Genomic DNA, 144,179 nt, shown 5'->3' with positions numbered 1-144,179 from the left:
TTGTAGTTCCTAACACAGTCTTGAATTCTTAACACAGTCTCTAACACAAAGTAGGTGATTAAAAAATGAAAATTAATTAATTAAGGAATTTTCCTAATGTTACACAGCCACTAAGTACACAAAGTAAACATCTAAATTCATAAGTGAATAAACTGGATCATGTGAACCCAGGTTTTGAAGCCCCAAATCCATTATTCTTTCTACTGTACCATCATACCTCCTAAAATGGTTTGTAATTTATTTCATTGGAGGGATTTTCAACAATAAGAGTTCTATGTGTTGGGAGAATAATACATTATTCATGCATGTAAATCCTCTAATAATCAAAATTCACATTTACATAGGTCTTTAAAGTTTACAAAATACTTGTCCCATAATAACTATAGATATGCCATTATTTCCATTTTAGAGATGTGGAAACTAAGGATCAAAGAACTTAAGTTGACTTGCTCAGGCTTAAACTGGTAGAAAATATGTGAGATGCAATTCTCAGAAACATTCCCTTGATGGCAACTCCATTAAACTTTCCACTAGAACACATTTTCTTTCCAAGGCCAGTGACTCTTGCTTAGCTATTTGGAGGTGGATTGCATTTGGTCAGTTTATTGCCCTTCCTTTCTTTTTATGCCCTTTCTCCATTTCTGATTTCCTTCAAATCCCACTTAAAAACTTACCTTTTACAGGACAACTTCACAATGCCTCTTAAGTCTCATATCCTCAAATGTATTCTGTATATGATTTGATCATTCATAATTCTTTGTATATTGTCTCCTTCATTGAAGAAAAATGATCTCCATGAGATCAGGAACTGTCTTTTCCCATTTTTTATAATTCCAGCACTTAACACAATGTCTGCTGTATAATAGCTATTTAATAAATATTTAACAATTGATAAATTAACATAGACAGACAATAGAAATAAAAGGAAATGTTTGATGTGGAAGAACAAAGTGTCCTATTTTAGAAATATATGTGTTGAATAGACAAACGAAATGGATAACCAAGACAATGATCTTGCTATCTCAGGGCAAAACACACACATATGCATATGTGTGTGTGTGTGTATGTATGTGCATAAGTTTTCTCTAAAATAATGAGTTAATTTGGATTCAGAAATAATCATTTCTCCTTTACACATGTCTAAATATCTAAATGCAACTGGCTTGGAAAACGGTAGTCTGAAATAATATACTCTGAGCTTAGGAAAATAGAAATTCAAATACGTTATGCTTAAGGCAGGACTTTAAATCAAATTTGTTTTATTTTTGAAAGAAAATTAGTTAAATTCCCATGAGAATCCACTGGCATTTAATTTATCCTCTACTTACTTCTCCCTGTATCCTTAATATGGTCAAGTAATGTATTGTCCCTATGGTTTCCAATAGATTCTGCTTGTCCCTACCAGTCACACATGGGAATGAAATAAATTGAAGGTAAAAATATTCATGTTCATTATAGTTTGTTTGTTTGTTTGTTTGTTTGTTTTAGTGAGGCAATTGGGGTTAAGTGACTTGCCTAGGGTCACACAGCTAGTAAGTGTTAAGTGTCCGAGGCTGGATTTGAACTCAGGTACTCCTGAATCCAGGGCCAGTGCTTTATCCACTGCACCACCTAGCCGCCCCTCCTTATAATTTTAAGAACTGTAATTTAGGGGGCAGCTAGGAAGTGCAGTGGATAAAGCACTGGCCCTGAATTCAGGAGTTCCTGAGTTCAAAACCATCCTCAGACAATTGACATTTACTAGCTGTGTGACCCTGGGCAAGTCACTTAACCCTCATTGCCCTGCAAAAAAAAGAACTATAATTTATATATACTCTGCCTAGACTGATCTGTGATCTTATCTTGAGGATACTCCCTCAGTTGATTCAGATGTCAACTACTCATGCCTTCCTATCTGGAATAATTGTTATCCTTGGCCTTATGTAAATCTTCCTCTTAAAATGATAAAATGGAGATATTTAATTTAGATCAGTAAAAATTCCTTGTTGAGGGAAAAAAATGTCCTCTACTCCTTGAATCCTAGTATTTTATTATCCATAGTATTGGTTTAAATATTCAGATAAATATTTAACTCTCCATAACACTTAACAGATAAAGACATAGCCAGAGCCTTAGGTTTCTTTTAGTTGAAGGATATTTAATCCTAATTTCTCAATGTCTTTGTGTCCAGGGGCACATCCAAGTGACAAGAAAGTAGTTACATAAGAAATTCCATCAAAAATTTTCATCAATAATAATAGCTAGCATTTATATGAACACTTCAAGGTTTGCAAAATACATATATTATCTCATTTGATCCCCACAAGAACCCTATGAGGCAGATGCTATAATTATCTTACAGGAAAAAGGACATGAGGTTGAATTAACTTTGCCTAATGTTACACAATTAGTTACTGTCTAGTCTTTTTCTAGTAACTCTGGTCTTTGTGCACTCTAAGTTCAATATTCTCTCTAGCATTCCACCTAACTGGTTCTAATCTGGTTCATGTAACAAGGAGGACTGTGAGGTACATATATGTATCCAAAGGGTGGAATATATATGCATACATATATAGATACATATACATGTGTATATATTTAAGTGTAGAGATCATGCCTATCTTTAGGAATGTTAAACTACAATGGAGAAGACAATTCAGACTCAGATATAATCAACTGAAATGTAAACATTCTCTAATTACCAAAGTTATGAAAAATGGTACATTAGAAATTGCTTCAGTTTGGTGACTACATAGGGATAAAAAGAGCTACATTAGCTACAATCTCCTCCCTCTATAATTCAGCCTTTTCCTTTCCCAGCCTCTATCCTCCTTTGTACACCTGTTGTGTTTTGTTCCCTATAACCTCAACTCTATGATTAATAAGCTCCATTTCTTCCTACAGTTCTGAATATTCAAATTATTTTAAAAGATAATTGAAGCCCCGCCAACATCTCCTATTCTTCCTCCCCATTCCTTCAATAATCCCCCAATATACAAAAATACCAGGAGAATTGGTACACTTCTTGTTCCCCCTGTCACTGCTAGATTATCACCCTGTAGCCTCTTCTCCTTTGAAATTCAACCCATCTGCCAATACTGCCCTGCTCTTATCCTTATTGCTTTCATCTACCATTTTTCAGGTCATGCTCTTTCCTTTTAAGGAAGTTTAGTCAGTCTCTCAGGACAATCCCTACCATCATTCTTAGAGATTTCAGTATTAATGTTAAGGTCCTATGATCATCATGTATGTCTCTCTTAAAATCACCTATCATTCCATCTCTCTTTCTGTCTGTCTGCCTGTCTCTGTCCCTGAGTTTTCCTGTGTCTCTGTCTGTTTATATCTTTTTCTATGTCTCTCAATGTCTCTCCTTCCTTCACCTGCTCTTCATCCCAATCCAAACTTTTATTCCCTCTTTACTTTTCTTCCAGGCCTCACTTTCTTCCATTCATTATTGTCTCTATATTGAATGAGTTAAACTGAAGATATCTCCACTTTTGAAACCTTTTCCCTTTGTTGTTCTGATGTTAACACCATTACCAATTCTCAACCCAATGTTATTCCTACCATCCATCTGCTCTTCTTACTCCTATGCCACATAATGTCTATGGAAGAAATCATGTATTAGTGCCTACCGGGTCAACAAAATAATCATAGTATCTAACGTCAACTGGTCCCTCAATGCAGCACTGAAATCCCTATTCTTCCTTGGTTTGCTTATCTATTGCTCCCCATGACTCACCTTCTAAGCTTATCATTTCTTACATCCTCAGTTCCCACTTCCTATTCCATATCTCTGAGGAAAAGACTGTCTTTCTATTTCCTGAGAAAAATAAATCCATTTGTCATGAGCTCCTTCTCCTTGCATACTTTACATCTCAAAACTTCTATGCATTATCTTCTCTAAATGACTTGCACTCCCTCCAAACCATGATTCTCTTCTTCATGTAGGTTTAGCATTTGCCTTTTACCATAACTCTGTAAAATCATCTTTACTCTAGACCAAAAATTTACTAACATTGTATTTTAATCAAATGGTCTATGCAATCTACCTATATAAAATAAAAGAGACAGCATCTGATACATCTGATACACATAAGCATTTTTCCTTTCATAGTATACTCCCTCTGAACTACTCTCCACACTTCATACTTATGATGGCAAGTTGGGACCTTAGCAGTGACTACTCAAAATTCTAAGAATAATCCTTTGCATCTTAGTGGTTGACAGAATAGTTCACAAGACCCCACTGGCATACTTCCCACTGTTAATCAACCATAAATAAAACCTATTTCCAGCAAGGGAATTGACTAACATGGTTTAATAAAAGCAGTGGCTACACAATACCCCCCCAAAAAAAACCTGGGATACACTCTCCCCAAAATGCACAAAACATCTATAGAAAGAGTGTACACAGTGATAGCAAAGTACATATGTAGGGGAACATATGTGCCAAGGCAATTCACAATTATAAGACCTGGAAGTATTTTCTCTCTTCAAACAATCTGTTCTTCAGTCCTACTCTGTTTCTATGATTATCTTTCTCTTACGTCTATTGTCATCTTTCTTCTCTGCTACCAGGGGTTATACTCCTTGAAGGGCCCCCTACTTCACATGACTACCTCTCTATATTTTCATCTCTCTGGAGTATGTAAGTACCCTTGTTGAAAGAAAATTTTATATTACTGGTTGATTAGTAATGGGAAGTAGATCATTGGGGGCTCATGAACTATTATGTTACACATTCAGACACAAAGGATTGTTCCCATAATCTTACATAGTCACTTCTATGGTCTCAACTTGCCAGTGTGAGTATGAGTTAGGTAGAATAGCTCAGAGGGAGTACTATGTAAGGGAAAATTGTCACATGTATCAGCTGTTCCAGATACTGTCTATTGCATTTTACATAGGCAAATTGTATAGATGGTGTGATATAAATATAAGGTCACCATAGGAGCCAGAACTAAGATTTCCCATATTTTGTGTTCCTCCTTCAAGTCAAACTGGAATAAATTTTGTCTTCTTTTTCTGCCCTCTAATCTAACACAACATGTTTAAAGAATCAGTTTGAGTTATCTTTCTATGGTTTTGGCTAACCAACAAACATTTGTGCACCTTGATGAAATTTTAAACTATTAGATGGAATATCTCCCTCTGGACAAGTTGAAAGTTGCTACTATATGACATGCCCAATTTCTCCCATAGAGAAATCTCCCCCAAGAAGTTCTCCCAAGTTCTCACCTAAACTATCTAGTACCTAGCTATTTATTATTCTTCTGGCCCTGGCTAAATGTTTTTACAGTCAATTTTGTTTTTCCCTTTGGACTCACTCTAAAAGGTTTTCATATTTTGTAACAGGATCACTGGATGTGGCTGCAATTTTACAGTTGCTGTAACATGATGTTACTAAAAAAACCTCATAATCAATGACTATATCCACCAAATGGGGGGGGAGGGGCTGGAGAATCACAGTAACCCTCACTTTATATTTACTACCTTTTTAAAAAATATATCCTGGGGGCAGCTAGATGGTGCAGTGGATAGAGCACTGGCCTTGGAGTCAGGAGTACCTGGGTTCAGGTCCAGCCTCAGACACTTAATACTTAACTAGCTGTGTGACCCTGGGCAGGTCACTTAACCTCAATTGCCTCACTAAAAAAAAAAAATCTCCTTAATTCTAAATGAGTTCAAGATTCAGAGTCTGAACTCTAAAAAAAAAGAAAGAGAGTTATGTCCAATAACTCTCTTCCCAGCAAGATCAGCAGACTGGCTCTTTGGTTCTTTGCTTTCTATGGCTCAGTTAAAGACTCCCCCTATTATCTTCTTTAGTATTATATATTTGAGAAATGCTAACAAAAATAAAAATTTCTTTATAGAGAGGATAACAACAATGAGATTATACAAGAAACCTTTAATTTTTGTTACACACAGCTTGTTTTTTAGGTACATATTAAATTTAACATGGTAGTAACAACACTTAGCTACTTGTCTCTATCCCTTTCTGAACTTCTGCTATCTTCTATGTAATTTTTAAAACATTTCATGCTCAGAGACTTTTCATCAAAGAAAGGGGGGGGCAAAGTAAAAATTAATAACTGTAGTCTTTTCAATTCTAACAGTACAATGGTTAGAAGCCCAGGCTTTCTCTGAGCAGACAGCAATGTGGAGTTTTGAGATAATTATCTCAATAAGGAAAGCTCCTTGAGGGCAGTGACCAAAGGTTATCTAAATTTTGTTGTTCCTCTGGTGTTTAGCAAAGTTCTGTGCAATATTCAGGACTATATACTTTCTTAGGTGTGGAAAAATGAAGCTTGCAATCAGTAATCAGTCTAGAGGGTAGAATTGATAAAGTGCTAGATTTAGAGTTGGAAAGACAGGAGTTCAAATCCCACTTCAGTTCCTTGGCAACTGTGTAACCTTGTCTGATCACTTACCCTCCTTCACACTCAGTTTTCTCATCAGTAAAATGAGGATGATAAGAGACAAGGTATTGACCCTGTTTTTGTATGGACTGTTAGCTAAGAATAGTTTGTATATTTTAAAGTAAAAGTTTTCTTGTATTTAAATAGTCTATGGCTGGTGTGAGGATGTAATAAGATAAAATATCACAAGAACTTTCAATCCTTAAAATCTTTTATAAATACTATTGTGATCAATGATTTTAGAAAGTTGCCTGGGCTCAAAGAGATTATTGTTTACCCATAGTCACAGCTAATAAATATTAGAGTCTAATGGGTCAAAACCTCAAATTATTTTTTACCACTATGTCTCTCATTCTTCACATGATAGGTATTTCATAAATGTTTGTTGAATGACTGAATGACAGAATGAGTATTGAATCAATTCAAATTCCAGTAGAGTTGGTGGGAAAAGTGAGGATTTTTTCATCTCAAGAAACTAGTTTGGTTAGCTTCACTAATCAAATTCCCTGGTGATTGCCCCAAACTTGTAATGCCTAAGCAGACAAGAGTGAAGTCAATTACCTGAAAAATTTGCATTCCTAAAACTTCCTATTTTCAACTGAGGCATTGAGGCAATTTAGATCACACTGGTTTAACAGCATCTTGACTTTTCCAAGTCACTGAATGTTTGTTACAATGTCACCAAAAGATCTAATTAGTTTATTGATTTTTTCACCTTTTATTTGCATAATGATAACATCTACCATTTCCATAGTTCTTTAATGTTTGCAAAGTGCTCTACAAATATTATCTCATTTAATCCTCACAACAACCTTGAGAGATAGACACTATTGCTATTTTCACTTTATAGATGATAAAACTGAAGGAGGCAGATGTTAAATAATCTGCCCATGGCTATACAGCTAATGAGTGTCTGAGGCTGGATTTGAAAATTGGTTTTTACCCACTATACCACCTAGTTGCCTATCTGGGGATCATATGAACACAGCTACATATTTCTACCTTGAAATTCCTTATGTGGGGGCAACTAGGTGGCACAGTGGATAGAGCATCAACCCTGGAGTCAGGAGGACCTGAGTTCAAATCCGACCTCACACACTTGACATTTACTAGCTATGTGACCCTGGGCAAGACATTTAACCCCAATTGCGTAGGACAGACAGACAGACAGACAGACAGGAAGGAAGGAAAGGAAAGGAAAGGAAAGGAAAGGAAAGGAAAGGAAAGGAAAGGAAAGGAAAGGAAAGGAAAGGAAAGGAAAGGAAAGGAAAGGAAAGGAAAGGAAAGGAAAGGAAAGGAAAGGAAAGGAAAGGAAAGGAAAGGAAAGGAAAGGAAAGGAAAGGAAAGGAAAGGAAAGGAAAGGAAAGGAAAGGAAAGGAAAGGAAAGGAAAGGAAAGGAAAGGAAAGGAAAGGAAAGGAAAGGAAAGGAAAGGAAAGATGTTCCTTATGATTTATGATGCAAGGTAATATAAAACAAGATAAAGTAATTCTTGTCACCTGATACTTAGCTGATATTGCTACTTGGTCACACAGAGAAATCCCTTTGGTTGGTTGATAAAAAACATTTAGGCAGATCTCTCTTCCCATAAACCTCCCTCTCATAACTTTGCCAATTTGCAGGCATCTCTTATACATTTACCACATATTATGTCTAACTGTAGCTATCTGTGTTGACATCTAATCTGCCTATTAAATTCCATAAATATGGGAACATTGCCTAATCTAAAGTCTAGCACAATGATCAACACTGTGGATTCTTAAATCAATGTTTGTTGAGTTGAATTGAACTCTTTTCGATAACCTTCTAAGAAATCCACTTTCTGGGGACCATTAGGATTGGTCTAAGATTTAAGGATGTAGTACTAATGGCTGTGTTCCTGTCATCAAATTGAGCCAACAAACATTAATTAAGCACCTGATATCTGCCAGCCACTGAACTAAGCATTGGCAAAACCCAGTTCCTGCTCTCAAGGAGTTCCTATTTTATAAGAGATAGCATGCAAATGCCTATTTATAAATAGGATATGTGAAAAATAAATTGCAGATAACCTGGGTTCACATTTTATAACTCCTGTTTACTAGCTATCAGGCTCTGGGCAAGTCATTTATCCTGTTTGAGTCTCCCTTTCCTCACCCATTAAATGAGAAGAATAATACTTACACTCTGCCTCATGAGGTTGTGTGGAAAGCATTTTGTAAACCTTTAAGAGCTGTAGAAATGTGAGATACTATTGTTATTATTGCAGTAATACAGTAATAATGCAAGGCTTTCCCCACTAGCCAACCAAATCATGCTCTTGGGAAGACTCACAGTGCAAGGAGAAAAAAAAAAACACCACCAAACCATGAGGAATTTCTCTCCCAGGCTTTTCTTCTCAAAACCAAATAATAATAATAATTATACTTAGCATTTATATAGTGCTTCAGAATTTGGAAATGTTATTTCATTTGATCCTCTGAAAAACCCTATAGATAGCTGCTATTATTATCTCTGTATTATAAATGAGGAAACTGGGGGCAGGAGAGGTTCCATGAGATTTCAGGTTCAAACCCCCCACCCCACCCCATTGTCAAAGGCAGGATGTAAGCTCCTATCTTAACTGATTGCTCTATCTACTATGCTAAATAGTTGCCTCTAAAGCCAGTAAGAGATCTTACTAATGAGAAGAGTCTGTACTTACTAAGAAATTCTATGTGCCTAATCCCACTCAAGCGCGGGCAAGCACACACACACACACACACACACACACACACACACACACATTACATGCCATAGGAACCAGAGCTGAGATTTCCCCTATAATTTGTATTCTATCTTCACATCAAACTAAAATAAGTTCTGACTCCTTATTCTGTCATCTAATCTCTTACACAGAAAATAGTTCAAGGACCTGTTTAGAGTGAAATTTCTATGTTTTTAGTCAATCAAGAAACACTTTGTTTAGCATCAAAAATACATTTTAAAAAGCAAAAACAATATCCCTGCCCCTAAGGAGCTCACATTCTAAGTGAATTTCTGTGTTTTCTATTTTGAAGATGGTGTTAAAGAGAAGCGAAGTGGAAAGGTTTCAACACTGTATTTTGATCACTGTGCTAGATTTAGATTAGAAAGGGTCCCTGTCTTCATGGAATATAATAGGTAGATCAGACACCAGCACAGATAACCACAATTAGAAATAATGCATCATAAGTATATAAGAGAAGTGGAAGCAAAATGGCAATGTTATATAAAGTTGGGAGGTTGTTGAAAATATAGGAGTTCTACCTAAATGTGTTGACAATCCAACCAAAGTGATTTCTCTGTGGTTACTTGTAGCAAAATCAGGTAAGTGCTGGTTGATAAGACTTACTTTACATTGCTTTGCATTATAATTCAAAATGAATTTTCTAATGAAAGCAGAAATATATAGGTTTCTCTACACAATCTGTAAATAAGTGTTCCTAATGTGATCATCAACATAAAAAAAAAAGGATTTCAATACATTCCTCATTGGGAAATACATTGTCTCCCTAATATTGCTTTATGTACTCCAGTTTTCATCTGCAGCTCTGCCTGGTTTCAAGTCCATAGAACAAAATGCCCAGATGGCCCTGGTGCAGGGCACACCCCTAATGGCTCCCTTTGCCCCTCTCCTTTGTTTGCTGTATTCCTCCATTAGATTGTACCTTCCTTCAAGGCATGGACTGTCTTCCTCTTTCTTATGTGTATCCACAGTGCTTAGCACTTACTGTGTGGCTCATAGTAGATCCTTAAAAATTTATGGAATTGAATTTACTGAACTAAATTATGATGTTGAACAAGGTATCTTTGGGCAGCATTGATATAGTAGCATCTATAAGTTTATATCCTCAATTTTTAACTACCTTGGTTTCATAAGGTAAGATACTTTTTTGATTTATCAATGTTATATATTTTTCAACAATTTAATAAAGTATCTTACTATATATGTATAGATAGGTATATATCTATGTATATATGTATATATATGTATGCAAATGTGTATATATGTGTATGTATATAACTCATATGTCCCAAAAGTCTTAGTGAAGCCACAGATTTAAAATTACACTAAGATTTGGGGGATAATTATATTGAGAAAGTGGTTTGTGTGGGGACCAATTTTTCATTGGGGAGTGTTAGATAAGCGGCTTGCCACAATATTGGGGCAAGGAAGGAGACCAGCAGCCTCCCTCAAAAGAGAACAGGATTTATTTTAACAAGAACGAACTTAAAAAAACCCACAAACGGGGCAGAGCCAAGATGGCGGAGAGGAAGCAGCAAACTGCCTGAGCTCTCCTTCTGTTCCCTCAAAAAGAACATTAAATCAAGCCTCTGGACGGATTCTGAAACTACACAACCTGCAAACCGACAGAGAGACACAGTCCTCCAACCAGAGATAATTTAGAAGACTTCAGGAAAAGGTCGGTCTGACTCAGGCAAAAGGGAGGCCCAGCGCAGGGCAGCAACTCAGCGCCGAGGGGGTCAGGGCAAGTCAGCCACAGCCAAACAACTGAGGCCCCTGGAACCTGGTTCAAAAATCTGGTGGCTCCTATCTTAACTGGCTGACCGAGCGCACCCAGACGGGAAGTGCAGGGCAGGAGATCTCCACACACTATAAAGGCCTCAGAGTAAAAAGCTGGCCACACAGCACCTATACACCTGCACAAGAAGCCCCAAACTGGGACTCTGGTGCCCCGAGCAGACGTCAACTTATAAAATAAATAAATAAGCTGCAATAATGAGTAAGAAGCAAAAAAGAGCCCTCTCCATTGAGAGCTTCTGTATCAATAGGGAAGAAGCTAACACAAACTCAGATGAGGACAATACCCTCAAATTGCCTACATCTGAAGCCTCACAAGGGAAGGTGAATTGGTCGCAAGAACAAAAAGCCTTCCTGGAAGAGCTCAAAAAGGATTTTAAAAATCAATTGAGAGAGGTAGAAGAAAAAATGGGGAGAGAAATGAAAGCAAAACAACAAAACTATAAAAAAAGAATCAGCAGCTTGGAAAAGGAAGCACAAAGATTGATTGGCTAAATGGGGAAAAAAAGTGCATAATTTCACTGAAGAAAACAATGCCTTAAAAAATTCAGTTGGGCAAATGGAAAAAAAGGTGCATAATCTTACTGAAGAAAACAACACTTTAAAAATTAAAATTGGACAGTTGGAAGATAAGGAATCCATGAGACAGCAGGAATCAGTCAAGCAAAATCAAAAGAATGAAAAAATAGAAGAAAATGTGAAATACCTCATTTGGAAGACAGATGATCTGGAAAACAGATCGAGGAGAGACAATTTGAGAATCATTGGACTGCCTGAAAGCCATGACCAGAAAAATAATCTAGACACCACATTCCAGGAAATTATTAAGGAGAACTGCCCTGATATCATAGAATCAGAGGATAAAATCATCATTGAAAGAATCCACCAATCACCTCCTGAAAGAGACCCCAAAAGGAAAACTCCAAGGAATATTGTAGCCAAATTCCAGAATTATCAGGTGAAGGAGAAAATACTCCAAGAAGCCAGAAAGAAGGAATTTAAATATCATGGAGCCACAGTCAGGATTGCTCAGGACCTGGCAGCTTCAACATTAAAGGACGGCAAGGCTTGGAATATGATATTCCGGAAGCCAAAAGAGTTTGGATTGCAGCCAAGAATCTATAGCCCAGCAAAAATGTGCATTTTCTTTCAGGGGAAAAGATGGACATTTAATGACATTGGGGACTTTCAATCTTTCCTGGTGAAAAGACTAGAACTGAATAGAAAATTTTATCTCAACATACAAAACTCAAGAGAAGTTTAAAAAGGTAAACAGAGGGGGAGAAAAAAAAAAAGGTTACCCTATTAGGTGAAACTGTTTATATCCCTACATGGGAAGATAATACTCATAACTCTTAAGAACTGTAAATGTATTTGGGCAGAGAGAAGGACTTTAAACAGAGGGTATAAATATAAATTGTCTTTGATGTGATGATACAAAAAAAATTTTAAGGGGTTAAAAAGGCAGTCTATGGGGAGGAGAGGAAAGGGGAGGTGGAAGGGGATGAATTATATCATATGAAGAGGTGGAAAAAAAACCTATTACAATAGAGGGAAAGAAAGGAGGGGTGAACATTGTTTCAACCCTATTCTCATTACATTTGATTCAAAGAGGGAATAACATAGGTTCATTGGGATAAAGAAACTTAACTCATTCTTTAGAGAATCAAAAGAGGAAGGGAAAGGGGGAGACTGATAGAAGGGAAGACAAAAGCAAGGGAGAAAAGGGTAAAGAAAAGAGAGGGGGGTGATAAAAAGGGGGGGCAGATTGGGGGAGGCAGGGGTAAGAAGTAAAACGTCGGTGAGGAGGAATAGGGTGAAAGAAGGGGAGGAAAGTACAAAGTGGGTAAATAGAATGGAAGGGAATAGACAGTCAGTAATAATAACTGTGAATGTGAATGGGATGAACTCTGCTATAAAACGGAAGCGAATTGCAGAGTAGATTAAAAACCAGAATCCTACAATATGCTGTTTACAAGAAACACATTTGAAGCAGAGAGATACACACAGAGTAAAGGTAAAAGGCTGGGGTAGAATATATTATGCTTCAGCTAAAGTAAAAAAAGTAGGGGTAGCAAGCCTTATCTCAGACAAAGTGCAGGCAAAAATAGATCTCATTAAAAGAGATAAGGAAGGAAATTACATCTTGCTTAAAGGTACTATAGATAATGAAGTAATATCAATATTGAATATGTATGCGCCAAGTGGTATAGCATCCAAGTTCTTAGAGGAGAAGTTAAATGAGTTACAAGAGGAATTAGACAGTAATACTATACTAGTGGAGGATCTGAATCTCCCCCTCTCAGAATTAGATAAATCTAGCCAAAAACTAAATAAGAAAGAAGTGAAAGAGGTGAATAGATTACTAGAAAAGTTAGACATGATAGATGTCTGGAGAAAATTGAATGGGGATAGAAAGGAATATACCTTTTTCTCAGCAGTACATGGAACATTTTCAAAAATTGACCATGTATTAGGGCACAAAAATATCATAGTTAAATGTAGAAAGGCAGAAATAGTAAATGCATCCTTTTCAGATCATGATGCAATAAAAATTACAAGTAAGAAAGAGCCAGGAAAAATTAGAATGAAAATTAATTGGAAACTAAATAATTTCATTATAAAGAATGAATGGGCTAAAGAAGAAATCATAGAAACAATCAATAACTATATCCAAGAAAATGACAATAATGATACAACATACCAAAATCTATGGGATGCAGCCAAACCAGTGCTTAGGGGAAAATTTATAGCTCTAAATGCTTACATGAATAAAAAAGAGAAAGAGGAGATTAATGAATTGGGCATGCAACTTAAAAAGCTAGAAAAAGAACAAATTAGAAATCCCCAATTAGATACTAAATTAGAGATGCTGAAAATCAAAGGAAAAATTAATAAGATTGAAAGCAAAAAATCTATAGAATTAATCAATAAAACTAAGAGCTGGTTTTATGAAAAAACCAATAAAATAGATAAAATATTGGTTAATTTGATTAAAAAAAGGAAAGAAGAAAACCAAATTACCAGTATCAAAAATGAAAAAGGGGATGTTACCACCAATGATGTGGAAATTAAATCAATAATTAGGAATTATTTTGCCCAACTATATGCCAATAAATTTGACAATCTAAATGAAATGGATGAATATCTACAAAAATACAAACTGCCCAGGTTAATGGAAGAAGAAATAAAATCCTTAAATAAACCCATATTAGAAAAAGAATTTGAACAAGCCATTAATGAACTCCCTAAGAAAAAATCCCCAGGGCCAGATGGGTTTACAGGTGAATTTTACCAAACATTTAAAGAACAATTAATTCCAATATTATACAAATTATTTGGAAAAATAGGGGAAGAAGGAGTTCTACCAAATTCATTTTATGACACAAATATGGTGGTGATACCAAAACCAGGCAAAGCAAAAACAGAGAAAGAAAATTATAGACCAATTTCCCTAATGAATATTGATGCTAAAATCCTAAATAAGATATTAGCAAGGAGATTACAGCAAGTGATCACCAGGATAATACACTATGACCAGGTGGGATTTATACCAGGAATGCAGGGCTGGTTCAACATTAGGAAAACTATTAACATAATCAACCACATCAATAAGAAAACCAACCAAAATCATATGATTATCTCAATAGATGCAGAGAAAGCTTTTGACAAAATACAACACCCATTCCTAATAAAAACACTGGAGAGTTTAGGAATAGGGGGAGATTTCCTTAAAATAATAAACAGTATCTACCTAAAGCCATCAGCAAGTATTATATGCAATGGAGATAAATTAGAGGCCTTCCCAATAAGATCAGGGGTGAAACAGGGATGTCCATTATCACCCCTATTATTTAATATTGTCCTAGAAATGTTAGCTTTAGCAATCAGAGAAGAGAAAGGAATTAAAGGAATTAGAATAGGCAAGGAGGAAACAAAACTATCACTCTTTGCAGATGATATGATGGTATACTTAAGGAATCCTTGAGAATCAACTCAAAAATTACTTGAAACAATTAACAACTTTAGCAAAGTAGCAGGATATAAAATAAATCCACATAAATCATCAGCATTTCTATACATGACCAACAAAGTCCAGCAGCAAGAGATAGAAAGAGAAATTCCATTTAAAATAACAGTAGATAATATAAAATACTTGTGAGTCTACTTGCCAAGACAAACCCAGGAACTCTATGAACACAACTACTCTTCACACAAATCAAATCAGATCTAAATAATTGGAAAGATATCAATTGCTCATGGATAGGCAGAGCTAATATAGTAAAAATGACAACACTGCCTAAATTAATTTACTTATTCAGTGACATACCAATCAGACTACCTAAAAATTATTTTATACAGCTAGAAAGAATAATAACAAAATTCATCTGGAAAAACAAAAAATCAAGAATATCCAGGGAAATAATGACAAAAAATTCACAGGAAGGTGGGTTAGCGGTACCAAACCTGGAGCTCTACTATAAAGGGGCAATCATCAAAACTATCTAGTACTGGCTAAAAAATAGAGTGGTAGATCAATGGAATAGGCTAGGCTCAGGAAATGCAGTAGTAAATGACACTAGTAATGTAGTGTTTGATAAACCCCAAGACTCCAGCTTCTAGGATAGGAACTCAATATTTGACAAAAACTGCTGGGAAAACTGGAAGATGGTATGGCAGAAATTAGGCATAGACCAACATCTTACACCTTATACTAAAATAAGGTCAAAATGGATACATGATTTAGACATAAGAAGTGATACCATAGGCAAATTAGGAGAGAAAGGAATAGTCTACCTATCAGATCTTTGGAAAGGAAAACAGTTTTTGACCAAACAAGAGATAGAGTATATTATAAAATGCAAAGTGGATGATTTTGATTACGTTAAATTAAAAAATTTTTGTACAAACAGAAGCAATGCATCCAAAATTAGAAGGGAGGCAGAAAGCTGGGAAACAATTTTTGAGGCCAGTACTTCTGATAAAGGCCTCATCTCTAAAATATATAGGGAACTAAATCAAATTTATAACAACCCAAGTAATTCCCCAATTGAGAAATGGTCAAAGGATATGAACAGGCAGTTTGCTGATGAAGAAACCAAAGCTATCTATTCCCATATGAAAAAATGCTCTAAATCACTATTGATTAGAGAGATGCAAATTAAAACAACTCTGAGGTACCACCTGACACCTAATAGATTGGCTAAAATGACAAAAAAGGAAAATAATAAATGTTGGAGAAGCTGTGGGAAAATTGGAACACTAATGCATTGTTGGTGGAGCTGTGAACTGATCCAACCATTCTGGAGAGCAATTTGGAATTATGCACAAAGGGCGATAAAGCTGTGCATACCCTCTGACCCAGCAATACCACTTTTGGGTCTTTTTCCCAAAGAGATCATGTAAGGGGGAAAGGGACCCACATGTACAAAAATATTTATAGCTGCTTTTTACATTGTGGCAAAGAATTGGAAGGTGAGGGGGTGCCCATCAATTGGGGAATGGCTGGACAAGTTGTGGTATATGAATACAATGGAATACTATTGTGCTATAAGAGATGATGAGCAGGAGGAGTTCAGAGAAACCTGGAGGGTCTTGCGTGGGCTGATGATGAGTGAGATGAACAGAACTAGAAGAACATTGTACACAGTAACATCAACAATGAATGTTGATCTACTGTGATGAACTATATTCTTCTTACCAATGCAATGGCACAGAAGAGTTCCAGGGAACTCGTGATGGAAGAGGATCTCCAAATCCAGGAAAAAAAAAAAAAGAACTGCGGAGTATAGATGCTAAATGAACCATACTATTTCTTTTGATTTTGATGCTGTTGTTTTTTTTCTATTTTGAGGATTTCCATCATTGCTCTGATTTTTTTTTCTCTTATAACATGACTAATGCAGAAATAGGATTAATGTTATTATGTGTATATATATATATATATATATATATATATATATATATATATATATATATATATATATATATCAGATTACCTGCTGTCGGAGGGGGGAGGGAAGGGAGGGAGGGAGAAAAATCTGAAATTGTAAAGCTTGTATAAACAAAGATTGAGAACTATCTTTACATGTAAGGGAAAAAAAATAAAATACTTTATTAATTAAAAAAAACACAAACAGGATCAGTAGGATAAAGGGAAAGGAAATAAAATGGGAAAAGGGAAATTATACAATTTGAAAAAACAGCACCACCCAGGAATCAGCTGAGAATATGCCACAGCCTCTTCCAGGGCCTTCCAGCTTCCAGCTTCCAGCTAGAATGCTGAATTCTCCTTCCCAATCCCAGAAAACCCCACACAGCCCCCAACCAATTGGATGGCCACTCACTAGGCTTCCAGTCATTATAATTTTGACAGGCCCATGTAGGCATAGGCGAGTGGTGATGATGTGAGGTACCAGCGCCATGGCAATGGCTACAACCAGTGAGTGGAGCACCGTTCAGTTTGTGGAGCCCCAGTCCAGTGTGCGCCAAGGCATAAAAACCTCAAATAACAATTAATTCTTTACATTTGTTAGGAATATTTTATTCTTTTATTAATTATAGATTAAGTGCTGAATCTACCAAATGGACGTATATTCCTCTCAAAATGAAATATCTAGTTTGCTGCATATCAGGTGTTATTTCCTTCCTTCCTTTACTCCTAGATGTTATCCTAAAAAAGTTGAAAATATTAAATGTTGCCCATCGGGTCACAGGAAAGTCATGACTATTGAGTACAAGATCTCTGCCCTTCACCTGGGAAGTGTTGTCTACCCAGATACTGGATAAGGTTGGAATATATGCAATAACAAATGGTCACATAGCTGATGTCAAGCTTTTGCTGATCTCTCTGACTTGACAAAAAGGGGAAAAGATACACCCAGAAAAGATCGCCCCTCACTGATAAGGGAAAGAGATTACTATCTATCCCCAAACCAGATGTATGAGATGTGTTTTGTGCAATACCCCTGCCCATGCATCCATTAGCTTGTTTATTCTTTCCTACTTAACCTTAGTGTTTAGCATCTTAGCATCCCTTGATTCAGAGATTATCCTGAGGGCTGCATCACAACCAGCTGGGCTTTGATGACTTTTTTAGGCAGTCTTCCAATCAAGCAGGTTCACTGTGGAGATGTAGCTGAGGATCATCAGGGCTGCATCTCAACTGGTACACTTATCTCATACATAGTTATTAATGAATAAGTCTTCCCCCCAATTGTAAACTTCTTGAGAGCTGGACCTATGTCATGTCTGTCTTTGTATTCCTCTAGAATTCTTTAAATTATATTGAACATAGTAAACCCTCAATAAATGTATACTGGATAAATGCCAGTGCAGTACTAATATCCACGAAAAAATATTTTAAAAGGAACCAGTGGAAAGTCTGTAACATATGGGATAACTACTCTGGAGGACTGATGGATGGGAGGGGGAGTCGTTAATAGGGGACCCAGGTTGTTTTCAATTTTATGAGTTTCATAATCAACTTGATGAAATTATAAGGTATGGATCTTTATCAGAAGAACATTTCCCTAGTTCCTTTCAGAGGACAAAAAGTATTTCTCTGATTGGTTTTCACTGGATTGGACTTCCTCCAAGATGATTGACAACTGAGAGTCAGGAAGAATGGCTTCTGATAAAAAAGGTCTCCTTTCCGTATGGTCTGTAAAAGTAATTTGTGAAATGATCCTTTATTTTGCCCTGACTTTCTCTCCCTTGGACTTTTAAAACAAAAAGTGGGAAAGGAGATTTCTATATATAGAAAGAGACAGAGAGATAGAGAAAGAAACAGAAACCGAGACAGAGACATAGACAGAGACAGAGGCAGAAAATAGTGACTGGCATCTGAAGCACGTGGCAAGTTGTCCGTTTGCCCCAACAGCCTGACAGCGGAATGGACTTCAATTTCCTTACCACTTTCTCCCTCTCTGTTTCCTTTTCTGAACAAGCCAGAGAATGAGATTTCCATAAAAGTATAACTAGTTCCCAGCATTAAATTCCTGAGTTTCAGAGTTCAGGTACTATTCTCCTAAAGAGAGAAAATGCCTCAGAAAGATTTCCTTGTTCCTGAAGAACTAAGGCCAAACTATGGTGAGGCAGTAGAGATGGGACATACAATGTGGAACTGGCCAACCCTGCTATTGCCATGATTTTTTCAGATATAAAAGGCAGAGGTATATGATAAATAATTGTTCAATAATCTCCCAAAGCATCTTTACCTTCTAGTGGAAATCCAGTGGGCTATTTGAGAACCTCCTGATTCTGTTTTTGTTCTCGAACTTTTGGTGATTCTTTGTGTCTTCTCCATTTTCCATGATGAGTTCAATACTGCCCCATACCTTATAACCATATTGCACACTGAGTTGCTATACAGGGGATGGAATCCTGTTACTCACATTTGAGGAAACCTAAATGCAAGACTTCAGGACCTTCTCCTGAGACATGAGATGAAGGGAGAAATCTTGGAATCCAGGCCTACAAAATCAAACCTGGACCATGTGTATTCAAAGTCCCAGAAAGAGAAGCATAAGCTTGTCCATGGACCCCATTCAGAATGGCATGGATAGGAGTTATAGCAGAAGCAGTATCCTCAAACATTGCTGTAATGCTGTAATGTGCCAAGCACTATGCTAAGCACTTAGTTATTGTTTTGTTTGTTAGTTTTCTCACAACAGTCCTTGGAGCTAGGTGCTACTATCCCCATTTTATAGTTGAGGAAATTGAAGCAAAAAAGAGTTCCCATAGCTAGCAAGTATCTAAGGCTCGATTTGAACTCAGGTATTCCTCCACTTTGGTGCTCGAGTCACTATGCCACCTAACTGCTCCAAGACAGAAGCTGCACAAGGCAGAAAGTAGAATGATTGTGATATCTTCTCGCTGAGGATTTAATGTTATGAGACAATAGATCCACTGAAGCCTCAATGAATGACTTTTTCTCCAGCAATCTATCCTGAAACTACCCAAGTACCTTCTGCAGAAGAAATCTTACCCACACATGCCAAAGATCTAAAAAATAGTTCTAGATTACCAAGGTCAATTGATAACTAGACAATAGCAAAGAGGAGAGAACAGGAAAAGGGTGAGCTGAAACTAACAAGAACCAGCAGGTGGGGGAGGGAAGCAGCTGATTAAATTTAGATATCAATGAAGGTCATGCTTGGTTCCCATCTGGATTTTTCTCTTTTCCTAACAAGAGCTATTCACTAATCAAATCTCCAGAGAGGTAACAAATGGAAGAGAAAGTGATTAGAAGAGAATTCTCCTCAAAGAACTAAATCTCTGAGATAATTATCTATTGTGATCATTTAAGTCCAGGTTTGGAACAAGCCTTATTTTAAGTCATTTAAGTCTTTCAACATTACTGGTAATATGTCCCTGGTATCCAAACAGACCCCAAACACTTAGGTAAATTGCACTCAGAATAAGTAAAAACTGAGCTCAAAGTGGATTGATTTCTCTTTCCTTCCCAGGATGCCATTCTGGTTAAGATGTTAATCAATAATGAAGAATTTGTGTTCTAGCTTAGCTATAACTATGAAGCAGACCTTAAGGCCTCAGACAACTTCATAAACAGGGCCCCCCACACACACATCATATGTTTTGGGTGCCTTTGCACACAAGGGAGAGAACAGTCCACCATATACTAAGATGCATATATGTAGACACAAATAAACACATTCTTTTAGAATTCCTGTGAATTTAAATTAGGTTTTGCCAATGGGACTGTATGACCTACTTAGAAATTCAATTATATTCTTTTTTATTATATCATAAGGTCTATAGTGTTTTTTATTCCATTCATGTGGAATGTAATAAAGGATTCATGACATGGATTTTTAAAAATACATAGAAAGCACATTCAGATATTATTATACAAAATACCAAGTTTAAAGGGAAATTATTAGATGGCAAGGCTCTTGAAGGAGTTTTGACACATTTCATCCTCAGGATTTAATTGTGTCTTCAAAGCTTTCCTTGTACACTATTGAAAAATACAACCTCTGGTATTGCAGAATAAAGAACTGTTCACTCCGCCTTTCCTGTGAGCTTCTGGGAAAAGCAAATGAGAGGGCAAGACTTTTGTTCCCTAACTAAGATATCACTCATAAAAACAACAGATGAATATGATCCCAGAGTAAAAATATGCTAGTTCAAATTGGGTCTGTATTTTAATAGGGAATGAACTGGCATTTTCTTCTGCCAGCTAATGAAACAGTTGGGAAAAATTGGGGGATGAAAAATGGACAATTAAAGGGTTTCTCTGGAAACAAAGAAGATTTGCACCTCTTTTAGTGATGAGTCAACAGTACCTTTTGTGGAAGGCATGCACTGTGTTCTGCCAGAACATGATAATGGGTGGAAGCCTGGCATTCTCCAAGTTATTGGGCTAAAGGGTCTTTGTGTTACTTCTGCAGATTGTAAAGCTAGCTGCCAGAGGCTTGGAAGTTTCAGTATACCTCAGGGTAACCATTCCCTTTCATATGAGCTCAAGTATATTTCTCTAAAGTATTTGACTTGATGGAGAGGAGGAAAAAGAAAACAGTAAAACTTTCAGCCTTGGCAGCTTGTAAGATGAAATAGAGGAACAAGGCCTCAAGGAACAGACTGATGGTCTTTTTTTGCCAATATCCTGTCTCTAGAGTCAGGTAATTGAATGTGCTTCACAATTCGCCAATCAGATTCCCTAGTGTGCCCAAATATGCATCAAATGGGGATGCGGTCTCAGGGAGTACAGGGGTTAGAAAGAAAAAGATAGAGGGATTAATTTGTCCCCAGGGACATACCTCAAAATATGGAGAGAACATTATCAAATGGCTCCTTATGCCCTGATTCCAATCCTGGTGATGACAAAGTTTGCTCTTTCCCCTCCTTAATAAAGAAATAATTATGTGAGCAAACAAGAAATTATTCTGCAAATTATGCATTATAAGCATAAATATTATTCTTGTTCTTTGAGTGGATTAAAAAACGTGTATCTTACAAGAAGGCTACTGTCAGTTCCAAATAGCCTCTAGAAAATTGAAGAAGGAAGAATAAAGAAGCTGTCTCATCCTGGGCTACTTGACCCTGCTTTTGCAGGCTTTCCATAAGGATGAGAAAAGATCTTAACTTCCTAGTTCTATCTTCATTTTGTTCTTTTTAAATTTGTTATTTTTAAAGAGGCAATTTGGCATAACAGATAAAGGGGAAGTATTAGAGGAAAATGTGTTCAAATTCTATGTCTAACACATGCAAACTTCATAACCATGGGCAAGCAATAGCCTCTTGGCACCCCACATTGCTAGCTAAGACAATGAGTTACTGACCTTCATTAATGGAAAGAGTTTACACACTAGAAATTCCCTATTCCCATGAAATACAGTCCCCTCTAAAAATTATTATAGACAAAAACAAACAAACAAAAAAAATCCACTCAAATAAATATGCAAAACAGGGAGTAAAATCTAACCTTCAATCTGCTATCCATTAAAAAAAGAATTAATCAATCAATAAGCATTTATTAAGTTTCTGCTAAATATTCAAAACAAAGAGCAAAATCTAACCTTCAAATTGCTATCCTTTAAGAGAAAGAATTAATCAATAAACAAGCATTTATTAAGTTTCTACTATATGCCAAGCACTGTGCTAAGAAAGTGGGAATAAAAAAAAAAAAGTCAAACAGTTTCTGCCCTGAAGAGGATACATTTTAAATATGAAGGCAACATGTGCTTATATTGGCATATACAAGGCATGTTCAAAGCAAATACTAGGTAATCTTATAGTGGACAAGGAAAGACCTCTCAGCACTTGGGTTGTCTTGGAGGAAACCAAAGATTGCAAGAGGTAGAGGTGAGAGAAAAAACATTCTAGGCATACGAGACAGCCAGGGAAAAGGCATGGACATGTGAGATGGAATGTTGTATGTGAGTGTTGTGTGTAGACTGGTATGGCTGAAACATAGAAAACATGGGGGGAAATAATGTGTACAAAATAATGGAAAAGTTGGAAGGGGACAGGGACAACTAGATATCTCAGTAGATAGAGCACTGGGCCTGGAGTCAGAAAGACCTAAATTCATATCTGGCCTCAGACATTTACTAGTTATATGACCCTGGACAAGTTACTTGACCATGTTTGCCTCAGTTTCCTCATCTGTTAAATGAACTGGAGAAGAAAAGGGCAAACCACTCCAATATCTTTGCCGAGAAAACCCCAAGAATATTGTTGGCATGCTATGGTCCACAGGGTCACAAAGAGTCAGACACAACTAAAAAAACAGCAAGGAATGGGGCAGGCTTTCATGACCTTTAGATGCCAAATAGGTTTTATGTTCATTCATGGAGGTAATAGGAAGCCAATGGAATATATCAGAGGTAAGAGGGAGAAGAGATATTATATGGTCAGAGCTATACTTTAGGAAAAATCAGCTTGGCAGCTCTGAGAAGAATCTAATGGAGTGGGGAAAGTTTTGAGTTTTAAGTAGACCAAATAGGTAATTGCTGAAATAAACTAAGAGTTAATGAGGGCCTAAAATTGGATAGTTCCTATGTGAGTGGAGAGGATGGAAACATATAGGAGAGATGTTGTGGAGTTAGAAATAACAAGATTTTTCAACTGATTGGATATATAGGGTGAGTGATAATGAGGAGTCCAAAATGACATTGAGGTTGTGAACTTTGGTAACTGGAAGGATGGTGGTACCCTTGACAATAATAGAGAAGTTCAGAGAGGGGTGGTCTTTGTGGGGAAGATAATGATTTCTCTTTTGGAAATTTTGAGTTTGAAATGCCTACACATCAAGTTCAAAATATCTAATAGAGAGTTGGCAATATATAGGATTGCAGTTCAGGGAAAAGATTATCACTGAACATATAGATGATGCTGTACCCTGAATAGAAATGATTCATAAAACTATGGGAGATCATGAAGTCCCCAAGTAAGAAAGTATAGAGGGGGGAAAAGACATTGCCTTGTAGGATACCCTCAGTTAATTGGCATGACATGGATAATTATCCAATTGAGAACATGGAGAGGGAGTGATCAACAGGTAGGGGAACCAAGAGACAGTAGTGTCTTAAAATATCAGGAGCTTGCTGTTCTCAAAAGCTATCCAAGCTAGGTTAGGGTGACTGAATTCCACTCATTTATTTCCTATCTAAGGGTACAGAGTACATTTAGCATGTAGCCAATATATACCAACTGACTTGTTTTGTTTTGTTTTGAGGCTCAGGATAGGCACTTACATGTCTTTCCATTTTCCATGCTAACTCCCCCTTTGTGCCCCATGGTGACTGTTGTAGCACCATGCATGTCCCCCTTACACATATCCATGATGTACTAGATTAGTTACACCGAATAACAGGTTGTTAAAGTGAAAATGAATTAAATACAACAAAAGCAAAGTGTTTTCTATCATTCCTATTGAAATAATCTGGAGGATAAATAACCAAAAGAGCATGGTGTTTTAGGAAAAGCTCTGGTTCTCAGAGGATCCTGCCTATACTTCAAGGATTCATAGATAGATAGATAGATAGATAGATAGATAGATAGATAGATAGATAGATAGATAGATAGATAGATAGATAGATGATAGATAGAGATGTGTGTATATGCATGTATATAATATGTAAATGTATTTTAATATAATTGAGCTCCTTTGTAATCCTATGCATTTTATGCATTTAAAAACATTATTTTGAGAAGGACTGCATAAGCTTTATCTGACAAAGGGTTCATGATAACACACACACACGCACACGAGGTTTACTGCTTTTTCAGTGTGTGACCTTGAGCAAGTTACTTCAATTCATAGGACCTCAGTTTCTACCATTGTAAAATTAGGGAGTTGGAATAGGTAATTTATAAAAGCTTATTTCCATTCTAATATTTAGTGAAATACTTAGGATCATTTTATACCAAGGGAATATAGAGATATAGGATTCAGGACCCATCTTCATTATTATTCTTAAAATCCAAGCATATAGCCACCATCATCTATTCTCCTTTCTGAATTAAAGCAAATCCGTGTCTGCGTGTGTGTTTATTTGATAATCAAGCTTTGGTTAGTTTTACGTATAATGTAGGTGTAAAGCCTTGTTCTGGCCTAAAATGCTAATTATAAATTATTTTTCACCACTATCAACTATACTCAACATATCCCAGATGGAAATTATAATGAGACATGTGTCAGATGGCATTATAATGATTCTCCCAGTCTATAATGAGTCTCCCAGTCTAACTGTGCACAGCAGGACAGCAGTACTATTGCTCATAGGTGTATGACATCCATTGCACTCACACAGTGTTTTCTGTATTAGCTCAAGAGCAGAATATTTAGCAAAAGCTTTATGTTTGTTTGTTTGTTGTTGTTTTCAGTGATATCTTTGTCAGCATTTACAACAGCCCAAAATAGGAAGCTCATGAGTTTTCCTTTCTTCCCATGTCCCTTGGACTGAAACTGCCATTGTTTTTGATCTGCTGAGCAAGAACAGCTAACCCCAGCACAATCACCACCCTCTGTACTTAGATTCTACCCCCATCCTGTACTCCAGTACCCAACCAATCCCAGATTTTCCCCATAATCACTTACTTTGAACAAGAAGAGAATCAGATTTACTATTTTTTAACCAATTGCCAAATCTACCATGTATTACAGACTATTTTCAGTGATCCAGGTAAGTGGGATGAAGTGTGGGGGATGGGGGAAGACAGAAAAATCAAGAAGAAATGTCTTTGATTATTGAAATTCCATTCCACTCAATTAAACATCTAATAAGTATTTGTTGTGTACAGAGCATTGAATTAAGTAAGAGAGGTTAAAAAGTTGGAAGAAAAAGAGTGGGAGAAAGAGAGAGAAATAGCTATTATACACAATCAGAGAATGAATGAGTCTAGAAATGGTGAACCACTAATTTCAAATTTTTCCCAAGATATTTTTTCTTACTACTTCTATTGGGGGAGGGGGGTGTCATTGAGAGAGGTATTGATGAGAGGTCAGAATAATTTGTGTTCTTATGTTTCTCTGGGGAAAGTCCTATTCTAGAAATCTAGACTCATGGGTTCTATTTTCAATTCTATTATTTGCTGACTGTATAGCCTCAAGCAAGTAATTTGATTCCTCTACACCTTATTTCATTATTCATAAAGATGGGCTGACAAGGTTGTCACAAGGCTTAAATAAGATAGAAGATGTAAAAATAATAATGACATTCAAATGGATCTCTGATATCATCAATATGGGAAATCCTTCCAACAATTACATCTCATCTATGTCTGTCAGGTCAGTGAAATTCTTGTCCATATCTCTCAATAAGTTCACCACAGTGAGTCTACCCAACATTCTTGGGACCTTCATCACTGTCTTAATAGATCAAAAAGATACCAATATAGTAAATCTCTGACAGTTATTCCTTGTTCTCACCAAGTGACCAGCCCATATTTTTCAGCTTTGATTCTTCATGGACTGTGCTGTTATATGACTCAAAACCCTACAACTTTACACTGAAAAAAATGGTATTTCAAAAATAGGCCTTTGTTTCAGGAAGAAAGTTGGCATAATTAAAAGAGCATTATGATTTCCCAGTGACAATCCAGCCCATTCTCACTCTCTTCTTCAACTCTGGGCCTAACTTACTGTCCATTTGCAATATTTGTGCAAGATATACATATTGATAGTCAAGCTCAATGGGTTTCCCTTACATATCATGATCAAGATAATAGACAAACTTAATTTTCTTGTTTTTTTTTTCTGTGTGTGAATTGATAAACAAAAACTTTTTGAGTAAATAAGGACCTTATAAAAAATTACAATATTCCATATCTGCTTTATTATTACAAAGCACTACATAAAGTAAGCTAATATTTACTTTAATATTAATGATTTCAAACTTAAAGCACCAAATAAATACTATCAAGCAGTGGCAGCAGTATCACCATCATCTGAGCCTCCTAAAAACCCTGTGAACACATTGTCTTTCCTCCAAACTCTTTTTCAAGGGGGAAAGTATCTAAATATGATCCATTAATGGATAATGGGTCCTTTAGGATAACAACAGCCTAAGTTTGGAAAGACTGGCAACTGGAAGGTAAGCAACTACAGATTATCTCTTGCTTCACACCCTTTCCACAACACATATACTTTTTTCCTCTGTAAAACCTTATGAAGACTCCCAATTAAGTTGTAATAAGGTTGTTACTGTAATGGTAAGAGCACTAACTGACAAAATCACAAACCTTATTAAAGTAACCAAGGGAATGGGTACAAATCCTGGAAGCCCAAACAGAAATTTCAAAGTTCATTTACCCATTATTAATGGCAACACCAACAGATCTCAAGGTCCAGTACATAAATGTAGGAGTCAGTGGATGATATCTGTACTGATGATGAGCAGAAGGATGACTTTTGGACTTTTTTTCCATGTAGCCCACAGTCAGAAGGGTAATAATAATCAGTAAGCAGAGACATAACAGGGTTTCCATGAAGTGGTAAATATAAACATTGTGTTTTCTGGTGACTGTATTGTCTCTGATGGTTATTCAGTGAGGATTCAATAATAAATCAATCATAAGGCATTTATTAAGCACCTGCTTTGTTCTAAGCACTGTACTGGGCACTCCTTTCTTCTCTACAGATTGAAAACTTCTATAGCTCAGTTGATGGTCTTTGGGGATTACTGTGATTGAACAATTCATCACTCTGTGTCCAACTTGTCAGTGAGCCCCTCTTGGTTCAATGGATACAGTCAATGGCTGGGCCTATAGTAGGAAGTGTTCTTTGCTTAGTGAGACTTGTCTAAACTACTGCCCCTCCTGGTAACTTTAGTAAACTCAAGGTTACCTCTACTCTGTGTTGAGGCATCAGAGGAAATTTTGAGTGAGAAAGAAGTCTCTAATAATGTTCTGTTAATATTCCTTTTGAGTTCATTGTGAGCTGTGGAAGTAGCCTTTACTTTGAAACTTCTTCACAGATCTATCTCTTCATTCTCTAAGACCCCTTACCCCTTGTTCATGGGGTTTTCTTGGGAAAGATTCTGGAGAGGTTTCCCATTTCATTCTCTATTTTGTCCCCATTTTACAGATGAGAAGTTGAGACAAATAGGTGATAAGTACCTTACCCAGGGTCACACAGCTAATAAGTATCAGAAGTCAAATTTGAACTCTTAATCTTCCTGACTGCACTACCTAGATGCCTATCTTATAACTTACTCCCCTCCCTATACTATGCAATCCAATAACTCTAGCAATATTGCTATTCCTTACCAATGGTATCTGTGAGGAAATGGGGAATGGTCTCCTCTCAATAAGAGTGTAATAGTCACCATACAATTTACACTCCTCCAGAGATGTTTTAGGACAAAGGTCTCAAATCCCCTTCTCCCCCTCCGGCAAACAAAATCACATTGTTCTAAGAGCCCCGAGCTGGTCTCAGTTAGGTCCAACTGGTCTCAATTAGGTCAATAATTATGGTTGGGAATACTGCATTCAGATTAGTTAGTCTTTACTTTTAGATTGTAACCCTTGAGTAATCAATTAGTGATGAAAAAAGGGGAGGGTCTGTTCACACTAGGGGCTGTGGGATAAAACGGGGCCTGTGAGCCTCCACTCTGGGCACCCACCAGGTGTACATTGGGTTGCCCATTCTCGCAAGAATGACAATAAATGAGCCTTTGACACATCACCACCACTGAATTCCAGAAAATTATTGTTGGAGTGATTTTCCTCACAGTATTCCATCTCCTAACTCCCTTGTATTTTCACTTTCTGTATTTCACTGTATTCCATATCTGAAATTCCCTCCCTCTTCATCTTCACCTTGTAGCTCCTGTGCTTCCTTCAAGTCTTATCTAAAGTCTCACCTTCTGCAAGAAGCCTTTCTTGATCCTCCTTAATCTTATTGCCCTCCCTCTGAAACTGCCCCCAATTTATCTTGTCTATTATCCTGTTTCTACATAATTGTTTGCATGTTGCCTTCCCCATTAGGGCAGGAATTGTTTGGGTTTAGGTTTTTGTTTTGTTTTGTTTGTTTGTTTTGTTTTGTTTTTCTTTTTACTTTCTTTAAATCCCTAGTGCTTAGCAAAGTACCTGATGTAAAGCAGATGCTTAATAAAAACTAGTTGACTAACTATGAAGCAGGTATGCAAGTATTATTCTTACTATATTTTACAAAACTGTAATTTCATTAAGGCAGGGCCAGTAAGGAACCATCTTTACCAATGCAGATCTGCAACTTCTCTGTGATTCTTCTTCTTATAGAATTTCCCAGTGTATGAAAGATTAAATGACTTTCCCATCATCACATTGCTATTTTATAACAGAGGCAAAACCCCAAGGCCAGAGCTCTATTAACTCTGCCACATTGATTCTCTTCTTTTCCACAGAAGAGGAAAATGAGGCAGAGAAAGGCTTTGTGACCTGAAAAAGCCCATGGAGCCTACTAAATGACCTAGTTGAAATGGAATCCATGTCTTCTGACTTGGAAAGCCATGCTCTTCCCACTACATAAAAATGAGACACTGCAATATACATGTTATTGTTGTCTCCTCTTATTTCCCCAGCTCAGCATTGAGGGATGCCAACAACTGACAAGTATTGAGATCACGAAAAGGAGAAAGCCAAAGATACAAAGCCCTGGATGACTAGCCCTCGACTCAAAGAAAGTTGAACATAGGCAAAGCTGTTCTTTTACTGCCCATTTGGAACAAACCTGGCCTCATGGTACAAGTGTGACCACATACCTCTCTAAACAGCACTGTCACTCCCATGTGCAATAATTAACACAGGAGGAGGACTGCTATGATTTCTCCATTAAATGTGAATGGGGTATGAGTCAGTATGGCCTCTCATCCATTACAGGAATATGTATGCTACTCTGCATTTGCATACCAATAACTAAAAAAGATTCATGGATCCATCTTTGAACATAAAATTTTTTCATTACATAAATTACCTTAATCACCCTAAGCCTATCAGGTTTTCTGTGCTGCCTATCCAGATTTCATGGTTTTCCCCTCCATGCCATATCGCAAACTTGTTCAGGGTGAACCAAGTTTTGTTTGGGGCTTTTTTAACTTTTTTTTTTTTTAATAGGGCTTATTCTTCAGTTGGTATCAGCTTAAAAACCAAAACAAAAAAAAAATACAGGCACAGCTCCCAAAACAATAAGAAGAAATCTGTGTCATTAGGTCAGAACCCGGTTCCTCATTCTATTTCTAGTCCATGCCTCAAAGTCTCTAGCTGAAAGGCCTAGAGCTCAAGACGATCTATGCATCACATATGGGTCTTGGGAATCACCACAAGAATGGAAATCCATGGGGCAACTAGGTGGTGCAGTGGATAGAGCACTGGTCCTGGATTCAGGAGGACCTGAGTTCAAATCCGGCCTCAGACACTTGACACTTACTAGCTGTGTGACCCTGGGCAAGTCACTTAACCCCAATTGCCTCACAAATAAAGATTAAATTTAAAAATTTAAATTTAAAAAAAGAATGGAAATTCAGACAACTGTGTTCTAGCTCTGCCTTAATCATAATTTGCTGTGTAACTTTACTTCTCTGATCTTCACTTTTGCTATCTACAAAGCCAAGGTATTAAACAAGATTCTCTCTAAGGTGCCTTCAAATTCTCATAATGTTATCACCTTTAGTTATAAGATAATGTGATGAACAAAAATAGTATTTTTTTAATTTTAAAATTCTATTGGTATCTTTTGTTTTTATATCACCTTTATTTCTAGTTATACCAAACTCCCCTCCCCTATACACCAAGCCATCCTTTGAAAATAATTAATTAATTGAAATACAATTAAATTTTCAAAAGAAAAATCAGCTCAGTAAAAACTAACCAAGACATTAGCTGAAACTGGCAATATATGCAATTTTTCACACTCACAGTCTCCCACCTCTACAATGCAGTCAACAAGGTACATTTGGCATCTCTTCTTCTAGGACATACTTATTCATTATAATTATATAATGTTTAGGGTTTTTTTCTTTTTTACACTTACATTGTTAGTCATTTTATATAGTTTTTCTGGTTCTACTGAATTGACATTGCATCAGTTCATAGAAGTCCTAGGCTTCTCTGAATTCTTCAAAATCATAATTCTTTTGCAATAGTAATACTCCATTACATTCATATATCACATCTTGTAGCCATTTCCTAGTCACTGGGCAGCTACTTTGTCTCTAGGTCCGTGCTAACACAAAGCATATTGCTATAAATACTTTAGTGGAAATGGGAACTTTCCTTTAAGACATTTCCTCACATAATTTAAATTGCTTTCTAGAATGAGTTCAATGAAGTCAGTGTTCCACCAACAACATATTATTAGATCACATAGATTAAGAAATGGTTTAGATCAGTTGCTCTCTAAGTTTGGTCTTGTGTTCCAGGTGATATTCAAGCATAAGTGTTTATAAGTGACAATTACTGTGTTCAAGTTAAAATTACTATTTATTAATAGAGATCTAGAGATGGAAGGAATCTCAAAGGTCATATTGTCTAATCTCTTCATTTTACAAATTAGGAAACTGAATCCCAGGAGAGTAAAGTGACTTGCCTAAGTTAATATATGTAGGGAACATAGAAGATAGAATTTGACCTCAAATGGACCAGAAGTTGGACCTATAATTGAACAGGAGGAAAAATGAGAATAGGTAACAACAACAACAGCAACAGCAGCTAGCATTTCTATAGCACCTATTACATGACAGGTACTGTGTTAAATGCTTTACAAATATTATTTCATTTTATTCTCATAATAACCCCAAAAGGTTGGTGCTATTATTATTCTCACTTGAAACTGAAGCAAAGGTTAACTAACATGTAGGGTTTCACAGCTAATGAGTAGATGAGGATGGATTTGAATTCAGGGCTTCCTGATCTGATGAAGGATCAAGGAGGTTGCATGGTATAGTGGAAAAAGCATAAGCTTTAGAGTCATAGAGCCTGGATTCAAATCTTACCCCTGTTTCTTACTACCTATGTGACCTTGGTCTAGTCACTTAATCTCTGTGAGTCTCAGGATCCTTATCTATAGAATGAAGTAGTTACACAACAAAGCCTTTGAGATACTTTCCAGTTCTAGTTAAGCCATCCTATGTTTGGGACATTGTCAAGCAGCTGAATCCCAACCTACTGCTAGCCACAAGCACTTATGTCTTTAAAATTAATAGTTTTCTGGAGATGCTACAGACATAAGTCTTGTAATCTCAGAAGCATCTCCACTGAAGGTAACCCAGAGGTCATGGAGATACATATGAAAAAAGTAAGGCAGCTATACTCTTAGATGAATTAGATGACAAAAATAGCATAAAAGATATTATAAAGAATGTGAATGATCATAAAAGGGAATGACCCATAGTGAAAGTGAGGGATAGCAGATAGATAGGCACACTGCTACACTGGTATCAATGAAACATTAAGTGAGTCTCCAGTGCTTAGCGTAGCTCCTCTATGGAAAGATAAAGACATACACACACACACACATGCACACATGCACACATGTGCACATATACAACACTAGATGAGATGGTGTGTTTGATTTGTACTCTCTACCAGAGGAAGTGGTGTCCATAACATTGAACTTATAGAGCCATCAAAATGAAATTACTGAATAAAAAATAGACATAATTTTCTTGATAGTGGTGGTATTGTTCAATCAGTTATGTCTGACTCTTTGTAACCCTGTGGACCATACTGTCCATGGGCTGTTCTTGGCAAAGATACTAGAGTAGTTTGCCATTCATGCTCCAATAGAATAAGGCAAACAGAGGTTAAATGACTTGTTTGAGGTCACAGAGCTAGTAAGTGTCTGAGGCTGTATTTGAACTCATGTCTTTCTGACTCTAGGCTCAGCACTCTATCTACTTAGTCACCTACCTGCCTCCTTTTTTAATTAGTGCCTCATCAAAAGCAACAATGTTCTACTATGAATTCCAGCCAATTCAGTTCTATTCAATTTAGTAAATACTTATTGGGCAGGTAATAATATTTATATAAAGAAATATAAAACCCAGTCTTTGCTTCATAGAACTTATGGACTAATTAAGGAGATAAGTCATTTATGTAGGAATGAACAAATGAATGAATGAGTAAATGAATTTAATAAGTACCTACTGTGTCCTAGATGCTGTGCTAATCATTGGGGACACAAAGGGAAATATTAGGAAATCTCTACCCTCAAGGATCTCCCACTTTAATTAGGGGAAGTAATAAATATGTATGCATTCAACTGCAAGGTGTATGACAAAGTTCAGAGATTTCTAATGTATATCAGCAGGTCAGATGGGAATGTCTAGGAAGATATTGGTAAGATAGCAGGGCAGATGATGTCTTGTTTGTTCTCCATGCTACAAGGTTTGAAGTTGAATCTCAACTCATCCAAGCAGTTTGAGAAGCCACATCAACTTTGCAGGCCCAAAGAAGTGGTGAGGTAAAGGGGCTGGAAATTCCTGGCCTTTCACTATTAAAAAATAGAATAGGCCTGAGGATCCAAGTGAAATAAGAATTCTGGACTTCCTCTCAGAATTGATGAAGAAAGGGGTCAGACTTTTCAAATATTAGAGAAAAAAACAAACACATTATACTTTACTATCAAAATATGATGTTGACTGAATACATGAAGGATCCATGTATTGGGAAATTACTGGATATGTTGTCAGATTACTTGGAATTTAAACATGACTGCTATTTACCATCTGTATGACTATGTGATTTTGTATGAGCAATTTAAACTCTCTGGGTCCTAGTTTATTCATCTTTAAACTTGAGTGGGGGTCAGACTATTTAATTTCTAAGTTTTCCTTAGAACCTTAATATCTAGGTGGTGCAGTGAATAGAGTTTCAGACCTGGAGTCAAGAAGACCTGAGTTCAAAGCTAGCCACAAACATTTAGTAGCTGCATGACCTTGGCAAGTTATTTAATCTCTATATCTCAGTTTCCTCAACTGTAAAATGAGAATAAAAACAACCCAACCTACCAGAGTTGTTAAAATCAAATAAGATAATAATTAGCATAGATCCCAGCACACAGTAAGCACTTAATAAATTATCATTCCCCCACCCCCTTAGAACTTAGTTCTAAAGTAGATTTAGAATTGAAACACTAATGCATTGTTGGTGGAGCTGTGAACTGATCCAACAATTCTGGAGAGCAATTTGGAACTATGCCCAAAGGGCTATGGGACTGTTCCTACCCTTTGACTGAGTAATACCTCTACTAGGTCTGTATCCCAAAGAGATCATAGAAGAGGAAAAAGGACCCACATGTACAAAAAAATATTTATAGCAGTTCTCTTTGTGGTGGCAAAGAATTATAAATCAAGAGAATGCCCATCAAGTGGGGAATGGCTACACAAGTTGTGATATATAAATATAATAGAATACTATTGTGCTTTATGAAATGATAAGCAGAAGGATTTCAGAGAAACCTGGAAGGACTTACATGAACTGATGCTAACTGAAAGGAGCAGAATCAGGAGAACATTGTACACACTAATAGCAACATTGTGTGGTGAACAATTGGGATAGACTTGGCTCTTCTCACCAGTGTAATGATCTAAAACAATTTCAAAGAACTCATGATAGAAAATGTTCTCAACATCCAGAAAAAAGAACTGTGGATTATGAATGCAGATTGAACCATACTGTTCCTACTTTGGGGCTGTTTTTTTTTTCCTTCTTTTTTGAGGCTTTTCTCTTGTGCTCTGATTCTTCTTTCACAATATGACTAATTCAGAAATATGTTTAATGTGGTTGTACACATATAACCTATATCAGATTACATTCCATCTTGGGGAAGAGGGAGGGAAGGGGGGATGGGAGAAAAATTGGGGAATAAAAGTCCTATGAAAACAAATGTTGAAAACTATCCTTATATGTAACTGGAAAATTAAAAAAAATACTTTTATTTTTAAAAGTAGATTTAGAATGTAGTTCTAATTATATGACTGTATGACCAAGCCTTCAATTCTGATGACTGTTCAATACATGTAAACTCCAGAGATTAGGTAGTCCATAAGGCCTTTCATGTACCTAAGAAGACTACATATGAGAAAAGGTTTAAAAACACTTATCTAAGTGACTCAATAGCAAAATAAAATATGGTCTGGTCTCCTCCATTAAGGTGTTTCTAGTTTGGGCTCTTATTTTCCACTTGGCCTTTCCAGATGTTCACGCAGCTGTTTGGGGTCATTAGTTGGCCAGAAAGAAAAAGTGAGCCTTGGGGGCATGACATGCAGAACCAGACCTGAGGCCAATTCTGAAAGGGAAAATACAACTACAAGTAGGTTTTAAAATATAAATAGACAAAGATATAAGCATTGGTAAAGGAAAGATTTTTGGCAAAAACATGGTGATTAATAACTTTTAAAATTTATTATAAAAAACAGGGAACATTCAAATTCAATCATAACTCTAAAATGGGTAGGTGTGGACAAATTCTAGTAGGCAAAAAAGTTTTGACAACAAAGGTCATGCTCTTTATCCCTGACATTAGGGTCAAAGTTAAGCTGATTCATGTTTAGAAGTGAAGGTTAAAGAAACAAGAGTTTTTCAAGAAATAATCAGCTTTTAATAAAAAGGAGTGAGAGGGATACACCCTGGGTAAGCTGTCCATGAAAAATTGGAGAGAGAACAACCACACTCAAAGAGTTGGAATTAATTAATTGATGTCAAACTTTGTCTTTGTAACATGATAGAACTCAAATAAATAAACTCTAACATTGCTTCCAGCTCTAAATCATATGATCCTAAAAGACTAGACACATAACTTTAGTGATACCCATGAGACTCTGTACTTGGCCCTGAAAAACAGAAGAGAGGAAAGGAGGAGAAGGCAGGGAAGGAGAAGAGGGAAGGGGAAGAAAGGAGAGAGGAGAGGAAGGAAAGAGAAGGTGCGGGGGCGGGGGGGGGAGAGGAGAAAGAAAAGAAAAAGCCCAGGGAATGCCCATCAGTTGAAGAATAGTTTAACAAACTATGATATATGAATGTAATAGAATATTATTATGGAATTAAAAGATGGTAAAAGGGACAATTTCATAAAATTATGGATAGTCTGAACCAAAGCAGATTGGGGTAGAACCAAAAGTACAGTTTTTATAAGAAGAACAATATTGTCAAGAAAATCAACTTTGAAAGACTTTTGAACTCTTATCAATACAATTAACAGCCATGTCTCCAGTGGATATATGATGAAGTATGTTACCCATCTCCTAACAGAGAGGGGATGGATGCAAAATGAGACAGACATTTCTGAATATGGCCACTGTGTAGATTCATCTTACTTGACTATACTTATTTTATACAAGTTTCTCTCTCTGTCTCTCTCTCTGTCTCTGTCTCTCTCTTTCTCTTTAATTTGAGGAAACAGAAATTCAGGGGGGAAAAGGAAATCTTTTTTAACACACACAGAAAAAAGAGAATGAAACACAGTCAAGCAAGACAGTGTTCAAAGTAATATGTGGAACCATATCCATTTTTAAAAGTAAACCACGGGCTAGCTAGGTGGTGCAGTGGATAAAGCACCGGCCCTGGATTCAGTACCTGAGTTCAAATCTGGCCTCAGACACTTGACATTTACTAGCTGTGTGACCCTGGGCAAGTCACTTAACCCCCATTGCCCTGCCAAAAAAAAAAAAAGTTAACTATGAAGTAGAGATTCACTTCCATATGCAATCTTTTTGTGTTCTGTTGTGTGAATGGAAATATAGTTTTTTGGTATTAGTTTTCAAAGTAAAATTTTTAAAGGAAAAACTCTACTATCGAAGAATATATAAAATAGATGATGACAAACTTAAGGAGAGTTCATGTGAAAATGACTTGTGCATTTTAGTGGTTTCCAAGTTGTAAGCCAGAACAAAAGTTAATATAATCCTAGGCTTCATTAGTAGCAGTCTAGTATCCAGAACGTGGGATGTGGTTCTTTCAGACTAAATCTGGAGGGTCATGTTTTAGGTATCACATTTTTTTTTGTGGGGCAATGAGGGGTAAATGACTTGCCCAGGGTCACACAGCTAGTAAGTGTCAAGTGTCTGAGGTCACATTTTAACTCAAATCCTTCTGAATCCAGGGCCGATGCTTTATCCACTGTGCCACCTAGATGCCCCAACATATCACATTTTCAAAGGGATAAGAAGAAGGTTGACAAACTAAGTGGCCAGGGGAGGAAAATTAATATAATCAGAGGTATAGATATGATGTCAAATGTGGGTCAGCTGAAAGAATCTAGGGTGTTTAATATAAAAAGAGAATGTTTTGAAGAACATAATTACCTTCAAGTATTATGAAGGGTTGTCATGTGGAAGAGTGATTAATGTATAGCACAGTACAAAAAGCATGGACTCTGATGTCAAGGAATCTGGATTTAAATCCAGCATCTGATGTTTCTCAGTAATTTGACCTTGGGAAAATCACTATAACAACAACAACAACAACAATGTATTGAGCATTTATTTAGTGTTTTATCACCATTTTACCTATGAAGAAACTGAGACAGAGCTTAAACAAATTGCCCAAGGTCACACAGCTATTAATCATCTGAGATTGAATTTATAGATCTTCCTGAATCAAGGTCCAGCTTTCCACTGTGCTGCCTACTTGCCTCACCTGCTTTACCTCCTTGGGCCTCTGTTTCCTTATCTGTAAAATGAGAGAGTTAGATTAGATGGCTTCTAGAGTCCCTTCCAAATCCAGATCTATGATTCTGGGACTTATTCTGTGTATGTTTAATTCTATTTAACTAAATATTTGTTATAAGCCCAGTAAGTGAAACACTATGCTAAGTAACAGATAGACAAAATTAAAGAGAGGAGATCCTATCAAAGACCTTACATTCAGTAGACTTTAAGATCTCAAAAGGTAGAATGAGGGCCAATGGGTAGAAATAATGGGGTGGCAGACTGTATCTCTGTTGTTAATTGATTATATCTCTGGAACAGCCTTCCAGAGGTTAGTGTTGTTCAATAGTGAAACTGACTTTTTAGGTAGAGTTCTCTGTTTAAGAAATGTCAAGGGATGCAATGGATAAATCACCTGGATTCAGGATGACCTGATTTCAAATCTGGCCTCAGGCACTTAGCACTTACAAGCTGTGTGACCCTGGGAAGTCATTTAACCCTCATTGCCCTGCAAAAAAGAAAAGAAAGAAAAAAGAAGGAAGGAAGTAAAGAAAGAAAGAAAAAGAAAAGGGGCAGCTAGGTGGTACAGTGGATAGAGCACCAGCTCTGGATTCAGGAGGACCTGAGTTCAAATCCGGCCTCAGACATTTGATACTTACTGGCTGTGTGACCCTGGGCAAGTCACTTAACCCCAATTGCCTCACAAAAAAAAAAAAGAAAGAAAGAAAAAGAAGAAAAAAAAGAAATGTTCAAGTAGAGACAAGATAGTCATTTGCCAAGCATATGCTCAAGGATATTTCTCTGGGAATGGAGTGTGAGTTTGGATTGGATGATCACTAATTTTGAGATCCTTCCCTTCCTCATTGTGGTTCTGTTGTTTGTTCATTTTTGAAAAGGGACTTTAGAATGAGTTGGATTTAAGTGAGGCAGGGTTGTACAAAACTGTCAGCCTCACTCTCTCTCCTTGAGTCATCAAAGTCCAGTGACAAGACAAAAGTCCAAACAATCGGTGGTCCAGGATGTAGTGGATAACTATGGAATCTTCAATATCTGAGCAAGCTCTTAGTGTTCCATAGCATCTACTTCAACCACTTTCACAGCCATTGAAACAAATTGTTCTCATCTGCTCATCCCTTCAATCTACATAGAACATGGTAGTAAACTTACCCAGCTCATTATTAATACCTCTAAGGAAGCAAATATTAATTTTCAGTGGGGGTGGCCAATTGAAATCAACTAACTTTGCCAAGTGAGTGGCCTTGTTGTTCATTTTATCTGTCTGCCAACTTCACAAGGAGACAGTCCTTGTCCCTTTCAACTGACTCCTTTCTCTGTTGAGGATAGGATCTTTATCTAATACACTGCCAAATCTATAGAGAATAGGCTTCTTGCCTTTTGCCAACCACACTTGTTGGCATGAAGCTTTCCAAGCTGTGAAACTACACATACATCAAAAGAGTTGTCCAGAGGATTTGTGCCCAAGTGTGGCAAGAAGGCACAATTGAAATTCAAGCTGGAAATGACCAGATCTAAAGCGGGCCTTTGTTATTCAAGATTAATAATCTCACAAAGGCATTTGGGTTTGTCCCAATGCCATAGAAGCCAAAATGTAGCAAAATCTGCTGTGTAACTTTCACCCTCTCTAAAATCTAGTGTAAATAAACACATCTCACTTAATTGAAGCTCTGAAGATTCCCCAGTGCTTTGTAATCTCCACTGTACTTCAAGGACAAAGTGGCAGAAATCCAGACTGAATCTAAATCAGAGTCATGTCAGATGGTAACTTCCATCTCCACAGACAGTCTAACATGCAAAAAAACCCACCTTTTTTGTTTAAAAAAAATGATTAACCAATGCATCAAAAAATATTGATTAAGTGCAAATTATATTCAAGATACAGGAGATAGAAATCTCAAAGTAAGATAATCTCTTGTCTTTAAGCAGCAATGATATTATCTATCATTATTAATACTTGCTTCAATGTTTTTTGTTTTTGTTTTTTTTTTTTTTTGCGGGGCAATGGGGGTTAAGTGACTTGCCCAGGGTCACACAGCTAGTAAGTGTCAAGTGTCTGAGGCCGGATTTGAACTCAGGTACTCCTGAATCCAGGGCCGGTGCTTTACCACTGCGCCACCTAGCCGCCCCTGCTTCAATGTTTAAAAGATCAATTACTTCATTGTTATGGGTACTTCCTCCATCAATGTAGATCATGACTTTTTATACACTTTGGTAGATGGTCTTCAAAGGTACTTCGACTGGAAAAAATTCATTACCTGGTAGCCCCTCAGGGAAATTGCATTTCTGAGTTTACCTAATCTACCTTTGGAGAAGAGACACAAAATTCATCACTAGTTCCCTACCTGAAAACTTTCTGTCTAGGTATGAGTTGCCAAATGGTGCTGTTCTACCAGCATAACTACGGACAAACCACAATCATTTCCATACTATAGTGAAGCATCAAAGCAGGACATCAGTGTAGTAATATTAGTAATAATATTATTAATAATAGGATAATAGGATCACTGATTTGGAACTAGATTTGACCTTAGTAGTTATCTCAGCCTTGCCCCCCCCCATTTGACAGATAAGAAAACTGAGGCATAGGGAAGTAAAGTGAGTTATACAAGGATACATTGGTAACTAGCACAAGCAGGATTCAAATCCAAGACTTTGATTGGAGTCAGTCAGCAAACATTTATTAAGGGTCCACTGTGTGCCAGACATTGTGCTAAGTACTAAGGATGCAAAGTAAGGTAAAAAGTAAAATAAAATAAAATAAAATAAAATAAAATAAAATAAAATAAAATAAAATAAAATAGTCCCTGATCTCAAAGAGTTCACAATCTAATCCGGAGAGAACATGTGAACAACTATGAAAAAATAAGTTATATACAGGATAAATATACAGGGAAGGCACTAGCATTAAGGGAGATCTCCCAGTCTGCTATGCTATGCACTACAGAATATTGACAGCTTCTTCCCTGAACCCCAAATTGTCTCTATCACAGTCTTTTCTCATTTTAAAAAAAAACCTTAATTTCTAACACAAAATTTTATGTCTAACTTAACATTTTTATAGCACTCTAAAGTTTTTTTTTTTAATCTCACAACCCTGTGAAGTAGGTAAAACAACTATTACTAGGTCCATTTTACAGATAAGGAAACAGGTTCATAGACAGGAAAAGAATAGCACAGTTATACAACTCACAAGAGGCATAAATAAGCTTCCTCTTGGATCTTATGATTTCTCCAAAGCTAGGTAGTACACTGGATAAATTATGGAACCTGGAGTTAAGAAGATTTGAGTTCAGATCTTACCCCAGACGCTCAATAGATGTCTTATCCTAGGTGTCAATTAATCTCTGTCTACCTAAGTGTTCTTATTTGTAAAATGGACAGAATAATAACATCTACCTTTCCAGGTTGATGTGAAGATAAAATTAGATAATACTTATAAAGTGCACTGGAAACCTTAAAGTGTTTTATAAATGCTACCTATAATGACAATGACAATAACTCTTAAGCTTAATGTTCTTTCTGATGCTGGGCTCTGGGTACCAGTAATATTTGGCTTATATATTAATAGAATCTCAGTTTTAAAGAAGCTTGAGGTCACTTACTCGAACTTGTATTTGAACATACCTTCCCTCTACAATATTTCCAAAGAATGGCCTCCTAGACTCCTCTGGAAACTCTCTTGTACTGGGGAGCTCATTACCTCCTGAGGGAGCCCATATGATTTTGGGGACAGCTTTAGCGACATCTTTTTTCCTATACCTTCTACCTATTAATCTGAGTTCTTTTCACTCTAGGCTTGGCCCCTCTATAAAATCAGGGTGTTGTAACAGATGATTTTATAGTTTTGCCAATTTTTACAACTTTGCTTCTATTTTACAATCAGTCTTCAAAAAGGAACAGCTTGAATATATTTTCTGCCCCCAAAAATAATTGTCCAGCAATTGACAGGGAATTTTCTATGGTTTTAGCAGTGATTCTGGAATCATTACCCCATCCTACCCCAACACTGTCACCTTTTTTTCTTCTTATAGCCATGTAAAATATCAGGCTCTTTCTTTATGTGGAGAAAGGGCTCAATTACCAATCAATCATCTCTCATCTCCCCATGACTTGGCCAATTCTACTTCCTGCCTACCCCATGATTATTTTTTCCCCATTTGCCTGGCAAGTGGGACTCCTTCAATCCATGACCACTCACTCTTCTGCATTCCAATTACCTTTGGTGGCTCTGATATTCCTTTTCCTGAGACAGGACCTTCATCCTGCGCCCCAAGTCCCTGCAGAGGAGATCCACCAAAGGCCTTCATCTTACCTTACAGAACCTTTCTCCGCAATATAGGTTCACTTGTAGATGACATTAGAGAGTGCTTTACATCTGTTCATTCAGCGTCTGTTCACCTGTGTATTTAAATTCAGCTTTCATTTTTATCCCCTTGCAAACATTTAGAAATCAATCTCTTAATGGCCCCTCAGTTGTTTGCTGTTGCTGTTGTTAATGCTATTGCTGCTACTGCTGCTGCTGTTGTTTTTCCATTTATTAGTTTTTTTATCTTGATTGTTTCTCTTTCCTTTAATAGTCTCTAAAAATGAAATATTCTTTATCACTTGTGCTTTCCTTGGTAGCTATTTTTATTTTTTTCATGTCTCTGGGTGAATGCTTCAAATGTCTCCCTTTTATTTAATGTCTTTTTTTTTCTTCATTAATGACTAGGCTTCCGGGGGCAGCTAGGTGGCACAGTTGATGGAGCACCAGCCCTGGAGTCAGGAGGACTTACGTTCTAATCCGGCCTCAGACACTTAACACTTACTAGCTGTGTGACCCTGAGCAAGTCACTTAACCCCAATTGCCTCACTAAAAACAAAACAAACAAACAAAAAACTAGGCTTCAAGTTCCAGGGTACATAATTTGAGAGTCCATCTTGGGCTCTGCTATTTTTGGTAGTGTGTGTGTGTGTGTGTGTGTGTGTGTGTGTGTGTGTGTGTATTCCATTCCTTTCTGTGGTGGCCCCAATATAGTATTGTTTTCTTCAAACTTCCTGTCCTTTATATTAGAAGGTCTTTCTCCTACTCACTTATAGAATTAATTGTTTGTCATTAGAATTATTGAATCTAATAACTATATGTCTTGGAGTTTGAAGGATAGTCTGGAGGCTTATTTTGTTTTTTTGTGATCTTTACACATTCTTCCAACTAGTGCTTTGTTTTCTATGTTAAGAAGTTCTGTATGGTTTTCTTGTATTATTTCTTCAATTTCTGTGTTCAGATTGTTTTTTTTTAATTTGCCATGTACTTCTAAAAGATCTATGTCCATTAAGTTGTCCTCTATGCATCCTGTCTTCAAGATTAATTTATTTTTGTCTGTATCAGAGATCACTTTTCCTTTTAACATCATTGGGTTTTTTTGCCTTCCTTCTTCCAAATTTGCCTTCACTTAAGTATATTTGTATTCCCAATATATATATTTTCCTGCTCCTTTGTAGAGGCTTGCCACTATAGATTCAGGTTTATTCTATTCTGCTTATAATAACTGGGATATAGGCCATAAATTCTGCCATTTAATCTCTTTTAGCTCCCGTAAAGATGCTGATATCTCTTTTGACATATTCAATAACATCATGCAACTATTCTATGTTCTCTTTAAAAATCCAAAGTTCTGTGTCTCATCAGGTATTGGTTCAATTTCCTTTGTGTTATATTTATTTGGATATGTTTACAACCTTTAGATGTCATGGTGGCCATCTCTTATGATTTTAGAAGGTATTTCTCATTGATTTATCTGCTTCTAATATAGGTTTCTAAAATAAAGTTTCTTCTTCTTGTTTTTGATAACTGCAGTCTTTCCCCACCCCTTTTTTATCATTCACTTTCTATCTGTTCTCTTTGACAGTTGGTTTATCCTCAGGGCTGAACCTCAAAGCTGTCTCAATCTCTTCACAAATTAAAGAATTCACTTTTTACTATACTCAGCCCCTACCCCAAGTAGGTCCTTATAGAAAAAGACTGTCTCAGCTGGATTCTAGTCCCTTTTCCTTTAGGCCCATTGCAGCCTCATACATTGGCCTTCTATACTTAGGTTCTTTAGTTCTTTGATTGAACTAAATCAGTGTCTATTGCATTTTGCAGATTTGAGAGAAGGGGGGAGTGAGTATCCATGGCAATGTTTCTGTCACTCTGGTATACCCTGTCTTCAGGAAATGACTGAGGCATAAAGAAATTGCAGCATAATGCCTTCCTCACTTCTTTACAACTTATCCCTATGCATATGGCTGTGCAAAGGGGAGATGTGTTTCTTGTTGCAACAGAATGCTGTGGAAAGGGCAAAGGTGATGTGTGACAGTAAGAGGAAGAAATCTCTGAGTGGATCCCAAAGCGTGAACTTTGAGGTAGGTTGGTGAATATTGCTGGAGATTGGAGGCTAGTGGGGAAGGGGTGCACTTTCTATTGTTATTTCATAAGTAATCTGGGCTTCTTCTTTTCTTGTCCTGTGGAAATCAGTGTAATTGTTCTAACTCTGAAGCACATTTCCTCTTTGTGTTTTTTGTTTTGTTTTGTTTTTCTGCAGGGGGAGGTGAAAGTTAATAGGGACCAGAAAAAATATATAATCCTCCAACTTGTTGCTTGCATGATTTGTTAACCTCCCCATGTTTTGTCAACAGAAAATTGATACATTTGCTTTCAAGGAAAGAGTTTTAAACAATGTTTTAAAATATTATTCTTGAAGTAACCAAACTTTTCACGTCTGATTGCTAGTTCTGCTAGTTCACCATATCATACCCCCTAACAGTAGGTGTGTCTCAGGGTTCTGTCTTGGGCCCATCTTCTCTTCTCTCTTGAGATTGTTTGTCTTGCTTATCTCATCAGCTAAAATTAGTTTATTAGCTCTATACACATAATTTACATATACACACATATACAATCTATATGTATATATATAACATATAGACATATATACATACACACACATACACATGAATTATCTTTCCTCTGAACTTTTAAACTATTTGGATATTTCAAACTGTGTGTCTTATAGATATAACAAATTTAACATGTCTAAAACTATGACATAATCTTTCTTCCTGAACCCTCCTCCCACAGCATTTGCTACTTATGTTGAAAGCCCCACCTGGTTTGCAGGTCCATAATATTTGTTTTTGCTTTTTTATGGGGGGGGGGGCAATGAGGGTTAAGTGACTTACCCATGGTCACACAGCTAGTGTCAAGTGTCTGAGGTCGGATTTGAACTCAGGTCCTCCTGAATTCAGGCCAGTGCTTTATCCATTGTGCCACCTAGCTGCCCCCCAGGTCCATAATCTTAATATTTTTCTTGAATCTTTACCCTTATCCACCTCAATATTGAAGCAGTTGCCAATTTATTGTTTTGCCAACTTGCTGTTGTCAATTCATATTTTTTTTATTATTAATAACATATAGTAATACATTATTTAGCTGTTACTGTGAAATTCACCTTTTGAAAGTTGTTTCCTAGAATGGAAAGGGAAATGAGAGTGATGCAGGAGAGTCATGAGAAAAAAGTCAACAGTTTGAAAAGCCAAATGGAAAAGGAGATTAAAAAACTGTCTGATGAAAATAACTGCCTAAGAATTAGGATTGAATAAATGGAAGCTAGTGACTTTAGGAGAAACGAAGACACAGTAAAGCAAATCCAATTGAATGAAAAAATAGAGGGCAATGTGAAATATCTCCTTGGAAAAACAGCTGACCTAGAAAATAAATCTAGGAGAGATAATTTGAAAATCATTGGACTACCTGAAAACCATGACCAAAACAAAAGCTTAAACACCATCCTCCAAGAGATTGTGAGGGAAAATTGCCCTGATATTTGAGAAGCAGAAGCTAAAATAGAAATTGAAAGAATCCACCGATCACCTCCTGAAAGAGATCCCAAAAGGAAAACCTCCAGGAATATTATAGCCAAATTCCAGAGCTCCCAGGTCAAGGAGAAAATACTGCAAGCAGCTAGAAAAAAGGAATTCAAATACTGTGGAGCTCCAATAAGGATAAAGCAATATCTAGCAGCTTCTACATTAAAGGACCGAAGGGCATGGAATATGATATTCCAGAGGGCAAAGGAACTGGGACTTTAGCCAAAAATCATGTACCCAGCACAACTGAGTATAATTTTTCAGAGGCAAAAATGGGATTTCAATAAGAAAGAGGTCCTTCAAGCATTTGTGATGAAAAGACCTGAACTGAATAGAAAATTTGACTTTCAAATACAAGATCCTGGAGAAGTATAAAAAGGTAAACAGGAAAAAGACTTCATGAGGGATATTAAAAGATCAAACTGTTTACATTCCTACATGGGAAGATAATACTTTGAAATCATAAGAACTATCTCAGTAAGAAATTCAGGGGCTGGGGCAGCTAGGTGGCACAGTGTATAAAGCACAGACCTTGGATTCAGGAGGACCTGAGTTCAAATCCAGGCTGAGACACTTGACACTTACTAGCTGTGTGATCCTGGGCAAGTCACTTAATCCCCATATCCCCACTAAAAAAGAAAGAAAGAAAGAAAGAAAGAAAGAAAGAAAGAAAGAAAGAAAGAAAGAAAGAAAGAAAGAAAGAAAGAAAGAAAGAAAGAAAGAAAGAAATTCAGGGGCAGCTGGGTGGAGCAGTGGATAGAGCGCCAGCCCTGGACTCAGGAGAACCTGAATTCAAATGTGACCTCCGACAATTACTAGCTGTGTGACCCTAGGCAAGTCACTTAACCCCAATTGCCTCACCAAAAACAAAACAAAACAAAACAAAACAAAAAACTCTTCACAAGTAATTCACAGAAGACAGGGTTGAACTGAATATGACGGGATGATATCTGTAAAGCATTTATGTTTTGTTCTTTGTAGGGCAGACAGGTTGGGGTGTCTTATGTATGGGGCTGGATTTGGACTTGGGGCCTCCTGGGTCCAGGGCTGATGCTTTCCACACTGTGCCCCCTAACTAATTCATGATGACATCATTAAAATAGGGTTGAGGTGTAGGAGGAATAAACCGGGGGAGGGAGAAGGGGAGAGATGGTCTGGGGAGAGGTAGTTCACATGAAGGAAACAAGAAGAAAGCTTATAGAGGAGAGTAGAAGAGGGGGAAGGAGTTGGGGAGTGGTGAGCCTTAATATCATCAGAATTGGCTCAAAGAAGGACTAACATACATACTCAAGTAGGTTTAGTAATATTATTTTTGCCCTGGGGGAGAGAGGGAGAAAAGGGGGTGGGGGGAGAAGGGAAGGAGGAAAGGACAGATTGGGGGAGAGAGCAGTAAAAAGCAAAACACTTTCAAGGAAGATGAAGATGTTCTTCATTACTGCACTAGTATGGCATATTGAACTGCTTGTTCTCATAGGGAGGGTTGAGAAGAGAGAGAGGAAGAAAAATTTAGAACACAGAATTAGCTCAGGGACCCTGATATCATTGGAGTGGGCTCATGGAGGGAATAGCTTTCATACCCAATTGAGAGGATCAATCTATTTAACCCTGAAGGAAAATAGGAGGGGAAGAGGACAAGGAAGGAAGGGTGAAAAAAGGGAATGCAGAGCAAGTGAGAAGATAGTCAGAAGTAAAACACCTCTGAGGAGGAATAGGTAAAAAGAAGATAGAGTATGTGTCATGAGAAGGGAGTGGGATGGAGGGAAATAGTTATGATAATTGATTATAATGGCAAACCCTATGGTACCTACTTTACTGGGCTTTTATGAAGAAAATTCTCTGTCAAGCTTAAGGTACTATATAAAGGTTAGGATGAACAGGATACTATCAGGAAAACCTGGAAAGACCTACATGAACTGAAGCAGAGTGAAATGTACTATATACAAAATAACAGCAATAGTGGTGGATGACCGGCTGGGAAGCATGTGTTTATTTTTAGCAAGGCAATGATCCAATATAACCCTGAAAGACTTACGAAGATTGCAGCCCATCTGCAGAGAATGAACTGATAGTATCTGAAAACAGACGGAAACACATTTAAAATTTTTTTTTTCATTTCCTCTTTGACAATTCCTTAATCTGAAGTTTTGGGGGTTTTGACTGTTTTCTCTCACAACTAGCTAATATGGGAAATTTTTCCATAACTACTCATGTATAGCTTATTTTGAATTGCTTGAGTTGTTGTGGGTGGGGGGGGTGAGAATGGAGGGGGGAAGAGAAGTTGGAACACAAAGTTTTTTTAAAAATTGATCTTAAAATTTTGTTTTTACATATATTTTGGAAAATAAAATTCTATTCAGAATAAAAAATAGAACTATACCACTGCTTTGACTCCCGGACCCTCCTCCCCCCTCCCCACCATAAAAAAAAAAAGAACAAAAAAGAAAAAAAAAAAGAAAGTTGTTTCCTCATATCTCTCCTTAGATATTTCCTAGCTTTGTGACTCTGGGCAAATCACAACTTCTCAGGCTCAGTTTCCTCATCTGTAAAATGGGAAGAATTCTAGTACCTATCTTAGAAAATTGTAGTAACGATCAAATGAAATCATGTAAACAAAGCATTTTTCAAGCCCTAAACTACTATTAAATGTGGGTTATCATTAATATGAATAAAAGTAGTTGTAGTTATATCCTTTGACTGAATGGGGTACCTTCTATTGGAGCAATGACTCCTTCCATTTTCTCTGGCACAATAAATCTTGAAAATGAAAAGTGAGTGGCAGAAAAAAATCAGTATTTCAGATAAAAGTTTAATACAATCTAAGTGATGTGACTGAATAACTTCTTCATTTCTGCTTACCCAAACTTTAATTTAGCCAGTGCTGAAGATGGAGCAGACAAACCCTGCATTCAAGTGTGACATACCAATCATCATGAGAAACTGGATTACAGGCTTCACAAAAGTGAGGGGGAAGAAATATTTTAATTTTGTTTTTAATTATACACTAACAAAAGCTATTACAAATGAAGGAAGAATACTTTAAAATTAATTATCAGGTTGAATGCAATCTTCAGAAAGGCCTTTCAAAGCCTAATCAAGATAAAATAAAAAGAACACAAAATTAAATAAAAAATTGCTTCTAAAAGATGAAATTATCCATGGAAGAGCATACAAAATCCTTCTGAAAGGATTAGACCTTGCTTTTTCAAATCACTGGTGAGCACATATTTGGTTATAGATATGGTCTAAAATTGCATATCCAAAAAAGATGTGTGTGGTTCTATTAAAGCTTCCAGTTGTTCAACATTTCCTAGCCTCAGTATTAGAAAGTCATTCCCAACCTACTGGGAGAAGTGAAGTAAAGCATGATTTTTCTTCCCTAACCTTGCTTCCTTCTTACTTCCAACCCAATCCAATCTAATCCAGTCCAACCTGGTTCAGTTGAATACACATTTATTATATACCTAATATGAGTAGAATACTATGCTAGGTATACAAAGATAACAAGAAAACAACAACAACAACAACAACAACAACAACAACAACAACAACAGGCCTTGCCTACTTTCTACCTCTCTCTGGCCATCCTGATAACTATTGTCTTCAGATTTAGCTTGATTAGCTTGCCATCCATCAATAGGTTCTTAACAACTAAAGGCATACAAGGTCAGTCACTTGATTTTGTATAGCCTTTGAACTAAGAATGATTTTTACTTTTTCAAATACAATAAAATATTATTTTTAAATGCAAAAGGCACTCTTAGCTTCCAGGCCATACCCTAAGGTTCCTTCCAAGCATATATCTTAGGAACTCTCTAGTGCTAGTTATGCTTTCTACTACAGTCAGTCGAGTTTTCTCATGGTGTCCCTTGTATTTCTCTATTGGATTCCATGCATACTCTATTTCCTGTCTGCTTGATCCAGATCCTCCTTCTCCTTGAAGACACACCTTAAACTCAACCTTTTCTAAGAAGCCTTAGGAATATAACTTGGACCCCAGTTTATTTTTGTCTTTTCTGAATTCATGCTGTACTGACAGTCACTACTTAGTATTTGATTTGTTTTATTTTCCACAGATTGTTCTGGGTGTATGTGTATGAGCCTACTTCTGGAAATCTGTAATAGTCTGTAATGAAGCAGACTGTCCCTGACTCAAAGCACATGCAGGCATTCTGGGACCATTTCTTGTCAGTGTGAGGAAAAGCCTTTTAATTGGCTGCTGAACCAGAATTTTGTGTGCACACAAAAGGCACAGATCTCTCTCTCTCTCTCTCTCTCTCTCTGTCTCTCTCTCTCTCTCTCTCTCTCTCTCTCTCTCTCTCTCTCTGTCTCTCTCTGTCTCTCTCTCTCTGTCTCTCTCTGTCTCTCTCTGTCTCTCTCTGTCTCTCTCTCTCTCTCTGTCTCTCCCCCTCTGTCCTTCCCTTCTTCCTTCCTTCCCTCCCTTCCCTCCCCCCCCTACCCCAAGTTCTGAATGAAATGACAGTTGTTTCTATGAACCTCTGGAAGGGAAGAGAAGCAACTCTCCACACAAGTTGTTATATGCACACATGCCATTCCTTCCTTTTTTTGGTCTCTTTTGTGTTTATTTTTCTCTAGTCTAAGGAAGTTGAGTATTAGAGACTGAATGGATCAGAGAAGCCTATCATTTTATTTGATCTTTACAACAACTTTATGATATAGGTGTTAAAGGTCTTATTATCCACACTCTAATCCATTCTTCATTCAGCTTCCCAAGACTTTTTCCTAAAGGGCAGTTCTGATCATGTCACTCCTTTATTCAACAAACCCCAGTACTCTATTACCTCCAAGATCAAACATAAAGTCCTCAATTTGACATTTAAAACCCTTCAGTTTTGCAATTTTCTTATACTTTATTTCCCTCTATATAATCTATAAATGAGATTAAAAATAATAATAGTAATAATAACTAGAATTTATGTGGCACTTCAAGGTTTAAAAAACACTGTACAAATGTTTTATCTTTCCCTCACAACAACCCTTGGAGTTAGGTGCTATTATTATCCTCAGTTTACTGAAGAGGAAATTGAGGCAGACATAGTTTAAATCATTCACCCATGTCATACAAATAGTAAGGATTCAGGTTTTCTAGACCCTAGGTCCAACAGAAAACTTGATGAAATCCCATCTTCTGCAGAAAGGCTTTCTCATCCCCTCTTCCCCAAATCCAATACCTTCCCCTTTGAGATTACCTTCTATTGGCTGTTTCAGTCTTGTATGTACCTCGTTATTGACATGCTTTTTCCTTCATTAGAGTGTGAGGTCCTTGAAGGCCGGGAGAGTATTTTTGTCTATCTTTGTATCCCAGCTCTTAGCATAGTCCCTAGCACATAGTAAATACTTTGTTTGTTGACTGACTAACCCATTGCACAAATGAAAAACTTGAGGGGGGAGGGAGGGAAGAATATAAGAGTTTACATGGCTTGCCTGAGGACACGCAGCTAATAAAAGTCTAAAAGAAGGATACAAAGTCAAGTCTTGTCTTGTTTCCCTAAATCTGGGAGACTATAAACTCCTTAAGGGTGAAAGCTATGAGTTAAGTTCTTTTTATCCCTCAAGGCACCTAGAATCTTGCCTCTTACAGAGCCAATGCTACATGAATACTTGTTGATTGATTAGTTTTATCCTGTTTCTGTTGCCTACACAAAACAATGAAAGGCTTGTCTTGGAATATATTATTTCAGGAAAAATACCCCAGTCTATCTCTTGTAAAATTAAGAGTAGGACAATGTGTAAAACACTACAACATCAGAAGAGATATTGGGAAGCCACAAACACTTTATTATTTTGTTCTTTGAGTGACAGGCAACAAAAATGTAATTTCCAGTACTTGGTCTCCCCACCCCTTCCCACCCCTATTCTATAATTGAACTCTGTGTCTGCTTTTGGCAAAACTAACAGCCAGGCAAAGCTTATTTATACAATCATAGGGATTTTTTTGATGTAGAATTCTAAGGCACTGCAGTGATATTTTATTAATATTAGCCTTTCTTTGTGTGGAAACTAGCAGGGCTTCATAGGCTCAAAGTATTAAAAAATAACCATATTTATCCCTTCCTGTCACTATAGGTGAGTCAAACTCTTGGAAAGGGATATGAACACATCCACATTTAATGATTAATAGAAACAAGTTTTATTTTAGTTTTGTTTTGAACACAATTCAAAAATACCCACAGACCAACATGCTTTTAAAGACTGGCACAGATGATGAGGATGTCATTACTTTAAGATATGGTTCACTTCCCCCATATCACACCATCAGACAAGAAAAAAGGCAAGAAAAAGGGGACAAAGGAGATCATTTAACTATACAGACCCCAGGGAAATCCATAGAAGGTAGCAGATAAAAGATAAAAGTCAACCTCAGTGTTTCTATTCAAATTTGCTTGATAAATCCAAAGAAAAGGAGTCACATAAGTTTGACCTGCTGCATTAAGGAGTCCTAAGGGCAGGGGACCAGAAATGTGGAGTCCAGAGAGGTAGTACTTACCAGTACTGTCACCCCGAGCAAATTACTTAACCTCTCTGTGCATCAGCATCCTCATCTATAAAATGAAAGGATTGGACTTGATGACTCCCAAGATTCCCTCCAAATTTAAATCTATGAACTATGACGTAGTGATACTAAAATCAGTATGTGTTCATTCGCCTTTGTTCTAACTGACATGTACCTAAACCAAAAAGAAAGGACCAAATGTCGATCAGTTTTATCCAAACATATTGTTCGGCTGATTGAGTCTTGACATGAATTAAGGAAACAGGAATGCAACTGCTACCAGAAGAGCCCCAATGTATAACACTTTTGTCCTCCACATGGGATAGGATACCTTCCATCTTAGCTCACATAGATTATCTTGCACCATCATCCTTCTCTAAAAATACCACTAAAATCCAGGCAAAATATAAGGTAGCAAATCTTGTCGACTTGATCTCTGTACTTTGAAGTTGGAGGTTCTTAAACTTCTAGATTGTTGTCTTTAGTTTCCCACTTCTCTACCTATACTCTGGTTTACCAAGCTTTTTTACTGTGAGGACACAATGTATTACTTTACTGCCCAAAACTATGCTTTGGAGTCTTTATACATATGTGTGTGTATATGTATATGTATATATGTACATATGTGTATATATATGTATATATACATATATATAGTTATCTATGTTATATGGAAGTGTCCATGTGATCAGAATTTATAGCCAACAATAACCTCTCATTTTGGATATAACTTACACACCCAATAAAAAGAGCCATGAAGAAAGATAGGTATCTCTACTTGCCTCCAATTCCCTTTATCTCTTCCCTTTTTTTGATATAGCTCACACTTAAGTTTAAAGTTATTCCTTTTTTTCTATACTATAGAAAGAATTGTTTTAGGATATGATCAAGCCATCTACTCATCTGGCATTATTGTTCATATCATACATTGAAACCGTGGTTACTGAGCCTGTTAATAAGAAATCTGTGAAAGCTGCTTATAAAAATTGCATGACGGGAACTAGAAGCTCATCAAAACATGAAGACGAAGAATTAGCTCCAAACAAAACACATTGCAAAATGTTGGCCAAATATGATAATGAGCTGTAAATGTCTTATTAAATATGTGAACCAGGAAATCTATGCCTCAAGTTTCACATAATTGCATTAGATTATAATTATATGGGTTGTATAGGAAGTAGAAAATATGTACAGATTATTTTGACTGAGAATCATTGCTTGTTTGGCATAGTTCCTCACAGAGAAGCACAGAAATGATTCATTCAGTCAACAAGCCTTTATTAAATGCCTAATATATGCAATATGCTGAGGCAGACCCTGAGGGGTGCAAAGATATTGTACTGATGGAATTTATAAGGGGATAAGACACATAGAAAAATAAATATGCTAGTTTAAATGTGATAAGTGAATAGAGAAGTATAAACTGATAAGAGATTAGAAGGTAATAGTAATGATTATGGGTTTGAGTTCCTTTTCAGATACTATTACATATTATAATATGTGATACAATTATATATTATTATAATAATATGTTGTTATATATTAAATTTTTTCATACATATACCTTTCCTTTCTTTGTTGTTTATATTTGTATATTCAGTACCATGAACACAGTAAATACTATGTTCAATCATTTAATAAATTGTTGCATTGCATCTATATACATAAACAAGTATGTATAAGTGCATAACCATATTATGCATATGTGGGTATGTTATATGTATGTAATTCAATATTTCAAGTATTCATTATTTGGAGTATGAGTATTTCCTTCACTGACATAAATCATAATCCTTCAATGCCTTGGTAGAATATTTCTGAGAGTTGTTTTGACCCTGAAATTCAATACTCTGTGGCCAAAATTAGCTATGGACAATAAACATTAATGTTAATAAATGGCATAAATTAATTCAACACATGTTTCCTGGGTAACTAGTATGTAAGAACCTTAGTTTGTTAAACTACCCAATCCAATCAGTATTTATTAAGTACATAATATGTGCAAGTTACTGTTCCAAGCACTAGTGATATACATGAGGTGGGAATATTGAATTTGGAGAATGTCAAGTAGGCTAGTTTGATCTTGGTCTATACCCAGATTCTGCCATACTATATTCCAGTTTTCCTAACAGTTTTTGTCAAATACTGAGTTCCTATCCCAGATGCTGGAGTCTTTGGGTTAATCAAATGGTAGATTACTATAGTCATTTACTACTGGGTCTCCTGTGCCTAACCTATTCCATTTATCAATGGTACTCTATTTTGTAGCCATAAAAACCCAGAAAGCTGAAGAGACAGTATCAAATGCTGCACAGAGGTCAAGGATGGAAATTGAGAAAAGACCATTGGATTTAGCAATTAAAATATCATTGATGGGGGCAGCTAGATGGCACAGTGGATAGAGCACTGGCCCTGGAGTCTGGAGAACCTGAGTTCAAATCTGGCCTCAGACACTTGACACTTACTAGCTGTGTGACCTTGGGCAAGTCACTTAACCCAATTGCCTCACTAAAAAAAACAAAACAAAACAAAAAAATCATTGATGGGGGCAGCTAGGTGGTGCAATGAATAAAGCACTATCCCTGTATTCAGGAGAACCTGATTTCAAATCTGGCCTCAGACACTTGACACTTACTAGCTGTGTGACCCTGGGCAGGTCACTTAACCCTCATTTCCCCAGAAATGAAAAGAGCTGAAAAGTCAATGGAGAAAAACAAGTATACATTGATCATAGATCTCTTTGTCTAGGCATTTGGCTCCAAAAGAGAAAAGTATAATAGTATAATGGTTTGGTAGGGGGAAGGGAAGTTTGGATTTTTTTTTTATTTTTCCAAATGAAAATCTCACCATATTTGTAGGAATCAGAGATAGAGGCAGTAATAGATAAGAAGAAATGAAAATTAGAAAGAGATGAAAGAGGGGGATAAACAAAGGAAAAACTCCAGAAAAAGATGGGAGTAGACGGGATTAAGATTACAAGTAAAGGGATCAACCTTAAGTAGTGAAGAAACACAGCCTTATCTGAAAATGAAACCAAGGCGAAAAGAATAGAGAAGGACAATGAGGGTTATGAGGTATAGAATAAAGGAAAAGGTAATTTCACAACAGATAATCTCTATTTTCTCAGTAAAATAGGAGGCAAAGTGCTCTGTTAAATTAAACATCTTCTATAAGGAGCCCCCTTATCTCATTCAGTCTGAGCCCCATAATTATGTGCCCCCTCTTCCCCATATGCTCCCATCACTGTTGGGATGACAAGAGAAGGAGGATGATAGCTTCGACAAGAAGTCTTTCCCAATCCTCCTCAATTTTAATGCCTTCCTCTTAGATTATCCCCAACTTATTCTGTACATAACATATTTATGCATAATTGTTTGCATGTTGTCTTCCCCATTAGGCTACTTGAAAACAGGGATTGTTTTTTTTTTTCTTTCTTGTACCCACAACCACAGTTTCTGAGACAGAATAGGTGTTTAATAAACCCTTAGGCAGCTAAGTGACACAGTTAATAGAGTGCCAAGCCAGGCCTCCTGTCAGGAAGACTCCTCTTCCTGAATTCAAATCTGGCCTCAAATACTAGTTGTGTGACCCTGGGCAAGTCACTTATCCCTGTTTGTCTCAATTTATTTGCCTGTAAAATGAGCTGGAGAAAGAAATGTCAAACCACTCTAGTATCTTTACCAAAAAAAAAAAAAGTGTTCCAAGAGTTAGATATGGCTAAAAAACAACTGAACAACAATAAGTACTGGTTGACAGGGAAAGGGGAGGAGATGTGTTGGAGTTGTGGAGAGGAGAACTGAGACATGGGGAGAGATGGAAAGCCATGCACTGAGCAGCATTCAGAGATAAATAAGTAAGACACTGTCTTCTCAGAGTCTACTAGGGAAAATAAGTCATGAACGAAAATGACTCTTTGACTAGGAAAACTCACATATCCTCAAAACAGATGACCACAGAAAATGAAGCTAAAGAGGCAAGAAATATATTATTTTACCATACATGGAACAAAGAGAATGTGTTTCCTTTTCAAAGTATCAGCTGAGATTATTAATTCAATATTTTCCTTTGCAAACACACCATTATTTGTCAATGTACACCAAGTCTGTTACTGCCCTTTTTTATTGTAGTTTTTTAACCTGAACATGGCAAACATCCGCAATCACAAACATTTTTGTAGCCAAAGAAGAGAAAAAGAGGATTTGTGATAAAATAATGGAATTAATTTGTAACTCAAGTCAATGGAGTAAAATAGTTTATCATCAGTTCTTTCAATTGGTCATGGCATAACTCAGGACTCATTTTCCAATTTGCTTCTCTTTAGAATGTTGAAGCTGTTATACTTTTTTCCCTGGTTTCTTTTCACTTAATATGAATTAGTTCATGCAATTTTCCCTAGTTTTCTCTGGTTCCATTCCTTGCACTGCCCATGCAAAATAATATTATATTACATTTGTATACTACAATTTATTCAGCCACTTCTAACTGATTGGTATTCATTGTCTCCAGTTCTTTGCTACAACAAAAATAATCTTATTAATATTTTATACATATTTATCCTTTCCCTTTTTCTTTGATTTCTTTGTAGTGTAAATCTAAGAGTAGTATCACTGGGTCAGATTATGTACAATTTAATGACATTTGGTATATTGCTCCAAATTGCTTCCTAGAAAAGATATGAATTCATGTACTCAGTATTATTGGACTGGCCAACCCCATTCCCTCATTCTGACCTCTTCTATGTTATTTGACAAGAGAAGAGAGAAAGAAAGAGAGAGGGAGACAGAGACAGAGACAGAGAGAGGCAAACAGAGAGAGAGAGAAAGACAGAGAGAGGGAGACAGGCAGACAGACAGACAGAGAGGAAGAGAGACAGAGAAGTTGAGAAAATACCTAATGATAGGAAGATCTGGTTGGGACTTATAAAGGAGAGATATGAAGGGCATCTCACTGACAGAGCCACAACTGGAATGTGATAAGTGGGACTTTGATATAGAATGCCCAATCTTAGAAGACATGAAAAATTAATACATATTATCCTTCAGCAAAAGTAACTGAGTTTAACACCTAGTTAGAAATAATAAATGAGACATGGTACAGCTGAGAGCAGTAAGAAGCTTGCAACAGTGAACCCTGTGTGCCCCAGGAGCAGACCTCAACTATATAAGTTAGAAATAGGCTACAACATAAACAAGAAACAAAAAAGGACCATTACCATTGACAGCTTCTATGGTGAAAGGAAAGACCAAAACTCAAACTCAAATGAGTTTGTCAAAATGCCTAAATCTGAAGACTCAAGTGGGAAGGTGATCTTGTCTCAAGACCAAAAAGCCTTTTTGAAGAGCTCAAAAAGGCTTTTAAAATCCCAGTGAGAAAAGTATAAGAAAAAATGGAAAAAGAAATGAGAGAAATGAGAGTTACACTGCAAAAAGAAACACAAAAATTGACTGGGGAAAACAATTCCTTAAAAAATACAATTGGCCAAATGAGAGAAAAAAATGACCAAATAAGAAAAACAATGGCCAAATGAGAGAAAAAAAATGGCCAAATGGAAAAAGAGGTTCAAAAACTTACTGAGGAATGTAATGCCTTAAAAATGAAAATTGGGTGGGTGGAAGCTAATGACTCCATGAGACACCAACAATCTGTCAAGCAGAATCAAAACTCTGAAAAAAATAGAAGAAAATGTGAAATGCCTCGTTGGAAAAACAACTGACCTGGAAAATAGATCCAGAAGAGATAATCTGAGAATTTATTGGACTACCTGAAAACAATGATCAAGAAAAGAGTCTAGACAGCATATTCAAGAAAATATTCAAAAGAACTGCCCTGAAATTGTAGAATCAGAGGATCAAATCATCATTGAAAGAATCCACCAATCAACTCCTGAAAGAGACCCCAAAAGGAACATTTCAAGGAAAATTGTAGCCAAACTCCATAACTATCAGGTGAAGGATAAAATACTGCAAGAAGCCAGAAAGAAACAATTTAAATATCATGAAGCCACAGTCAGGATGGCACAGGACCTGGCAGCTTCAATATTAAAGGATCACAGGGCTTGGAATATGATATTCAGGAAGGCAAAGGAGCTTGGATTACAACCCATAATCAACTACCCAGCAAAACTGAGCATTCTCTTCAGAGGAAAAGACAAAAATTCAACGAAATAGGGAAATTCCAAGGCTTCCTGAGAAAAAGACCTGAACTGAACAGAAAATTTGATCTCCAAATACAAGAATCAAGAGAAATATAAAGAGGTAAACTAGGGAGAGGAAAGGTTGTTCAGTGATGTTAAACTGCTTGCATCCCTATGAGGGAGGATAATACTTTTAACTCTTGGGATCTGTATCTCTGCTAAGGTATTGTTATTAAATTGACTTTGACCTGATGATATAAAGAAATGTAAGGCGAATAATAAAAGAAGACAAGGGGGAGGAGAGGAAGTGGGAGATGGTATGAGGTTAATTACATCACATGAAAAGGCACAAAAAGAACTCATTACAATACAGGGAAAGAAGGGAAAGGTGAGCATTGTTTCAACCTTACTGTCACCAGATTTGGTTCAGGGAGGGAATAAAATACACTCCCATTTACATAAAGGAACTTCGCTTACTCTTTAAGGAAACAAAAGGGGAGGAGAAAAGGGAAATATTGATAGAAGAGAGGGCAGAATCAGGGAAAAAAGGGGCAAGATAAAGAAGGGGAGCTGATAAAATGGAGGGCAGATGGAGGGAGGCAGTGGTCAGAAGCAGGGGAATAAAGGTGAAAGAAAAGGAAAGGTGGCTGATAAAAGGAAGGGCAGATTGAGGGATGCAGTGGTCAGAAGCAAAACACTGGTTAAGGAAAAGGGGGTGAAAGAAGGAAAAAAGAGTACAAAAAAAGGATAAAAAGAGAATGGAGGGAAATAAACAGTTAATAATCATAAATGTGAATGTGAATGGGATGAACTTGCCCATAAAACAGAAGTGAATAGCAGAGTGGATTAAAAATCAGAATCCTACAATATATTGTTTACAAGAAACACATTTGAAGCAGAGAGATACACACAGAGTAAAGGTAAAAGGTTGGAGCTGTAAGAATATTTTTGAATGACTAGCCCAATTTGGGGGCTGATCTGACTGGGGTGACTAATCCTGGGACTCTTGACTCACTGGCTATCTGACTGTCTATTAATTTAATGTGGGCCGTTTATAAAGTTCCACCACACGGCTCCATTCCCAAAATTGATAAGCAAAAGATTAAGAAGCCTCTTAATTAAATAATCAAAGCAGAGTTTATTTATGAGATACTATTTAAAATTAAGAATACAGGGAAATAAAATGTACAACCGGACTGCATTGCGGTGCGTCTCTTTCCACTGCATCTCTTTCCCACCTGCTGCGCCTGGAACGTTTTTAATACAATAAGGGTGTATAAGATGATGTGGTTTACTTGTTAAAAGAAGATCATGTAATAATGTCTAATATAATCAGCTATTTACATTCATTTATTATTTATATGTCATTATACTCTGAGTATGGTTTGGAATTATTGTATATATCACGAGTATATTCTCAGTTATGCAGCATAGCACGCATTTTTACCATCATACTGTCTTTGGTGAAATTAATATGAGATTTAGGAAGTATGGAAACTTATCATTTCAGAGACTAACTTGCTGTGAACTTTGATGCAGGCCCTGAAGAGAATATATGTGCAACAAAAGGAGAGACGGGTATATGTAAGTCCATGGTTTGCTTATGATGGTGACTATGTAGAGCACAATTACTAGGCACAGCCCAGTTTCATCCTCTCTCCCTCCTAATAAATTAACTTAACTGAACTTATTTTTCTTTTTTTCTCACTCATTTGAACTCACCTGTGGCCTTGCACAATCACTGGCTGTCTCAGAACCATGAGATATGGTATGATAATCTTTCCATAATATTTTCAGGTGTCATGAACACATACTAAATTTGGCATTGATCCAGACACATGGTGGTAAAAAGTGTTATAAATTGCATAACTACCTCAATGCTAAGGTTTAGTAAGAATCCAGCTTTCCAGACCAGAATCCAGCTTCCTCCTGATGACATCTTACCACTTCAAGAAGACAAGATAAATCAGAGACTCTATATGAACAGTTTTGTTAGTTTTTACTATCTCCTTTCTGTTATTATATGCCATCTGTAACATGTACTCTCTGCAGAGGCCCTCCCTTTGCAAGACCAATGTCAAAGCGTCGGTTCATGAGGACAAAAAAATCGCCCATCTAGACAAAACTTTCCTGTCTTCCTTTTCTATATTGTTATTAACATATTGTTAGTTAGCATAGGTTATTATATTCTCTTATTTTTGACTGTTTGATCAAGGAAACGTCTTGTTTCTTGAGGAAGAAAGGGGGAAAATGTGGTAAAAAAAAAAAGGAAAGCTTTTAATTAACATTTAAGAGTTGGCTAAACAATAACTGAAGGATGCCAGTTTTTGAAGGACTGCCCTTTCGGGGAGGAGACCGTGACGAACAGCCATGCACCTGCTGATATTCGGGAGAGTGTGACTGAGCACTCCACTTCTGGGGTGCGAGCTTAAAAGCAAGGAGAGAACAGAAGTGGTCTCTCTCTCTCGCTCTCACTCTGCACACACACGCTGACTCAGGTTTGAAAGCATGCTCTGGTGATCGGCCCTGGTCCTCGGTAACAGCACGTGCTTGATGCGGTTCTCAGCTTCAGAGGTGGCCTTGGGATTTGGTGAGTTTTATAAGGAATATAGACTAAGCTTAGATCTAAGACTGTTTATTTGTATTTCTACTTTCCTATTTCTCTAATAGGCATCACCTTGTTTGTTGGCTAATTAATTCCCAAACAATAAAACTAAGTAATCCATCTCTAAAGCTCAGAGGCTTCTTTCTCTTAGTGGTCTGGGAAATATATAAGGGAAAGGTCAAAGGGGAGTTTAATGCTCTTATATGCAATTTTAAATCTCACAAGGGCTTAACGGCCTCTTGCCTTAGGGCACTCAGGTCCTTTATTCTAACTCTGAGCCCCTTTCACTTTGTAAATCCCCCTGCTTCTAACTTTTCTCCCCTTACTGCCACCACTGAAACCCTTTGTTTCTCTCTCACTGACCTTCTGTCTGTTTGCTCCATCATTCTACCCTGCGGCCTCTCTTTTGCCACCCCTCTAATCTTGTCCGCTAGCCTTTCCTCCTTGTTCCTAGTCCTTTAGCCTTCTCCTGCATCCTTGTAGCCCCCATCTCTCGTCTGTCCCCCCAGTCCTCTTCTCATCCCCCCATCTTTTAACCCAGGGGATCTCCATCAGATCCCCTCAGTCTAACCCCCAGGTCTATATATATCTTTCTTTTCTCCACTGAAATCTCAGGGCTTCCTGCGCCCTCACAGACCAAGCTAATCTGCCAGCCAGGGTTGTGGCTGGTGGGGGGAGGGATGCTCGAGCATCCTGTGCCTCACCACGGGCTATCCAGGATCTTTCGGATAGCTTTGCTCAGGTCGGAGGGAGCTGGGGGCTTTTTCCCCCCAGCTGTCTGACCTGGTGTCTTGTACAGCCCACAGGGCTTTTTGGCTCATCTGAAGCAGAGGGGGAGGGGCATCAGCACCTCCCACACAGAAGAGACCCTTAGGGCCTAAGGCTTTCTAATCTCAGCCTAAAGGTAGGGTCCCCAAATCAAAATAAATTTCCACAGAGCAGAATATGTTATGCTTCAGCTCAAGTTAAAAAAGTAGGGGTAGCTGGGGGCAGCTAGGTGGTGCAGTGGATCAAGCACCAGCCCTGGATTTAGAAGGACCTGAGTTCAAATACGGCCTCAGACACTTGACACTTACTAGCTGTGTGACCCTGGGCAAGTCACTAAACCCCCATAGCCCTTCAAAAAAAAAAGTAGGGGTAGCAATTCATATCTCAGACAAAGCAATGGCAAAAATAGATCTAATTAAAAGAGATAAGGAAGGAAATTACATCTCGCTAAAAGGTAAGATAGATAATGAATTGATCAATACTAAGCATGTATGCACCAAGTGTATCCTAATTCTTAGGAGAGAAGTTAAATGAGTGACAAGAGGAAAGAGAAAGCAAAACTATACTAGTGGAGTATCTGAACCTTCCCCTCTTAGAATCAGATAAATATAACCACAAAATTAATAAGAAAGAAGTTAAAGAGGTGAATAAAATATTAGAAGTTACATATGATAAATATCTGGAGAAAACTGAATGGAGATAGGATGGAATATACCTTTCTGTTTTCAGCAGTACATGGCACATACTCAAAAATTGGCCATGTATTAGGGCACAAAAACCTCATAGTCAAATGTAGAAAGAAAGAAATAATAAATGCATCCTTCTCAGATTATGATGCAATAAAAATTACATGTAATAAAGAGCCATGGAAAGGTAGACTTAAAATTAATTGGAAACTAAACAATCTCATCCTAAAGAATGAGTGGGTCAAACAACAAATCATAGAAACAATCAATAACTTCATCCAAGAGAATGACAATAATAAGACAGCATGCCAAAAGATATGGGAAGCAGCTAAAGCAGTGGTTAGGGGAAATTTTATATCTCTAAATGCTTACATGAATAAAAAGAGAAAGAGAAGATCAATAAATTGGGCATGAAATTTAAAAAGCTATGAAAAGAACAAATTAAAAATCTCCAATTAAATACTAAATTTGAACTCCTAAAATTCAAAGGTTAAATTAAGGAAATTGAAAGCAAAAAAACTATAGAATTGATCAATACAACTAAGAGATGGTTTTATGAAAAAAAACAATAAAAAATAAACCCTTGTTTCATTTGATTTAAAAAAAGAAAGGAGAAAACCAAATTACTAGTATTAAAAATGAATGGGGTGGTTTCACCACCAATGAAGTGGAAATTAAATCAATAATTAGTTACTATTTTGCCCAACTTTATGCCAATAAATATGACAATCTAAATGAAATTGCCCAGGTCAACTGAAGAGGAATAAAATCCTTAAATAGGCCCATTTTAGAAAAAGAAATTGAACAAGTCATAAATGAAATCACACAAAAAAAATCTCCAGGGCCAGATGGATTTACAAGTGAATTCTACCAAACACATAAAGAACAATTAATTCCAGTACTATACAAATTATATGGAAAAAAAGGTGAAGAAGGAGTTCTACCAAATTCCTTTTATGACAGAAATATGGTATTGATACCTAAACTAGGCAGAGCCAAAACAGAGAAAAACATTGCAGACCAATTTTCCTAAAGAATATCAATGCAAAAATCTTAAATAAAATATTAGCAAGGAGATTATAGCAAGTGATCACCCAGATAATACACTATGACCAGGTCAGATTTATAATCAACCACATCAATAACAAAACTAACAAAAATCAAATGATTATTTCAACAGATGCAGAGAAAACATTTGACAAAATACAAAATTTATTCATATAAAAAACACTAGAGAACATAGGAATAGGTGGTGCTTTCCTTAAAATAATGAGCAGTATCTACCTAAAAACCATCAGCATGCATTATATGTAATGGAGATAAGTTAGAGGCATCCCCAATAAGATGAGGGGTGAAGCAGGAATGTCCATTATCATCTCTATTATTTAATATTGTACTAGAAATGTTAGCTATAGCAATAAGAGAAGGAAAAGATATTAAAGGAATTAGAATAGGCAAGGAAGAAACAAAACTTTCACTCTTTGTAGATGATCTGACAGTATACTTAGAGAATCCTAAAGAATCAACTAAAAAAACTGTTTGAAACAATTAACAACTTTAGCAAAGTTGCAGGATATAAAATAAACCCACATAAATCATCAGCGTTTCTATACATGAACAACAAAGCTCAGCAACAAGAGATAGAAAGAGAAATTCCATTTAAAGTAATGGTAGACAATATAAAATACTTGGGACTCTGCCTGCCAATACAAACCCAAGAACTCGATGAACACAAAACAAAACACTTTTCACTCAAATAAAATCATATCTATGTAATTGGAAAAATATTAATTGCTTATGGATAGGCCAAGCTAATATAATAAAAATGACAATTCTACCTAAATTAATTTACCTATTCATTGCCATACCAAGCAGACTACCTAAAATTATTTTATAGAGTTAGAAAAAATAATAACAAAATTCATTTGTAAAAACAAAAAGTCAAGAATACTAAGAGAACTAAAGGAAAAAAAATGAACAGGAAGGAGGGCTAGCTATACCAAATTTGAAACTATACTGTAAAGCTGCAGTCATCAAAACTATATGGTACTGACTAAGAAAGAGTGGTGGATCAATGGAATAGGTTAGGCACAGGAGACACAGTAGTAAATGACTATAGTAATCTACTCTTTGATAAACCCAACTTGATAAACTGCAGCTTCTGGGATAGCAACTCAGTATTTGACAAAAATTGCTGGGAAAACTGGAAAATAGTATGGCAGAAACTAGGCATAGACCAACATCTCACACCTTATACAAAAATAAGGTCAAAATTGGTTCAATATTTAGATATAAAGGGTGACATCATAGATACATTTGGAGAGGAAGGAATAGTTTACATCTCAGATATATGGAGAGGAAAACAATTTATGTCCAAACAAGAGATAAAGAATATTATGAAATGCAAGATGGAAGACTTTGATTACATTAAAATAAAAAAGGTTTTGTACAAACAGAAGCAATGCGGCCAAAATTAGAAGGGAGGCAGAAAACTGGGAAACAATTTTTACAACCAGCATTTCTGATAAAGGCCTCATTCCTAAAATATATAGGGAATTAAATCAAATTTATAAGAATCCAAGTCATTCCCCAATTGAGAAATGGTCAAAGGATATGAACAGACAGTTTTCTGATGAAGAAGTCAAAGCTATTTCTATATGAAAAACATGCTCTAATCACTATTGATCAGAGAAATGCAAATTAAAACAACTCTGAGGTACCACCTGACACCTATCAGATTGGCTAATATGACAAAAAGGAAAATAATAAATGTTGGAGAAACTGTGGAAAAATTGGAACACTAATGCATTGTTGGTGGAGCTGTGAACTGACCAAAACATTCTGGAGAGCAATTTGGAACTATTCTCAAAGAGCTATGGGGCTGTTCATACCCTTTGACCCAGTGGTAACACTGCTAGGTCGGTATCCCAAAGAGACCATAGAAAAGGGAAAAGGACCCACATGCACAAAATATTTATAGCAGCTCTGTTTGTGGTGCCAAAGAATTGGAAATTGAGGAAATGCCCATCAATAGGGGAATGGCTAAACAAGTTGTGGTATATAAATGTAATGAAATACTATTATGCTATAAGAAATGATGAGCAGAAGGAGTTCAGAGAAACCTGGAAGGACTTACATGAACTGATGCTGACTGAGAGGAACAGAACCAGAACATTGTACACAGTAACAGCAACATTGTGTGATAAACAAAGGGGATAGACTTGGATCTTCTCATCAGTACAATGATCTAAAACAGTTTCAAAGAATTTATGACAGAAAATGTGCTCAACATCCAGAAAACAAAACAAAACTGTGAGTTATGAATGCAGATTGAACTGTACTGTTTCTACTTTTGGACTGTTTTTTTTCCTTCATTTCTGAGGTTTTTCCCTTGTGCTCTGATTCTTCTTTCAAAAGATGACTAATGTAGAAATATGTTTAATGTGATTGTACATATACAACCTATATCAGACTGCTTTCCATCTTGGGGAGGAGGGAGGGAAAGGAGGGTAGGAGAAAACAATTTGGAACAAAAAATCCTTTGAAAACAAATGTTGAAAACTAGCCTTATATGTAACTGGAAAATAATAAAATACTTTTAAAAATTAATAAACAAGGCAGAAAGCTGCCAGTGACTATATTAATGAATTCTTTCATCTGCTGAAATTAATTTATCTTAATTACTTCATTTTTTTATTTTTAATGTTTTTTTTTGGGGGGGGGTAATGGGGTTAAGTGACTTGCCCAGGGTCACATAGCTAGTAAGTGTCAAGTGTCTGAGGCCGGATTTGAACTCAGGTACTCCTGAATCCAGGGCTGGTGCTTTATCCACTGTGCCACCTAGCTGTCCCTTAATTACTTCTTGTATTATTTTTGCATCATGAATACAGAGTTGATTTGAAAGCCTCTGTGGTGCTACTTGCCCAGATGAGTTTTCTTTTGCTTAATCAGATTACCAAATTGACATAGTTCTTCTCACTAGCCATGTTACATATATGACCTTGTTACAGGCTTCTACCTGGCCAGCTCCTCCCAGGACAATAGAAGACACCAATGTGAAACAAACATTTTCAACCTCCACAAACATCAATTTGCACCAATATCACACCCACCTCCTTAGTTCAGTTTCTTATTACCTGTACTATTCCAATAGCCTCCTAACTGGTCTCCCAGACTAAAGCCAATCCATTTCGCAATCCATCCATTCAATAAGTTTGATATCCCTAAAACAGAAGACTGAACTTAACAATGCCTTGCTCGAAAAGTTCCAATGAATCTCTATTGCCTTTAAGATAAATACAAATGGGAAGGGGGTAGCTTGGTGGCACAGTGGATAAAGCATCGGCCCTGGATTCGGGATCACCTGAGTTCAAATACGACCTCAGACACTTGAAACTAGCTGTCTGACCCTGGGCAACTCACTTAACTCTCATTTCCCTGCAAATAAATAGATTGATGAGAGAGAGAGAGAGAGAGAGAGAGAGAGAGAGATAAATGAGTGGATGAATAAATAAATAAATAAATGGATGAATGAATAAATAAATGAATGAATGAATGGATAAATAAATGAAGGAATTAAGGAAAAATAGAAAGATAAATACAAACTCATGTTTTGTCTGGTTAAATCCCTTTGTGATCCAGCTCCATTCTAACTTTTCAGGATTGTTACACATTATTCTCCTTCATCCACTCTATGTTCTAACCAAACTGGTATATTTGCTATTCTCAGATACAATATTCTATCTTTTACCTCTCTGCCTTAGTAAAGGTGTCTCCCATACCTGGAATTCATTTCCTCCTCACCTCAGCTTCTTCAAATTCCAATCTAACTACAAAGTTCAGTTCAGATAATATCTTGTACAGGAGGCTTTTCCTGATCCAAGTCCCCAGCTGCTAGTAATCCCTGCCAAAATTACTTTGTATTTACCACTGTGTATACTTTGTACTTACCATGTGTACATGTTATTCTCCCTGATAGAATGTAAGCTTCCTAAAGGTAGGAACAATTTTGTTTTTGTCTTTGTATCCCTAGCATCCATCACAGCCATTAACACATAGGTACTTAATAAATGCTTAATCATATATTGATTGATTGTGAAACTATTAATAGGCTAGAATTCATTTCTTTTTATTCTGATAGCACTTGGAAATTACTGGTCAGTTCAGTTAAGTAACTGAAAAAATGGGAACCACAAAAAGTTTATTACCCAATCTTAAGTGCTTTGTTCAACTAAATAATACATATTTTAAGTCACTGGATAATGTCCTTTACCCTTGTTCCTTTAATGAATAATGAGCAGAGAAAGATTAAATCCCAGTTAAGTTGATAATTTAGGAATTAGTGTTGGCAAATTGTATATGTCATTTCTTCATTGAGTGAAAAAATAAGAAAGTGCAATAAGAATTCATAGAATGAAAAGACAAAGTAGCATGATATGAAAAAGGAACCTGTAGAAATATAATTGTATGAAAAAATTATCCCTTAATTTAGATCTTCTCCCCAATATACAACCATCCTATTGATTTTCAAATGCAAAATTAAGATGCACATTTCCATTATATCTATGATTACCATTTCAGCTCTTATGTACTTTGCAAACACTAAATGTGTATATATAAATAAGAGTATATATTATATATGTATGTATGGGTATATGTATAAAGTCTTATTTTATCCTCACAATAACTCTATGAGGTAGGTTGTTGCAAACATTATCCCCATTTTACAGATAGAGAAGTTACATTTTTGGTGCCCAGTGTCACACAGAGAGTAAGAGACAGAGGTGGAACTAGAAATCCCCACAGTCTTCAAAATGATCTCCCCCACCTCCCAAAAAATGACTGCTTAATGACACCCTGACAAATTGCAGGTGAAAGAGGAAAGACTATAATGGATAGTAGGATCTAGAACTAGAGGGATCTTTGGGATCATCTCATTCAACCCTTTCTTCTTACAGGTGAGGAAACTGAGGCCCAAAGAGGGTAAGTGCCTTTCCCAGCATTATATAAGTAATGAGAATAATTGAGATAGAATTCACAAGCTAGTCTTTAGATTACAAATCTAGTACACTTGACAAGTGAATATTTTAATGTACAGCCTAGATAAGATATTACATGCTTATATGGCTTCCTTTTAGACTGCACTTTCATTTTATTTACAATTTCAATTAAATCTGTTCTCCTTTATTTTATATGGTATATAAAAATACAATTTTATGTAAATATTTCTCATGGAAATATGTAAAAATGTCTCTGAGAATTGATATGACGTCTAAATGTAGAGTCTTTACTTGACAACCAGTTACATTTTCTGATCCTAATAGTAAAAGACCCTTCACATTGATATTTACTATTATTTAATTATACCATTATCCTTAGTTCTTTAGACCTCTGATTTACTGAGATGAGAAATCTTTAGGGCAATATATTTGAAGTTACTGGATAATTTCCATTAATCTTAGGTTGGAAACTTTGACTCCTTAAAAAAAATGAATGAATGAATGAATGAATTCATTGGGAAAGAGAGATGAGATCTTGGCTTTACTCTCCTGCCACTACCTGATACTGTGGTCACCATACATCAATCTGGAGTGAAGCTATGCTTAGTGATAAAGTTGAAAAACACACCAATTGCTAAGAATCTCATATTTAATCCTTGCTCACTGAAATAAATGTATTAAAAAATCCGACATGTAAGGCTTAATGTTTTCAGTTTTCCTCCATAATTTACAGTTACCAAAGAGAATCATCCTCAGCAGCAGGAATTCTAATGCTTATTGCAGCTAACTTAAACTGGAGATGAATCATCAGGTGAGAATCTATCTGAAAATGTGGCAGAACAAGTCTACCAACAGCCAATAATTTGTATTTTATGGATTTACACAATGTTTTATAACATATTAATCAGAATATAACTGGTTAATAATAACCTCTCAGTCCCTTTGGGTATGGAGGTTCAAGGGAAGTTTTCACATTGTCAGTTCAGCTTAGACTTCTTGACTATTCTGGCATCACAAAGTTTTTGAAATCTGGGAACCTAGTGTCTTTGATTATTGCCACAATCCCAGTTCCTAAAGGAAATCAATCCCCAAATAAGAGCAACAGTGGATATTGACTTTCTCCCAAAGTGAACTATGGTCCTTACGCAAAGGGATCCTAACCTATGATCTTCTAATGTCTAAATGGTATTGAATGTCCAGTCTTGGTCCCAAAGGATAGATGATGAAACACACACAGTTCATTCCTCTTAGTACAAAGTGTGTGTGGCAGGGTGTGTGTGGGGGGTGTACCATGGTGCACAGTCTATTATTTTTTAGTCAGTTTTCTTTCATCGTTGTTCTAATATATATCTTACTACTGGACCCAGATGGCTCTGGAGGAGAAAGTGAGGCTGGTGATTTTACCCAGCCTTCCATCACTTAAATCCAATTCACTTGCAAGTCATGGCATAACCTTCCTGATTTCATGATCCTCTTCAAGAATGAAGGACAGGGGCAGTGAGGTGGTGCAGTGGATAGAGCATTGGCCCTGAAGTCAGGAGTACCTGAGTTCAAATCCGGCCTCAGACACTTGACACTTACTAGCTGTGTGACCCTGGGCAAGTCACTTAACCCCAATTGCCTCACCAAAACAAACAAACAAACAAGAATGAAGGACAAATAATGATCTGTGATATACTGCTGTCATTCCATTGAACCCTCCCTTGTGATTAAGCAAAACAATGAAATGCAGTGACAAGATTTGGATCAGAAGAGTTGAGATAGCCCCATATACAGTGTGAGACATTGGCTTTTTTAAGCCAAGGTCTTTCCCAGGTCTCAGATGTGCAATTATGTAAAACATTACCTTATTAGTCATTTTGTATAAGAAAACTTGAATAAAAGAAAAACGTTACAGAAAGTAAAAAATAGAATACTTCAATCTGTGTTCAATCAATATCAGTTCTTTCTCTGGAGGTGGATAGTATGCTTCATCATTAGTCCTTTGGGATTGTCTTGGAACACTGTATTGCTAAGAATATCTAAGTCATTCACAGTTCTTCATCAAACAATATTGCTGTCACCATGTATAACAGTATCCTGGTTCTCCTCACTTCACTGGTTCTGCCATTTTCTACCCTAGGTAAGGCATCAGCTAGAACAACGCACTTCGAATCAAGAAGAACTGAGTTACAATCATGCCTTACGTACTTTTTTGATCTTGGGCAAGTCAGTTAACCTCTCTCACTGAACTCCAGTTTCCTCATCTGTAAAATGGGGATACAAAAGGTTGTTGTGACAATCCATTGAGATAATATGTGTGTTGTGTATATGTGTGTAGCATTTTCTCATTTCCCCTGCCTAGACCTGTTTCCTCATCTGTACAGTGAAATAGCTCTACTTGGTGTACACAAAATTCTTTTCTAGTTCTAGCATCTTACATTTATAAACTTAATTTACTTTTATGAGGGTCAGAATGTATGCCAGATTTGTGGAATTCCACTTTTCCTACAATAATGAATCCAATTGTATCCTCAAAGGAGGCTCTTAGAGTTCTTGGGAAAGAAATGGGGGAAAAAGTTTCTCTAAGTTTCTGGGAACTCCCTGTTATTGAAAGAAGGTGGTTTAAGTTCATCTCTTTATCCTCTACTCTCTAAAATGGTCAGGATCCCTTCAAAGTTGAAATTTAATATTGGGGGGAGCCATTAAATATCTTTCAAATGATTTATCTTATTTGATTTCAAGTCACTGTGAAGTGAAAAATATTTTTACACAAAGCACAGTAATTTATGCAGCAACTGCTAAATAATGAACAGGTTCAATGGCAGATAATTATATGGAAAGTACTTAAATGCTAAGTATGTACTTTAAAAATGTTGCAAAAGGGGGTTCATAATTAAATTATAATTACAAGTAAAATCTAGACAATGATTATTCCCTAAGAAATCTGTATATTTTTATTTCTAGTGTTCAGCAGCTTATTCTCTTATACTGATTCATTTCCTTTGTTGTGATATTCACTCTGTTCCTGCTCGTTTTGCATGATGGATTTTAAATTTAAAATTAACTAAAATTATCTTGCAGATTACTAATTACCGCATACAATGATTTCAAAAGAATACCAGAGTTAGCATTAAAAAGCAGTTTGTGAGCATATGAGTTTGAAATTGTGAAAGATTTATAGATAAAAGGGGGGGTGAGGAATATCACTTGATCATTGAAAAAAACCAACTATTGGCAGGAACTGGGAATGACTTCAACATAGTCAAAACCTCCTATAGGAAGTGGCAGTGATGAAATTGATCATGCACACAGTTGAGACCAAAATTGGTTAGTCAAGTCAGGATTTTGAAAACCCCAAAGCATGAAGCAACTGAAAACTTGTGACTAACTTATCAGATTTTCTTTTGTCATTATTTTCTTCTATCCCATTACCTGCTCCTACCTAAATGCATATTAGACAAACGTGCCCAAAATTCATAGGATCATTGACTCAGAAGGAAACAGAGTTCATCTAGCCCAACACTCTCTTTTGTATAGATGAGGGAGTGGTAGCCCAGAAACATGAAATGATATGTCCCTAGGTCACAAAGCTAGGAAGTGGAAAAGTCAAGATTCAAATCTATGTCTTTAGATTTCAGATCTAGTGTTCTTCTCACAAGTAAATCTCATTATTCCTTATTTGCATTGCTCTTCTATGGTTCTGAGCTGGTCTTTTTCTCTATTGTTTTCTTCTATCTGCTCCATCATGTCCCAAAACAACCCCACCATTCCGATCTTATCTCCATTTCTCTCCTTTGTTTTTCTTACCCTCTTTTCACTCTTAAATACATTTTTGAAATGTAGAATTCTCATTGTCTTAGCACATTTGGAGCCCAGAAATCTCATAAAAGGAAGGAATGTTATGGAAAGTGCCACATTTTAGGAAGCACATTGAGGAACTAGAGGGTATACAGAGTATAGACATACCTCAGAGATAATGCTGGTTGAGTTTCAGACTACCATGATAAAGCAAATATTACAATAAAATGAGTCACAAATTTTTTGGTTTCCCAGTGCATATAAAAGTTGTGTTTACATTATTCTGTAGTTGATTAAGTGTGCAATGGCGTTATGTCTTTAAAAAAAATTTATACTAGGTGGCACAGTGGATAGAGCACCGGCCCTGGAGTCAAGAGGACCTGAGTTCAAATCCAGTCTCAGACATAACACTTACTAGCTGTGTGACCCTAGGCAAGTCATTTAACTCCAATTGCCTCACAAAAAAGAAAGAAAAACAATTTATATACCCTAATTAAAATACTTTATTGAAAAAAAAAACACTATCATCTGAGACTTCAGCAAATGATAATCTTTTTATTGGTGGAGGGTCTTATCTCAATGTTAATGGCTGCTGGCTGATCAGGGTGGTGGTTGGTGAAGTTTGGGGTGGCTGTGTAAATTTCTTAAAAGAAGATGACAATTAAGTTTGCCATATTCTTTGACTCTTCTTTTCACATGAACAATTAGAGGTCATCATAAGCTTATTAGTTGGCCTAATTTCAATATTGTTTTGTCTTGCACGGGTGGACTTCATGGAGTTACAAAACAATTGCAATAGAAAAATCAAATATCACCAATCACAGATCATCATAACAGATATAAAAATAATTAAAACATTTTAAATATTGAGAGAATTACCAAAATGTGACACAGAGATATGATGTGAGCACATCCTGTTGGAAAAATGGTATCAATAAATTTGCTTCATTCAGGGTTGCTACAAACCTTCAATTTGTTAAAAAAAAAAAGCTGCAAAGTGAAATAAAGTGAAAATCAATAAAACAAGATATGTCTATACACCCTTTTAACCATGATAATGACAGAGCAAGAAATACAACATAGGGGAAAAATTGAAAGAATTTATGGAAACCCAGGATCAAAATCATAGAATTTAGACTTGGAAGAGTGTTTAGAGATCATCTAATCCAAATGGCACATTTTATAGGTGATTGTTGTTGTTGTTGTTGTTGTTGTTGTTTGCCCTTCATTCTCAAAGAGAACCATGACAAAATACCATAACTTGCAATGAATTAGATTTAAGGGAGGAAGGGCTGTGCAAAATCACCAGCCTTACAGATGATAAAACAGAGACCAAGAAAAGAAAAGTGATGTGTCCAAGGTCATTGAATTAAGGAAAAAACATTATTTATGACTTCAAATATACTTTTTGTCACATTAAAGAAGTAGTATACTTGTTCTGCATTTTTCCAGTGAGCATAACTAGGACCAAGTAGTGCAAGTTCAAAAGAGACATATTTCAGCTCAGTATAAAGAAAAAAAACTTTCAATCAGAACCATCCCCAAATCCAATGGACTGCTTTATGAAGCAGTGAGTTACCCATCCCTACAAGATTTTTTTTTAAACTCCAAAGCACAATGCACCTGAAAATCAGACCTCCTTTGGTCAATGTTCTCTTGGTGATATTATAAAATAAATCCTTGCTTTGGGTGGAAGATTGGATTAAATGACTTCTAAAGTTTCTTCTAATTCTTAAATTCAAGGATTCTGTGATTTCCCATATATACCATAATCACAATAAGGAAATATTTTAATGAACATAAAAACAGGGGAAGGGAGAGATAGCTGCCATGGCGATTCCTTTTCAGGATTGCCAAACAGCAAATAGTATTTGAAGAAGGAAGGAAGGAAGGAAGAGAGGGAGGGAGACAGGGAGGGAGGAAAAAAGGAAGGACATGAAGAAGGGAGGGAGAGAGGGAGATAGAGAGACAGGGAGGGAGGGAAAAAGGGAGAGAGGGAGGGAGAGAGGGAGGAAAAGGAAGAATTTCTCAAGTGCCTACTGTATGCTAGGCACTGAGCTAAGAGTTTTACAAATATTATCTCATTTCATCCTCACAACTCTAGAAGGTAGGTGTAATTATTGTCCCATTTTACAGTTGAGAAATGTGAGGCAAACAGACATTGAATGACTTGCCTAGGATCATACAGCTAGCAAGTGTCTGAAATCAGATTTAAATTCATCTTCTTGATTCCACAGTTCTCTATACAATGCACCACCTAGCTTCCTCAAGTACATTTTGTGACAAAATGTTAAAATGATTACAGAAGCAACTGTTCAGACATATCCTCCAGCTTATAGCAAGGTATTATTGGTTGTCTTCATGGTTTACTCACACTATCACAAAACCTCAGAGCTCATCTAATCCACTATGTACTTGATAAGAATCCCATCTACAAGATGCCCAGCAAGTGAATCAAGCATCTTCTACTTGAAAATTCTAAGGGTTATGTTCATATTTTATATTATGTTTAGGAATATAATATTTCCTAACACTGATCTGCATCTCTGTTCCCTTCTCTTACTGCTTCTTATTCTGCCTCCTTGATTCAACCAAAGTCTAACCTCTCTTCCACAGGACAACCTTTCAAATACTTCTCACCACATCGCCTTAGTCAATGGCATCTCCAGGATCAATTTTTAGGAATGAGTGTAGGCTGCAGTTTGAAGTGGTTTTGAGCAAGATATTTCAGAAAGGTCCGTTAAACTGGATTAATCATATTATGGAGACCAAAAACTTCAAGGATTGGGATCATGTGTTCTACATTTTTGTATCACACACCATGTTTGTTAAAGGCTTCGAGTTCAATTGATAAATCAATCAACAAGCACTTAGTAAGTGCTCACTATTTGTCAGAGATCTTGCCATATGAAAATTTAGTGAAAGAGGTTGGGATATTTCATCTGGAAAAGTGAAGACTTAAAGGCACATAATGCAATTCTTAAATATTTGAAATCTATCGTGGACTGGACTTTTTTTTTGTTTAGTTCTGGAGAGCAGAATTAAGAAAAATATATAAAAATTGCAAAGAAAATTTAAGTGTGTCATAAGAAAAAATTTCTTCAGAATTTGAGTTCTGTCATTATGAAATGCACTGTCTCAGAAAATAGTCACTGGGCCAGTTACTTAAATTGTCAAAGCTTCAGTTTCCTCATTTGTCAAATAGGGATATTAATGATATTTAATGTGACACATTCTGAGGATTAATATATGTGTGTGTATATGTATATGTATATATGTATACATATATGTATGTGTGTGTGTGTGTGTGTGTGTGTGTAGTGTTTTGTAAGCCTTAAAGTGATAGATAAAGCCTAGTTGTTGCTGCCATTTTCATCATGGTGGTGATGATGATGATGATGATGTTCATACTCATATGGGGTCTTCAAGACAAAATTGGATGTCCATTCACTGAAGATGGTGCAGAAAAAATTCTCTTTCCCCTTCTCATTTCCAATCCTTAGAATTCTTACTTTCCTTCAAGGCTGACTTTAGGTGCCCCCCTCATACAAAAAGATTTTACTGATTTCAACCCTTTACCAATTCATCATGGTTGTTCCTTCCTCAAATCACCTTATATTCACTTCTCTGTGTACATGTTGTATCTCCTATTCTAGTAGATCCTTAAAATAAGAAACTATTTCATATTGGGAGAAGAAGGGTTCTGCTCTGCAATTAGCACAGTGCCTGACATATGAGAGGTACTCAATAAATGTTCATGGAATTGGATTGGATAAGATTAGAGTTCATCCAAGGTCTCTTTGAATGACAAGATCCTATGATTCCAATCAACATTTAATAAGCATTTTTAATTGATCTAAAATTGAAATTGAAGAGAAGGTGCTAATCTGCATTAGTAGAGAGAATTCCCTCACCTGATAATTCACTATATCAATGAAATCATAGGTACATTCTCTATTCCCTGAAATGGAGGTTAGTATTATTTGCTTTGAGTGGAACATTTCATAAAAATAGTCCAGGGCTTGTTGGATGCTCTGTATGAAATCACCCTATTCTACACATGATTTGAATTCAGAATTTCACATACAAGAATAAACTCCTACTGACAGAGGAGACAGTGAAACTTCCTTGATAATATCCTGTGGATGCTTTCTTCTGTCTCTATCCCAGTCTCTGTTCCTAGCTCCTTGTATCTTAGAGAAACAAGCCAATTTTTTTCTTTGCTCTTTTATTCTATGCAGCTCAACTGTTGGGGCCTAATCATATGACACTTTACTTTTGAGAAGAGACTTGTGTTGCCAATATAGACTTGTCACAACAGATTATTCAAGACATGGAAGAGAAACTCAGTTTCAGAATATAATTTGACCAAAATATCTCCACAAATTACTGCAGACTTCTTTGTCTACATCTAATGAGAGAAGGTGTGTATATTACTTTATAAAGTATAAAGCATTATCCAAATGTCAGTTACTATTATAACTTGCATTAAGGTTTACAAAACAGTTTCATCAGAATAACCCTGTGAGGTGGGTAGTACAAATATTGTTACTCTCATTTCACAGCTGAAGAAACTAAAGATCACAGAGGTTAAGTTACTTGACCAATATCACATAGTAGGTACCATAGTACCAATTAGTAATTATCAGAGTCATGATTCAAACCCAGGTCTCCCCCACTGCTCTTTCCAATATGCCTCTTTTTCTTTCATGTTACTTTTGTTGTTTGTTAAGCCATTTCAGTTGGGTTTGACTCTTCATGACCCTGTTTGGGGTTTTCTTGACAAAGATACTGAAATAATTTGCCATTTCCTTCCCCAGCTCATTTTACATATGAGGAAACTGAAGTAAATGTCGTTAAGTGATTTGCCCATGGCGACATAGGTACTAGATGTCTGAGGACAGATTTGACTTCAAGAAGATGAGTTTTCCTGACTCTAGGTCTGTTACTTTATCCACTGTGCCACCCAGCTGCCCATATTTATCTTTAGAATATTTCAAATTATATCATAAATTATATCTAAAAATCCTTTATTAAATGCCAGCTATATGAAATGTACAGTGCTTGGTACAGTTGATACAAATTTTTTTAATTGTATAATACTGCACTTGAGAACCTTTTAACTAGATAAGATACACATGACATGACATGTCCATGGATAAGTATGTTTCAATGTAAGATTGTCCTGCTTTTAATAAGTGGAGAAACTAAAACAATAAAAGGGATAATTTGCTTCCTTGATTAGCAAAGTGGTGGACTGTGATGTTCTGTTGATTCACAAAGCAAGTGCAACACTGAAGTTACTGAAAACAATATGGTGGTCAAGGAAGTATTTTGACCTTTCCCTCACCAAAACTATTCTCCTGCTTTTATCTCCCCTATACTTTCTTATCCAAATACCTACTTTCAAGACATCAGCGAAGTCCATGAATTGTGAGAGATAATTATAATCCTTCCAAGGTCTCAACATGTACTTTTAAAAAGACATTAAAAGCCAGTTGATCAGAAATTCTAAACTCGTTTCAAATACACTCACCATCACAGCTGTCCTTCTCTGTGCTTCAAGTGACTCTGTATCTTCCCTAAAATATAAGCAAGTTTAAGTGGTGTTTAAAAGGTACAAAATGAGCATCAGTGTAGTATATTGGAAATCACATTCTTCTGGTATCAATGGAATTGAGTTCTACTCCTGCTTCTGATGGCAACTGTATGGCACTGGACTTGGAATCAGGAAGACCTCTTCTTGAATTCAAATCTGGCCTCAGATACCTAAGACATCACACAGACATCTAGCCTCTGTGTCTCTGGGCAAGTCATGGAACCCTGTTTGCTTTAGTTACCTTATCTGTAAAATGAGCTAGAGAAGGAAATGGCAAGCTAGTGTAGTATCTTTGCTGAGAAAACCCCAAAATGTGGCCACAAAGAATTGGACATGACTGGAAAAACCAAACCACCATAACAATAACAACCTGTTTTTGATACTTAGTAGCTCTGTAAGTGTGGAAAAGTGACTTAAATCTCCCTAGTCCTCAATTTTTTAATCTGTAAAATAAAATTAGGGTATTGGACTAGATAGCCTCAGAAGTTCTTTCCAGCTTCATCCCATGATCTTATCATAGGGAAAATGGAAATAATTCTCAAGTTGAATTTTAGTAGGAAGAAATAAATTCCATTTAGGGATAGGGAAATGAAGAAATCATGGAGGATATGATAGAGAGAGTGGTACTTGAGCTGATCTTTGAAGAAAAAAAAGGCTTTTCTCAGGTAGAACAGAGGAAAGAAGGCATTCTACTCACGGATAATTGAATCACAAGTCTGGATGATGCAATTCTAACTGTTCCAGTCAGAGATCTCACCTTCTAACTTGACAAAAGTTTTATTGAGATTATGATGCATGTAGAAAGTGACTCACAATGAACTGCAAATAGTGATATTAAGGGCAATTAGCACAGAATTCCTACAATTTGGTCAAAGTTGTCCAGAAAAAATGGGAATTTTTGCAAACTTATCATAACAGCTATTCAAGCTACCACTTAAAAGAGGTACAGATCAAATAGTTGCCCTTGTCAAAATACTCACTTTCCTAAGCTTAAGCACTCAGTGAAATCATCTTTAATGAATTCTAGGGCACTGTAACCTTTGGGGATCCTAAGTAAGAGATTTATTTGCAAAGGTTATAGTGAGATCTTCAAGCTTTAAGGCTGAACTTGAAAAAAACTTTTTTTTTTTCCTGTCTGTGGCATCTAATGACTCAATGATAAATAATGGCTTTGACAGGAAACAACAGCTAGTGAAATTAATGAATTCTGATTCTGTTTAGCTCTCTTTCATTTGAAACTAACCATTGACTTATGTTAAGTAAGGTATTCAGTAAATTCCTCTTCGGATGTAGCATTGTGGCTTGTAGGCAGCCCCAGGTTTCTTAAAGTCAAGGTCAGTTCATTACAAGCTTGTGAAGAGTTTGCCAGGCTAGAAAAATTTTAGATAAGAACTAGAGAGATGTCCAGTATGGTAATAGGTTCCTCTTGTCTACTACATTCAGAACTGAGCAGATCATCTGTGCTTACGTAGGCCTTGTGTCAAAGGGAAAAGTTAAAGGGGAAAGTCTTTACACTATAGAGGAGATAAGGGTAAAAGCCACATGTGGATTAGGGCACACTGCTAACTAGTAGCCTCTGTCAAACAGCAATTGTAGTAAGGTTTCTGTGCTCCAGGCATAACAGAAAGCTTTTCTGGGGTGATCTATGCCCTGGAATTCCTTGATTATCCATGTAGGTAGCTTTCTGACTCCTCATATCTGGTGGATTCTTTGGTACATGCTATCCTTATTTGCCACCACTCAGCTGTCATCTCCATAGAAAAAGGAAAACAAGAGAATGTCTTAGTGCTCAGCTGAAATCAGCTGAACCATAACCCAAAATACCAGCACATCCTTGCCCTGTGTTTCACAACTATAAACCTTCTTTTATATCCCTTACTGGTATCAGGTTTTTGTGGGAATGAAGTTGTACCCCAAGAAATCCAAAAGATTCCAACCCCTATGAGGTATGGCAGAGCATGACCACAGTTCAGTGATAAGAAATACCAAGGTCTGCAAGATGATATGCAAGATATGAATGGGTGTTGCATATCTTAATGATGCCCCATTATTCCAAAATCCCTTCCCTGTTGTTTGCATTTCCCTCCCAGTGCTTTGTAATTTCCTTTCCTTTTTTTCCTTTTGTAAAGATACAAAAGAAGAGGTCTTCTCTTACACCTGTGGGACAGTCAACATAGTGATCAGTTCCTGGACATATTCCTCTCTCCTAATAAATCTTTTTTTATTTTTATAAGATTTGCAATGAGCAAATTCTTTGGGTGAGCTAGCCCCCCAATCCAGGTCACAAGTCCCCCCAACAAGGTCAATCATTTATATAATCCCCAATATTTTAGGCTAGGGCAGCTGTCGGCAGTCATTCACTAGAGTGTCACATCAAGGAGGAATTTAGAGTGGCTGAATGACCACTTTTCAGGTATATGAAGGAAGCTTTTCTTGCTTAAGTATGGATGGAATTAGATGAACTCCCACCCAACTCAGAGAGTCTGTGTGATCAACTAATTCAATCCCTTCATTTCACAGGTGAAGAAGAAGCTGAAGACCAGAAAGGAAAAATTAATTTCAAAAGGTCACCCATATAACTAGCTAATAACAAAACTAGGTTGAGGTCTCAAGGCCATTGTACTTTCCACTATATCACACTGAGGTAAAAGAAAAAATGTGAAAAGAAATGAGAGAAAGAGAATTACATAAGAAAATTATTTTTTAAAAAAGAGTCAACAGCTTGGTAAAGGAAGCACAAAAATTGACTGCAGAAAACAATTCCCTAAAAAATACAATTGGCCAAATGAGAAAAAAAAATTTTCCAAACGGAAAAGTAGGTACAAAAGTTTACTGAAAAAAATAATGCCTTAAAAATTAGATGTGGGCAGATGGAAGCTAATGACTCTGTGAGATGACAATAATCAGTCAAACAGAAACAAAAGAATGAAAAAATAGAAGAAAATGTGAAATAACTCAACAGAAAGACAACTGACCTGGAAAATGGATCCAGGAGAAATAATTTAAGAATTATTAGACTACCTGAAAGCCATGATCAAAAAAAAAAAAAGTCAGAGGATGGAGCCAAGATGGCTGACAGAAGGAGAGAAGCCAGGATGTTGCCTGAGTTCTCCCAAATTTCCCTCAAAAACAACATTTAATCAACCTTATAAATGGATTCTGAAACTATAGAACCTACAAAAAAACAGAGAGACACAATCTTCCAACTTCAAATGATTTAGAAGACTTCAGGAAAGGGCAGTCTCACTTAGGCAAAAGGGGAGCACAGCACAGCTCACAGTGCAGTGCTGCACTGAGGGGGTCTGGGCAAGTCAGTAGGAAGCTCTGGCCATAATAGAGCAACTGAGGCCCGTGGATCCTGGCTCAGCAAGCTGGTGGCACAGCAGGCCAGTGGTGAAATCCACCAACACCATCTGAGAGGGCAGACTGCCAGCTGGAGGTCTACCCATAGGACAGGCATGACCAGGCCTGGCCATCCCAACGTGCATGGAGAAAGCACAGGGAGCAAACCCAGGGCAGTGAAAAAACCCACAAGCCATAGAGGCCTCAGAGTAGAAAGCCAGTGACACAGCCCCTAAAACCCAGCACAAGAAGCTTAAAACAGTCACCCTTGTGCCCCAGGAGTAGACCTCAACCTTAAAAAACTAAGCTGTAATATGAGTAAGAAACAGAAGAGGTCTCATTATTGAGATCTGTGTGGATAGGGAAGAGCAAAACAGAAACTCAGATGAGGACAATACTCTCAAATTGCCTACATGTGAAGCCTCAAGAAAGAAAATGACTTGGTCTCAAGACAAAAAAAAGCCTTCTTGGAAGAGCTCAAAAAGGATTTAAAAAATCAATTGAGGGGGCGGCTAGGTGGCACAGTGGATAAAGCACCGGCCCTGAGTTCAGGAGTACCTGAGTTCAAATCTGGCCTCGGACACTTGACACTTACTAGCTGTGTGACCCTGGGCAAGTCACTTAACATTCATTGCCCCGCAAAAACAAACAAAAAAAATCAATTGAGAGAAGTAGAAGAAAAAATGGGGAGAGACATGAAAGCAACACAAAAATATTATTAAAAAAGAATCAGCAGCATGGAAAAGGAATCACATTTCTTAAAAAATTCATTTGGCCAAATGGAAAAGGAAGTGCAAAAGAATACTGAAGAAAACAATGCCTTAAAAATTAAATTTTGTCAGATGGAAGTTAATGACTCCATAAGACAACAGGAATCAGTCAAACAGAATCAAAAGAATGAAAAAATAAAAGAAAATGTGAACTACCTCATTGGGAAGACAACTGACCTGGAAAATAGATCCAGGAGAGACATTTTGAGAACTATTGGACTACCTGAAAGCCATGATCAGAAATAGAGTCCAGACACCATATTCCAGGAAATTATCAAGGAGAACTGCCCTGATATTATAGAATCAGAGGATAAAATCATCATTGAAAGAATCCACTGATCACCTCCTGAGACACCAAAAGGAAAATTCCAAGAAATATTGTAGCCAAATTCCAGAATTATCATATGAAGGAGAAAATGCTCTAAGCAGTCAAAAAGAAGCAATTTAAATATCATGGAGACACAGTCAGGATTGCACAGGACTTGGCAGCTTCAACACTAAAGGATTGCAAGGCTTTGAATATAATATTACAGGGCAGCTAGGTGGTGTAGTGGATAAAGCACCAGCCCTGGATTCAGGGGGACCCGAGTTCAAATCTGGTCTCAGACACATGACACTTACTAGCTGTGTGACCCTGGGCAAGTCACTTAACCCTCATTGCCCTGTAAATATATATATATATATATATATATATATATATATATATATATAATATTACAGAAGGCAAAGGAGCTTGGATTGCAACCAAGGATAAACTACCCAGCAAAACTGATCATTTTCTTTCAGAAGAAAAGATGGACATTCAGTGAAATAGGGGACTTTCAAGGTTTCCTGATGAAAAGACCAGAACTGAATAGAAATTTCAATCTTAACATACAAGACTCAAGAGAAGTTTAAAAGGTAAATGGGGGGGGGGGAGTTATTTAATATGGTTAAACTGTTTACATTCCTACATGGGAAGATAATACTTATAACTCTTGAGAACTGTATCTCTATTTGGACAAACAGAAGAAATATACATATAGGGCAAAAAAATAAATTGTCTTTGATGTGATAATATAAAGAAATTTAAGGGGTGATAAAAGGAGCTTATGGGGAGAAGAGTAAATGGGAGGTGGAATAGGTTTAATTACATCATATGAAGAAGTGCAAAAAACCTATTAAATGGAGGGAAAGAAGGAAGGGGTGAGAATTATTTCAACCTTACTCTCATCAGATGCTGTTCAAAGAGGGAATAACATAGATGTTCATTTGGATAAAAAATTGAGCTTATCTTTTAGGGAAGAAAAACGGTAAGGGGAAAAGGGGGTACTGATAGAAGGGAGGGCAGTAGCAGGGTAGGAAAGGGTAAAGAAAAGCGAGGAGGCTGGTAAAAGTGAGGGCAGATTGGGGGAGGCAGGGGTAAGAAGCAAAATGTTGGTGAGGAGGAATAGGGTGAAAGAAGGGGGGGGAGTACAAAGGGGGTAAATAGAATAGAGGGGAATAGACAGTAATAATAACTGTGAATGTGAATAGGATGAACTCTGCCATAAAATGAAAGCGAATAGCAGAGTGGAATAAAAACCAGAATCCTACAATATGTTGTCTATAAGAAACACATTTGAAACAGAGAGATATACACAGAGTAAAGGTAAAAGGTTGGAGAAGAATCTTTTATTCTTCAGCTGAAGTAAAAAAAAAAAAACAACACATGGGTAGCAATCCTTATCGCAGACAAAGCAGAGGCAAAAATAGATCTAATTAAAAGAGATAAGTAAGGAAACTACATCTTGCTGAATGGTACCATAGATAATGAAGTAATATCAATACTAAACACATATGGGCCAAGTGGTATAGCATCCAAATTCTTAGAGGAGAAGCTAATGAGCTATAAAAGGAAATAGCACAACTATACTAGTAGGAGATCTGAATCTTCCCCTCTTAGAATTAGATAAATCTAACGACAACATAAATAAGAAGTTAAAGAGGAGAATAGAATGTTAGAAAAGTTAGATATGATAGATGTATGGAGAAAATTGAATGGGGATAGAAAGTAATATACCTTTTTCTCAGTGGTACATGAAACATATTCAAAAATTGACCATGTATTAGGGCACAAAAACCTCATAGTCAAATGTAGAAAGGTAGAAATAGTAAATGCATCCTTTTCAGATCATGATGCAATAAAAAATACATGTAATAAAGAGCCATGGAAAGGTAGACTAAAAATTAATTGGAAACTAAACAATCTCATCCTAAAGAATGAGTGGGTCAAACAGCAAATCATAGAAACAATCAATAACTTCATCCAAGAGAATGACAATATACCAAAATCTAAGGGATGCAGCCAAAGCAGTGCTTAGGGGATATTTTATATCTCTCAATGCTCACATGAATAAAAAAGAGAAAGAGGAGGAGTTCAATGAATTGGGCATACAACTAAAAAAGCTAGAAAAAGAACAAATTAAAAATCTGCAATTAAATACTAAATTAGAAATTCTGAAAAATCAAAGGAGAGATTAATAAAATTGAAAGTAAGAAAATATAGAATTAATAAATGAAACAAATCACTGGTTTTATGAAAAAAATTAAATAGATAGATATTTGGTTAATCTGATTTTTAAAAAAAGAAAGAAAACCAAATTACCAGTACCAAAAATGAAAGGGAAATTAAAGCAATAATTAGGAGCAATTTTGCTCAACTGTATGCCATTAAATTTGACAATTAAATTTGAAATAGATAAATTTCCACAAAAATTTAAACTGTCCAGATTAAAAAAAGAAGAAATTAAATCCTTAAATAAGCCAATTTAGAAAAATAAATTGAACAAGTCATCAATGAACTCCCGAAGAAACAATCTCCAAGGACAGATGGATTTACAAGTGAATTCTACCAAACATTTAAACAAATAATTCCAAAACTATACAAATTATTTGGAAAAATAGGTGAAGAAGGAGTTCTACCAAATTCTTTTTATGACACAAATATGGTGTTGATACCTAAATCAGGCAGAGCCAAAACAAAGAAAGAAAATCAAAGACCAGGGGCATAGCCAAGATGGTGAATGAAAGGCAGTAAGTGCTTGGAACTCTTGACACAATCAATCCAACAAACTCCAAAAATGCTATAAGACAATTCCTGGAGCAGCAGAACCCATAAAAGCATGGGCTGAGACAATTTTCCAGCCAAAAACAGCTTAGAAGTTCGACAGGAGGGATCTGCTGTACCAGGGTGGGAGTGCAGCCCAAACCTGCAGTTGCACTGTCACAGATCCAGAACCTGGCTTGCAGCCCAGGCCCAGGCCAAAATGATGCAGATCTAACCCCAGACTAGCCACCCAAACCCAGGTCGCGCTGACACAGATCCAGCCCCAGGCAGGCTGCACCAGATAAATTTACTCCAGGGGCCTCTGAATTAGAAACAGCACCAGCATCTTCTGGAACTAAGCTCACAGTCTGATGAGAGGGTCAAAGTGGTTGGATGTGGGTAGACTACAGGTATCTCTGATGGAACTAAGGCAGAATTCAGTTGTCCTATCCTAGCTGCTGAGAATCAGAAAGCAATCTTGAATGATGGGCCCAGTTGGGGGAGGGGTACAGGCTTGCTAGAGCTACCAACCCTGTGAAATAAAATTTTGTTTCCTGGTTGAAGAGCAAGTAGGCTTGGAGTTATTTACAGACCAGAACACAGCTCAGGTGAGTGAAGAACCTGCCAATCCTTAAATCATATCACCTTGGACCTCTGAAGCTTGGGACAGTGCAGCATGGAAGCAGTGCCCCACTTTAAGGAGTTAAAAGTCAAGAAATAGGTGGGCAAGGTGAGCAGATGGAGAAAAATGCAGAGCATAGTAAGTTTCCTTAGTGACAATGAAGATCTGCATACACCCTCAGAAGGGGATAGAAATGTTAGGGTTTCTACATCTAAAGCTTCCAAGAAAAATATGAATTGGTCTCAGGCCATAGAGGTACTCAAAAAGGATTTTGAAGATAAATTAAGAAAGGTAGAAGAAAAAAAGAGTGATGCAGAAAAGTCATAAGAAAAAAAAGTCAACAGCTTGAAAAGCCAAATGGAAAAGCTCTCTGAAGAAAATAATTGCCTTAAGAATTAGGACTGAACAAATGGAAGCTAGTGACTTTATGAGAAACTAAGACACAATAAAACAAATCCAAATGAAAAAATAGAGGGCAATGTGAAATATCTTCTTGGAAAACAGCAGACCTGGAAAATCGATCCAGGAGAGATATTTTGAAAATTATTGGACTACCTGAAAACCATAATAAAAAAAGAGCTTAGACATCATCCTTTGAGTAATTGTCAGGGAAAATTGTCCTGATATTCTAGAAACAGAAGGCAAAATAGAACATAAAATAATTCACTAATCATCTCCTTAAAGAAATCCCAAAATGAAAATTTTCAGGAATATTATAGCCAAATTCCAGAGCTCCCAAATCAAGGAGAAAATATTGTAAACAGTCAGAAAGAAACTGTGGAGCCACAGTCAGGATAGCACAAGATTTAGCATCTTCTACATTAAAGGATCAGAGGGCATGGAATATGATATTACAGAGGGCAAAGGAATTGGGATTACAGCCAAGTATCACCAACCCAGCACAACTAAGTATAATCTTTCTTGGGAGGTGAGGGAATGGGACTTCAATGGAAAAGAGGACTTTTGGGTATTTGTGATAAAAAGACCTGAACTGAATAGAAAATTGATTTTCAAATACAAGACCCTAGAGAAGCATAAAAAGGAAGGGCTCCAGGGTAGACCTGGTATTACCTCCACATTTCTGGTTCAAAGATCATCATGTCTAGAGCAAGAAGAGCCTTAGAGAATATCTTGCCCAGTGCTCTGCTCTTAGAAATGGACAGGGAAGCTGAACACAAGAGCAGCTGAATGACCTAAGGCCATTTGTGTGGAAGGTCCAGAACTTAAAGTGAGGTCCTGTGATCCCAAATAAAAGGGTTTATCAAACACACCACCATGGTTCTCCAAAATTTCATCTTTTTTTCTCTCCATCTGCAAAAACCCTCACCCCCATTGATCAATGGGCAAAGCATAATAACAGGCAGTTTTCAGGCCAAGAAATGACAGCATTCTATAATCATAGGAAGGCAAATGAAGACAAATCTGAGGGTATCACCTCACACCTTTCAGATTGGCAAATGGAACAAAAAAGGACAATATTGTATGTTGGAGGGGATGTGAGAAAACTTTTATGCTCATCTCCTGTCAGGGCATTTGTGAAAAAAAGTTCCAGTCATTCTGTAGAGCTATTGGGAACTGGGCCCAAAAAGCTATAGGCATGTGCATACCTTTTGATCCAGCAAGACCCCTGTTAGGTTTATATCCTAAAGACAAGCTCCAAAAGATCAAAAGGCTGCTTTGTACAAAAATACTGATAGCAGCTCCTTTCGTAGTGGCTAAGAACTAGAAATCAAAGGAATGCTCATGAATTGGGGAATGGCTAAAGAAGGTGTGGTCTAGGATGCTGATGATGGAATATTATTTTGCTCTAAGAAAGTTTATGCAGGAAGATTTCATAAAGTCCTGGAAAGATTTTTATGAACTGATACAAGGGAAAGTGAGCAGAACCAAGAGAACTTTGTGCACAGTGTCAGCAATATTGATCCATGAAAAACTGTTAATGACAACTATTTTCAGCACTATGATAACCCAAGACAATCCAGAAAAAATAATTATGAAGCCTACTCTCCACCTCCAAAGAAAAAAGTGATATTAATTGAACAAAGACTGAATCATGCTATTTTCCACATTCATTTTTTCTTTTCTTCATATTTTCTTATGCAATCAGATATAATTTTACATAATTGTCTATGCAAAACCTAGATCTGATTGCTAACTGCCTCAGGGAGGGGGTGGGTGGGAAGGAGGGACAGAAGGATAGCATTTGGAACTCAGAACTTTAAATAAACGTGTTTATTATGCTAAAAGGTTACCAAAAAGAAAAGCATAGACCAATTTTCCTAATGAATATCAATGCAAAATTCTTAAATAAAGTATTATCAAGCAGATTACACCAATTTAATCATAGGATATTATACTATGACCAGGTGGGATTTATACCAGGAATGCAGGGCTGGTTCAACATTAGGAAAACTATCAACATAATCAACCACATCAATAACAAAACTAACCAAAATGTTATGATTATCTCAATAGATGCTGAAAAGGCTTTTGACAAAATACAGAACTCATTCCTATTAAAAATGTTAGGGAGCGGGGCAGCTAGGTAGCGCAGTGGATAGAGCATCGGCCCTGGATTCAGGAGTACCTGAGTTCAAATCCGGCCTCAGACACTTAATACTTACTAGCTGTGTGACCCTGGGCAAGTCGCTTAACCCCAGTTGCCTCATTAAAAAAAAATGAAAATGAAAATGTTAGGAAGCATAGGAATAAATGGAGCTTTTCTTACACAATAATAAGAATATATACTTAAAACCATCAGCAAACATTATATATAATAGGGATAAGTTAGAGGCATTCCCAATAAGATCAGGGGTGAAACAGGGATATCCATTATCACCTCTATTATTTAATATTGTATTAGAAATGTTAGCTTTAGGGGCAGCTGGGTGGCGCAATGGATAGAGCACCAGCCCTGGAGTCAGGAGTACCTGAGTTCAAATCCGGCCTCAGACATTTAACATTTACTAGCTGTGTGACCCTGGGCAAGTCACTTAACCCCAATTGCCTCACCAAAAAAAAAAGAAGAAGAAGAAGAAATGTTAGCTTTATCAATAAGAGAAAAAAAAGGAATTAAAGAAATTAGAATAGGCAAGGATGAAACAAAATTATCACTCTTTACAGATGATATGATGGTATACTTAGACACTCAGCTAAAACAACTACTTGAAACAATTAACAACTTTAGCAAAATTGCAGTACATATAACAAATCCAAATAAATCATCAGCATGTCTATATCTGACCAACAAAACTCAGCAGCAAGAGATAGAAAGAGAAATTCCATTTAAAGTAACTCTAGTACTTGGGAGTCTACCTGCCAAGACAAATCTAGGAACTCTATGAACAAAATTACAAAACACTTTTCACACAAATAAAGTCAGATCTAAATAATTGGAAAAATATCAATTCCTCATAGCTAATATAATAAAATGACAATTCTACCTATATTAATTTTCTTTTTCAGTGCCATACCAATCAGACTACCTAAAATTATGTTATAGAGCTAGAAAAAATAATAACAATTCATCTGGAAGAACAAAAGATCAAGAATATCAAGGGAGCTAATAAAAAAATGCACAGGAAGGTGAGCTAGCTGTACCTAATCTGAAGCTATACTATAAAGCAGTAGTTATCAAAACTACTTTGTATTGGCTAAGAAATAGAGTGATATTTGATCAATAGAATAGTTTAGGGACAGGAAACACAGTAGTATATTACTATAGTAATCTACTGTTTGATAAACCCAAAGACTTTTGCTTCTGAAATAAGAACTCAGTATTTGACAAAACCTGCAGGGAAAACTGGAAGATACTGTAGCAGAAACTAGGCATAGACCAATATCTTACACAATATACTAAAATAAGGTCAAAATGGGTACATGATTTAGAAATAAAGGATAATAACATAGGTAAATTAGTAGAGGAAGAAATACTTTACTTCTCAGATCTATGGAGAGAACAATTTATGACCAAACAAGAGATAGAGAATATTATGAAATGCAAAATGGATGATTTTGATTACATTAAATTAAAAAGATTTTGTACAAACAGAAGCAATGGAGCCAAAATTAGAAGGGAAGAAGAAAGCTGGGAAACAATTTTTACAGGCATTGTTTCTAATAAAGACCTCATTTCTAAAATATATAGGGAACTAAATCAAATTTATAAGAATATAAGTCATTTCCCAATTGAGAAATGATCAAAGTATATGAACAGGAATTTTTCAGATGAAGAAACGAAAGCTATCTATTGCCATATGAAAAAAAAATTTCTTAATCACTATTGATTAGAGAAATAATAATTAAAACAATTCTGATATACCACCTCCCACCTATCACATTACAGAAGATGACAAAAAAAGAAAATAATAAATGTTGGAGAAGCTGTGGAATAATTGGAACACTAATGCATTGTTGGTGGAGTTGTGAACTGATCCAACCATTCTGGAGTTTTTAGCCATTCTGGAACTGTGCCCAAAGGACTATGGGACTTTTTCATCCTTTGATCCAGTAATACCACTATTAGGTCTGTATCCCAAAGAGATCATAAACAAGGGGAATGGATCCACATGTACACAAATATTTATATTAGCTCTCTTTGTGATGGCAAAGTTTGGAAATTGAAGGGATGCCTATGAATTGGAGAATGACTGAACAAGTAGTGGTATATGAATGTAATGGAACACTATTATGTTATAAGAAATGATGAGCAGGCAGATTTTAGAAAAACCTAGAAAGATTTAAATAGAATGATGCTGAATGAAGTGTGCAGAACCATGAGAACATTATACACAGTAACAGCAACATTGTATGATGATCAACTGTGATAGACTTGGCTTTTCTCAGAGATACAATGATCCAACACAATTCCAAAAGACTCATGATGGAAAATGCTCTCTACATATAGAAAAAAGAACTTTGGATTCTGAATGCAGATCGGACAATACCGTTTTTACTTTTTGGGTTTTTTTTTTTTTGTTTTTCTTTTTTGAGGTATTTCCCTTGTGCTCTGATTCTCCTTTCATAGCAGGACTAATGCATAAATATGTTTAATGTTACTCTGCATATATAACCTATATCAGATTGCTTCTTCTCTTGGGGATGGGGAAGGGAGGGAGAAAATTTTGGACTAAAAATCTTATAAAAACAAAAACTACCTTTACATATAACTAGAAAATAATAAAATATTTTTATGATTTAAAAAAGAAGAAGAGGAAGAACCCACATTTGTGGAACCACAGACTTTCCAAAGAATCAAATCAAAGTATTATTAACAATGTGTTTATTTAAGCCATATGTTACTCTATCAAAAAAAGGAATTTCACAAGTATATGTGAGGGGGCAGCTAAGTGGCACAGTGGATAAAGCACTGGCCCTGGATTCAGGAGGACTTGAGTTCAATCTGGCCTCAGACACTTAACAATTACTAGCTGTGTGACATTGGGGAAGTTATTTAACCTTCATTGCTCCACAAAAACAAACAAACAAAACAAAAAATGAAAACAAGTATATGTGACTCATATATTTTATTAAATAATATGGGATCAGACTCAGCTGATACACTCATTTTTAGACAAGACACCTGCAATTACAAATGATTGAAACAATGATCATGGGCTTGAAGTAGAACTCAAAACAGTTTTCTGACTGATGAACTTGCTATTTAGTCTTCCCAATGGTGGCCATAACATTTTTCAGTACTTAGCCAAAGCATATGATCCCTTAAGGCCCTTCCAGCTCTAGCATTCATTTTCCATGTTGTATGTTTTACAATCTCTTTTGATTCTAATTTTCTGGATTATGTTATAAGATCTCTTCTAATTTTCACTGTCTGTGTTTTATATTCTTTAAGGTCACTTCCAGCTGGACAACTTTTTGGATCTCTATACTATACATCCATCCAACCTCAACAATAAGACAATATTCTGGGGGGGGGGAAGGGCAACATTTGCCCAGGATCACATGGCCAGTATGTATGACAGGTGGAAGGACCATGTGGCCTCTTTCTAAATGTTGCTTTTTCTTTTTTTGTTGTTGGATTTTTTGTTTGTTTGTTTTTGCGGTGCAATGGGGGTTAAGTGACTTGTCCAGGGTCACACAGCTAGTAAATGTCAAGTGTCTTAGGCCAGATTTGAACTCAGGTACTCCTGAATCTAGGGCCAGTGCTTTATCCACTACACCACCTAGTTGCCCCTTGCTTTTTCTTTTAAACCTAGAACATGTTCTTACTGTTAATGTTGGCTAGAAGTACAGTATTCATACCCAAAAAGCTGTCCAGCTAGAAGAGACCTTATAGAATATGACACAGACAGTAAAAACCTTAAAAGGCCTTATAGCATAACATAGAAAATTAGATTTGGAAGAGATTATAGAATATAGAACATGGATAATGAGTGCTAGAGCTAGAAGGACCCTAAAAGCTTAGCTTTAGCTAAGTACTGAACTTTAACATGTTAGCTGCTAAATCTTTTGTGATCCTGATTGTTGCTCCACAAAATTTGAATACTATTAGCTGGTTTAAATATTTTCTCCTTGACCTGGGAGCTCTGGAATTTGGCTATAATAATAATCCTGGGAATTTTCATTTTGGGATCTCTTTCAAGAGGTGATCCATAGGTTCTTTCAATTTCTATTTTACCCCCTAGTTCTAGAATTGCAATGTAGTCCTTGATAGTTCTTTGAAAGATAATGTCTAGGTTCTTTATTTTCATCATGGATTTCAGGTAGTCCAATAATTCATTTTTCCAGCCTATTTCTTGATAACTCAATGCTTAGGTGGGGATCTACTTCTAGAGTGGAAGGGGTATTATCCCAAGCTTCAGGTTTTTGTGCAGCTGTTTTCAGAGTTAATTCTGGGAACGTGTAAGTTTTTGGTTCTCACTGGATGGTATGCTCTAAAGAAAGATGTGCTTTCCACCCTTCTGGCTTGTGTTCTGGTCTGTGAGCCACTACAAGCAGTCTTTTCTGCCCTGGAACTGTGACCAGAGTCCCAGGTCCCATGTCTCCTGAGGCTTTGCTCCTCACCCTGGGATTAAGACCCAGGACTGTGGCTCAGATTCAAATATGGGCAATGCAACAGAATCCTATTCCTGATGTCTGTAATCTCCTGCTGACCAATTATCTGACTGACTTACCATCTGTTAGCTTAGAGGTCTGGAAACTGCTACTGCTGCCACTAATTCTGTCATGCCCAAGGCCTACTACTGTCTTGTAGAGGTGTTGCCTAGGCTTGACTGCATACTCTCACCCTGTAATACACATCTTTCCTGCTGGCCTTCTATGTTGTCTTGAGATGAAAAATTGTTTCACCCCATCCTTTTGTGTATTCTGCTGCTACAGAATTTGTTTTAAGGCATTATTTAAAGTTTTTTGCAGGAGTTTTGGGTATACCTCAGGTAAGCCCCTGCCCTTCTCTACTATCTTGGCTCCATCACCATTGTAATTTAAAAATGGAAAATTGTGGCATTAGAAATTCAATGTTATGATATTCAAGATACTTCATTTTAGCCTTGGCATCAACTAATTTTAGAGTTTTATTTCTCAAGTATATAGTTTAAGCACTGTTCAAACAAATAAATCATAAGGATGCTTTCCCCCTGACTAGGTGATCAGTTGGAGCCTTTGGTAGTATCCATGCAAATATAAGCCTAGAATCACAAGATTTTTGAGTTGGACAGAACTATAGAATCAGTAAAATTCCTTCACTATACAGATAAGGAAACTAAGGCCAAGAGAGGCCCCTTGCTGATATCACCTGCTTCCATGAATTTGATTACTACCTCCTCCTTGTCACCAAGCCTCCCCCAACTCTGCCTCACACTGAGCTCCAGTCTTACCTTACCAACTACCTGCTGGCCATCTCTACTTGGATAACTGATAGGACATCAAACTTAGCATGTCCAAAACAGAACTCATCAACTTCTTTCCCTAAACTTTCCCCTCCTCTAAACTTCACTATTTATATTTGATGGAACCTCCATCTTCCCCTTCCTCTTGGCCTGAAGTTTCAGTTGCACTTTTTACTGTTCCCTCCCTTTCACTACCCACATCCAATCAGCTGTCAAGTCCTGTTGATGATGCCTCCATAACACCTCCTGAAACCATCTTCTTTCCTTCAATCATATAATCACCACCCTAGTTCAGGCCCTCTTTATATCTTATGCAAGTTCTGCTTGCCTCCAGTCTCTCTCATCTCCCACCTATTCTGCCCACAATTGACAAAATCATCATAATGTATATCCTGATCATGTCTAGAAAATTTTATTGGCTCCTCATAGATTCTAGAATAAGATATAAAGTCTTTATTCTGCAATATCATGGGTTCATGTTATCTAGAATTAGAAAGGATCTAAGAAACTATATAATCCAACACCTCTCCTTTTAAATATGGGAAAATTGAGGTCCAGGATGGTGAAGCAAATTTTTACAAATAGCACAGGTACTTAGCATCCAAGACAGTACTGGAATGCATATACTTATGCCCATATTGTAGTATTTAAAAACTTATTCAGTGGCCTAGTGAATAGTGTTGGACTTGCAATGAAGAAAATCTTGTTTTGAATCTGCCTCAGACAATTCCTAGCTCTGAGACCCTAGGCAAGTCACTTAACCTCTCTATGCTTCAGTTGCCTCATTTATAAAATGAATGGGATCAGACTAAATGACTTCTAATGTCCCTTTCAGCTTTAATCTATAATCCTATTAACCTTTCTAGATTTATTTAATATGATACCCTTTGTGTACTCTGGGCCACTGAATGTTTCTCAATCTTATCCTGCTATATTCTGCCTTTGTGTCTTCACACAAACCATGTAGCTCCTTTTATTTGTATGTTATTTTACTTTATAGTACACGTATTTATGTGACGTGTATTTTTGTCTTTGCTCAGCCATTCAGTCATGTCCAACTCTATATGAATTTGCCTATGGGATTTTCTTAGCAAAGGTACTAAAATGGTTTGCCATTTCCTTCTCCAGTGTGTCCCTATTTTACAGATGAGAAATTGAGGCAGATAGAGGCTAGGCAACTTGCACAGGGTCACACAGATAGTAAGTTTGGATTTGAACTCAGATCTTCCTGACTCCAGGCCTGGCACTATATCCACTGTACCACCTAGCTGCCTCCTATGATTAACTCTTTGTTGTTGTTGTTGTTGTTGTTGTTGTTGTTGTTTTGGGGGGCGGGGCTGGGCAATGAGGTTTAAGTGACTTGCCCAGGGTCACACAGCTAGTGACAAGTGTCTGAGGCTGGATTTGAACTCAGGTCCTCCTGAATCCAAGGCCAGTGCTTTATCCACTGTGCCACCTAGCTGCCCCATGATTAACTCTTACAGAAAAAGGACTGTATTCTTTTTCTTCTTTGTATCCCCAGTACTTAGCATAGTGCTTGGCATAGAGTAGGCTCCAGTCAATCAATCAACATTTAACAACAACAACAATAAACACTGTTTATTAAGTACTTACTATGTGCCAGGCACTGTTCTAGATATTTGAGATACTAGTACAAAGAATGATACCATCCCTCTTCCCAAAAAACTTACATTCTAATGGGAAGACAGCAAGCACATATAACTTAAAGACAGAATAAAAATACAGTGAATAAATACAAACCTATACAAAATAGTTAAATAGAAGGTAATCTGAGGGAGCATATTAGCAGTTGCAGGGGCAGGGGCTTTATGTCTTTCCTCATGCTTGAACTGCATCTTTAAGGAAGAAAGGGACTATATGAGGTGCAGTTAAAGAAGGAATGCATTTTAGGCAAGAGTTTTAGCCAGTACGGAGGCATGGAGAAGAATGTAGAATGTGAGCAGTTTGAATGGATTGTAGAATGAGGGAAAAGAAGTAATGTCCAATGAGGCTGGAAAGATGGATTAAGGTAAGGTTGTGAAGAATTTTAAAGATAAGCAGAAGAGTTTGTGTTTGATCCAAAAGGCAAGAGAAGGCCACTGCAGTTAAAGTGAAGGAATCAAATGATCAAATCTGCAATTGAAGAAAATTCTTTTGGCAGCACTGGGTAGAATAGACTAGAACAGGGAGAGTCTTGAAGCAGGGAGACCAATCATGAGGTTTCTGAAATGACCTAGATGAGATGTGATGAGGGCCTTAACTAAGGTGGTATTTGTGTGAATGGAGAGAAGGATTAAGATTTCAGAGACGCTGTGAAGTTAGAAATGACATGATTTGACTACTAATTGGATTATGTGGGGTAAAAGAGAGTAAAGAACTAAGGATATCAATAATATTATGAACCTTGGAAACTGAAAAAATAATGATATCCTTGACAAAATAAGAAAATTTAGAAGAGAAGAGAGTATACAGTAAAAAAGACTTCAGTAGGCTTAGCTAGGTGGCACAGTGGATAAATTACTGGCCCTGGATTCAGGAGGACCTGAGTTCAAATCTGGCCTCAGACACTTGACACTTACTAGCTGTGTGACCTTGGGCAAATCACTTAACCCCCATTTCCCCACCAAAAAAAAAAAGACTTCAGTATTAGATATATTTTCAAATATCTCCATTTGTAAACATCTAATATAATGTATCACACACACATCACACATACAAATGTATATGTGTATATACAAGTGTGCATTTATGTAAGTACAAATATATACATAACATGCATACATATATATTTGTTTTCTTGTAACTGTTCAAGGTCACACACAGGAGACAAGCAATACTAGAATTTGAACCCAGATCTTCACATCAAATTCAGGATGTTTCATAAAATCATCTTTCAACTATTTCAAGTGTACATAAATTGTTTTTTGCGCAGATATATGGTTTTATCTCTTGAGGAACTTTCTACCTACTATATCACACTACCTTTTAGAAATTTATGAATTTAAATATATTATCTTGGGGGCAGCTAGGTAGTTCAGTAGATAAAGCACTGGCCCTGGATTCCAGAGGACCTGAGAGATCAAATCCAGCCTCAGACACTTGACATTCTCACTGTGTGACCCTAGGGAAGTCACATAATAAACATTGCCCTGCAATATATATATATATATATATATATATATATATATATATATATATATATATATATATATATATATATATATATATATATATAAAATGGACTTTTTTCAACGCCCAAGGGTCGCAACCAGAGGAGATTGATCTAGATGGAATTAATTAAGTGATACTGACTGAGAGTGATTGAATTTGTTGATTAACCCACAGAAAGTTAATTAAATAGGAACCACACCCTGCTGGTCCTCAATAGGGTATTATTCTCAGAAGCTAGGGACTTTGAACTCAACAACGGGACCACCCTCAAGTCCAGTGAACCAATGGATTTGGGTGATCCTAACCAATCAGCTTGAAGCAGTGTACCAGGATGGCCTCTTCTGGGGGAGAGAGGCAGGAAGTAGGAAGTGTTGTTTCCTCTCTCAGTACAGCTTCCAAATAGCCTCCTGGTGGAAGACTTGGGAGAAGAAGCAGGTCAAGTTGAACCCTTATCTCTCCTCTAGAATAGATAGGCTTTTTTCTTGGTTTTCTGACCTAGGTGTTCTATTTTTTACTAATAAATGCTTAATGCCCAAAACTGGTGCTAACACTTCTAATTTATAAGCAAACCCTAGCTAGTTTCCCCCCATATTGTGGACAGGAGAAAGGTAACCACATATTAGATTTTACTCATCTATATATCTATATCTATACCTATATATCAATATAGATAGATAGATAGATAGATAGATAGATAGATAGATAGATAGATAGATAGATAGATAGATAGACAGATAGACAGATAGTAGATAGATACTGGCCATCATGGAAACAGGCAGCTACCACAATTTTGATCATTGCATTTGACTTCATGGTCCCTTTAAGAAATACTTATATTGGCACAAATTTTATCTATATGGAGAATAAAAGGAAGAGGAATTTTTACTTTAGCTAATGCAGCTTATTCATCCCTCCCTGGACATCCCTGGGTATTTCACTGCTGCCCTCTGGGCCATGAAGAGCTTGAATGGTCAGACTGATTTAATTAAAGCTGCCTGTTTGTGCAAACTGATGATCTGTCTGCTTAATCAATTGCTTCACTGCCATCACACATGCATCTCATATTCATGGCAATGGGGTTTTGTATTCCAGGCAATGCCTTCTGGTATCTTGAGACTATAAACTTTCTTCCTCAGTCCACATAAAACATAGCTTTTTTTTTTTTTTAAACCATACACAATTTGACGGTTGAAATGGGATGCCGATCACATTAGCCGTTACTTCAAAAAAGGAAAGAGACATGCTGACTCTACTTTTTTCTTTCCTTTTAAAAAAATCTGGGTTTCTTAGACAATGATAATCAGCAATATTCACTAATTGAGAATCTAATTCAATTCTCCTAGGAAGCTGGGTGGCACAGTGGGTAGAATATTGGACTTGGAGTCAGAAAAATCCTAATTCCAATTCTTCCTCAGACACTCCCAAGCTGTGTGAGCCTCAGCAAGAAATTGAACTGCTTTTATTCTCAGTTTCTTTATCTGTAAAATGGAATAATAATAGCATCTACCTCTCAGGATTGCTGTGAGGATCAAATGAAACAGTAAATGAAAGCACTTTGTAAACTTTAAAATGTTATATAAAAGCTAGTTATTATTGTTAATAATTCAATTCAATAAATATTTATATAGGTCCTATTGCATGCAAAAACCCTAAAGATACAAAGACATATGAGATATGTCCTAATCTCAAGAAGCTTTTGATATAATTAATTGTACACATCAGTCATCATATATGTGTGTATCAGCATTCTTTCAACAAAAGTATTAAGTATTTAGTGTATAAAATCCTTTGGCTAGGTGTTATACTGAATGTTCTCAATAAAAATAATAAAGCTATGGCCCAGACACTGTGCTAAGTCCTTTCAAAATATCTCATTTTGGTGGTAGCTAGGTGGTACAGTGATTAGAGCACCAGCCCTGGAGTCAGGAGGATCTGAGTTGAAATCCGGCCTCAGGCACTTGATGCTTACTAATTGTGTGATCCTGGGCAAGTAACTTAACCCCCAATTGCCTCACCAAAAACAACAACAACAACAACCCAAACATCTCATTTGATTCTCATAACAGCCCTGGGAGGTAGGTGCTATTATTATCACCATTTTGTAGATGAGGAAACTGAGTCAAGAAGGGCTAAGTGATTTGCTCAAGGTGAGGCTGGATTTAACTCAGATTTTCCTGACTCCAGGTGTGGTTCTCAATCCACTATGCCACTTAACTGCCCTTAAAGGGTTTACAATAGGGGGTCTAAGATACAAATATCTACAATACATGGCAGTATACAAAAAATACTACCTAAGGCATGGAAAAAAATGTTTTAGGAATATAGAGGAGAGACTCCTTTTACTTGGAATGATTTGGGAAAGTATCTTAGAGGAAATAGTATATGATTTTCAGAGGCAAAGGAAAAGGTCTGGGAATGAGAAAGAGTAGTGAATGCTCAGGGAATGACCAATAATTCAGGCTAACTGGGATGGCAAGATGTATCTAGGTGAGAGTACACAATTAGGTTGTAAAGGCATTGGGGCCAGATTGTAGCTGACTGTTACTACCAAGCTTAAGAATTTGAACTTCATTAAATCAGCATTGATTGGGGTAGCGGGTAGGTGATGGGGTGCTACTGTAAGATTCTGAGACAGAGTGAAGTGATAATAAGTATGCTTTCAGAAGCTTACTCTAACAGTGGTATATAGGATGGCAGGGGAGACTAGAGGCAAGGAGTCTGATTAGGAAGTTACTGCAATAATAGTACAGGCATGAAGTGACAGGGGGCTAAACTAGGATTATGGCCACAAGAATGAAAGAGAGGAAATAAATTAGTGAGTCCTAAAAGGCAGGTCTTAAGGTTTTCAACTTACATCTCTCTGCCCTGTAAGAAAATATTTTCCCTTCTTCCTTTAGCACGAGCTCCCTCACAAATCCCTTGTATTGCATTAGAAGCTGGTTAGGTTTATAATTAAGCTGTGGTACAGTCCTCTTCTGCCACATGAAAAATGTTCTGAAATGCTATTTTACTGATAGTAAGTTGGGGATTCAGAACAGAGAGCATTAAGGTTAATTACCTAATAATTTACTACTCCAAATGCATCTGTAGACACTTTGATTTTCACTAATTGTGGTGTTGAACAAAGTAAACAACCATTTCTTCATATTCCAGCTATGGGAGTCTGGCAGGCGAAACCTTTCAATGATTTGTGATCCCTTCTTTTGCCCTTGAGCATGATGGCTCTTGAAGGGAGGCTGAAAAGACCAACAGTGCTAGAGTCCCGATAGATTGGTTTAGTAACGATTCCTCTTAATGAGATTGCAACCAACTACCTTTTGCTACATCACCAAATATGGCATGAACTTCAATCACAAAAGAACAAAACTAATGGGATTTGATGTTTCTCTGTCCTAGAATTCAGAATACATAGTACCCAAACAGCCACTACCATTTTAGGGAAAGATGAAGTCTCCCTTCCCCATAACCAGAGACCTATTAATACAATTAACACAATTCTTTTTCTTTTTTAAAAATTTTTTCATGGAGCTTGTAACACTCTCAAACAATCCTTATAATGTGTTTCCCTTTTGTTTATAGAAAGAATTTCATTCTCAACAATAGCAAAATATGAAATATGGAGCGAATCCCCAAACTAATACTTAAAATTTGGACTATTTCCATTTTGAGTTAAAGAATTATAATAATGCAAAATGTACACCTGAACAAAATAAAAATTATATTGATGGATTTGTTGTGTGTCTCCTTCCAAATGTTTCTGTGGACTCAAGTTTAGAAAGCTTTCCTTTCCATATGACTGTAGTAAATGTGTGCTATTCCTATTCTACTGATGTTATTTTTGTTCTTTACAGCTCTTTCCACAGCTTTTGAATGTTTCATATTTGCTATTTTTGTAGCACAGAAGTCTTCCATGACATTGATATTACTCAATTTGATCCAATATATTCAATTCATCTCAACAAATATTTACTAATTAGGAGCCCTCAATGAGGTGGGGTAGACAGAAAACCAAGCTAAAACAGTTCTTGCCCTCAAGACATTTATGTTCCACTGATTCACCACATACTCAGATAAGTAAAAACAAGAAAAATATGGGAAAAGAGAGAGCACTAGTGACTGAAAGAACTAGGAAAGAATTTCTGCATAAGGTGACTCCTGAGAGCTTAGCCTCAGAAGAAAAAAAGGATTCTAAAAGGTAGAAATGAAGAGGAAGTTAGTCATTCCAAGAATTGGGGACAGATAAGTTCAGGGAACAGATAGTAAGCTATCTGGACCAGAGCATCTAAAGAATGAGGGAAAGTGATATAAGGTAAGTCTGCAAAGGTGAGTTGGAGCCAGATTGTGAAGGGAATTAAATACCAAACAACAAGGAATTATAGATTTTTGGACAAGAGAGTGACATGGTTAGTCCTGTACCTTAAAAAGTTTATCTTCAGTAACTCTGTGAAGAATTGATCAATTGATTGATTATTAATGAATGAATGAAACTTAATTAATGAAAAAGCATCAATTAAGTGTTTACTATGTACCAGACACTGTGTGAAGCTCTGGGGATGGAAATACAAATAGCAAGACAATTCCTGCTGTTAAGGAGCTTCTTGTTGTTTTGGGGCAGCTAAGTGGTGCAGTGGATGGAGCACCAAGCCTGGACTCAGGAATACTTGAGTTCAAATTTGGTCTTAGACACTTACTAGCTATGTGACCCTGGGCAAGTCACTTAACCCTGTTTGTCTCAGTTTCCTCATCTAAAAAATAAACTGGAGAAGGAAATGGCAAACCACTCCAGCATCTTTGCCAAAAAAAAAAAAAAAAATGGGATCACAAAGAGTCAGACACGACTGAAACAACTAAACAACAACAAAATTAGAAGGATTTTCTGATTTCTGTGTTAAGCTCTAGGATCATAAATATAAAACTGAAGATAATTCCTGCTGTCAGGTAGCTTACATTCTGATGAGGAAGACAATACTTATAGGGGAATGATGGCCAGGGTGGTATTTTGGTCTGGGAAATCTCTGTAGCTCTGAGTGGATTCATAGAGCAATTGATTGACATGTTCTTTACATGAATGTAAATACTGATTTGATTACTGCTCCCAGAGCTTGAAGTGGAAAGCAAAAAGTATGGGTAGGGGGAAGAAGTGGTATGGCATAAATGTGCACAGGAAACAATGTGGTAGGTCTGAATCAGGCTGGACATAGTAGACTCTCACCAATCAGAAGCTCGGGACTCCAGGCAAGAGCTAAAATGTCAGAGTAAACATGAAGGCTGAATTGAAGAAGAATGGCATAAAGATAGTCAGGTAGAAGCATGGCGGCTTTGAGTTGGGTTAGAAATGGTCAGATTGAATTTAGGGAACCCAGTTAGGAGACTTTAATAATTATCCAGAAGAAAGGAAATGCAAGCCTCAGTGGAGAGATGTATGAAAGATTTTGTGAAAGTAGAATCAATAAATGATTATTTATGAGGGATGAGGCAGAGTAAACTGTTTGGGGTGACTCTCAGGTTGTGAACCTGGGTCACTAGACAAATAATAGAGCCAAAAACTGAAATAAAGAAATTGAAGAATTTCAGATACCAGTATGACATGGGGCTTGGGACAAGACAGACATATCCAAGAGTCAAGGGACTATTAAAGTTTAAACTGGCCAGCTAAGTATCAGGACTGACATACATAAGAAGTCATGGGAGATAAAATACTATAGCAGGATAGTCAATTAGGTGTGGCTACTACCAGTAAAGGATGTCTCCCTTACTTCTCATGGTCTCAAGCCATGTGGTAGAGAAAACAGGAAGAGAGCTTTAGCATGACAGTTGGCAAGCATGAGCAGGAGAAAAGCCCCAAAAGACCCATGCAGTCTCCCAGAGAGGCAGCACATGGTCTCAAGGAGACCCAAGAGTGTTCAGAAGACCTACAAGACCTACGCTGTCCTAAAAGAGATAGCCAAGAATGTCTCTAAAACCCCAAAAGAAAAAGGTATCTGAAGGCGTCTTCCAAGAGGTGGGTCATTATACATTGACCAAAGCTAATTGCTTAGCATGATTCAATTCCATTGGTTGAAATTATTTGAAGATGGTCTAAATTAAAGTGAACTCTACAGATGATATCAGGGGAAAGAATGCCAAAGACCCTTTCTCAAATTGCTTAAAGTCCATTATCTAGGTGTGGCTTGATGCCATCAGTCCTTCACTGAGCTTGATAAAAGAATCAATCTCCATTTATTTTTGTTCCCTTGATTTTGTCCCAGGTCAAGGAGAACTGGACTGGATTTGGGGGAAGAAAAGTCTGAGAAACTGATCTCTTGATACCCCCAAGAAATCCATTATTAATAATTATTTTCTCACAAGAGGTAAGCAGGGAAGGACTCTTTTATAAATGTGTTCCTCATATACTAAAAATTTGAAAAATTGTGAATTGCTTCAAATTAGTTCAATCCCACATGAAAGCTCTAGACTATCACAGTCAAAGATTCCATGGACTCCTTTTTTTAATTACAAACTTCATCTTTTTGAACATGAATTATTTGAGAAGGGATCTTGTCAACTTTATGATTTTAAAAATTTGTGTATCTAAGAACCCTTTAAGTTTTTCAAAATGTTTTTCATGTCTACACATGGAATCAGGATTTTCAAGTGGGAAGGAGCCTGTTCAAGACCTCATTTTGCAGGTAAGGAAAGTGAGGTTCAGAGAGGGATACTATCTGACCACGGTCACACACACATGTCATAAGTAATAGTACTGATATTCTCCAAGCCTAAAATTAAAGTTTTTCCACTTTGGCAGGATTTATCAGAGGTTCCAACACTACTAGCCTAGGTTTTGGAGACACAGAGTCACCTCAATACCCAACAAGACATTGGGGGTGCATATGAGTGGAAAGGGTTCCTCTTGCTGGAAAATTCTCATCAACATTCACTCTGGGTTTTTTCCCACAGTAAAGCTGATTTTTTTTCTCTCCAAAGAGTAAACTAGGTATATTTATTTGCATTGTTATTTCCAGACCCAATCAAAAGTCAGACACCTACAAAAGATCCTTCAAGTTGGAAGTTAATGAGAGGAAATTCATCCACCGTCACAAACTAATGACACTGTGCAATTCACATCACAAGAGAAGCTTCCTTCTCTGCCCACTTAACCAATCCAATCCAATAAGCATTTATTGCCTACTGATACAAAGCACTGTGCCAGACTTCAGGGATACAAAGACAAAACAGAAAACATGCTATGACCTTAAGAACCTTACATTCAAATGGGGAATACAACATGTGAAAAAGGAAAGAAGACACATTATTATCTGTGGAAGGAGAGAGTATTAACCACTAAAGGAGATCAGAAATGGGTCCCGAAAGAGATGACATGTAAATGGAGCCAGAAGCTAGGAATACTAATAGAGGGATATGAGAAGAGAATTCACTCAATGATGAGGAGTGCTACACAAAAACACAAGAGTAAGATATGGAGTATCTAGTTCAAAAACTACAAAGTAGGCCGGTTTGACTATAATATAGCATTCATTATGTCATACTACCTCCTATATGAAGTAATGTGAGGGCCAAAATTTGATATACAGAGCGTTATTTGGGTAACTCGCCTTAATATTGGGGTCCCGGAAATATGAGGGACCTTTTAGGTTCTCCCTCCACTCTGAACTGCCCTTTTTAGATATTTCTCCCAGGCCAATAAGAAGGGAGCCTTTAAGCTATAGTTCACAAAAGGATCAAATTTTATTACTTGGGAATTCAACAACAAAGGTGAAACTAATAAAAATCAAAGATAAGGAGATAGAAAAATAGAAATACAGATAAATATTCTTAACTCTAAGCTTAATCTTTTCGATATCCAGACCATTTCCAATTAAGCTAGTTCAAAGGAATTATGGGTTTTCGGTAATTAACTCAACAAACCCCAAAAGTTTACAGTTGCTCACGCCAGCAGTCATCAGACAGAGCAAACACATACCACAACCACAAGGGCCAAGAATGAAAAGGCTGAGTCCTGGAAGATGCCTAGCACTCTGGAAGCAGCCTCCGTCTCCCTTCAGGGAGCATTCAATCTTTCCTTCCCCAAAAGGGGAGGTCCTTCAAAGCTGCCTATGGAGAGTTCTCTAATTTTTACCACAATAAGAATGAAGGGGACTAATGCAAAATAGTCAGGAAAGTAGGCTGGAACTAGAATCTGAAGGGTTTTCAATGTATACACACACACACATATAATGCATATATGTGTGTGTGTGTGTGTATTTATATATACTCTATATTATATATATATATACATATATATATATACATACACACACAGAGGATAATTGGCATACAACTTGTCTGAACCTCCATTTCCTCATTTTTAAAATAACCATTACAAAACAAATTGCCTTCCCCAAGTCACAGGGGTTGTAAGGATCAAATGAATTAAAAACTACCAGTTCTCATTCTATCTCATACTTACTCCAGGGATGAAGTATAATTTAGATACTTTATGATGGAACTGATTAATACAACTTTATTCAACACCCCTTGTGTGTCTCAATTAAGGAATGGACTAGAACCTGATCCAAACCCAATTCAGCTTTTTTTTTTTTACAAAGAGCAAATGACATCAAACACTACTCTCAAGTATACACAGATAAACCCTCATTTTTTCCTCTGCCACTACACTTGTCCCAGTTAATTACCAGACAGATCCAGTTCTTCTCATAGGGGTCAAGGCCAAATTTCTTTGCAAAAACAGCTAATGGGTGTATATTAGTTGTATCTATATGATATACATGATCTTCCCACAAGATGCAGTCAAGATTAAGATTTTTTTTCCAAATATGCAATTCCAATACAACTAGTGCTGAACATCACCTTTATTGTTTTATATTTATCACTGCAGGGGGAGGCAGACATTATACTGTGTGTTCAGAAGGGGCCATGGTCTCACTATATCAACAGTAATTATAAACTGTGATGAGCAATATTATGTGAAGCAACATTGTCATTATTGTAATAATTGCTCAGATTAACTGGAATAAAATAATGTTAGATACTTTTCTATCTTTTGCATAGTCAGCTCCTAAATTCACCTACTTCCTTCTCTACAATACAAATCAAGTAGAACTATTTCTCTTTCTATTCCCACTTTCAACTCCTGGGGACTATAGTACCAATGTAATGTTGATCCATGCCAATATTTATATCAACTTCTCCAAACCTACAAAGGAATTCAATCACTTGGTCGTACTGGGAAAAGAACACTGGCTGTAGAGTCAAAGGACTTGGGTTCAAGTCCTGCCTCTGAAACTTAGTTAGCCATGTGACTTTAGGTAAGGCACAGCCTCCTTGGGTGTCAATTTCCTCATCTATAAAGTGACCTCTGACCTCCAGTTCTAAATTTATCAACTCCTTTTTTATTGCTGTGACTGTTCTGTACGCATCACTGAGCTGGGAACTAAGAGATCTAATTAGCTAGCTGGCTGCAAGAAGTCCAAGACATGGTCTTTAATATTGAGTATGCAAAATTCACAAATATGCAACAACCAGCAAACAACACATAAGTAAATAAGTCCATAATTAAATGCTAGATTGTAAGACGTAGATTTTTATATGTTATCAGAGTTCAGAGAAGGTATAGGCAACAACAGCTCAGAAGGCAGTAACTAACCCAGGAGCAAGGTCATGAGGGTCTAGAATGAGAGGAGACAATAAGAATGGAACAAGAAAGATATGAAAAAGTTTTCAAAGTAAGAATCAATAGGACTTGATGATTAATGTAATACGGGGGATGGAGAAACTGGATGACTCAAAGAAGACTAAGATTTCCAGTGAGAGTGACTGGAAGAATGATGGCTCCTTTTATAGTCAGAAGGTGGGAGGGGACACTGCCTTAGAAGGGGAAAGAAGATGAGATAGACAGCCAAGTGAAAACATCTAGTTGACAACTAGGGATCTGAGACTGGACTTTAGAAAAGAGAAGGCTGGATACTTTCTGAAAAACACTTGGCTGAAACATTCAGCCAAACCACACATGCATTATATTTCCTGCTTAAAACCTTTGATGCTTACAATATTGTTCTGTTCTCAGTCCTGTGAGATACATCAAATCATAGAAACTGAGCCAGAAGGTGCCTCCAGGCAGGTTTCACCCAAGCCATTCTAAATAAATAGCCATCTATTCTCTTCCTTAAGGTTCCTGGGAAAGAAATTCCATCATCCTTGTGAAACTTGTTTTGGTGCCTACCTACTCAAACTAGCAGGATCTAAATTTGTTCCCTGGAGCTAACATTTGCCTCAGTTCTTCTTTTCTATCCTAAATGAGAGACAGAATATCCAGTCATCATCCTTCATGTGCATATGGCTCAGACAATGAAATAGTTATGTCGCAGCTTTATATACCTGGTTTGGCTAACTGGCTTCATTTCTGTTTTTTATTATACTTCATCTCTTGCCTCCATGCCTTTGCCCTGGCTGTCCTTCATTCTAAGAATATAGTCTCCCCTAATCTCTATCTTTTAGAATTCCTAGTTTTCTCAGGATAAATACTATTGTGTAATTTAAAATTCTAAATGTGGGTTCTGATCTGTCCCCCCAGTTTTGGGGGGAAATTGGCTAAAATCACTGATAAATGAGTTTAGGTATTTTAAAGGTTTATTAAAAGATAGTGGGGTGGCTAGGTGGCGCAGTGGATAAAGCACCGGCCCTGGATTCAGGAGGACCTGAGTTCAAATCCAGCATCAAACACTTGACACTTACTAGCTGTGTGACCCTGGGCAAGTCACTTAACCCCCATTGCCCTGAAAAAAACAAAACAAACAAACAAAAAACAAAACAAACAAAAAAAACGATAGTAAAAGAAAGAGAAAGATTGAGAACAAATTTCTTATAGCATGGAGATCCTAGCTTTCCTAAACTCCCAGCTGAAGTCCTCCACTAAGCCAATGTCTCCAACCAAAAGAGGAAGAAGCCATCTGCCAGTGTCGGCTTTTTACTTTGCGTCCTCCTCCCAGAAATGGGAGGTTCCTCAAGTTGATTGGCTGGTAGGTTTGATTGATAGTACCAAAGAGCAAACGTCACTTCGTGATGCCTCACTTCCTAAAACCAAGGATCTGACCACATGGCTTGCCCTCAGACACCTTCTCCTCATGGTGGAACTTTCCTATAGTAACTCCCCAGCAGATGGCATCACTCCAATTTTTACACTAGCTTCTGCAAGAGTTCTTTTTTGATCCTGAAAAATAGCAGTGATCCCCCATGGCCATCCAACCCAACACCTTCAGTCCTTTTTGTATCTAGCTTGTATGCAACTATATATGGGTATATTGTCTCCCCCAACTAGACTATTAGCTTCTTGTAGGCAGGGATCACTTTCACTTTTGTCTTAATATCCCCAGCACCCCAGAATTATGTGCCTAGCACATAGTAGGTCAATAAATGATTGCTCATTGGGATGATGTAACCATCTGAAAATCTGAAAAATTTAGACAGGCCCTGCCTGGGAAAAGAATTCTTATGCTTCCTATAAAGGGAAAATTTCCCTTTCTCTGACATCTAGGCAGATCTCTGCCAAATCTTACATTTTTTTGAGAGGCAATGGGGGGGGGGTGTTAAGTGACTTGCCCAGGGTCATACAACTAGTAAGTATTAAGTGTCTGAGGCCTGATTTGAACTCAGGTCCTCCTGAATTCAAGGCCAGTGCTTTATCTACTGTGCCACCTAGCTGCCCCCTTTCTCCAATAACTATGGATGGAGCTACCTCCATGAACAAATTATTAGGTGAGAAACTCTTATCCCCGATGGAAGTGAGAGGGTCCTAGAAGACTATTTTTAAATGATCTGAAATAGTTGAAGTGAGAAACCCCATGACTGCTTGATTGGGATTTGGTGGGAGTAATTGTTTATCAGAATTGGGCATGATGGACTTTAAGGCCCTTTCAAACTACATGACCTGTCATGTCATTAGTATTGGCTCCCAAATAAAGAAGCTCCCTCTACTAATGCAACTTATAGTCTGAGAGTGGCCTGGAACACCAAGAGGTTAAGGGACTTGTCTAGGGCCACAGAACTAGCTTGTATCAAAGGTGGGACCTGAACCTAGGTATTCCTGGATTTAAGGCCAGTTCTCTATTTGAAATGCCACATTGTCCCTCAATAAGCATTTAAGAGCCTAATACATGTTAGTTGGTATTGTTGGTGTGTAAATGGCGGGCGGGGGAGAGAATGTATATATGTTTGATGCTGGTGTAAAAATGTGGGAGATGGCATATATAAATGTTAGGTGGTGGTAGTTGTGGTGGTGGTATATAAATGTTAGGTGGTTTGAAGTTATACATGTGTGATGCTGCTGGTGGTGGTGGTATCAGCATCACCATTATCTGCATCACCACCACCACCACCACCATCATCATCCAGTGAACCAATACCTCTTCCACAAACACCTGAGAATGACACCAGCTGTAAATGAACTTAATCTATCATCCCTGTAATCTCAGCAGCTTTTTTTTAGCAAGCCTCTGTTAAGGGTTAAAATTCTAGCTAGTCTGTCTAAAATATTTAATGAGTGGTCGCCAATAAATTATAAGCTTTAGCAAGAGTTAGACTTTTAAGCATTTATTAAGGAGAATAAGAATTTGGTAAAGAGAGAGAGAAAGGTCTAGATTCCTATCTATTAAAGGGAGAGCGCATTTCTAGCTCCCTTCTCCGCCAGAGTCCAGAGGAAAGAGGCCCGAGACTCCGCGCCAGTCTCTTCCTTCCTCCTCCCACTAGTCCGCGTCACTTCCTGATACCAAAGACAAGACTCCTGGTCTTGCCCTCAAAGACCTTCGCTTCATGGGCAGAACTCTTCTACAGTTAGTATCCAGCAGGTGGCGTTATTCCAATCGTTACAGTCCCCCCTGTTGTTCCTCAAGAAGCAAAATGTTTCCTTGACGGAACAGTAAAAAGAATATAATAACTATTGATAACTAATAATATGTGAACAACAATATAGAAAAGGAAGAGAGGAAAGTTTTGTCCAGAGGGGCGATTTTTTTTTGTCCTCATGAACTGACGCTTTGACATTAGTCTTGCAAAGGGAGGGCCTCTGCAGAGAATACATATTACAGATGGTGTATATTATAACAGAAAGAGAAAAACAAAAACAAAAACAAAAACAACAAATCAAAACTGTTCATTTAAAGTCTCTGAAAGTCTTTTCTTAGATGTCCTCTAGGTGTAGTCGTGGAATGGAAGTCTTTTCAGGGGTTGATGTGTGGATACTGGTAATCAGCCAGGAAATTTCCTACAAAATTGAGCTTAACACAACTTTAAAATAGCTTTGTCAATAATCAAATCAAACAATGAAAGTTCTCAAAAACATGTCTAAGGGAATTCAGAATCTTAGTTGTTACACATGAAACATATAATAAAACAAAAATTGAAACATTCTTTAAAATTATAATATTACTATAGTCCCCCCCTTATGGAGGGTAATTGAGAAGACAATTGCTGCGATATTAATTATTAAAAATAATTTTTTATCTTTGTTTCATCACTTTTTGCATCATCTGCCTAATTATCCTCATGCCATTATGAGAAATTTAAAAATCTAATATAATTGGTAACAGATGTCAAGGCCAAATTCAACACTGTATTTATCATGACACCTGAGATAATTATGGGGGTTACCATAAAAGAACAGAGAAATGATGGGATATGAGCATTCCCACACTTGAGCAGTATGTACTGCCCATACAGTATGCCAGGCTTAAAAGAGGTGGATGGAATATATGTCCATGCCACCGAACATATTGGAAGAAACTGAGTCAGACTTAATCAGATGCATGGGATTGAGATGTCCATGGCATCAGGCATATAGGAGGGAGCATAGAAGCCAGGTGTAGAAGTGAGATGGGTGGGATCAATACTTCCAGCCATCTGTACAATATTGTGGGGAAAAATAAAATAAAATATTAAACCAAGAGAATCCAACCTCAACATTTGTCAAAAGCCGTTCCCTTGGCCATACCTTGACTTCATGCATGTCTCCCCTCATGTGTATTCCTCTTGTGATTGGATGGCATCTTGGCCAACTGGCATCTGATAACTCAGAATAAAGGCAATTAATGTCTTAAATGATAAGTTCCCATAATCCAAGTCTCATATGTATTTAAAAATTGAGGATAATAAATGATTGCAAAAAATGTGAATACATCTTGACTCAGAACACAATATATAATTATGCAACAATTTCAAATAATACCCCTTTTTTAAAAACTTAGTATACAATTACTTTTGTGAAAAATCTGAATATATTTAAATACAAGTTAAAGCATAACAGAATCTCAAAGAACTTTTTTTTTTTGAAAATAGAAAACTTTTACAAATGTTCCCCTCTTTTTTTTTTTTTTGGGAATATGCTTATCAAAAATAATACTTCTAGAATCAATTTACACTTGCCATGGCAACCAATTTGCCAGGGAAATGCTTTAAAGAGTTTGATCAAATAATCAGTTGAGAAAAAATAACAAAAACAAACAACTCAGAATATGGGAGCACAATACTCCTAGAATTAACATTGTATAATAAAATCAAAACCATCTTGCAATGTTTCAAAATTAGATAGACAAATGAATAGAAGAAAATACACATGGAACAATAAAAGACAATGAAATTCAAACTAAGGAAGTCTAAATGAATGTGAACTTAATATTAATAAGAGTATTATAAAATATAAACTTGATCACATGACTATAAAAAGCTTTTACAAATATTCTCCTTGTTTTAAAAACTAAATATAAAACACAATCTCAAAAGCATGAAAATCTCTATGAAAATAAACCCATACCATTAATTTCAAAATGTATATGTAATAGCATAGAAATCCTATGTAACCTCTGAACTGATATTAATACTCTGAGTGAATTCAGAACACCTTTGATTCCAATATCTAAAATCCCCAATACTCATATCAATACCTTGCTGCTTACTTCTACATTTCTGTAAAATATATACCCTTCCATGGCAAAAGAGGCAGAGTCTTGAACTATGTTGATTGTCATTCTTATTCAGCTTAAGTTTTTCTTCTTTAACCCCTCTATATTGTCTGTCAGTCTTTTCACCATACAAATGCTTTATAAGATTACTAATTAAAGACAAAAGCAGGTTAGCAAAATTATGAACAAAACGAGCATATCTGGAATTTAAAGAGTTTTCTAAGATTGTCTCAAAAGCACAGCCAGGCCGGGGAAGGGCTGAGCCTGAAGCTGCAAATGCAGGTAGAAAAAGTTGAGCATGCGCATCAGATCTCTGGACTTCCCAGGCAGGGGAAGCAATGGGCTTGGCCATAGGAGGAGTAGAGGGTGGGGTCTGGAGAGGAGGGGAGGGACCAGAGCAATTTGAATCAGACTTGATTTTGAACTCAGGCCTGGATTCCTCTTCCCCCACTTTGCCTCCAGGTGCTAGGGGATTAAAAGCTTCTAGAGGGTGGGTCATTGCCTCCAGGCATGCAAAATTAGAGCAACAATTAGTGTTAGAACTGGGAAAAGCTGCGGGAATCTCTTCAGGTTTCTCTGAAAAAGCATGGTTGGGAGAGGGAGAGATATTTCCTTGTGTGAGTAAGTTGCTGGCTCTTTTAACAAAAATAAAAAGAAAAATAGAAAATCCACAAAAACAAAGCATTAACATGATCTTATCTCCCATTTGTCTGGTTAAACAGACCAAAATCAAAAATAGGATAATTAGGGAGTTTAAAAGGTCCATTCGAAAAAATTCAAAGGAAAAACACAGCCAGTACACCAGTACTTAGCAGTTAAAGGGAGAGGGAGGGGAAATTTCTTACCCAACCAGCAGATCAGAAGAAGACTGAGGGTTAGCTTTCCTCTTCGTGGTCAGCCATCTGTTAAGGGTTAAAATTCTAGCTAGTCTGTCTAAAATATTTAATGAGTGGTCGCCAATAAATTATAAGCTTTAGCAAGAGTTAGACTTTTAAGCATTTATTAAGGAGAATAAGAATTTGGTAAAGAGAGAGAGAAAGGTCTAGATTCCTATCTATTAAAGGGAGAGCGCATTTCTAGCTCCCTTCTCCGCCAGAGTCCAGAGGAAAGAGGCCCGAGACTCCGCGCCAGTCTCTTCCTTCCTCCTCCCACTAGTCCGCGTCACTTCCTGATACCAAAGACAAGACTCCTGGTCTTGCCCTCAAAGACCTTCGCTTCATGGGCAGAACTCTTCTACAGTTAGTATCCAGCAGGTGGCGTTATTCCAATCGTTACACCTCTTCACATTATTCTGCCCCAAGATCTACTCAGTCATCCAGACTTCCTTCTAAAGGTTAGACTCAATTGCCTTTATGAAAAATAAAGGAGTGAGGTCTAGTGGAAAGAGTGATAAATTTGGAGTCAGAGACCACAATTCACATCAGTGTGTCCTTGGGAACCTCTCTGGGCCACATCTCTAAAGGGCAGATATTGAACAAGATGATCTTTGGGGACTCCTTGGGTTTCTAGAACACTTGTTCTAAGGTGTTAAGGGCTAAATGCTCATATTTCCAATTTTAAATCTCACAAACAGCACTTCCAAGTGAGAGGTACACAGAGAATGCTTCTCTCTAAGAGAGAACACAGTCTGTATTCTAGTCCAGTTGTTCTCAAGTTTGATTTCATCACTCCACATTCTTAAATATCAACACATAGAACTTACCCAACATGGTCATTTCCAATTTTAAATCTCACAAACAGCACTTCCAAGTGAGAGGTACACAGAGAATGCTTCTCTCTAAGAGAGAACACAGTCTGTATTCTAGTCCAGTTGTTCTCAAGTTTGATTTCATCACTCCACATTCTTAAATATCAACACATAGAACTTACCCAACATGGTCAGAACCTCCAAGGGTTTTCTCCTTCCAAAATGATATTATCCTGATAGTAAATTGGGCCATCTTTTGTCTCAATTCTCACTTAGTCTTTAGTCATTGAGATGAGACCTGAGAAAGACCTTTAGAAAGGTTTTAGAAAGGGGGCAGCTAGGTAGTGCAGTGGATAAACACTGGTCCTGGATTCAGGAGGACCTGAGTTCAAATCTGACCTCAGACACTTGACACTAGCTGTGTGACCCTGGGCAAGTCACTTAACCTTCATTGCCCAGCAAAAAAAAAAAAGTTTTTAGAAAGACAGAGGTCACTCACTGCATTGGGCTATCACCAATCATCTTGACTTTCATCTTGCTACTGGACTATGAGACTCTGGAGGAGAGAGTGAGACTATGCATTTTTCACAGCTCTGCCTCATTTACATTTAATTAGCATAATGCAAGACCTCACACTTGTGATGTCATTGGCCCTTTTCAAGAAGGAAGGACTAATGACAATACATGCTAGGTGTTGTGCTAAGTGCTAAAGATAATTTGGGACATTTCACCTCTCAATGCTCCAAGCAACTCTCTGAGATTATAAATTACATATGGATTGTAGATTTGCATTGCTGGAGGCAATTTCCAGCACAGGAAGTAAACCACCAGATGAAAGTAAAGGTTTAAAACTATCCCCCCAAAATAAAGGTGGGGGATGAAGGTGGTAAGAAAAAGGATCTTGCTTTAAAGCAAATTATTTCTTTTCCTAAGCTTCTATTAAAATCTCTAGGGAAAAATTATATGATTTGTGAAGAATCTCCCCTTCTCCTCAAAGATGAAGAGCTGAGTCCATTGAATTTTATTTTTTAAACTCACCAAACTCATTGGTGGTGTAATGTCTCATAATAAAACATCATGTGGCCTCTGTCCAGGGAGTCATGGAAATTATAGTGGCCACACATTAACACTGCTACCTTATGTCCAGTCAAAGGGCCCATAATGGTCTAATATTTCAGCCTTAAAGGTAAGGCTATTTTCCCCAAAACATTTTACTACAGCATTCTTCAAGAATGATACATTCTTAGTTGAAACTCCCTGGGATGTTTGGGGATCATTTTTCAAATTTGTTTACTATGGATGTCTTTCTCAGACCTTAGGGTGTGTGAGAAAATTTTTCACTATGACATCCATTGGCATCAAAGGAAGCCTCAATACCAGGACAAGGGGACATAATTTTGAGATTCTGCTGGTCTTGAATTAAAGTACAGGTGATATCTAACAGTAGGCTGAGCCTTTAGGCATACTTCTCATCCCACAAAGTAGGTTTCCGCAACTGCATGAGTATAAGAAGTGGAAAATAAAGATATTTATAGGGAAAAGATTTAGGTTGACCATAAAAGCTAGTGAAATCTTATCAGAAGGATCTGTGGGACTGGGGAACACCAGAGGAGAACCACCAATTTGACAGGGGCTGATCAACAAGCCATCAATGACTCAGTGGATTAGTGCTAAAGCTTTGCCTGAGGCACATAGAAAGTAAGTGACTTGACCAGGACCATACAGCTATCAGACACAGGTCTACATCAATGGAAACTATATTTCAGCTAATAGTCAGTTTACAAGTATTTATTAAGCTCTTACTATATGCCTGGCACAGTGCTAAGTACAAAAGAAATAGTGTACAAAACAAAGGAGAGCATATTTCCACTGTCTAAATATGACATGAATACTGAATTACATTATAGGGACTGCATTTAGAAAGAACACTGACAAACTGTAGCATGTCCATAGGTTGTACACAATAGCAAAGGCCATCAGAAACCATGCATAAAAAATAATTTTAAAGAAATAGAAATATTTAATCTGGAAAAGATGAAGATTGGAGCTGGTAGAAAGGCAAGGAATTAGGATTAGATATGAAAAATTCAATAGAGAGATTCAAATATAAGTGTTCTGGATAGTCTGCGGTTGAAAATGGTTTGTGAAGTTTGGGATGCTTCAAAAGACTGGAGGTAGCAGATGATTAGAAATTTAAAAGATGCATTGAAATTCAATAAATAAGGGAAGTAAGGGTATTCTACATATAGGAAGTAAACAAAAGTGTGACAGGTTAGGGTGTAATCTGGATATAGAAAAAAGGTAAACTTGCTTGGAATATGGACTGTCTGAAGATGAGGTGGTCAGATCATATCTGAAGTATCCTATTCTATTTTGGCCACCGTAATTTTGGAGGCAATGAAAAAGAATTTATTAAGTGTTTATTATTTATCAAACATTACAATAAATGCAAGAGAAAAAGAGACAGAGAGAGATAGAAAGAGGGAGAGGGAGAGAGACACACACAGAGAAAAATAGAGAGACAGACAAAAAGGGGGCAACAGAGACAAAGACAGAGACAGAGAGAGAAAGGAGTACCTGTTTTCAAGGAGCTCATACTCTGAGTGTATATATATATGTGTGTGTGTGTGTGTGTGTATACATATGTGTATATACAAATATATACACATACAGGTATATATACATGTGTGTTTGTGTGTATATATATCTATCTATATCTATGTAGATATGAGTGTGTGACATAGATAGAAAGATAGATAGATAGATAGATAGATAGATAGATAGATAGATAGATAGATAGATAGATAGATAGATAGATAGATAGATATGAAAGAGAATTCAGCTACAGGGTGGATGCAAAGGTCTAGAATTCATAAAGGCTCAGCACCAGGGAAGATGACAATACCCAGGTTGCCAAAGGGTATATCATTAAGTTATGTGATGGTTTCCAGGGGCCTGAAGAGTATAACAGCAGGGCAAATGATATTGGTGGTTATTTAACTCATTGGAAAGATTATAAAAGTTGGTGATATTCAGCTGATCTAAATCACATGAACAATCACCTAACTGTTCTAATCTGGCCAATTTAATGAGATCCAAACTATATAGGGTAATTAGGGGAAGAGTTGAGAGAAAACAAGGGAGAAGATTTCATGTTGATAAGTCTTCCCACCCATTAAAGAGGGCATTGATAGGTTGGAGAGTATGAACAAGAGGACAACAAAAATGATAAAAACCTTGAGTCTATTTCAAATGATTAATAATCATAATCAAATAATAACAATAGCTAATATTTATACAGTATTTATAATGTATCAGACACTATGTCAAGTGCTTTACGATTATTATCTTATCTGATTCTCACAACAATTCTGTGAGGTAGGTGCTATTATTATCCTCATTTTACAGATGGAGAAACTGAGGCAAGCAGAAGCTGTGACTTGTTCAAGGTCATGGAGTTAGTGAGTGTTTGAGGCTAGATTTGAACTCAAGGCTTACTCATTCTAGGCCCAGGAGAACATGATTAAATATCTTCAAATATTTGAAAGGGAATCATTTAGAAGGATTAGACTTCTTGTCATCACAGAGGGAATAACGAGGAGATGTGATAGAACCATCAATGAGACAGATTTAGGCTAAATGTTCACAAGGAGGGAAAAAGGAAAAATAAGACAAAAACTTCCTAACACTTAGAGATATCTTATAATAAACTAACTCAGAAGTAGCTTCCCCTTTTTTGAAAGTCTTTCAGCAAAATCTATTTGGTGGACATGCTATATTGGGAATTCTCTTCCAGGTATGGATTGGAAAAGATGGCCTCTGAGCATCCTTCCAACTCTATCATTGTTATTCTTACTATGTTCATATTGTCTGGCACATTGAAAGTGCCTTAAAATGTTTGTTGATTGATGATTCTATGATAAAACTGGGAAGGTAGATAATTGACATATGGCCAAAGAGGGCCTTGAATGACAGTCAAAGGAACTTGGATTTTAACTATATTAAGGGAAAGAAGAGGAGCAATGGTCACAGAAAGCAGGAAATGATAAGTACCTTAGACGGTGAGCAAACAGTGAGCCCTAGCTACAGTGCAGTGGCTGATCCCTCCCTGAAGAACCTTTCAAAGAGAACTCCCACCTTCTTATTAATGATGAGTCATATACTGATCCATAAAGCAGATAGTAAAAGAAGTTTTTCTATTGGGAACTATGCTGCATTTCTCTTTCATAATTAATTATTATTATTATACTTCTTTTCTCCAGGAATTGGATAGAAGGTCATGCTTTCCACTATTCCCAACGAATGGAGACTCAAGAAAAATGAAGTGGAAATAACTGTGAGAGTCCTTCATCCTTTTCCAGCCAACAATCTCTGGAATAATGATCCCTCTTAATCCTCCATTGTTCTCAAGGTTTAGTGCTCCTTTATGAAGACAATGAGTTGGATAGCTTGAACCCCTGTCTTGTAGAAGTTCCATATCTGAAAGGAAGATAGAGACCTCCCTCTGTTGGTATTTGTACTCCCTCTTCCATAAAATGTTCCCCAACCTTCACCCCTACACACTGGATCATACCAAGTATTGGAGGAAGGGGTAGGGACAATAAGATTGGCAATTTGCCCCTGTGTTGAGACAATTTAACCCCCCAGGAAGGAGGAGCCTGACATTTGGTGACTGGGTTTAAAGTAGCCATCATTGGGAAGAGTAAGTTCTGAAGATTGGTCTCTAGTCTGCAGTGAAGTAGATAGAAATTCTGTTGTTGAAGGTCTCTTTGATTCCTCTGGTCATTGTCATCTGGGAAAAAAGAAACTGGATAGACCAGCATGGTACTCATCCACCAACCACTTGTAGGTCTCTATTCTGGCCCCAAGTTTTGCTGGGACTGGGAGGGGGGAGGAAGGGGGCTGAGGTTGTCCTACAGCCTCCTATCTAGGAAAGAGTTCTGAATTTTAAATGATGAAAACCTGGTTTCCAGTGCAAGGCTGACTGATTCCATGCCGTTGATCAAATCACTGGACATACCATAGGCATTTCAAGTCAATATGTCCAAAATGGAATTTAGTATGTTCTTTCCTTCCCCCGCTACCACACCAAAAAGAACACTTTCCCCAAACCTAATGAAGGCATCACTGTTCTTTTATTCACATAGATTTCTTTTGGAATAATTTTTAATTCTTCCCTTTCATTCAATGTTGTCTGACCTGAGTCTCACAATATCCCTGTGAGGTAGCTACTATTATTATTCATGTTTTATGGATGAGAAAAATAAGGCAGACAAAAGTTGAGTGACTTGCACAAGGTCATAAAACTTGTAAGTGTCTTAGGCTGGATTTGAACTCATGCCTTTTTTTTTTATTCCAGGTACAGTACTTTATCCCCTGTAACACTTAGCTAATCCTACCTCCAAATATCTCTCATAAATGTGCCTTCCAAAAAGATGTGAAGCTAGAAATTTTATAAAAACAAATGTTGAGGGGCAGCTAGGTGGCACAGTGGATAGAGAACGGGACCTAGAGTCAAGAGGACCTGAGTTCAAATCCGGCCTCAGACACTTAACACTTACTAGCTGTGTGACCCTGGGCAAGTCACTTAGCCCCAATTGCCTCACTAAAAAAAAAATGCTGAAAACTATCTCTACATGTACTGGAAAATAATAAAATACTTTTATGAAAAAAATAAAAAGTAAATAAATTTTCCTTCCACTAACTTGACTTTAACCCTAATGCAAGCTCTCAGCATCTCTCATATGGACTACTGAAATAGCCTTCTAATTGGTCCCTCTACATCTACTCCCTTCCTCTTCTAATACATTATTCACAGGGCTGACAAACTGATATTTTCAAAACATAGATAAAGCCATATTTCACCAAACTCCTCATCAATACACCTAAATATTTTTAATTCTTCCCTATTTTCATAAGGATGAAATATAACATTCTCATCTTGGTTCTAATCTACCTTTCAAGGATTGTTTGTGCTACTCCTCATCACACACTCCCTGTTGCAGCTAAACTGGTGGGCCAGATGTTCCTCATACAAGATATTCTATTTCCAATTTCCTTGCCTTAGTAGTGATCCTTTATAGCTGGGATTTACTCCCTTCTTATTTCTACCTCAGAATCAAACAATCAACAAGCATTTATTAAATGCCCAACAAGTGCTGGGACATGCTGAGATCTTATATTCTATTGGAGGAGATAACATGCATGTCTGTGTATGTATATGCATAGATGTATATAAACATATAGGTGCACGTGTATATGCTGTATACACATGTGTGTGTGTATATACAATGTAAAAATAATAAAATTAAGGTAATTTTATGGGGAGAAAATAAAAGTATCGGAGAGACTGCATTTAGAATCCAGTACTTGAATTAGGTTGTTGTTTGTTTTAGAAAACTAGTGATTTTAAAAAAGTATGGGTGAGGATGATGTGTATTACAAGAATGATGGACTATAGTCTGTACAAAGGCTCAGAGAGGGGAAATGAAAAGTTGCCTAAAAAGCAAAAATAAAGGCAGTTAGGATGAGCTGTCAAGTACATGAAGGTGAGCAATGTCAAATTAGGCTGAAAAGGTATCCTGGAGCCAGGTTGTGATAAGTTTTAAATGTCAGAGGAATTTATACTTGATTCTAGAAATAACAGGAAGCTGATGGAGTTTATCAAGCAAGGGAGTGACTTGGTGAGACTTGTTTTAGGAAAATCACTTTGGCAGCTATATAGAGGATAGATTGGAGAGGCAAAGACCTGAGGCAGGAATACCATTTAAGAAGCTATTGCAATAATCAAGGTTAGAGATGAGGGCCGACAATAGGGTCCTGTCTGTGTGAATAAAGAAGAGGAGACAGATATAAGAGATGCCATGGAGGCATACAGAACAAAACATGGAATTGGAATGGATATGTGGGGTTAGTGAGAGGAGAAGAGGATTTTGTCCACAGAAATAAGGATGGAGTAGGCCAGAGTTGGGGGGAGGGAAGGAGGTTGGGGGAATGAACATAATGAGTTCAACTTTGGACATGTTGCATTTGAGATGTCTACAGAACACACTGTGAGAAATGTTATATAGGCTGTTAGTGATTTAGGACTGTGCAGGAGAAAAGCTAGTGCTGCATACATATAGCTATGGTATCATTCACATTGAGATGATAATTAAACCCAAGGGAGCAAATGAGACAGACTCCAGGTATTCTTCAAAGCCTGACTCCAATGCTACCGCCTACATGAAGTTTTTCCTTATCTCCACCCTCCCTTAACCACTTGCCAGTTAATAGCAGTCTTTTCCTCTTGAAAATTGTCTATATATTTTATATTTAATTTGTTATGTACATACTGCTTCACCTAACCCTGTAGTCAAATGTAGCCTCTAGGGAATGTTTCATTTTTGTCACTGTATTACCTGTACTTCTTATAAGAAAAACTTAATATCTGTTGAACTGACTTGATACAATCACTGTTTTGAAGTATCTAAAGGACTGTCATGTAAAAGATTAGACTTTTTTTGTATCTCTCCTGGGGGCAGACTTAGTAGCAAAGGGAGTTAGCTGTAGAAAGGTAGTCTTCAACTCAATGTTAAAAAACAACAACAACAGGGCAGCTAGATGGCTCAGTGGATAGAGCACCGGCCCTGGAGTCAGGAGTATCTGAGTTCAAATCCGGCCTCAGACACTTAATACTTACTAGCTGTGTGACCCTGGGCAAGTCACTTAACCCCAATTGCCTCACCAAAAACAACAACAACAACAACAACAACAACAACAACCCCAACCTCCCTAATAAATAAAACCATCCCAAAATGGAATGGGATCATGTTTAGAGGTAGTATATTGTCTTTACTTCCTCTTCTCTAAATTTATAAACTCTCTTCAATTTGTCTTCCAATCTCATCATTCAATTGAAACTGCTCTCTACAGTCATTAATGATTTCTTGTTTTTTGTTTTCTTTGTTTTGTTTTGTTTTGTTTTGTTTTTTGGTGAGGCAATTGGGGTTAAGTGACTTTCCCAGGCTTACACAGCTAGTAAGTGTTAAGTGTCTGAGGCCAGATTTGAACTCAGGTACTCCTGAATCCAGGGTTGGTGCTCTATCCACTGCACCACCTGGCTGCCCCCCATCAATGATTTCTTAATCACCAAATCTAATGACCTTTTAACAATCTCATCCATTTTGATCTTACTGCAGACTTTGACACCCTTTTCCCTTGATACTCTCTCTTTTTTGAGTTCTCACTACCCTGTTTTTCTTGGTTCTCCCCTTACTGTCTGATTTCTCCTTCTCAGTCTCATCTTCATCCAGGTTATACCTGGAATCTGTGGGTTATCTCTGAATGATTCATCCTAGGCCCTCTTCCATAGTCCCTCTATATTATTTCATCTGATGGTCGTACCAGCTCCCATGAATTCAGTTACCATTTCTCTGTAGATTATCCTCACATCTATTTATCTAGCTCTTTTAGCCTCCAGTGTCACATCTGCAACTGCACACGGGACATATTGAACTGAATGTCCTTTAGATATCTTAAATTCAACATGTTCAAGACTGAATTTATTGTATTTCACACACACACACACACACACACACACACACAAACATACACACCCGCCCTCTTTTTAATTTTTTTAAAGTCACTAATGAGGATATCATCATCTGTTAGCCAATAACTTGAGTGTCATTCTCAAGACTCCCCTTCCATTCACCCTATATATTTTTTTCTTTTCTTTTTTTTTTTTTTTTGCTGGGCAATGAGGGTTAAGTGACTTGCCCAGGGTCACACAGCTAGTAAGTATCAAGTGTCTAAGGCTGGATTTGAACTCAGGTCCTCCTGAATCCAGGGCCAGTGCTTATACACTGTGCCACCTAGCTGCCCCCATTTATTTATATATATATATATATATATAAAACCTGTTCTCAAGTCCTGTCATTTCTACATTTTCTCCCAATTATATCTCCTCTCTACTCACATAGCCCACCCCCCCCCACCTCTAATGCAAGCTATGCCTTTCCCTGAAGGTTTTGAAATTGCCTTCTGGCTGGTGTCCCTGAGTTGTCTCTTCCCTCTACATTTCATCTTCCACTCAGCTGCCAAAGTGAATTTCCTAAAATGCAGCTCTGTCCATGTCACATGCCCCACCCCAGTTTCATGCACACATACTACTCAGAAAACTCCAAGTGGCTCTCTAGGGTATCCAGGATGAAATAAGAAATCTTCTATTCAGCATTTAAAGCCCTTCTCAGCCCAGTCTCCCTACTTTTCAATGATTTTTTATAAACCACTTGTATTCTATAATCTGTATTTACTCTATATTCTTCATAAACTTTACTCTCCTCCCCATATGCTAAATGCACCCAAAGTGGCTGAATTACTGTCTCTTCCTCATAATACTCCATCCCAGATTCCCCACAATTTCACTACATGTCCCCTTTTCCTGGAGTGCTCTCTCATCCCCACTCTTTCCTGCTTTTCTTCAAGATTAAACTCAAATATCCCCTTCTAAGAGGTCTTTCCCATGCCTCTCACCTCCAATGATGTTTCTATCAGAAGTTACCTTCCATTCATTCTGTACTATATGCTTTCAGTGGACAGAATCATTTACATCTTGCTTCCCCCATTAGAATGTGAGCTCCTCAAGGGTAGGAATCATCTTTTTGCCTTTTTTTAGAGGCAGTTAGGTGATGTAGGAGATAGAGCACTGGGCCTGGGGTCAGAAAGACCTGGCTTCAAATGTACCCTCAGAAACTTACTAGCTAGCAAAGCACATAACCTCTGTTTGACTCAGTTTCTTCAACTGTAAAATGGGGACAAAAATAGCACCTACTTTGCAGGGTTGTTGTGAGGATAAAACTAAATATGTAGATAGAGAGACAGAAAGAGAGAGAGAGAGAGATAAAGATAGAGATGGATCGATTGATAGAGAGAGACAGATAGACAGATCAATAGATAGATGATATAGAGAGTGATCGATCAATAGATAGAAAGAGATAGATCGATAGATAGATCATAGATCAATCAATTGATAGATTGATAGATGATAGAGATAGATAGATAGATAGATAGATAGATAGATAGATAGATAGATAGATAGATAGATAGATAGATAGATAGATAGATAGATAGATAGATTGATGTGTGTGTGTGTGACTTAGCACAGTACCTGGCACATTTTTGACACAAGGTAAATGATTATTCCTTCTTTCCTCTCCCTCACTTTCTATACCCAATGCTTAGCATAGTGTGCGGTATGATGAAAAGGTTGTTGACTATTACTGGAGGACTTCAAGCTGAAACTGGAGGAGATGCTATTTATTAGCTATGTTGTAAAGGGAGGCTCTTGTTTCAAATAGGGATTAGATGGGATGACTTTGGAGGTTCTTCTAACTCCAGTGTTTTATGTTCTCAAGCTCCTGTGTAGGACAAGGTCTAACTAAAGCACAGGTAACATAAAAGACGCGAGAAAATTAAAGCAGCATTTTTCCTGATTCCACACATCTCAGTGTCATCCAAACCTGATCTTTTCTATCCTGGAAACTTTTCATCCTGATTCTAGGAAAGCAGCTCAGACTAGAAGGTTCACTGGGGTTGCTACCTGGTGTCAAGGTACAGGTGATACTTAGACAGTAGAATGAAGCTGTAGAATTTTATTTATAAAATCCACAATTCATGGCTTGGGATCCAGGCTCTCAGACTGCTCAAATATGAGGTGTGAACACCCAGGCAGAAAAATACTACTCTGGGTTCCAGTTTTTATGCTCAATGTACTTTTTTTTTTTTTCAATCATTACCCCGCTTCATTTGGAATGGCATTGATAGACTGGAGAATATCCAGAAGCTTGGTCCTGCCTCCTCCTTCTCTCCTATTTCCTAGTGTGACAGGGATTGGAAGAGTTGCAGATGACAGGATATCCTCAGATAGAGAAGCTGGGGAGCCCACTTTAGAGAAGATTGTGACAATGTGTAAAGGAAATGCCTTGGAGAGACTTATTTATGTGTACACATATAGTAACTGCTTTGATCTGCTAATTATAAGTTTAGGAAAAGTCTTTTTGATTGGCTACACAGCCCAAACCAGGAATGCCTTCGATAAGAACTAACATTTATATAGCAAGTATTTTTATAAAGCTTTAAGGTTTGCAAAGTGCTTTGCAGATTATCTCATTTTTTCCCCTCAACACCCTTAAGAGGTAGATGTAGCTAAACTAGGAAAGGCAGTCTACATTAGGGGTCTCCACTTTCCTCTCACTCTCTTCTTAACCCCTTACACCCTAACTTCCAACCTTATTCCACCAAAACTGGTCTCTCCAAGGTTAAGATCTCTTAGTTGCTAAGTACAATGTCCTTTTCTCAATCTTTATCCTTGACCTCTACAGCCATTGACACTGTTGATCAATACTTCTTGCTACATGCTATGGATTTTTTGGGAAACCACTTTTTCCTGGTTTTCTGCCTACCTATTTTAGTGTTCCTTCTCTGCCTCCTCTGCTGAATCCTTCTCTATATCATGTCCTCTAATTGTAGGTGTCCCTCAGGGTTTTGTAGGTGTCCCTCCGGGCCCCCTTTTCTTCTCCCTCTTTACTACTTCATTTGGTATTCTCATCATTTTCCATGTATTTAATGACTCTCTAGGCTGATGATTCTCAAATCTACCTTACCATTCCCCAAACTCTCTGTTGACCACCAATCTCACATCTCTAACTGCCTTTCAGGCATCTTGAACTAGATGTCCAGTAGACATCTTAAACTAAATATGTCTAAAATGGAACTCAATATCTTTCCCCCTAAACTCTCTGCCTCTCCCCATTCCTTATTACTGTAGAGGACAACACCATCCTCTCATCCCTCAGGCTCACAACCTGGGAGTCATAATTTACTCCTCACTATCTCTCACCCTTCCTCCCATATTCAATCTGTTGCCAAGGCCTGTCAATTTCACCTTTGAAACATCTCTTGAATATTTACCTTTCTCTCTTCTGATACTGCCACCACTCTAGTGGAAGCTTTCACCATCTCACACCTGGACTTACAATCAGCAGTCTGCCTGCCTCAGGTCTCTTCTCCTCTAGTCCACCCTCAATTCAGCTGCTAAAGTGATTTTCCTAAAACAGAGGTCTGATCATGCCACTACCACCACTACTAAATAAATACCAGTTGTTCCTTATTACCTCAAAGATCGAATGCAAAATGTTCTGTTTGGCATTCAAAACCTTTCAGAACATATCCCCCCTCCTGCCGTTACAGTCTTCTTTACCTTACTCTTGATCACATACTCTTTGATCCAATGATATTGGCTTCCTGGCTATTCTGTGAACAGAACATGACATCTCTGAGTTTCAGTCATTATCCCTGGCAGTTCCCCATGCTTAGATCTCCCTCCCTACCCTGCTCTGACTACTGACCTCCCTGGCTTCCTTTAAGTACAAACTAAAATCCTACCTTCTACAGGAAGCTTTCCCCAATTCCCTCTTAATTCTAGTGCCTTCCTGAGCAGTGGCTGTCTTTTGCCTCTTTTTGTATCCCTAGCACTTAGCACAGTTCTTGACAGATCGCTACATTTCTCATTTTAGCATCTTTAGTGTATGAGCTTTGTAACCAGCCAAACATTGATACCTCAAAGAGAAAGAAGTCAACTTTAGGACCCAAACCAGTGACTGTAGCTGAAACAAGGACCCATTTGGCAATGAAACCACCTTTGGCCATGAGGTTGGTATGATCAGTGCTTATGTAGAAACTGAGGGAAGTTTGAGTTCATTGTACCCAGAAATGAAGGAAATGTTTGTCCATTCATTCTTGGTTATATCTTCAAAATAAATACCCCAGTTGTAAAATCTAATTGACATTGAATTGTTAAATGTGACTGGGTTGCTAGTCACGTGGCTGCTAACTTTCAAGAATGTGGGGAAACATAGCCAGTAGGGGCTAGAAATTGCAGTAAATCAGAAGAGATACCCACCAAGCTCTCAGGGTACCCTAAAACCTTGAGGGGAAGATGTAGCTGGGTTGGTTCTGGTATAGTAGAACCAAGCATACTGGTTACACTCTACACATCACCCTATTATTGACCTTAGAAACTACCTATGCTTCAGATCCGTTAATACCTGTTTTTAATACCTTGAAACAAGTTTACAAACTATTAACCCTCAAAAAATTCCCTCACTGTGAATCTATTCTCTTCTCGGGGCTGCTAGTCAGTGTTACCTCCCCTCTCACATTGATGCATGAACCTTAATAGAGTGGTCTGGTAAGCTTCCTTTAGATAATTAACAGAAAAGACTCAGAGCAGAGCAGAAAGGAGGGACAGAAAGGGAAAAGAGGGAGAACAAGTAGGAGAATGAAAAGGAAGGGAAGAAAAAGGGAAGAGGAGTCTTTATACTGGCAATGGGTTCTGCACACTGAAATAATCTATGTGGTATCACAGAATTGGTTTGAATTCAAGCTCTTCACTTGGTGACCTTAAGCAAGTCAATTCCCATCTCTAGACCTCATTGTTCTTGCCTGTTACATAATGGGAATGGACCAGAGAATCTCTAAGATTTTTTTTTCCTCCCAATTTGGTTACTTTAGGTATTTCTTTGCACCTCTCCTAGATTTCTGCTGCTTTCCATTCATTTGTTGATTCAAAAAGCATTGCTTCAATGGCAGGTATATACTAGATACTGTGCTAGCACTGAGGACACAAAGACAAAAATAATAATAATAATAATTATAAACAGTCCCCACCTTCAAAGAGTTTCCATTCTACTGAGAATTTCCATTCTACATCTACTGACATGCAATGATAATATGCCCTGGACCTGGCCAACAGCTTGGTCTCTGGCCCCAATGCACAGCTGAGAAAGTCCAAGAATGTGGTTCAACGAGCTCTAGGCATAAAGGAACCACATTAAAAACCGCAGCCCAATTCTATTCAAAACCAACCTTACTTGTAGCTTTCCCTTTAAAACTATTCCTCAATACAGTTTTGTTTCCCCCTTTCAGCAGTTGCCTATGGCAGAGCACCTAGTTTATTGTATGGCAAACCTCCAGCCCTGTATATTAAACCTCTAACTATGATGGTTCAGTTAAAACACCTCTGTCTGGGTGTTCCATTTGCCTTCAAAGGGCCCAGAACTCCAAGACCAACATAAATGGTTAAATTGATGGAAGTCTAGGTGGGCCCAGCAGGATTGTGAAAAACAGAGTGATTTATTAGAAGGGAGGCCTAATGAACCTAGCTTTGCCTTTGCCTCCAAGAAAAGGTTGTTGCAACCAGATATGCAATTAAAGCTGAACGATGCAATCTTTACATTTAAAGGGAAATCAATGGCATTGATTAAGCCAAATAAAAGCAGCTACATAAGACCCTATTACTAGATCTGACTGCTGTAAAACATTGTTTTAAATCAAACAGATAAAAATCAGGCTAAATTTCCTATGGCTAAACATGAGAATGAGGGACCTGGTGGGAAAACTCAAAATTACTCATTTTATCAAGGCAATATACACAGTTTCAATGAGTCTTTTTGCTCCTTCCTGTTCCTCATATAAAACGTACTCTAAGCAGCTCGAAGCTTTTATTTACTGATCAGGATTTAAACGAATACCACCCCTACCTCCTTCCAGAACAGTCAATCAAATTAGGTGTCAAAATAGGAAAAGATACCAAAGTAATCACTTTAAACGGCTTTAAATGACTTGGCCTCCAAACCTGGTTGGCCAAGGCAGTTCTGAGCCTCCATTCTGACCACCATAGTTGAAAATAACACTTTTACATCAGGAGCAAATTTAGTGGTGACAGTAATGCTGACAGACCCAGAATACTATCTTTCAATTTTAGTGGCATCATTCCAAACGGCATTGAATTTGGGTTTTAATAGTTTTATCGGCCTCCTGGAGGCCACCAATGGATAATTAAGGCAGGATACAGAGCCCCAGTGCAAAGGGACAATGGGGTATTTAAATGCATAGCTGGCAGTAAGTCATGCCCGAGCTGAGCAGAAAACAACATTTTGACGGCAGGCAGAAATTCTAGCACAAAGATTTATTTCAGTCAGGACCTGTCTTTTTAAGGATGTTTTAGTTAGTTTTTTTTTTTTAAGATCAGCTGTATCATCCACCAAAGGAAGCTCAGAAAATATTTATTCTGGAGCCATGATGTTCTTGGTGTAATTTTATTTAATAGGGAGCCCTTGGGAAGTCTCAGCAAAGAAATGATTTTGAACATGAGGATTTGAGATGAAAAATTCAGCTTTATCTTAGTTATAGAAAAAAAAAAACCTTTTTTCATTGCTTATGCCCTAATAAAATAACCTGGCTATATTTCCATTCCATTATTAGAGTTTCCATTAAATCTGGTGCAGGAAAAAAGGAGAGCCCCAGAATAAAGGATTGAATAAAAGCAAGAGCCAATTTTCATATCACTAAACGAAACTGAAGTGGGATGAAAATTGAAATACTGTAAATAAATCCCAGGATGCTGGTAAATTTATCTCTAGGTGTGAGCAGCTACAAGTGCAAATAAAAACAAAGCAGAACAAAAAGGTGATCAACCTAAGAGCCTATCTATGCAAACCAGGAATCAAGCCAGAGTTTTATCAGACTAGGCAGAATCTACATCTTTTCCTCTCAGTTTATATTTTTTAATAAAATGACTTTAGACAGCTCCAGCACTAACTGAGCTGCTTATGACCCTCATATCACAGCTTTGGTTCCACATGGGATGTCTGAAAAGAGCTGGTCAGATTTCCAGGAGACCTTAGCAGCAGGTCCCTACAGGTCTAAGGTGGAAGAGCTACCTTTTATATGGAAGTTCCTATAGGCCACTGGCTGCCCCACTTCCTTCTCACTCTGCAATGCTAGCAATCATATGTCCTCATCGTGTAATTGTGTTCTACAAAAATCCCTAAATGAATAGATCTAGAAGGGACTTTTGTTGTTCAATCATGTCCAATTCTTCAATACCTCTCGGGGTTTTTTTGGAAAATATACTAAAGTGGTTTGCCATTTCCTTCTCAAGATCATTTAACAGATAAGGAAACTGAGTCAAATAGGGTTAAGTGACTTGCTAAGGGTTATATATCTAGAGGTCAGATATGAACTCAGGTCTTCCAGACTCCAGACCCTCCATTCTATCCACTGCACCACCTAGATGTTCAGGAAGTGACTTTAGAGACTATCAGTTTAAAGCCACTTATTTTACAAATGAGAGAAGTCAAATGACTTGCCCCAGAGCAGAACCAGGACTCAAATTTGGGTCTCATGGCTCCAAATCCAAGGTTCTTTCCACCATACAGCATTAGCTTCTTCCTCAGAAGGCTGCTATGAAACTCAAATGAAATATTATTTAACTAGTTCATCATGAAATATAAAGTACTATGCAATGATATGGGCTTATTACTATTATTCCTTTGACTATAAGTCGATCCAATTCAATTAACATTTATTTTTAATAAATGTTATTAATGTTTTTATTTTATATGACCTACATTTCCCAATATATATTTTCTCACTTGCCTTCCCAGAGAATTAGCCCTTATAACAAAAAATAAAGAGGTTTCTGAAAAACAGTTCAACAAAACTAACCAAGATATTAAAATTCTGACATTATATAAAATATTCTACACCCATAATCTCCCACCTCAACAAAAAAGCAGAAGTATCTTTTCATATCCTTGGGCCCAAGTTTAGTCATTATAATTTCATAGTAAGCAAGCATTTATTAATCACCTTCTGCACATACAAATAACACTATAGTTATCATCTGATGCTTCAACATGAAAGGAAGGTGACCCTAGGTTCTTGAAGGTCAGGGCAATGGAGTTCAGGAGGGCACTATCAATCTAAAAATTCTTTATACGTTGCTATGACTGAAAAATTTTATACTTCTATGGGAAAAACTCTGATGATTATACTCTTCCAATTTAACTAGGTTAATACTGAGATGTTAGACTTGCAATCTGTGGACCCACACTCAAAGAAGAAGAGGGGGCAAAACCTTAACTATATTGCCACTGTACTAGCACTGTACCTATGTAGGTCACTTATGTAATAGCAGGGGCTACACTCTTAGCTACACATCCACTTCTACTCTTGTAGAGGATTTGGTCTAAATTCAGCCTAAAGCAGAGAAGTACATTTATCTTTGTTTAATTTTTTGTTTGTTTTGTTTCTAAAAATCTAGAGTGAAAGGATTAGTCTCAGTTCTTTTAAGAATTCACCTTGTGACCTTGGATAAATCACTTCTCTCTGGGCCTCAGCACTTCTGTAAAATGAAGAGCATATGTTAAAAGATCTTCATGGTGTTTTTCAGCTCTGACAGCCTATGATTCTTCCTTAATGTGCATAGATACAACCAATGAACACCAGTTGGGCTTCCCTGTCAGGTTTCAGGCAGTAGGATTACCCCTGGCATTCATAATACCCACCACTTCCCAGAAGGAATGACCTATTTTTAGAAAAGAACAACCCATTTTAAAAGCATATGTGCTCTATACAACTTCCCTTTAGGGGATTAATACTAGTAAACCCATTAAAAGTCAGGCTTCTGCATTGCCCTAAGACTCTATTTAATCCCAGCATGACAACCCCATGGGGGAACATGTTTACTTTTCTTTCCCCTGTGGTGGAGGGGGTGGGCATAGAAGGATCCTCAGCATTCCTCACTTCCCCGACAGCTCATCTCCTCTGTTAAACAAGCAAACTTCAAGCTTCGCAAACATAGTAACCCATCTCATGCAAAGGACGTGCTTTTCCTCCCAACCTCACTAAGTAACTGCCAATTCTCCCCAGCACCTTTTACTCTCAGTGCCCTTGAAGCCATCAGCTCTCCAGGTTTCTGCTGACAGCTCAGCTTTTGTACTCTCCCAGAAGGCTGCATGCTCCTCTTAAAACATATAATCTTGGTATATCATATTGTACATAATAAACAAGAAAGGGCTGAAAGGAAGAGTTGAGGAAAGGGTTCAGATACATGCAGCCAGATGGTTCCTGGACAATTCTGTCCCTCACTTCAATTGTGCCTGAGGATGTGGGGGAGGGAGGCTTGAGAGAGACATTGGCCATTGGCATGGGCGTAGCTTTTCATTTCATATAGCTTGTATGCAGGAAAAGTGATAGCGAAAGAGAAGGATAAGACAGATGGCACATATTACCAAAGCTGATAGATGCTTAAACACACACACACACACACACACACACACACACACACACACACACACTACTATGAATGACCGAGTTATATCCATCCTTTATTAGCAACATCAACCTTTTTTTGAGATTACCTACATCTATCCTCTATATATCATGCATATACATAGTTGTTTACATATTATCTCACTTATTAGAATGTTAGTTCCTCAAGGGCAGGGACTGCTATTGGGTTTTGTTTGTTTGGTTTTTTTTGGGGGGGGTGCCTTTTTTTAGTCCGCAGAGCTTAGCAAAGTATAGAGCACAAAGTGCTTTAAAAATGTTCATACTTCTGGGGCAGCTAGGTGGTGCAGTGGATAGAGCACTGGCCCTGGAGTCATGAGGACCTGAGTTGAAATCCGGCCTCAGACACTTAACACTTACTAGCTGTGTGACCCTGGACAAGTCACTTAACCCCAACTGCCTCACTAAAAAAAAAACAAATGTTCCTACTTCTAAAGCAAGAGTCCCTGATCTTTCTTGGTCTCTTAACTCCTTGACTTCGGGGGGGGGGGGGCTTGTTTTTGGTGAGGCAATTGGGGCTAAGTGACTTGCCCAGGGTCACATAGCTAGTACTTGTCAAGCGTCTGAGGCTGGATTTTAACTCAGGTACTCCTGACTCAGGGGTCAGTGCTCTATCCACTGTGACACCTAGCTTCCCCAACTCCTTGACTTTCAATAAACCTTCCTGTAACACCTATGTAATATGAAAGGCAATAAATTCTAGAGTTTATCATGAATATTCACATAAGAAATAAAATAGGTGAATTAAATCAAATGGGCCAATATAATTATTACAAAATATTCCTAGGACCCTTTTAATAAATTTCACTATCCTAGGATAGGGAACTTTGTTTTCTAGCACTATACATAGCAAAAAAAAAAATCCTCTAGGCCAAGTGATAGCATGTGGTTGAACTAGTAGCCTTTATTGGTTCATTAACTTAGTAATAAGCAATTATCACAAATTTATTATTTTCTCACCATGATTCAGTTAAAATGGGAAACATACTTCCCACATGAGGACCATGAGTAGGGTGCCCTAGAAGAAGGGTATATAATCCACAGAGCAGATGCATGAGGACAGTGTTACCTTCCACAGTACTAAGGAAGATAGAAGGAAAGGTAGATTTATGGGGAGAGATAAGAAGTTTAATTTTGGACATGGTGAATTTTAGCTATCTACCAGACATCCAATTCAAGATATCTGAAAGGCAGTTAGAGATATGGAATGGAAGGTCAAAGATTTAGATAAAGAAGTAAGCAAGTTTCAGGTAGGAGACAAGTACTTGTTGGCATTGTTGTCACTTCAGAATCCATTTCCTCTCCCAGAGAAGCTGCCTGCGTAATACATTTCTCACATCTTTACATTTCTGGCTTCAGAAATTAGCTAGTTCTGAGCACCAAGGAATTCAGTTGACTTCAGCAGAGAGCCAGAGCTGGGGAATGCATCAGATGAGGTAAGGTAAAAATGACAGAGAGAGGGGCAGCTAGGTGGCACAGTGGATAAAGTACTGGCCCTGAATTCAGGAGGAACTGAGTTCAATTCCGGTCTTAGATACTTGGCACTTACTAGCTATGTGACCCTGAGCAAGTCACTTAACTCTCATTGCCCCACAGAAAACAAACCAAAAAAGTGACAGAGGTAGTGAGGAAATAAATAGTCTTGAAACACTCAAATAGATACTTTAATTTTATTGGAGAGGAGAATGGAAGCTATCTTAGGCAGTCAAAAATGGAAATAATCTAATCCAAATGACCCTGAAGAATGATGTTTTTTGTTGCATCAAGACAGAGAAGAGAGAAGTAGAGAAAAGATGGCAGCCAGCATATACACTGTCATCTGAGCCTCACAACAACCTCATGATATAAAAGATATATATTATATATATATATATATATATATACACACACACACACATACATTGTACACACACACACACACACACGTTTGTGTGTGTGTGTGTGTGTGTGTCTGTGTGTGTCTGTGTCTGTGAAATAAGTGGTTACTTGCCTGAACATCTCCTTTTCTCAGCCTATCATGGAGCAATCCCATTGTCTGAGGCCCACTCAGTGGGGCCTCACTGAGGTCACTCAATGAGCAGTGAGAATCAATTTTCAGGGGCAGCTAGGTGGTGCAGTGGATAGAGCACCAGCCTGGGAGTCAGGAGGACCTGAGTTCAAAGCCTGACTCAGAAACTTAACACTTACTAGCCGTGTGACCTTGGGCAAGTCACTTAACCCCAATTGCCTCACCCAACACCCCCACCCCAAAAAACCCCCAACAAACAAACAAAATTTGGGGGCAGCTAGATGACGCAGTGGAGAGAGCATTGGCCTTGGAGTCAGGAGTACCTGAGTTCAAATCTGGCCTCAGACACTTAACAATTACTAGCTGTGTGATCCTGGGCAAGTCACTTAACCCCAATTGCCTCACTGAAAAACAAAAAACAAAATAAGAGAATCAATTTTCAAACCAGTTCTAGCACAAAGCTAGCATCACAACACCTCTTTTCTATTCACTTCCCATTCCTACCATGCACACACACACACACACACACACACACACACACCCCTAGATCACCTTACCTTGTGCCTGGGCTCCTGTTTTATCAATGCTTTCTTCCTGCTATTTTCACTTTTTTTCCTAGAACTGGCTTTGATCTCAGGGAATTTAAACTTATAGGTAGAATATAAAAAAATTCAAGGTTTACTACCAAAGAAATAAGACACCTCATAAAGATGAACCATTACTTAGTGATGGTTTGGCAGGAATCTCAGCCAGGTACCAGGCTGGCATCTCTACCTCAGTCAAGATAAGCCCCCTCTGGCTCATTCTGTAGAATAGCCTTTGCCCTTTCATGTGCAGGGAAGTGGTTGTTCTGGTGAATCTCTATGGAGCTGAAAAAGTGGCATCAAAGTGACCCTATGAAGGAAATATCATAAACACTGTTCTCCCTGTCACCAAGAAAGCATCACAGCTCATATAGTACATGCTGTGTAGAGGTTACTATGATTCTTGTTCACAAAACTGCTAAATCTAAGAGCTAGAAGGAACCTCAAAAGTCCTTTAATCCAATCCTTACTCAGGAAGAAATTTCCTCTGTAACGCCCCTGACAAGGGAAAGTTGATCAGCCTTTGCTGGAAGACATCCAATGATTTGAAACTTATAACCTCCCGAAGCCCCACCCCTCTGAAAGCTGGACCTCAGTTTCCTCATCTGTAAAATGAGATAATTTGACTTGCTGGCCCCTGAGGTGCCTTCTAGCTATAGGTCTATGGTCCTATGCACTTATATTCCAATTCCACTTTTGAACAACTATATTAGAAAATTTTACTTCATAACTAACTGAAATTCACTTCTTTTTAAAATTTCCATTAAGGGCAGATAGGTGGGGCAATGGATAGTATGCTGGGCCTGGAATTGGAAAGACTAATTTTCTGAAGTTTAAATCTGGACTCAAACTTAGTAGCTCTGTGTTTCTGAGCAAGTGAATTAATCCTATTTGCCTCAGTTTCCTCATCTGTAAAATGAGTTGAAGAAACAGCAAACCACAGCAGTATCTTTGACAAGAACACCCCAAATCAGATCATGAAGACTTGGACTGTACAGCAACAACATTGTTCAAACCTTTGCCCCCTGGGACAGAAGTCAAATCTTGCTTTTGTGTGAGTCTTTGAAATAACTACAGACAATAATTATATCTGTCCTCTGTCTTTTCATCCCCGGCTCTTCCAATCAAACCTTGTCCAACATTCTCAATACCTCAACCATCATATTTGCCCTCCTTTGGACCTTCTCATACCTGTTTTGCAGATGAAGAAACTGAGACACAGAAAAGTTGGGTGACTTATAGGTAGGTATCACAGTTAATAGAACACCTGACCTTTGGCCAGGAAATCTTGAGTTCAAATCTGACATCAGATGTTTGCTACATCTGTGACCCTGGGCAAATCAATTAACCTCTACCTCTGTTCCCTCAACTGCATATAGAAATAAGAGCACCTAGCTCCCAGTGTTGTTGGAAGGAAAAAAATATACTTTCCAAATCTTAAAATCCTATATAAATGCCACCTATCATCACCATCACCATCACCACTGCCATCCTCAGTCATCAATCATTACTATCATCATTGTAATTGTTGTCGCTGCTGCAGTTGTTATTATCCAGGTGAGATTTGAATGCAGAACTTCCTGAATTCAATTTTCAGAACTTTATATGCTGTACAATATAGTCTTGGGCTATTTCTAGGCTATGTGTTTTCTATCCATGTTCTTTTCTTACTCTACTATGGTATCTAAGTAGTGCACTGGATAAAACACTGGGTCTGAACTCAGGAAAACCTGTGTTCAAATCTAGCTTCTGACATTTAATAACTGTGTGACCCTGGGCAAGTCACTTAACTTTTGTTTGCCTCCATTTTGTCATCTATAAAATGGGGATAATAATAGCACCTACCCCCAGGGTTGCTGTGAGCATCAAATGAGATAATCATTCTAAAGCATTTATTTCTGCTTGGTACATGATAACCATTATATAAATATTATTATTATTAATAATTATTAATGATTATCATTAGTGGTGTTCTCTGCTCATCCTCCTCTACTTATATAGAACTTCTCCCTTTTTGCCTTTTGTCTAATGTCCTTTATCAATTATTTCTCTTGAGAAGTCTGATGTGAAGATTGGTCTTTCCTATAGGCATAGTCATTAGTCACCTATGCAATGGCAAACATTACCCTTAGTAGTCTACCACATTAGAAACTCATCCCTCTGTGGCATACCATCTCTGGGATTCTTATATCATAAGATTTTAAACTGGAAGGGGTCTTCCATGTTATTTTACACCCAACCTCATAACCCTACAGACAAGCAAACCCAGAGAGAATGTTGCTCACCCAAGGTCACACAAATAGTAGGACCATTGCTTAGATCTCTAAATGCCCATCACAGCAATCTACCCATTCCCTTGCTTCAAGAATCAATCCTTTGTTAAACTTCAGATTACCCTGAGTGTATTCATTTTACGTTACTCTGCTTAACATTATCTCATTTTTTCCCTTAAGGAGATCCTGAGAGAAAAGTGGGAAAAGTTATTATCATCCATTAACACCTTAATGTAGATTGGTTTATTCGATATAGATGTGAAGCAGGATACACTACAATAGTCAAAGAATCAAAATTACAAGTCACCCAAAGTGCAAAAGAGAAACAAAGTATAGGTTGAAGTGTGGTATAGCACATTACCAATGATGACTTGAGTGCAAGAATTACATACATCATCCAAGAAGTACATGATTATGCAGCCAGAGTTAGGGATCACAGAGGTTGTGTTGTGTTAGCAAATTTTAAAGACTGAAGAAAAAGACTTTCTAGGCCCTGGAGTACATAGGTGAGAACTGCCTAGGATAATATGTGTATTTATTGTGGTTTACACCATTAAAAGGAGTACACACCTTTATGAGATCATGTAGCCACTGAAGTGTTAGTTTATCAGATGAATAGTCTAAACGTCTATGATTCTCTGTCCCTCTATTAAAGTCCTCCTTCCCAGTACTTTATGATAGTGTGGAAGTGACCCTGAGTTCTCAAATGTTATTCTAGCTGAGTTTCAATTCAGACAAGTCTTCTAACATTGGAAATCCCTTGAATATGGATCCATCCATGAGTTCTCTGTATGCATGTGTGTGTGTGTGTGTGTGTGAGAGAGAGAGAGAGAGAGAGAGAGAGAGAGAGAGAGAGAGAGAGAGAGAGAGAGAGAGAGAGAGAGAGAGAGAACCTAAGAACAGGCCAGCTAAGTGTGGAGGGCCCATTAACAGAGAACAACAGGTTATTAAGTTTATTGATCAGGAGAATCCAAGGAACCTGTCTAGTAAGATGTAGAAGGGCACAATCTATATCTAAGAGGAAGTAACCATACCAATGAATTCATGAACCCTTTGAAGTAGTATAGTTGTATGATTTTTATGTCAGCTAGTAAACTGCTATGGGTCTGAGGGAATAAGAGACAAGACAGTTAAATGTTTTATGGAATGAAGATAAAAGTATAGAAAGAAGGACAGATCCAAGTGGGGCTATTCAATGGCAGATCCTGGATAGCATGAGATACCTGAACATAAAAGATATGGTGCCGAAAAGTGGGGGGAGAGGCAAGTTAGCATATGGGGAATAAAACTGAAATTAAATTTGCAAAAGATGACACAGAAATGTTAGGAACTAGAGCAAAGTTTCATATACCTGGGCCTCTAATACCACCAGTCTGACACCCATGTCTTGACCAGGAAGAGAATCATGATCTCTTCTCTACTATCCTAAATCTCTTCTCTTCACTCTCCTCTTTTTTCCTCCTTTCTTTTATGCTCATCTATTCATTTACTCTTCTCTTTCCCCTCTCCACTCCAATTCTATCTTTACACTCCTTTCCTTTCTCATTTCTCTTCTCTTTTCTCTCTGTTGTGCTTCCCTTTCCTTCTCTACTTTTTTCTTATCTCTTCTTTCTTCTTTCTTCACATTTCCTTCTTCTCTTTGTCTCTGTCTCTCTTTCTCATCTTTGAGTTTCTCTGCCTCTCTCCATGTATATGTATAACCCAAATTAGAAAGGAAAGGCTTTTGTTATGAGCATGCCAAAGTTTCCCTCATGGGACAAGGAAGCCACTTTCCATGCTGTTGCAGTTGGGTGAGCTATCTCATCTATTTATATTCCTGGGAGTTCAAGCACAAGCTCGGGTCATGAGTGAATGTGTGTCCTTATTTTTCAATATGACAGCCCCATTTGGGTGAGTTGAACCTCAACATCTTGGAGGTGCTTTATGATTTTCCAACTTGATCCTGAGCATACCTATGTAGGAGAAAAGCCCTGGAGCCAGTGTGTCATATAATCGATCTGCAAAAGTACATTACTTAGCACATGCACATATAAGGGTCAAAATTATAGAATTCTTCCCTGCTTAATTCAATCTCCATGTAGGCTGTAATTGAAGAATTCCTCATCAAATAGCTCATCAAAGAGTTATGTGAGTGCTGGGGGAGGGCTGCCCTCCAAAGCAAAACTTAAAGACAAATATTCCTTATTTGTTTGAAGCATTCTGACACTGATCAGGCTAGAAAATAATTATGGCATATGAATGAATTGTAATGCAATTGTACTGTAAGATATGATGAAGGGGATGGTTTCTGAGACTACTAGTAAATATACACTGATGCTGTTAAGTGAGAAGAACCAGGAGAACAATTTATATGGGGATGGTAACATTGTAAAGAAAAACAACTTTCAGTTCAAGGACCTGAAGACCAATTAAAGGACTCCTGAATAGCAATGATGAACCATGCCTATCCACATCCTGATGGAGGGGTGATGGCCTGAAGATATAAAATAAAACATCTATTTCTGGACATGATAAATTTATAAATTTGTTTTGCTTGACTGGGCTTATTTGTTTCAACAGCCTGCTTTTTTTTTCTTTTTTGTCTTCATTATTGCTATCCTTCTTTCTTTCTTTTTTTGTGTGAGTCAATTGGGGTTAAGTGACTTGCCCAGGGTTCACACAGCTAGTAAGTGTCTGAGGCCAGATTTGAACTCAGGTACTCCTGATTCCAGGTCCAGTGCTCTATCCACTGCATCACCTAGCTGCCCCAACTGGGCTTCTTTGTTATAGGGATTTGATTTTTCCTTAGTAAAGAGGGGAACACCCAAAAAGGGCCCCAGAAATGTGTGATGGAGAGGACATTTCACACTGTTTCAAAACATTATAGGCATTCATTGACTCTTTCCTAATGACCTACTGAAATATGATTTTTAAGAAATATTCAAAACTTTAAAAAAAAAGCTGTCTAATTGGCTGTTGAGAAAGAATCAAGTATGTTTACAAAATACTCAGTGAGTAAATCTCTCTTCTCTGATCACGAGTGAGAAAAGAGTTTCTGTGGGCCTCCATTTGTGGGGGAGGGTGCAGAGGTAGAGCAGTAGCCTACCCCTTCTGAATTATCTCTCCCACTCAGCCATTATGTGGCTATCATGACATAACACCTCTATTTCTTTTGTCTCTCCGTTTATGATTTTTTAATCTTAGGTAAACAAGTATTGGTGATAGAGTAGACCAAGTAATGACTTTGTCAGAACTTCAAAGGTTGGAAGAGCCATCAGAGGTCCACTCAGGAAATAAAGCTAGTAGTATACAAGTCCAGTGTAAAACCAAGCCTGAGAAACAACCAGCTAGATCTAGCCAATAAATGAATTGATCTAAAAACCAAGACACTGTCTCCTATTGGCAAAGAAATGAATTTTTAATAAGCTATGGCACACCCACTTGGTAGGACTTGGTTGGAGGAGTGCTTTGCAGTAACCATATTAAATTTGAGCCCTAACTCCAAAAAGACTAAAGTATGAATAGTAAAGTACATATTCTAGGTTTGGGATGTGATAATAACTTAGTCCTCTCTGTATCTTTTTAAATATTCTTTTTTAAAAGTTAATATATGTTAATTGGCTAGTTGATATTTAGGTGATGGTAACTAGCCTGATGATATTGGGGGAAACAACAAATGAAGGTTAATTAACAGTAGTAGAAAGAAAACTCCCAGTGCCTTGGGACTAGCCCTAGAACCCAAAGGGAGAAGTAGTAACTGCATCCAATGCAATGGTATTGGCATAGTGCTCCTCAAACCAATACTTTTTTTTTTTTAATTGAGGTGGTGAAATGGAAGAACAGAGTAGTTAGTAGCAGTAGTGTTACCCAAAAAAGAACAGAAAAAAATGGTCACTAAAGCATTTTTAAAATGCACAGAAGAAAACAGAAGGTAGTTAAGAAGATGAGACAGACAATCAGTACATTTTTTAAAAAAGTACTTTTTGGGGGGGCGTTCTTTTTTCTGGGGCAATGAGGGTTAAGTGACTTACCCAGGGTCACACAGCTAACAAGCGCCAAGTCCGGTCCTCCTGATTCCAGGGCTGGTACTTTAACCTCTGTGCCACCTAGCTGCCCCAAGCAGTACACCTTTGAAAGTAACATGCTGAATTATTATATTTTTTAAAAGTTATATGCAATAGAGATTGATAGGCTCACAGATAATCTTCTTTTTCTATTTTACTTTACCTATGGAAATATTCTCTTTTGTTGTTTAAGTTCAGAATTTGTAAAAGGATTTTTTTCTTTAGAGAAAACCATTGATTAGGATCATAGATCTAAAACTGGAATGGACCTCCAAGGCCATCTAGTCCAATCCTCTAATTATACAGATGAAGAAATTGAGGCTCAAAGAATTTGTGATTTGCCCAAGGTCACTCAAATAGTTAACATCAGAAGCAAAATTTGAACTCGGGTCCTTTGATTCTAGAGCCAGTGCTATTTCTACTTTTTCATGCCACCAAGGTTTCATTTATTTCGTTTTTTAAAAGTTTCATATGCAATTTCAGCCTGTTACAGCAGTTAAGTACCTCTCTCCTCTCCCCCTTCTTCTACATTATAAAAATACAATTTTGAACGATTTTATCCAAAGTTGGCATGCATTCATCTGTATTGCCTACATTAACCATGTTCACTAAAAGCCATTATTGAGATGGGTCTTTTGTGCTGAATTAAGACAGGTTAATGATGGTCCTGTCACAGTATGAAGACTTTATGGGGGAAAAAATTGGCACATCCAAAGCAAGCATAGCTACATGCACTCACACACAGACACAAATCAACAAGCAAACATACAAGCATTGTGGCAAGCAATGAAGATACAAAGAAAAGCAAAAAAAAAAAACAAAACCCAGTTCCTATTCTCAAGGAGCATGGGATTTTGAGGTGGAGACAACATAAAAAAACAATGCACCAACAGGATAAATTGAAGATAATTTCAGAGCTAAGGCACTAGCATCAAGGCAAATCAGGAAAGGCTCTTGCAGAAGATGGGGCTCTAGCTGAGACTTGGAAGAAGTGAAGAAGGAGGCTGGGGTGAGGAGAGAGAGAGTAGTTGGAAGGTGATATGCCTTGCTCATACGTTCACAGGTTTAAAGTGGCAGAAGCCAGATTGGAATCAAATCCCTTTTACACCAAATCCAGCATTTGTTCCACATTAAAACACCCCCTCTCATTGTCTTGGCCTTTGAAGTTATCTAGTCTAAATTCTTGATACTACAGATGAGATAGTTTAAGATGAAGTAATTTATCTGTACAGGTACTAAATAACAGAAGTAGGATTAGAATTCCTGCCTTCAGTTTGCAAATCCAGATGCCCTCATCTCTAAAATGAGAAGTTCGAATCAGATGAATTAAGATATCTAGTTTGAGGCAGCTGAGTGGTGCAGTAAGTAAAGCGATACACATGGAGTCAGGAAGAAATGAATTTAAATCCGGCCTAAGATATTACTGGCTTTGTGACTCTGTATAAGTTATTTAACTTTTGTCTGCCTCAATTTCCTCAACTGTAAAATGAGGGTAATAATAACACCTATGTCCCAGGATTGATGTGAGAAATAATGAGATATTTGTAAAGCAGTCAGCATAGTTCCTGGCACATAGTAGGTGTTTAGTAAATGCTTGTCTCTTCTTCATTTCCTCGATGATTTCTAAGGATCCAAATCCTACGATCCCATAAAAACAAAATGCTATCGAAATGTAAGAGCGTGTTCACTTTCTCCCATCTATTTCTTAGGCAAAATAAAATATTTAAATGTATGAATGGAGCGAGGGAAGAGAAATCTTATAAATGTATACAGATCATCACCATAGCTTGTGTTATCATGCCTTTGTTTCATTGAGCACCATGGACATGAACACTTAGATCAGCCCCTTTCTAAACACAGAGAATCCTGATTGTTCAAAATAAAACCCTGTAGTTTGAATTAGGGGTGCTTCTGGGTGATAGAAGGGAAAGAAAGGAATTATAGCAACTCCAAATGGAAATCAGTTCTGTAAGATTCCACCAACTGGGAGAGAGATGGGGCACAGATGATTGAATGCTGCCTGACTCAGGCCAATGATAATAGTGCCCCACTTTCAGGAGCATTGAATTTGCTCCAAAATTTAATTTTTTTGAATAAATAGAACAGAAAGGTCAAAATGTTCCTGGAAGAAATAGGGATTTGAAAATGGAAAGTGCTCAATAATGCTTTTTTACTTCTCTCTAAGTTGTATTAATGACTTTTCCCAAACCCTGTTCCAAAGGGATTTTTTTAGATATGCTAATGTCAGGGTATTTCTCTAAGACTTGAGTCAAATGTGGCTATTGAAAAGGCACTAATAGAAGATACTCTTGAAAATCACTCAGTGATTATCAACTTTCTTTAAAACTGAAATGAATAAAATGCCCCCTCATAGTCCAAACCTGCAAACCAATAAGCATTGTTCCTTTCCCCAGGGCCCAGGCCTGGAAATAATGAGACTGACTACAAAAATGCTTCAATACTTCAAGAATCTAGGATTTTGTTCATGTAGATACTAATTCCTCCTTCCTATCTTACCCCACTTCCTCCTGCTTGCAGATCATTAACCCTTCTACTAAGCTAGTAGAGAGTCATTTAAGAATTACATGGGTCTAAAAATAAAAAATGCATCACCTTCAACCAACATGGTCCCAACCTTTCCAGGTTTAGCTAAGATGGTCTTTGGGAAACAGTTTTACATTCTGTATGCAGCATACACTTAAAATAGTTCAATTTAATAGTTACTGTTCTCACTTGTGATCTGTTGGTAGAATCTTCAAAATTCCAAGGTCACCTCCATTCTATGTGGCAGCATTAGAGGAAGACACATGTAACCCAAATAGACATAAAGTGAGACAAGTTTACCTCTCTGAGCCATGGTTTCCTTTTCTGTTCAATGAGTGAGTTAGATGAGAGAGTATCCAAGGTCCTTTCTAGTTCTAACTCTTTTTAAATTAAATTTTATTGGTTGATTAACAGAAATTAAAATTTTTCTTCCTCTCAACCCTACCTTATTAAAAAAAGAAAGAAAGAAAAAACATTCCTTATAACAAGTATAAATCAAGCAAGACAAATTCCTTCATCGGCCTTGTTCAAAAATGCCTCATCCTGGATCTTAAATTCATCATTTCTGTCAGAAAATGGGCAGCATACATCATTGTTGGTCCTTAAATCTATAATCTGATGGTCCTTTGACCACATGGTATCATATGCTAAAATCACAGGCAAAACAGAAAGGAACAATACATTCTTACCAGAATGAATCTACAACTTCTTCATCACCTGGGACCTCCTTGCCCTGAAACATTTCCCTACAGCTATCTAACTTTGGCATATCCCCCTGCCAGGCCAGTCACTTTCTCCTAATGGTGAGTTTCTTTCAGTGACTCCATTTTGAGGAGCCCAGCCTAGCAAAACTTCATTCCCCTCCCAGATATACTTCTGACTTTCTGGACTTCAACAAAATGCCCCCATATATGCATAACATCTCTCATCTCCTCCCCTCCTCAGCTCACTTTTGTGGTCTTCCCCATTATAATATAAGCCCCTTCATAGTAGTTATTATTTTTCTCTTTCCTTTTATTTATATGCCTAGTACTTAGCATTGGATTTGTCATATAGCAAGCAACCACTTAATAAATGCTTGTTACATCCCTGATCCTAGGCAAGATGCCATCTTTTACTAGCTATAATATGCTAGATCATAGAATGCCCCTGAAAGCCAGATCTCCATCAAATGTGTGTGGCCACATAATGCATATAATTCATTATAAAGCCCATCCCACAGTTGTAGCTAATCATGATGATCACAAACCTGTAAGATTAGTTCCTCTCATGTGCGGAAAAGCACATGAAGTCTAATTGTCCCCACTTGTTGACTTTCCCATCAAGCACAACACCCCAGAGTCTAGTAGAATGAAAGCTACATGGGGATGTGAGTGGACTATTCACTGATTCCTTAGTAATGAACATGTGTCTTAAGGGGAAGAACTCTATCATGACTCTACCTTCAGTATGTATGACCTACAAACATCAGAATCATTTTCTATTAAACAAAAATGTAGCTATCTTCTTTGTGCAAATCCCTGTGTTTTCTCATCTCCACCTGTTCTTTACTATGGTTCAAATCTCCCTCCCTGCTC

Source organism: Dromiciops gliroides, chromosome 2 (genome assembly GCF_019393635.1).
Source record: "Dromiciops gliroides isolate mDroGli1 chromosome 2, mDroGli1.pri, whole genome shotgun sequence".
Classification (NCBI taxonomy): domain Eukaryota; kingdom Metazoa; phylum Chordata; class Mammalia; order Microbiotheria; family Microbiotheriidae; genus Dromiciops; species Dromiciops gliroides.
This window is presented reverse-complemented; position numbering follows the sequence as displayed.